This window comes from Leguminivora glycinivorella, chromosome 5 (genome assembly GCF_023078275.1).
Source record: "Leguminivora glycinivorella isolate SPB_JAAS2020 chromosome 5, LegGlyc_1.1, whole genome shotgun sequence".
NCBI classification, from domain to species: domain Eukaryota; kingdom Metazoa; phylum Arthropoda; class Insecta; order Lepidoptera; family Tortricidae; genus Leguminivora; species Leguminivora glycinivorella.
Window position 1 is genome coordinate 9,758,530 of NC_062975.1, and position 144,179 is coordinate 9,902,708.

The 144,179-nt window shown below is 37.9% G+C and overlaps 14 protein-coding genes and 1 pseudogene across 14 annotated transcripts; 11 read left to right on the forward strand and 4 right to left on the reverse strand.

The window, feature by feature from the left end:
• The first annotated feature begins 1,268 nt into the window (after positions 1-1,268).
• LOC125226490 (histidine-rich glycoprotein-like) lies at positions 1,269-7,493 on the forward strand. Its single transcript, XM_048130476.1, has 7 exons — positions 1,269-1,280; positions 1,426-1,950; positions 2,051-2,217; positions 2,300-2,336; positions 5,912-6,049; positions 6,389-6,555; positions 7,345-7,493. The coding sequence occupies exons 1-7, from the start codon at positions 1,269-1,271 to the stop codon at positions 7,472-7,474; spliced, it is 1,176 nt and encodes a 391-aa protein (XP_047986433.1). The 3' UTR covers positions 7,475-7,493.
• Positions 7,494-10,584: 3,091 nt separating this feature from the next.
• Positions 10,585-16,056, forward strand: LOC125226242 (histidine-rich glycoprotein-like). The gene is made up of 7 exons (XM_048130161.1): positions 10,585-10,613; positions 11,047-11,247; positions 11,629-11,795; positions 12,052-12,091; positions 13,922-14,104; positions 15,036-15,202; positions 15,892-16,056. The coding sequence occupies exons 1-7, from the start codon at positions 10,602-10,604 to the stop codon at positions 15,956-15,958; spliced, it is 837 nt and encodes a 278-aa protein (XP_047986118.1). The 5' UTR covers positions 10,585-10,601; the 3' UTR covers positions 15,959-16,056.
• Positions 16,057-18,732: 2,676 nt separating this feature from the next.
• On the reverse strand, positions 18,733-19,590 carry LOC125226235 (cuticle protein 19-like). The gene is given in 4 exon segments (XM_048130154.1): positions 18,733-18,915; positions 19,026-19,167; positions 19,170-19,338; positions 19,531-19,590. Coding segments are annotated over 4 exon segments (387 nt in total). The 5' UTR covers positions 19,543-19,590; the 3' UTR covers positions 18,733-18,851.
• A 1,574-nt stretch (positions 19,591-21,164) lies between these two features.
• Positions 21,165-36,246, forward strand: LOC125226491 (pupal cuticle protein Edg-84A-like). Its single transcript, XM_048130477.1, has 5 exons — positions 21,165-21,213; positions 21,443-21,765; positions 22,377-22,419; positions 35,322-35,767; positions 36,134-36,246. Exons 1-5 carry the CDS (start codon positions 21,202-21,204, stop codon positions 36,198-36,200), a joined length of 891 nt encoding a protein of 296 aa, XP_047986434.1. The 5' UTR covers positions 21,165-21,201; the 3' UTR covers positions 36,201-36,246.
• A 637-nt stretch (positions 36,247-36,883) lies between these two features.
• Positions 36,884-64,538, forward strand: LOC125226492. The gene is given in 13 exon segments (XM_048130478.1): positions 36,884-36,924; positions 37,035-37,233; positions 37,236-37,454; positions 37,457-37,560; positions 37,913-38,146; positions 44,634-44,881; positions 45,138-45,492; positions 52,823-53,053; positions 53,927-54,054; positions 54,752-54,885; positions 58,518-58,543; positions 58,769-59,077; positions 64,192-64,538. Coding segments are annotated over 13 exon segments (2,496 nt in total). The 5' UTR covers positions 36,884-36,912; the 3' UTR covers positions 64,489-64,538.
• LOC125226240 lies at positions 44,576-45,798 on the reverse strand (annotated as a pseudogene).
• LOC125226222 lies at positions 52,475-55,663 on the forward strand. The gene is made up of 4 exons (XM_048130140.1): positions 52,475-52,736; positions 52,823-53,440; positions 53,927-54,054; positions 54,752-55,663. Exons 1-4 carry the CDS (start codon positions 52,725-52,727, stop codon positions 54,933-54,935), a joined length of 942 nt encoding a protein of 313 aa, XP_047986097.1. The 5' UTR covers positions 52,475-52,724; the 3' UTR covers positions 54,936-55,663.
• On the forward strand, positions 57,341-58,212 carry LOC125226244. The gene has a single exon (XM_048130162.1). It carries the CDS (start codon positions 57,379-57,381, stop codon positions 57,892-57,894), a length of 516 nt encoding a protein of 171 aa, XP_047986119.1. The 5' UTR covers positions 57,341-57,378; the 3' UTR covers positions 57,895-58,212.
• Positions 64,539-69,683: 5,145 nt separating the features above from the next.
• LOC125226226 (cuticle protein 8-like) lies at positions 69,684-70,858 on the reverse strand. The gene is made up of 3 exons (XM_048130144.1): positions 70,818-70,858; positions 70,228-70,536; positions 69,684-70,037 (listed from the first exon to the last, which is right to left on the reverse strand). Exons 1-3 carry the CDS (start codon positions 70,827-70,829, stop codon positions 69,753-69,755), a joined length of 606 nt encoding a protein of 201 aa, XP_047986101.1. The 5' UTR covers positions 70,830-70,858; the 3' UTR covers positions 69,684-69,752.
• Positions 70,859-72,658: 1,800 nt separating this feature from the next.
• LOC125226493 lies at positions 72,659-85,865 on the forward strand. The gene is made up of 10 exons (XM_048130479.1): positions 72,659-72,725; positions 72,810-73,169; positions 73,273-73,534; positions 78,697-78,935; positions 80,893-80,931; positions 81,014-81,319; positions 81,412-81,694; positions 84,925-84,995; positions 85,120-85,446; positions 85,532-85,865. Exons 1-10 carry the CDS (start codon positions 72,714-72,716, stop codon positions 85,796-85,798), a joined length of 2,166 nt encoding a protein of 721 aa, XP_047986436.1. The 5' UTR covers positions 72,659-72,713; the 3' UTR covers positions 85,799-85,865.
• Positions 78,597-79,540, reverse strand: LOC125226228 (cuticle protein 8-like). Its single transcript, XM_048130146.1, has 3 exons — positions 79,515-79,540; positions 79,147-79,425; positions 78,597-78,962 (listed from the first exon to the last, which is right to left on the reverse strand). The coding sequence occupies exons 1-3, from the start codon at positions 79,524-79,526 to the stop codon at positions 78,693-78,695; spliced, it is 561 nt and encodes a 186-aa protein (XP_047986103.1). The 5' UTR covers positions 79,527-79,540; the 3' UTR covers positions 78,597-78,692.
• A 13,668-nt stretch (positions 85,866-99,533) lies between the features above and the next one.
• LOC125226239 (histidine-rich protein PFHRP-II-like) lies at positions 99,534-112,759 on the forward strand. The gene is made up of 6 exons (XM_048130159.1): positions 99,534-99,602; positions 99,723-100,013; positions 106,665-106,937; positions 107,026-107,277; positions 112,081-112,347; positions 112,433-112,759. The coding sequence occupies exons 1-6, from the start codon at positions 99,591-99,593 to the stop codon at positions 112,700-112,702; spliced, it is 1,365 nt and encodes a 454-aa protein (XP_047986116.1). The 5' UTR covers positions 99,534-99,590; the 3' UTR covers positions 112,703-112,759.
• A 2,474-nt stretch (positions 112,760-115,233) lies between these two features.
• Positions 115,234-117,267, forward strand: LOC125226223. Its single transcript, XM_048130141.1, has 4 exons — positions 115,234-115,321; positions 115,417-115,572; positions 116,064-116,230; positions 116,561-117,267. Exons 1-4 carry the CDS (start codon positions 115,310-115,312, stop codon positions 117,105-117,107), a joined length of 882 nt encoding a protein of 293 aa, XP_047986098.1. The 5' UTR covers positions 115,234-115,309; the 3' UTR covers positions 117,108-117,267.
• An 8,972-nt stretch (positions 117,268-126,239) lies between these two features.
• On the forward strand, positions 126,240-127,997 carry LOC125226227 (cuticle protein 19-like). The gene is made up of 4 exons (XM_048130145.1): positions 126,240-126,363; positions 126,676-126,945; positions 127,240-127,406; positions 127,596-127,997. Exons 1-4 carry the CDS (start codon positions 126,274-126,276, stop codon positions 127,642-127,644), a joined length of 576 nt encoding a protein of 191 aa, XP_047986102.1. The 5' UTR covers positions 126,240-126,273; the 3' UTR covers positions 127,645-127,997.
• A 9,924-nt stretch (positions 127,998-137,921) lies between these two features.
• Positions 137,922-141,257, forward strand: LOC125226224 (cuticle protein 8-like). The gene is given in 6 exon segments (XM_048130142.1): positions 137,922-137,948; positions 138,159-138,334; positions 138,377-138,605; positions 139,094-139,126; positions 139,128-139,261; positions 141,103-141,257. Coding segments are annotated over 6 exon segments (678 nt in total). The 5' UTR covers positions 137,922-137,936; the 3' UTR covers positions 141,197-141,257.
• Positions 141,258-144,179: the final 2,922 nt, after the last annotated feature.

Here is a 144,179-nt window from a genome sequence, read left to right on the forward strand (position 1 = left end):
GTAACCCTGTTTATGATTTTACTCCCTTGTCGAGTATTTGATGTGTTTTCAACAAGTAAATATATTGGTGTCATTGCTTTATAACCAATGCAGTTTTATTATGTCCCATATTTGCCAATTGAATTACATATTTAAATTTATTCCAAAAACAAATCAGGATTGCTTAAACGGCGAATTGCCCAAACTGTAAAACAAATATATGTTTATAATTATTTTATCATATTAGTCACTTCAGGTCATATGTATGACATTTGAGTAAAGATAATTTGTTCTTTGGAAGTTAGTTATTTCGTCATATTAGTAGTCACTTCATATCGCGCTTGCGTATTGGCGCGACAGAGCTAGCGACAGCTGTTAAAATTAATTAGACACTATGTGAATTAACATAGGATATCCTACAAAATGAGGGCAGCACAAGTCGCATACATAACAAAACATACCTACGCTTGAAACTCTCAACGTAATTGGAAACTGTAGAAAGATCCGAAAGTCACATTTTCTGCATCTCAACACACAGAGAAAATACATGGCAAACGATAGAGGTTACCATTAGAAATTAAACGCAATTTTCTTTTTAATGACATTTCCCTGAAGTTTTTGTACAGTCAATGCCCTAGGTGCCTATCGAATATGTCAATCGTTAACTTTCCGTAGCAAAAACAAAAACGAAACGCTAAGGTACCTGTCGCACAGGCCGAGTCATATTTCTTCAAGACAGGTTGATACGTGTCAGTTTAGAATTTAAGCGATTTACCTGATGGCTAGGCACATAGATAGGAACGGAAAATTACCGCATGTTGGTGATCGTTATCACAGTTTTGTCTTTTTAGCTTTTGACATTCTATTAGATGTTAAAGTTAATAACTTAATACACATAATTATAGTTAATGTTTGTGTTTATAAGATACATTAAATACGGATTGTCAAAATGTATTAACATGTTCAATGTCTTATCAAATATCTTACAATCTAAAAAATATCCTGCGTTTAATTTGGGAAAAACCAGTTCGGGCAAACTCAATCGATATCATATGAAGCTGTTAATGCAAATTGCAAATAATGATGAGGTTTTACGCGACTTCAACATTCAAATGAATTACACAATTTTTACAAAACACTCTACTTTAGGATATGATTGTGTTAATGACCAATTATGAATATTGAAATCCAATTGGTCTCAGTTGAATAAAAGAGCTGATTTTTGGAGTAACAGTATCAGTATACAATTTAACTTCATTTCATTTGGACAACAGGATAATTTCTTTGAAATGATATCAAAGGTAAGTTATAAACACAATAAAAAAAGCATATTATTGAAATACTTTTAAAATTTCGCACAACATAAAACAAATAGAAAATTATAATACAGGTATTGATAGACTTTAACGTGTAAGTGTAATATTAATAAGGCAATTACTTTCACAGGTAATATGTTTGGCTGCTGTAGTACTTGTGGTGGCCGCACAAGGTGGGCACGAGCATAAAATCGCTCATTCCTCCCAGTATATAAAACGCCATGACGGCCCAGCCCTGAAGGCGTATATTAAAGTTCATAAGGAAGAGCATCATGAACATAAACATGAGCATGGACAAGAGCAGAGCCAAGAGCATAAGGAACATAGCCATTGGCATGAACTGAAACATGAACATGGACATGAACACGGACACTGGCACGAAGAGAAACATGAGCATAATGAACACAAGCAAGAGCATGGCCACGAACATTGGCATGAAGAGAAACACGAGCACGGAGATGAGCTTGGGCATGGACACTGGCACGAAGAGAAACATGAGCATATTGAACACAAGCATGAACAAAGCCACAACCACAAACATGAACACAAACACGAACCTGCCCATTCCTCGCAACACATCTCCAAGCACGACGGACACGCGGAGGAAGTCATCATTAAAGACCACCACGGGCATGAGAAGCACGTCGACTACTACGTATGTATTTGATACCTGGATAAATATTTTTACAGCGACAGTGAAATCAGTTTGATCTGTTAGACATTTAATGTGTGATTATTTTTTTATTACATTTTAGACGCACCCCAAGTATGAGTTCAAGTACGAGGTCTCGGACAAGCACACGGGCGACCACAAGACGCAGCACGAGCACCGCGACGGCGACGTCGTCAAGGGCTTCTACAGCCTGCACGAGCCCGACGGCTCCATCAGGGACGTGCACTACCATAGCGACAAAAAGACTGGGTGAGTGATTATTTCAAGTCGCTTAGTATTTTTGAGTCATTCCAATTTTCTAGGTATTAACTTTTTTATTTTTGCTTTTTAGCTTCTATGCTGACGTCAAGCACAGCACCCACCATATTGTTCCGGAACACCATCACCATCATTAAAATAATGAATATCTTCTGTTGATTTTTTTGTAATAATATTGTAAGATTGTTTTTGATTTTGTTATTGTTATTGTTCGTAACTTAAATAAACAAACTTGTTATACCTAAAAGTTATTTTCAATTATGACTTCTATTATCAATTTTTTACGCAAATGAGTAGATGAACAGCATTTTAAGCAACAAATACTTAAGTGGTTTGTTGTAAATTATACCTTAACTATGCTTAAATGCCGAAATAAAAGCGATATTTCACCATCCGTACCTTACATATTGTTGTTAATTTGATGATTAAGTTATATAAGTATTACTTACTCATAAATGTATTTCATATTAGACATCTATTCTAGGTCCAAATTATTATAGTACAGAAAATTAATGATCGTTAAAAAGGTGAAGGGGGTAATGCTTGGAACAATACTTTTGGCTTCATAACTTTGGTTACACAGGCCAGCAGTGGGATGATAGGTTACAGAAAAAAAAAATTGTTAGATTGGTTATCAGTGTTATCACCTTAACATATTAGGCAGGAGGGCTGCAGTCGAGACTAGAAGTCGCAGGCTACCGCCGGAGATGGCCTCTTCAGCGTGATTTCCACGATGCGACAGATTTTTTTCACTGGTCGAATGACAGAAAATACACCCAATTACATATTTCGTCAGACATAAAGTACCTTAGAAACCATCGCCATTATGATAATTTAATAGTGTTAATTAATCCAAATCCAGATGTGAACTGATACTAGTTAGTAAAACAAAACTGTTCTTTTATAATTTGACTCAAAGATATTGGTTTCAATACTTTCGATCGATGTAAATGGTCTTTAAGAAAATAATGTCAAAATCGGAGCGTTTGGTAACGATTGTAATATGCAAACAGATAATTGCATAGTCTTAAGCATACTTATGTTAACGCATATAATACGGAGGTGTATTTTCTGCGGATTCTATCATTGTTACATAAATCTGGGGCGAAATCAATTTGGCCTGGTTTGTGTCACTTATCCACGGGATAAAGCATCCGTCATTTAAAGTATGTCAGGCTGACAGATGTCTTATCCACGTGGTTAAGTGATAAAATTGGCAGCATGATACACCGGCTGGTTTGTGTTCGGTTTATAAAAAGGCTGGACTTTTTGAATCGGGTACATTACACACATTATCGTTGCCGTACATGGGGAGACAGTTTTAACAAAAACCAAATTCCTACAGTTCTAGACGTTTTGTTAATTTTGTTTGATTTGTTTTATGTATTACACGTTTTTTGGTTTATTTTATAATTTTATACAGCGTGTGGATTCCATACGGGCGAATAATGTATGGAGTTATAGTATCTGATCAAAAGAATCGTACAGGATAATCATTTTGTTAAAAACTGTTATTAATTAAGAGTATTTTTTTTTAATCTGACCAAGCACCAATGAGAGTTTTGAATGATTCACGGTTATTTTCATTAGACTTATATTGACCGGGATATAGACCGTGATTACCTTTTTGATTTTTGTCGAGCTCCCGATATTTCGACGCAGTTGCATGCATCATGATCACGGAAAACTGACGAAGGCGGGTGGATGTTAAAGTTGTATAGACAGCGCGCGATCTACCCTCCTTCGCGCGCGTTTGGACAGACCATCGAGTGTGAACGCGACCAGTGGTAACGCTGAAAGTGAACGCAGCCGACGCGCGCGAAGGAGGGTAGATCGCGCGCTGTCTATACAACTTTAACATCCACCCGCCTTCGTCAGTTTTCCGTGATCATGATGCATGCAACTGCGTCGAAATATCGGGAGCTCGACAAAAATCAAAAAGGTAATCACGGTCTATATCCCGGTCAATATAAGTCAAGCACCAATGTACTCCAACTTAATTTGACATGACATAAACCAAGTGAATGATGAAATGACGGATGATAGGGAGGTATGGAGGCGGAAGACATGCTGCGCCGACCCCAAATGAATGGGATAAGGGCAGGCGAATGATGATGATGATGATGATGATAAACGTACCTACGCTAATTGATGTGGACATAATACATTGCTTTAATTTTAATCATCTATTCAAGAAAAGAACCATGTAGTTAGACTCCCTAGGTCCGACACTAATCGCTATTAAGATATTCGCCTGTATGGAATACACGCAGTTACATCATTGTCACGGGTGCTGGCTGAAGATATGATGCACACATACGTGCGGGCTATTGGCCCAGGGAGGAAAATGAATTTTATTTAATCGTATGGCATAAATAGGTTCACAGGTATACAGTATTTTATATCATAAAAAGTATGTCACAAATTGATGTCCAAGGTTCTCAGCCATTGAGCTGCGTCAGGAGTAGTAGTTTTTGTAAATAGTCTAGCTTAGCCTTACTAATACCTTCCACGTTTAGCTGACATATTCGGATGGAAGGGCCGATGTGAGTGGAGAATGATCATCCCCTATCCTCTTTGTAACTATCTTGGATCTAAATAGGCCTTTAAGACAAAGATGTCTTCATTGTTTGTTACGAAACAAGGATGATGGCACCATTTCCTTGCATTATTTGAAGGAATTTTCAAGCTCTTCATTCACCAATTAGGTACGTCAAATATATTTAGATAGATTATCTATTTAAGTACTAATACAATTGCAAAACATAAAAGGAAATAACTGTTTTCGATTACAAAGGAAACAATTAAAATAAATATAAATCATACAGTAGGTAAATTCTAACCATGTACTTATCTAGTTACTTTATATACTTAACTTCTAATAACACAATAATTGCCCAGTCAACCTGATCATATCTGATATTGTTATCTACTCCAGTTAATTACTTAGATAAAATGAACTGCATTGCACAAATTAATAGACAATTTACATCTAAACTATGCAACGCCAGGCGTGCGGTGTATCGTGAACAATGATTTACGAAATAGTTGCAAACACTGCATGACTTGGGAGCAAAAATTTACCGCCAATGAGTTAGTGAAATCAATATTGCCTTGATACCCTTATCGACTATATAAAAGTCGTAGATTTTTCTGAATATGTATCAGTTAGTTGTTGGGCTTAGGACAAAGCTAAACAAACCACTCAAAATGTACTCGAAGGTAAAAGCTTAATTTTATTTACAATATAATGTATATGAATTAACATAAATATAAGCAATAAATAATAACTCATAATGTGAATAACTGCCCAGATACCATTTTTGATATTTTTGTACCATCGCGTATTTTTTCTATTATCTTTACCTACCTACAACTACCTACCTCAATTGAAAATTAATATTTTTTTCAAAGATGCAGCTTATTAATTTGCAATAAAAAAGATATAAGGCGCCTGAAATCGAATGCACCTATACTGGTTTTTTTTGTTCCTTTTTGTAACCGTGAAACTAAAAGTTCATTGATAGCATTAAGTACATTTTTCTCTTGTCAACAACGACATCATTAGAATGACACATCTTGCTTCAATTTTGCGAATTTAGATTTGCCCTGTTAAATCCCTCACTTGGTCTTACTCTATACTTTATTTTTGTTTCATAACATTCTGTTACTTTATTTTCTGCAGGTTCTGTGCCTCGCTACCCTCCTGGCTGTGGCAGCCGCGCACTACGGGCACTCATCCCAGTACATCTCTCGCCACGACGGGCCGGCGCACCTCGTGCCCATCCATGGACACCATGGCCATCATGATCATGACTACTACGTAAGTATTGGCGACTGAATTTAAAAAAAAAAGGTTTTTATTTCGAACTTTACCAGTCTTACTGCCGAAGTTTTGTGGCAAAACATGACTGCCGATTGAAAATGCAGCAAATGTCATTACAACAATAAAATCCCTAGCATACATGAAAAAATTCTCTTTGTTCTGGTATCAATCAAACTGGCATCTAAAATTTCTTAGATATTTCACAAAGTTCAACAAGTCTCAAGTTGGCGTTTATGAATCTATCTATTCATCCTCAGTATTTATATTGTGACGTAATCGCCATTATGTATTGTCCTGTGTGGCAGTAACATCAACTACATAACCATTAATTTACAGGCTTACCCCAAATACGAGTTCGAGTACAAAGTAGACGACCCGCACACCGGCGACCACAAGACGCAGCATGAGCACCGCGACGGCGATGTCGTCAAGGGTTTCTACAGCCTGCATGAGCCTGACGGTTCCATCAGACATGTCCATTATCATGGCGACAAACACTCTGGGTATGATCATAGACAACCGATCTTGTTTCATGTAGTTTGTATTACACAAATGATGATGATTGCCGTTAAACGTAAGTTTGGCGAAACGATTACAAACAATACATTTAGTTCTCTTTGTTTTCATATTAAAAAAAAATACAACTCACGCATGTATTCTTAAAGAGGACAAACAGAACACAATGAAACTGCTCAAGTTTAAGTGCCATTCGTAGCAACTAATGGGGAAAGAAAATGAAAATGTGGTGTTGCAGTGACACCACAACACACCATAGGTAGTTGAATCCATATCCCACAGAAAACTTAATAAATAAATAATAAATATTGGAAACACCTTACACATATCAACATAGCCCCAAACTAAGCAAAGCTTGTACTATGGATGCTAAGCGACGATATAAATATACGTACTTATATACATAGAAAACATCCATGACTCAGTAACAAATATCAGTGCTCATCACACAAATAAAATAACTTATTACGACTATTATCTACGGGAGGAAATGGGGTAGTGAAATTACCCGCCACCACATGGCATTCAATGAAATAAGTCTGTCTACAAATCTTGATCTAGTATTTAGTTTAAATACACAGGGTTTAGCTAATATGATTCCAATCGTTTGTGTTACGAGACCGTTGACTCTTCTAACTACAATATCATATCCATTATGTAATTGAGAAACTTAAAGTATTTCCTTGTCTTATGGAAAATAATGGTTCTTGGCTAGTCTTCCTGGTATATTAATTATTTTTTCATGATATTAACCGTTTTCTTTTTTATATTTTTAGATTCCACGCTGACGTGAAGCACAGCACCCACCACATCGTGCCCCACCACCACACCATTATTAAAATAAATACCAACGACTTTGTTATGTACTGTTTCTGTTTGTGTTCGACTTTGATATGTTTATACTAAATAAAAAATATGAACTTTTTTTATGTTTTCTTCGAGTTTCCGAAAAAAAAATGTCGATTTACATAAATCGTCGTGTTTTTATATATCGCCACTTTTCGATTTTTTTACGCACTTGTATCGTATGTACTATTTTTAATATAGCATATTCGATATATTTTTATAAAAACTTGTTCAATATAAAGTGGAAAATATAAATAAAAAATAATAGTCTTATTAATAATAATTTAAAATTTAGCTTAAAAGCCAAAAACAAGTGAGTGCAAGTAAACAAAATTATTCAATACTTACGTTCGTATTCGTATATACAATTGCGCTATCACAATCGCTTCTTATGCCAATTTTAGACTATGCAGACACTTGTTATCCAGATCTTAATGAGGACCAGCTTAATAAACTCGAACGCCTTCAAAACCTTTGTATTAGATTCATATTTGGACTGCGCAAATTTGACCACATTTCCAACTTTCGCGCCCAGCTCAAGTGGCTCCCTATTCGTCTCCGCCGTAATTCTCATATTTTAGCTCTTCTCTATAATATTCTTTTCAACCCCTCTACTCCTTCCTATCTTAAAGAGCGTTTTAATTATCTGTCCTCCGTCAGACCTTCACGGAAATATCAACTTGCTCCTCCTCCTTCCTCTACAAAGTTTTACAATGACTCCTTCACGTTTCGAGCGGTTCGGCTGTGGAACGGCCTGCCGTTAGAGATTAGGTGTGCTAAATCACTTGAAAGCTTCAAAACTCTACTAAAAAATCATTACCTATCTCTGCCTTAATTTGCTGCTGTGTATGTTATGTTATGTATGTATGTATGTGTGTATGCATTTGTGTATGTATTAATACTTATATGTGTATGTTTGTGTACATGATATTTTATTTTTATTTATTTATTTTTATATTTTATTTTTAATATTGGTGTATATAATTATTTAACTTAGTGTATGTGTAATTTTCCTATTCCTTTAATTATTTCTTGCACTACCATTTTCAAAATGTCTATTCTTTATTTCCTGCTACCCTAAGGTTGTCTGGTAGAGATCGCTTACAGCGATAAGACCGCCTGTTGCTATGTTTAATGTCTGCTATTTGTAATCTGTTATCCTTGTGGTGCAATAAAGAATATTTACTTACTTACTTACTTACAATATTAATTTGAAATAAATGTTCTATCTTGCAACATCTGTTGAGCTTGTTGAGTATCTTGCAAACAAAGCTAAAATCAATTGAATTTTAAGTTTCGGTGACAATGCAATCATTTTATGGTACCTTAAACTTTACTGATGTGATGATAAAGACCAATCAAAATCTCGAGTATCCTGAGGAAGTCTTAGGAAACATAGTTTAAAGTAGTTCTTTTTTTTTAACAACTGTTGCAATGTCTTAATGAGAAGCAAATTAAATTACTTTTAATGAAGAAAAGTAGCAGTATTTGTATTTAAAAAAAAACACAAGATAAGTAATCTACATAGTCGTAGCCCTTTCCAATCGAAGAAATCGAGGTTTGCTAAAAAAAATTGAATTTTAATGACATTTGTTAAATTTAATGACAGTTATAGATCCTTTCATTCACTAAGACGCATGCTCCGATTTGATATGGTACACTAATAAAGGGGTAAATTTCACCAATCTTCACGTCACCGGGTCATCTGTTAGAAAGCATATTATGTTACAATTTTTTTAAGCACTAAACTGAAATTTCATGATTTATCGTTTCAGCTGTAAGTTTTCATTGCCAATTATGCAGAAATATGCAAATATAGAAAGTGTTTGAGTCGACCGCGACCCCAGTCAAAGCCGACACGCAACAACGCCTAGACTTTTTGCGTGTTGACACTGAATATTCGGTCATCGGCCACGCGTGATACGAGAAACGAGAATCGTCGGCTTGATTAGACTTGTTTAATTTATATTTAGTAACATGAAAACTATAGGTATAGCTAGTAAGTAATATAAAAAGAAAAGATGTGAGTGTTGAGATGACGAAAGAGGAGAATGGAAGAGGAAGACATGTTGTACAGTCAGCTGCAGAGAAAAGTAGACCCCACTGCATACAAAGGAGGATGGGCATTTTGGGCCACGAGCGAACAGAGATGACACCTATAGTAAAGTGTAAATATTATCAAGTTATGCATGCCGCTATAAGACATTGTTCTTAAAAATCACTCTTTGTTATGGTACAATTAAATAGTACCATAAAAGCTGCTTGAAAATGTGAAGTTTCTTGACGTTTTCTAAACAGATACTAAATGAAATTTATATATATCCTCAGAACTTCTTTTTAGAGCAGAAAATATATTGTCATGTTTAGTAGACGAAGAGCAAATGTTTTGGTGAGTTGGCATATTTAAACCAGATGAGGGTCATAATATGGGCGCAGAAGGAGTCTCCTTAGGTATAACAGTTTTCTCTCTAAAGGACCGATTTTTCTAATATAGCTCTGGCATATCCTTGTTTGACACGAAGAATCCTAATCATGTACATAACTTTCATTTGTGTTCGCTCATGCCCAAATATCCATATAAAATGCGCATGGTCCTTTGTGTCCAGGGGGGTCTACTTTTCTCTGCAGCTGACTGTACCGACCCCACATAACATGGGATAAGGGTAGGAAGAAGAATAGCTAATAAGTAGCTACTTTAACATAACTTTACTACTACAAAATACTAGATTTTAAGATATATCCCTTCCGTAGGATAATGGCCAAAAAGGATTTACGTTGTATGACACAATAATTTTATGAAATCGTGTACATATGTGCCTCGATTTTCAGACATGGCTGAAAATTGATTGTGTATTTGAGACCCTGAGAGCTTAGTTTCCGTCGACTTCACACAGCACCAAGTGAGGGAATACTTCATATTTCCCTTATTGGTAAGGAGTTATACAAGAAATTGCTATTAATTCATTAAGTAGCCGCGGAACCCTAGAATGCGGCTCAAATTCAAGGTTACAACTTATCCGATATCGTAAATCCATAATGCATTTAATCGTTAATGAACTGGTTTGACCATATTTTAACACATGTTCTTACGTAAACTTTCATGAGTGTTAATATATAAGAAAAAATATCACTTTATTATTATCAATTAAGTCTGAGACTTAAAGCAAAAGACACAGTTACTCGAAAAATGTACACTAAGGTATTTAATTTTATCTAATGTATAATACATTTTGAAAACAGTCGCATAGACTATTTGTGTCAAACGTCCAGTCAAGGGTCTTAGTTTGTCCTCGTCTTACTTTATACTATCAACAAAGTCAAGGCATTCTTATAGCGAGCGTCAAATTGGGACTCTTTGCTTATAAACGTTACACATTTCAAAAAAACGAACCTAGTCTTTTTAGGTACAGCCAACAAAATTACAAGCTTACAATTAGTATCTCTGTATGCCATGCTAATCATTTTGCTAACTGTATTGACATATTTAGAATTATCTGTATGTAGTGCATGTGCTTTAGTGCCATTTATTGATTAAAGGTTTGCAATACTCAAACACACTGAATACGCAAAAATATGAAAATAACAGGTAGTAACCATCAATTTTCATTTTACAATTTAATTCCTGTCTTCAGATATTCCTAGCCGCCATTACCCTGGCCGCGGCTGCAGCCAGGCCTCAGGAAGGGCACCACGAGCACGGTCACGCTTACTCCTCTCAGAGCATCGTGCTTCATCAAAGCCATGGTCATGAACAAGTACATAAACACCATGAACAACATTCTGCTCTCCAGCAGTCTGGCAAGAAACATGATGAACATCACCACGATTACTATGTAAGAAAAAAATTGACAGATAATTATACTTTTGTACTGTTTTTATGTACGTAATACTTTCTTCGTATATTATTTTATTTATTCTTATTATGAATGGGCTTACTCTTGACCACAGACTAGCCAAAGGCAAAGACGTGGCCTACGATGGAGTGAGCTCGCCCAGAAGATGCCTGTTCATCTCTGATTTGAAGGGTGTAGGGCTACGATTTACACCACCCCTTTTCCGTCCATAACTGTCACTGCAATATCCGTTTCGATTTCTTTCCCCCATTAGTTGCTCAGCTTGGCATTTAAACATGTGCTCTTCCTCTTTTGAGGTTACAGGTGTGAGTTTATGCATGTGTGTGTAATACATTAAATTAAATCAAATAACACTCACAGGCGCACCCTAAGTACGAGTTCGAGTACAAGGTGGAGGACCCGCACACCGGCGACAAGAAGGCGCAGCACGAGGCCCGCGACGGCGACGTCGTCAAGGGCTACTACAGCCTGCACGAGCCCGACGGCACTGTCAGGATCGTGCACTACTCCGCCGATAAGCACAGCGGGTAAGGGTTAAAAATATTGCGTCCTTCGGTATTCCGTCACTCACGTTGAATTTAAAGGATGCATTTACAAATCTACGAGTACCTCATCAATTAATTAGGCCTGTTTCATATTTATGTAGTCAGATTTCAAACGTCAGAATGTGTGTAGGTATGTTTTTAACATTTAAGATCTGATAATTTCATCGTCATAGTCCTAATTTTAAGACTATATAGCATTGGCTATCATTTTCATCACAAAATGTTCTTTCTTTTTCAGTTTTAATGCTGAAGTCAAGAGGGAAGGGCACGCTAAGCATGTGATCCCTACGCACCATCATTGAAAACTACACTTGTTACATATTTGTTTATTGTTTTGTTGTCTAATGTTAATAAAAAACAAGAAATATACTTAGAATTTTATTCATAACAATCATAATCTTACCTACTATTTATACGTTAATGTTCGATTCAAAATCTTGCACCGCAGAGTTACAAAGTTCACATTATATATTGTGTATTAGCTTTTTTATTATTATAAATGGGTTTACTCTTGGCCACAGACTAGTTTTACTAGGACTAAGTAATCTAGTATACAATGCTTTTATAAAATGTCAAGGCTAAACTCAAAAAATCAAAATCACGTTTCTTTCTTCAAGTAAAACACTATCCCGTTTGACACTGTCCCTTTTCAAATGCTGTTTTTGATGCCAATAGAATCCAATTTCATTCAATAATTTACTTGAATGTGTATTTACGGTAATGTACTGAAAAGTTTAGTCCATGGGTACATTTCATTTAAGATGAAACTTGACTCTGTTTACAGTATTTTGTATTAATAAAAAAAAAAATGTTTATATCCAAGAAAATACAGTCATGTATACAATTAAACTGACCTCCACACTAGGCACTGCCTGTCCCGTGGAGGAGATGGTTCAGTCTTATGATGATTATCCTTATTATTATCCTTAACATTAACTTAACTTAATTCTTGACATAAAAACGGAGAAGCTTTCGTCTTTGAGGACATGTCAGTTTTCTCATTTACATATCCGATCCATGTCGTATTCAGATCTTATATTTTAAGTATTTTATATTTCAATAGGGCTGTATATATTTTAATTTAAATGAACTTTTCAACTAATCATGGTAAAATACCTTACATTACAAAGCTTTCTTCCATTAGCTCTAAAATTGTCTCACCGCAAAATTACTTTTTGTGCGTGTTGATTATAATTACAAATTATACTGCTAACAATGAATTTACGAAATAGTTGCAGACACTATGCATGACTTAGTTGGCGGGCAAAGCAGTGAATGAGTTAGTGAAATCAATATTGCCTTGATACCCTTATCGGCAATATAAAAGTAGCGGAATTCGGCAAGTATGTATCAGTCAACTGTTGTGTTTAGCTCCTGTAGGACAAAATCAAATAATTCACAATGTACTCAAAGGTAATTTTAAAACAATAATATAAACCATTTAGTTAATATAAATGACTTTAAATCATAAATTAAAATATTTTAAAATAAAATATTTATAACAGAAAAGGTGTTGTAATTTTTTTCCATTTACTTTTTTTAGAATGTGATTCATTTCATTATTAAGTACATAATTACGTCTTTTTTTTGCAAAAATACTTAAAATTTCAATTTATGTTTTATAACGCTTTTCCCTTTTTTTGATCCCCCATATAATTTCTTTGATTTCAAAATTTAAACTATTTTTTTTAAATTAGTGCAATTCAAACAGTCAAACACTCCCTAATTAAGCAAATGGTGATCTTTCTAAGCCTTTGCTCCTAGCCAACATAATTTATTATTCGATTATAAAAAAATATTTATATGCCAAATATGTTTTGAATTTTCGTTCTATACTTATACTTACATATTGTAAATGGGAAAGTGTGTGTGTCTGTTTGTTTGTCCGTCTTTCACGGCAAAGCGGAGCGACGAATTGACGTGATTTTTAAGTGGACATAGTTAAAGGGGTGAAGAGTAACATAGGCTCATTTTTGTCTCTTTCTAACCCCTACTTTTCTAAAATGGGGGGGGGTGGAGTTTTATGGAGCATTCTGCAATTTTCGAGTTCGACGCGAGCGTAGCTGCGAGCAAAAGTTAGTTGAAAATAAACCAAATTACCGTTTCAGGTCCTGTGCCTAGCTTCCCTCCTGGCCGTTGCCGCAGCTCACTACGGGCACGGACATGGCCACGCGTTCTCCTCGCAGCACATCTCCCGCCACGACGGGCCCGCGCACGTCGTGCCCATCCACGGTCACGGTCACGGTCACGGTCACCATGGCCATGACCACGGTCACGATGTCGACTACTATGTAAGTATTCACTCTCGTAGTGTTCATAAGAAAGTGCACGAATTTGAGCAGCAGCGGTTGGAAAACCTGGATGCTAAGCGTCATAAGTATCCGAAAGAAGCGACCTAAGCCCTCCTACACGTATACGAGTTTGCGAGCCACATCAGAGCATTCCATCATCCGGACAATAATTGGTAATGGAGTCACCTTTGTCGGATACGATAAGGAAGATGATGATGATGATGATTTACTCACGTGATTTGGATTTTCATAAAAGGTGCTCTAAATTGCTTCGACATAAAATTCATCAAACATTTTAATGCTCCGCTATGTTGCCACAGCCACTGCAAGCAATTTAGAGGTGTAAGCTCGTAGCTCTAGCTACTGGAAGCATGTGAGTTGGTATGGAAACCATGCGTTCTCGCAGTGCATCTCCCGCCATGACAAGCCCGCAAACGACAGTATTTTAGAGCGAACCATATCGTGCCCATACACGGTCATAGGTCACCACGCCCATGACCCCGGTCATGACTACATCGACTATTTACGTAAGTATGGAAAACCACGTGTTCTCGCAACACGTCTCCCGCCAATGTAATTCAGCGCACGCTAATACTTTAGAGGGAATAATAATTTTGCTCATTCACGGTCACGGTCACCATGACCATGACCACGGTCAACTCAACTACTTACGTAGTAAACTTGGTGGTATGGAAAGAGCGTCCTTGTTTGCATGATTTCTAGCACGCACTGTTATAATTGAGTTCGTTGCGTTATAGTCGTCAGTTATTGTCACTCGCGGTGCCCATGAACTAAAATTATGATTGTTTATTACGATAAAAAGTTTTGACGGCGGTTGCACATGCACTTCTTGTTATCAAATGTTTCAGATAGAATAGACATGATAAAGTAAATTATTTCACAGGAATTGAACTTGAATTTATTTTTACAGGCTTACCCTAAGTACGAGTTCGAGTACAAAGTAGACGACCCGCATACCGGCGACCACAAGACGCAGCACGAGCACCGCGACGGCGACGTCGTCAAGGGCTTCTACAGCCTGCACGAGCCTGACGGTTCCATCAGACACGTCCACTACCACGGCGACAAGCACTCTGGGTAAGAAGACGATTGATTTCTATAATATCCATTGTACAGGATGTTCAATGATGATCCGATGCTTCAAAGTGAAAATGCTACAAATTACTTCTATTTTCGGCTTGAAAAGTTGTTATCCATCATCAACCTAGGCCACCATATTGGGGAGGTACGTGGGATTCTCACCTCCCGGCTCCTAGCATTTTGAGGGGAAGGAGCGTACCCGTTAAACCCACATCGGCGTTTCCCTCAGTATTCCATTCAGTAGGCCTCATGGGAGTCATGGGATCGCGAACATCCTACCTGAAAGCGATGCCCCCCATTAAAACAAGAATAATATCGTGACTACTTTTAAAATCTCGTACTTTCACGTCGATTGCTATAAAGCAGTACCGCTTTATCAGTTTATTCATATAAAGATACAACTTACATCTCACCTACAATTGCTTTTCATTGACAAAGTGAAGATACAAGTTTAACTAAACTCACTCACATAATATGTTGTATTCCTGAGTCATGGATGTTTTCTATGTATATAAGTATGTATTTATCTATTTAAGTATGTATTTCGTCGCTTAGCACCCATAGTACAAGCTTTGCTTAGTTTGGGGCTAAGTTGATCTGTGTAAGGTGTCCCCAATATATATATATATTTTTTTTTTTTTTTTTTCTAAATCGCCATAATTTATTATATCATAATATTTTTGCAGATTCCATGCTGACGTGAAACACGAGACCCACCACATCGTTCCAGAGAAACACCACCATCACTACTGAATGGTTCCATTTTATGACATTTTACGTATGAATCTGTGATCTACCAATAATTGTTATGTTGTAAATATTTTTTACCTAATATACTTTTTACAAGCAAATCATGTTTTTAGTTACCTAGATTTACATTGACCGGGATGTAGACCGTTATTACCCTTTTTTTGTCAAGCTCTTGATATTTCGACTCAGTCACACGCATCATGGTCATTCATTGGCCATGGGTAACTGAAACGAGCTAAGTGAACAGTCTTACTTTCAGTTAAGTATTCAATATTTTGTAACTGGTTATTTTAGGATACGCTCGAAAATCGAAATAAAAAATAAAACTATGTATTCTGCCAAATTACTTCAAGATTATGCAGTTGCAGATAAGAACTCCATGTTTCTTTGAAACCTCGAGTAGGGATTTAGCTACTTTACATCAACATCCAAGTAGGCGTCTCGTGAGCCTTCAAAGGGGTCTTCGGTTTTCGGGTTAAATTAGACATAAACTTCGTATTATTTATTATTATTTATTTAAGGAGTACCAACAGGAAGCGCGGTAGCCTAGCGGTAAGTACGTGCGACTTTCGTTCCGGAGGTCGTGGGTTCGAACCCCGGCTCTCAGCACTTAATTTTGCGAAATGTCATTTGATATTTGCCAGTCGCTTTTCGGTGAAGGAAAACATCGTGAGGAAACCGGACTAATTTCAATAAGGTCTAGTTTACCCTTAATGATTTAGATTTTTTTTTTGTTTTTTTTTTTATATATTAGATTTAGATTTTATGTTTGGGGTCATAACCTACTAGCGGTAAGAGCGTGCGACTTTCGATCCGGAGGTCGCGGGTTCGAACCCGGCTCGTACCAATGAGTTTTTCTGACCTTATGTGCGAAATGTCATTTGATATTTGCCAGTCGCTTTTCGGTGAAGGAAAACATCGTGAGGAAACCGGATTAATTCTAATAAGGCCTGGTTACCCTTCGGGTTGGAAGATCAGATGGCAGTCGCTTTCGTAAAACTAGTGCCTACGCCAAATCTTGGGACTAGTTGTCAAAGCGGACCCCAGGCTCCCATTAGCCGTTGCAAATGCCGGGATAACGCAAGGAGGATGATGATGATAAGGAGCACCAACAGCTATTTAAACAAATAATACAACAAATATAAAAACAAAGAGCCACAATTACTAAAAAGATGACACGAGTGCACACATTCGTGTCACCGCACATGCGAACATAAAAAGAGAAAATGGAAAGAAATTAAACTTCACGACTTCGATAACTAAAAAAAGTACACTTTGTAAAATTCTTTGTGTAGGCACAAGTGGCGGCTGATGAAAATTTCTGCTAGGCAACACTGAGCAAAAAAACCTACCTTAACAGTAGGTACTTTACTAGTAATCGATTTTAGGCAAGCCGGTGGGAATCGGCTTGTATGGACCAGCCGCTGCTGGTACCTATGTATTTATTTATCAACTATTCTTAGTGTAGATTTAAAAGCTAATTCCCGTATTATCGCTCAAAACTTCAAAAGTATTAAAGCCCTTTCAACATCTTTTTACTTACTCACTACATCTACTGTATTGGTCACAAAAGTTAAAATAAATAACCAGTTTGCTGTATGAATGATATGATTTTGACCTTGTTTCAATGAATGTAATTAAGTAATAAATAACGATTAATAAAGAAGTAAAGTCCTACCCGTTGACCACATAATCCATACTAATATTATAAATTGGAAAGTGTGTAAGTATGTCTGTTTGTTTGTCCGTCTTTCACGGCAAAACGGAGCGACAAATTGACGTGATTTTTTTAAGTGGATATAGTTGAAGAGATGGAAAGTGACATAGGCTACATTTTGTCTCTTTCTAATGCGAGAAAAGCCGTGGGCAAAAGCTAGTTAACTATAAGATATTCTAATTATCCTACGTATAAAACTACATTCGTATAAGGTTTGGAAAAGTGTAAGAAGTGAAGCCGAATGTGAGCAGATAACTGTACTTATTATATAATTACGCTAAAACCAAATAAGCTTCAAGTTATTAAGATTAAGGCAATATTAGTTAACAGGAAATATAGTAATACTGTAGGTCATACTTATACTACCATATTTACTAAGATTACGTAAATTACAGCCGTAAATACTGCTGGCTAGGAGCATGTCCCATCATTTCAATATTTTTTACCTGAACTCTGAGAGAAATTCTTGTAACTTGAGTAATTTTGTTTTCCCCTCACTAGCTCGGAAACACGTGTTTTGTCCTTTAATACCAGCGGGTAAAAACGGATTTTATCCACTAGTGGGTAAAGTAATCTGACCTTGAATAAAGTCAAATTAACTGCTTTAAAATTGATAAAGGTAGGTGAATCTAGTAATAAAGATGATTTACCACCTGTGGAACTACTGGAAGCAGTGATAAACGCATTTTTTGCGCTGTAGTTTCCTCGCTATAGTGAGGGGAAAAGTTTTGTGTTACACTCGGGTGCAAATGTATTTTACTTCTCGTGTGTTAAAAAACTCGCAAGTTCAGGATTCTATTCTCGAACCACTCGCTTCGCTCGTGGTTCAACTATAGAATCCTTTCACTTGCTCGTTTTTCAATTCCACACTCGGCGTTAAAATACAACTTTGCCCCCTTGTATAACAAATAACTATTATATGTAATTGTACCTTCACAGATGTATTTCATATTAGGTACATTTCATAGAGGTTTCACGCTATAAAAATAAGTTGCTAACGATTAGTAGTTATTATATCGTAGGATTCGTAGGAACTTATCGTACGAAAAAAACACGTGTTTTTAAAGTATTTAACATTTTTTTATTATTATTTTACATAAATATTTACAATTACTCGTTCAAACGCATTAAATTATCTACACAATAGTTAACAACATGATTGTAAAAGTAATCGTAGAATCAATGGTGATGAGTAGGAACAATGTGCTTGGCGTGTCCTTCATGGGTGACAACAGCGTTAAATCTGTCAAAAGAAAACAAAATGATATAACAGAGAATGAAGATATAAGATCATGACGTATTATGTTTCCTTCCATTTGATTTTACGGTAATATTTTAAATAGTAGTACTCACCCATTTTTCTTGTCAGCAGTGTAGTGAACGATCCTGACAGTGCCGTCGGGCTCGTGCAGGCTGTAGTAGCCCTTGACGACGTCGCCGTCGCGGGCCTCGTGCTGCGCCTTCTTGTCGCCGGTGTGCGGGTCCTCCACCTTGACTCGAACTCGTACTTAGGGTGCGCGTAGTAGTCGTGGTGGCCCTCGGGCGCCTTGCCGGGCACGTCGTGACGCTGGATGTTTTGTGAGGAGACGGCGTGGTGATGGGAGTGGCCGTGTTCTTGTTGGGGCCGGGCAATAGCCACGGCTAGGGTAGCAGCTAATACGAAAATCTGCAATAAACGAAAATCCTTTCTATTATTTCTGTAATTCTGTAAGTAGGTTCCTCCGTTTGAGGAAATTATTTTAAGGAGGTTGGTTTTTTTTTCTTTTAACTCACTCTGTACATAATTGTCAACTTCGTAAAAGTAAACATGTACTTACCTAATTTTTTTTAAATATTTCATTAGGTTTAAAATACCTACCTTGAAATACATGATAATTAACTAGCAGTTGTTAATCAACAGGTGCTAAAATCGTAACTGATAAGATGTCAATATTGCAGTGACTTTATATATGTGCGATTTTTGGAGGCTCTTTGTCTGAAACCTGTTGACCACGACCACGTGCTTGGCGAAATTGTACACGTACAGTTTTTTATGCTAAAACATTCTTTCTTTTTAGCTTTTGACTACTTGTAAGATGTTATACATATATCATAGCAGAAATTTTACCATCAGTAGGGTTAATTGATGCGAGATTATACCGTCACTGTGAGATAGATTTCATAGAATACCCAACTTTCTTATGTAATTAATTATATTAGAAAGAACGCGTGATATACCCAATGTGACGCCAATATGTGATATCCCTGCTAGAAAAAAATGTTTTATGTTAAATGCCCTTATTATTCTAAGTACTTTGTTTACTTTATTTGTATAATGTGGTAACATGAGTCATGATGCGGCGACGGACTAAGATTAAACCCTGGAATACGAACACTTGAGTATTCGTATTCGTTTCTATACGATAACCAAACCGAGCTAAAATAAAAAAATAAAAAACCGGCCAAGAGCGTGTCGGACCACGCTCAGTGTAGGGTTCCGTAGTTTTCCGTATTTTTCTCAAAAACTACTGAACCTACCAAGTTGAAAACAATTTTTCTAGAAAGTCCTTATAAAGTTCTACTTTTGTGATTTTTTCATATTTTTTAAACATATGGTTCAAAAGTTAGAGGGGGGGGGACGCACTTTTTTTTCCTTTAGGAGCGATTATTTCCTAAAATATTAATATTATCAAAAAACGTATTTAGTAAACCCTTATTAATTTTTAAATACCTATCCAACAATATATCACGGGTTGAGACGAAAAAAAATATCAGCCCCCACTTTACATGTAGGGGGGGGTACCCTAACGAAACATATTTTTCCATTTTTTATTTTTGCACTTTGTTGGCGTGATTGATATACATATTGGTATTAAATTTCAGCTTTCTAGTGCTTACCGTTACTGAGATTATCCGCGGACGGACGGACGGACGGACAGACAGACATGGCGAAACTATAAGGGTTCCTAGTTGACTACGGAACCCTAAAAACGGTTAATAGTCGCAGCGTTTTTCAAAAGTTATGACCAACCAATAATAATACAAATAGGGGAGATGACAATTGTGGCCAAAATATTTAACATGTAGTAAGTAATATTTCAAAAGATGGCACTATCTTCTATTCTGATTCAGAAAAGCGACAAAGTGGAAAAAGTCATCGGAAATCTCATTCAATAATTGTTATGTACCAGTATTTTCACAAAACTGATTTTCTAAGGGCTGTTACAGCTGCTGAATGTTAAGTTGCCCATTTGAATTAATTCTATTTATTTTAATCAGTCTAACCTATTACTTAACAGTAAATTTTTTTGAGTATGTACGTTAGCGTTCATTACAAGTAGAAAGTAAATTAACATTGAAAGAAATGTAGCCAAAACACAAGGTCGCTCACACTTGTCAGGTGGACAAATTAAATATACTGGTTTGCTGGTTTTTGTACCTTGCGTAAGTTTCAGTATAGTATTGCTATAAAACATTGCAGAAAAATGATTACATTATCAGTTAACAAGTGTTCGGACACTAAGAACAATACTTATCAGGAACAATCACTATGAATTCAAAGGTACATTTCAAATTAAAGTATGTAGATCTCAATAAGTAATAGAGGCAGTGCATATTTTACTAGAACCGTTTAATGTATCTTCAATATCATAAACTTCCATATCACACAACTAAAGTGAGCCAACTAGTTAGGAGAAAAAGGCCTGAAATTATTTTTCTATGGGAAATAATTTCTGCTTTTTTTTTACTGACAGGGTCAACCTAAAAATATGCTGCCATTTTTCTTTTAGATCATACTTGCTGTTTGTATCCTGACTGTAGTAGCCGCTCGGCCACAGGACGGTCACGGGCACGGTCACTCTTCCCACCACCACGCCGTCTCCTCACAAAACATCGAGCGTCACGACGTGCCCGGCAAGGCGCCCGAGGGCCACCACGACTACTACGCGCACCCTAAGTACGAGTTCGAGTACAAGGTGGAGGACCCGCACACCGGCGACAAGAAGGCGCAGCACGAGGCCCGCGACGGCGACGTCGTCAAGGGCTACTACAGCCTGCACGAGCCCGACGGCACTGTCAGGATCGTGCATTACACTGCTGACAAGCACAGCGGGTAAGGATTTATATTTTGTACAAATAACTTTTATTCATTACAGCGAAGATGACTCTACTTAAGTAGTTAATTGAAAATCTTTTTTTTTTTGTACTAAAAATATTTTTTTTATACTACCTCGGTGGCAAACAAGCATACGGTCCGCCTGATGGAAAGCGGTCACCGTAACCTATGAACGCCAGCTACTCAAGGAGTGTCACATGCGCGTTGCCAATCCATTAGAAGCTTGTACACTCCCTTTTGCTGTGTTAAGTACACAGCAAAAAAGTACTAGTTCCAAGGAGGGTTCGGGTTGCCGACGACTCAAAGGACAAATAGACGGAACAAATTAGTTCCGTAGATCCTTTCGTCACCAGCACACCGCACCCTCGTTGAGCTCTGGCAGCCTTACTCACCGGCAGGAACACAACACTATGAGTAGAGTCTAGTGATATTTGGCTGCGGTCTTCTGTAAGCCGGAGGTACTTCCCCAGTTGGGCTCTGCTCTTGATTCGAGCGAGAAGATATCAGCTGTGCTGTGCCCTACCACACAAAGCGGAACATCATTCGCTATGCCCTACCTCCTACCAGAAATAATCTATGATCAATTATAAGTATTGTCTTCCTTGCAGGTTCAACGCTGTGGTTACTCGGGAAGGACATGCGAAACATATTGTTCCTGCACACCACCACTAATTAAAAAAAAATTGTTAAATATAAATCTATTGTTGACTAATCTGTACCTGCGTTTGTAAATATTGTAAAATATATTTTTAACATTTTATGTTATTTTTCCTTAATTCCTTTTTATAGTTAAGTATCAGAATAATTTGGATGCTTTTTTCCAAATAATGATTTTGTTGTAAAAAATATACCTACCTAATAAATAAATATACCTAACTATATGGAGGCAGTCATGTTCATCATATTATGATGAATAGTCAAAAACTACATGAAATTAAAAAAAAATAATTAAAACAATGTGAATGTAGAATAAAATTTCAGTTAAAAATAATAGACAATTACGAGTACATAATCTATATCTATATACATATATAAAATGCTAACGCTAATGTACGTATGTCCGGGGTTTTCTCTATCACTATCAATTCCAATCAACCCCCCGTTGGGGTGGTAAATACGCCTTGGTCTCTAGATGAAAGTAAGGGAGTTTGGTCGCGGTGGGTGGAAGTGGGTGGCGAAAATGTTAAAAAAATATATATCTGTCCTTCTTCTGTATTTGTACATCTCTACTTCTGTATCACGCAATATAATTTTAAATGTGTCACGCAATATAAAAAATGTGGGTAAGTGCATCTGTACTTATATATCTGTACTTCTGGAAAGTTCTAAAAATTTCTGGAATGATCTATAAAAGTCCAGAATTTGTGTAAATGTTTCAATCGATCTGGAATGTTCTAGAAAGTTCTAGACACTTCTGGAAAGTTCTAATATTTTCGAATAATCTAGAACGTTACAAAATCTGCAAAACTGAATGTAGTTGATATAGAATGTTCTGGAAAGTTCTGATATTTTCTAGAATGATCTAAAACGTTCCAAAATATGTAAAACTGAATGCAGTTGATATATAATGTTCTGGAAAGTTCTAATATTTTCTAGAATGATCTAGAACGTTCCAAAACGTGCAAAACTGAATGTCATTGATATAGAATATTCTGGAAAGTTCTGATATTTTCTAGAATGATCTAGAACGTTCCAAAATGTGCAAAACTGAATACAGTTGATATAGAATGCTCTGGAAAGTTCTAATATTTTCTAGAATGTTCTAGAACGTTCCAAAATGTGTTAAACTGAATTAAGTTTTACATATGAAATTTCTACATTATTCCATAAGTTTTCAGAACTTTCTAGAACATTCCATATCGATTGAAACATTTACACACATTCTGGACTTTTCTAGATCATTTCAGAAATTTTTAGAACATTCCAGAACATTCTTATGAACAACATTAAGTTTTACACGTTTTGGAACGTTCTAGAACATTCTAGAAAATATAAGAACTTTCCTGAACATTCTAAATCTAAATATATAAAAGAAGAAACTGACTGGCTGACTAACATATCAACGCACAGCCGAAACCGCTGGTCCTAGAGATTCCAAATTTGGCACGTAGGTTCCTTATATATGTAGTCGCTACGGAACGAGACGGGACGGGCCGGGACAGGCATAAGGTTAGGGATAAGGATAGGGATAGGGACAGGGACAGGGATAGGGATAGGGATAATATGGGTATCGTTAGAGGGATATGCAGGCAGTGTAAAACGCAGTGCAAAAAGCAGGCGGCTCAGTGGGAAGGGATCGTTGTTGTAAGGGATAATGCAAGAAAGTACTTTTTACCCACCGACCATTAGTGTCAAAATACGGGCTATGTGGGTTGTTTATAAAGGTTTCCCCAGCGTATATAGAATACATACCTACTCATACCTACTACCTACGCTTTTTTAAAAACAATAGTATTATGTAAAAAATCGCAACAAATGTCATTTCAACACTTAATTTTTGTATACGTTTGAATTCTTTTAGTACGCATATAAACCGGTAAAATATAATAAAACACTGAATTCGGCATTAAACCGGTTATACGCAACTATGGGACCAAATCAAATTATTTTAACAAATATTTTGATTTGTGTTTTAAGTAGTCACACTACTCTATATAAATTAAAAATCGAAATAAGATGTCATATATTAAAGAAAAAATGATGGACACCACCAGTGGCGAAGGCCGGATTCGAACCGGCGTCTTTAGCAATCCGAGCTAACGCCATGAACCCCTAAGCCACCCGTGACGGGGTGGCCTAGGGGTGGTGTCCGTATTTTTTTCTTTAATATATGACATCTTATTTCGATTTTTAATAATTTGCTTAATTATAGAGAACTAGCTTTCGCTCGTGTTAAAATCGAAAATTGCGGAATACTCCATACAAACTTCCACCCCCCCGTTTTAAGGAAGTGGGGGGTTAGAAAGTGACAAAGTATGCGTATGTCACTCGGCCCTTCAACTATCTTACAAAATCACGTCAATTCGTCGCTCCGTTTTGCCGTGAAAGATGGACAAACAAACAGACACACACACTTTCCCATTTATAATATTAAATAAATTAAAATTAATTAATATGGATGATGAATTATCAAATGAAAAACTCTATGGTGCTTTTCATTAGTCTCAATTCCAGTAAGTACCTAAGATAAGAGGTAAAATCAATTAGTGTTTGTTAATCACTTCACTTTTAAAACGTTCGATATTTGAAACCGAAACAAATGACTGATCGATGAACAGAACGTTATTTTGAATGTAATTAATGTATCGGTTACCGGTATCTTAAAATTATTAAGATTCACTTGAAAAAACAGATTTCTTAATATAGGCGACAGGTTACAGGCACAACGCGCGATCCCCGAATGCTGAAGGGCAAAATTTATAAATCAGTTATCCGACCTGTCGTCCTGTATGGAAGTGAGTGCTGGGCCACCAAGACGAATGATGAGAGAAGACTGCATGTAAATGAAATGAGAATGTTGCGATGGATGTGTGGTGTGACAAGACTGGATAGGATTCGGAAGGAGTGTATAAGAGGAAGCCTGAGAGAAGCGCCAGTGACAGAGAAGTTGACAGGAAGTAGATTAGCATGGTATGGGCATGTAATGCGGAGGGATGAAAGCAATGTTATAAAACGAGTGGTAAATATGAAGGTGGATGGATACAATGGTAGTGGAAGGCTTAAGAAAAGATGGATGGAATGTGTGAACAATGATATGAGAGTGAAAGGTATTAGTATGGAAAAGACGGCTGATAGAGAGGAATGGAGGAAGATGATCTGCTGCGCCGACCCAAATAATGGGAAAAGGGCAAGGGAATGATGATGATGATGAGGCCCTTTGCTTATCGCTCCTAATCATATTATAGAGAACTTAATTATGATATGGACGTAGATAAATAAATAAATAAATATTATAGGACATTCTTACACAGATTGACTGAGGCCCACGGTAAGCTCAAGAAGGCTTGTGTTGTGGGTACTCAGACAACGATCTATATAATATATAAATACTTATATACATAGAAAACATCCATGACTCAGGAACAAATATCTGTGCTCATCACACAAATAAATGCCCTTACCGGGATCCGAACCCGGGACCGCGGCGCAGCAGGCAGGGTCACTACCGACTGCGCCAGACCGGTCGTCATAAAAGCATGTTTTGTCTTCAGATTCTATTTTTAGAGCATATTTTTTAACTTTATATTTACAAATATGACGGATTGACGGAATTTCTGTAACTAAAGTATCATAATGTTTACTAAAACTCACTTTTTTTATTTTAAACATAGGTAAAAGTGTTAAAAGGTAGGCATGTGAAAACGCCATGCTTTTCCGTACGTAATCCGTTTTGTAAACCAAACTGATTGCTTGCATTGTTTTATCAGGAGACTAACCCTTCCAACGCAAATATTTATAATTTGTAGTAATTAGCACTAGTAGGAATGCATATTCCAACTAATTTAGCGGTTAAGTACTTACATTTTAGGAGATAGTTAATCAACGCTACAATAATGAAGCATTATGGAGACGAACTATACTATTTTTTTCTGATCAACGCGATTAGTGAGATGAATGAACGGATTTTCAAATAAAGAACACTACAATATCAACAGGCGTTTTATTATTACCTTTTACTATTTTTAAGTCTGTCTGTCTGTGTGTATGTCTGTCTGTGGCATCGTAGCTCCCGAACGGATGAACCGATTTAGATTATCAAATTAAGATGGAACAAATCAAATAATTTTATATAAAATTGTTTTGAACTTTTTTAGTAGTTTTTGAGAAAAATACGAAAAACTACGGAACCCTACACTTTCTTTTTTTATTTAAGTAGTGACACTACTGTACACCGTGTTTTTTTGTTTTCCGTTAAATTAAGACACGCAGTTAGGTTCATCATCAGGTCCCCTACCACCGTGTATCTTTTTTGTTAAATTCGGAAAAAATTTTTTTTCGTTTCCATACATAATAAATGAATTAATTAGTGTGAGAGGACCTTAATCATAACATTAAAGTCATTGTCAAGTGTTTGACGGCACATGTCAAAACAAATAACATTAGGAAGTGGTAAGGGATGCCACACACGTGTTCAGTAATTTTTTTTTTTAATAATTCGATAACCGCAAGAGTTAAAAGGCACTAGTTTCTAAGAGAAATTAATTGTATTTGATGTAAAGAATCTTTCCTTAAAGTTAACGGAATTCAATAAAAACAGGGTGTATATAAATTATAAACTGAAATAGATAACCGGCCAAAAGCGTGTCGGGCCACGCTCAGTGTAGGGTTCCGTAGTTTTCCGTATTTATTTCAAAAACTGCTGAACCTATCAAGTTCAAAACAATTTTCCTAGAAAGTCTTTATAAAGTTCTACTTTTGTGATCTTTTTCATATTTTTTAAACATATGGTTCAAAAGTTAGAGGAAGGGGACGCACTTTTTTTTCCTTTAGGAGCGATTATTATCAAAAACCGGCCAAGTGCGAGTCGGACTCGCCCACCGAGGGTTCCGTACCTACAAAACTATTAGGTACTTTTACGTTACTCACATAAGTCTAAAGACTGGGCTAGGCTAGAAGTATAGGTTCTCTAATGAGCATAATTGTGTTTAGCGCCACCTCTTGACGAATTCGCGAACTAATTAGCACAGCTTGCGTGAGGTCTTTTATAATGTTAACCAAATTCAACATTTTTTATTTTATTTTAAAGTAGGTGTTTTATGTAAAATTTCGTAGCTATAAATTTTAACACCTTTATTCATAAACGTACACTAAAGTTATCCAGCCGATAAAGTTCGTTTGTCCCTTTCTATCACACCAATACGTCGGAAAGGGACAACCGAACTTTATCGGCTTGATAACTTAGTGTACGTTTATGAATGACGGGGTGAGTATTACCGTACTGTAAAAATGTAATGTATACGGATTAATGAATTTAATATAGATAGGTAATTATTGATATGTGGTAAAACGAAGGAAATTGTTTACACCTTCGCAATAAGTATCTAATGATATTTTTTTAATTTACCATGTTACTTCACGTACCTACTTAGGTACTTATTTTAAAAACTCTAAAAATTTTTATTGAGTTTCTGTCGCAGACCACCATGTGGCTTCTGCATATTCTGCGCTGTGATAGAGTTGCCATAGTAGGTATGTATATATTGTATAATAGGCAATAAGAGGCAAAAAACATATTGTGCTAAAATATTTAAAATACCTACAGTCATTTCCGAAACGTGTGAATTCACGTCAATACTTTCTTTTATCAGTATTACACGGAGTAGGTAAACGTTTCGTGGCAGCGGCAGCGCACACTGCAGAGAGCGCACGTGGACACCGGCGCGGCGCCACAGAATGGGTACGTATCACAATGTCTAAAATTAAAAAACCTAACGTTAAATGACCTACGTTCAAAATACCTAAAATCAAAATACCTAATGATTTTAAATACCTAAGCAAGTTACACCTACGCACGAATTACCGAAATTTAAAATACCTATTGGACTAAATACCTAATGTTTGAAATACCAAAAACTATGTCACCTAAATTTTATACACCAACATTTGAAATACCCTATGGTCAAAATACCTAAAATGATTAACCGGTCAAAATACAGAAGTAGTAGTGTAGGTTCCGCGAGCGTAAAAGAGGGTATATTGAAGTATTCATTTTAAGAATAGTATAGTTACGCATAATTTATCTAGGCATATTTTTGTTTGTTCGAATATATGTTGTGCATAAAGGTTTTTCGTCGAATGGTTTTTATGCATAACATTGTTTAGTCGAAATTTATCATGCAGAATTTTTATCATAGCTAATACTACTATATTGATGTTGCAGTTATAACCTACCCTAACCTAACCGACATTCGTTCATTCTTAACAAAATATTGTATTTCTTGAGGTCGCAGTTCTAACCTAACCTAACCGACTCTCTTGACTGCATTTAGTATGGGTGGTTATTCTGATTAAGAAATATGCCAAATACAATTTTGCATGTCAATGTTATTCAAAAAAACGATCGGCGTAAAAAGTATTACGCGAACTTATTTTCGGAAAAAGTAATATTAGTATTATTTTAGATTATGTCAAATAATTTTTCTGACAAATTAACATTCGTCGAAAATCGATTATGCGAAGTTTGTTATGCGAAAATCGTTTCGGACAATTAAAGGTATGCCAAATAGAGGGAGCCCGATTGGTTGAAATCCTATATTAGAGTAGGTTTAGGTTAGGTTAGAACTCCGCCCTTACACAACAACTAACGGCTTTTAAAGTAGGTTTAGGTTAGGTTAGAACTGTGACCACGTGCAAAAATAAACGGTTTACAGATTAGGTTTAGGTTAGGTTAGTACTGTGACCACACACAAAAACAAACAGTTTACAGAGTAGGTTTAGGTTAGGTTAGAACTGCGATCACACAGAAAAGAACGGCTTACAGAGTAGGTTTAGGTTAGGTTAGAACTTTGACCCTACACATCAACGCACGACCTTTAAAATAGGTTTAGGTTAGGTTAGAAGAAGGTTAGGTTAGTTGTGACCAAACATAAAAACAAATAATTTACGAATTGTCAAATTTAAGAAAAATTAACAATTGAAATAGGTTTCCAAAATTGAAATAATATTATGCGTAACAAATTTTTCAGTACAGATGGTGTTTTATTTACGCACTAGTGCGAGAAGTGGTTCATTTTATGCCAGGTCGAAACTTCGGAGGGCCATCTGTACTGAAAAACGTCGTACGATACACGTGCGAAAAAAAAATTCGTAACTCGTGTCGATTTAAAACACTCCCTTCGGTCGTGTTTTAATTTATCGCCACTCGTTTCTAACTTCCTTTTTTACGCACTTCTATCGTAACGTAATGTACTATTATTTAATGTAAAACAAAATGAAATCAAATACTTAGTATTTTATGCAACAGGCGTTTAAAGGAGGTCAAAAAAGACGAATGGCGTGGGTAACAATTTAAGGCGAGGCGAAAATTGTTATTAAGACGCCACGAGTATTTTTTGACTCAGTTAAACACCGTTGCATACAACGACCATGCACTTAGTTTTTAATGTCTCTTAATCTTTTATGTAGGGTTTTAACGATCTATGCACGTCACTGTAAATGACGAATAACAACACGGGAGTAGAAAAAAAAACACAAAACAAAATACCACGATATAAAGTATACTCGGAATCTACGAAGAAAAAGTCCGTTTAATTTGACTTGTATCGATCATTCTACGATATGAACTGTCGATGAAATGAAATCATTTCAAACGTTGTCTTTGAAATAATATTCGATTAATTGTCTGTCGACGATTCAAGGGTAAACCGATTATTTAAGCCCCATTTATTAGGCATTTTTGCTTTTCGGATTTAATCATTAGGTATTTCAATTTTAGGTATTTTGAACGTAGGTCATTTAACGTTAGTTTTTTTAATTTTAGGTATTTTGAACGTAGGTCATTTAACGTTAGTTTTTTTATTTTAGACATTATAATATGCACCTTTTTAAACTTTAGGTATTTTGAATTTCGGTCGAAACACCATTATGTATTTTGATTTTAGGTATTTTGAACGTAGGTCATTTAACGTTAGGTTTTTTAACTATAGACATTGTGATACGTACCCCCACAGAATATATAATAGCACAAGTAAAGAAGGCCCACTGCTTTGATGTTTCCGAAATGCCGCCTTTTTAAATACCTACAACATTCTTACAAAGAAACGAGCCGCACGTGCGCGGCGTCCGGTGATAGGGTTACCAATGGATCCAAACGAATTAATATTCACATTAAATGTTATATTATTATATTCAAGTCTTGAGTACTTTCTAGGTATATACGCTGTATTTATATATTTTTGTTCAAGGTTCCAACATCACAAGCCTTATTGAACTTTTCCGTGGGACTTAATCAGTAGTAGATCTGTATAAGAATATCTATTGGTATTTATTTTATTCAACATGTCTATTTAATTAAGTATTATTAGCCATTCCACCCGCGGACATCGCTTAAAAAACCTCGCGACGTAAAGTAACAATAGAAAGTGCGAACGTGCATTCCGTGAGAATGTGCGCCACCCCTGAGTAGGCCGCGAACTCGCGGCCACAGCTCGCGGCCGCCAGGATATACTTGTAGCGCGGCGATAGGATAGCGGAGTGAGCCGCCTCTGGCAGCGCCAGCGGACGCGTCTGTGTGCGTGAGCTAGGTATGCATACAACTACAACTGCTGTAGGCACCGCCCCCCCCTCAGCGCGTCCTCTGCGGCGCGGCGATAATCACCTAGCCCTAAGGCCCTGGTTTCTCTGGCCCGTCACACGCGCCCGGCGGCGTTTGGATGTGAGCCGCATGTACCGCTGTGCCACACGCTGTCGGTCGCGGGTGCGTGGGTTTTCTGACCCTTGGTCACCCGTCGTCGGCGACGGAACTCAGAAGCTCTGGTAGACTGATTTTTGAACTGTTGTGTTGTGCTCTGATCAAAATGAATGCAAAAATACTTACATTGTAATTCTTAGAGGAAGAAGATTATACGCGACTTAATCCGTCCATATAAATATTGATATTACCCAAAAAAAGAGACAGTCAAACGATATTTTTGTATGAAACCGGCAAAAAGAAAGTGAAATTTTTAACTTGGTACTCAAACACTTGCATTGTAGTAAAGAAAAAATTACATCATATATTCGATTAAGTATATCGAAAACAGTTCACAGAAGTACAATTCATCCATTGAATTACTATGTACTAACATACTAGAAATTACACCCCAAACAAAGTCTGTGCTCCGGCCGGCAGCGCGCGGCGCATGCGTGGGGAGGTACCGTGTCATAGAGTAAGACTTGACCAATGACCACCTAGACGCGACACTCTTAGTGTAGACCTTTTTTTATACTTTTTGTAAAATACTAACCCTTATTCATAAACGCACACTAAAGTTATCAAGCCGATAAAGTTCGTTTGTCCCTTTTCGGCGTATTGGTGTGATAGAAAGGGACAAACGAACTTTATCGGCTTGATAACTTTAGTGAACGTTTATGAATAAGGGGTAAGTAGTTTAATTTTAGCACTATCATACATTGTGCTATGTTTAAGTTCTACTAAGTGAAACAAAAATACATTATTGATTTTTTTCATATACCTACTTTAATTGCCCTTGAAGAAAATCATAGGTTATTATTGTATGAAAATATCGATTACAACTCGTGTTAGAACTGTGTAGTATTCATAAGTATAACGTGAAATAAATTTAACATTTCTCTTTTATATATTACAAACAGAATATAATCACAATTACTATACTTCATTACCTACATGTCAAGTCTGTGCGATTATGATGCGATTAATCTATGATTTCGTTCAACAAAATGGCAGCGATAGCTTCGCGTTTGAGGAGCGCGTCCCTTCATTGAAATAATTACTTAAATAAAGATCGATTAACATAGCGTGTATACTAACCGATGAAATGTGACACGTCAGTTTTATTCGATTTTCTCGTATGGCTTAAACAGCATCTTGTTGCGCAGGAAGGCATTTTTACATTTTATTTGTGTGCAGGCAGAAACATAAGTCCAATGGACTTATGTTTGTAGCGCAAACGTTTTGCTCGCAGTGTCCTCTCTAGTATTACCTCAATGAGTTCATCATTATCTTTAGTGAAGTCAGTCATTTTCCATATCAAGACGCCACCCGCCGTCCGTTGCTATTGTACAAAACGAATACAGACCGTCGCGTGCGGCGTGTGACCTTCGCCCGTCGAACCACCCGCCGCCGGCGACGTTTCAAAGAAACCACCCTCAAACATTTCCGAACAAAACATTCGAACGTCGTCAGTCGCGGACCCGCGTAAAAAACCACAACACATGCTATGAACATTGGTCAAGTGCGAGTCGGTTTTCGACTTTTCCATACAAAGAACTCATGAGCGCCTGAACGACTGTGATGGCAAAGTTAACTTTTCGCACTTTCAAGACTTTACGTATATATCTCGGAAACGATAAGAGATAGAGCAAAATGGACTTCAGATTTGGGCTGTCGTTGGCACAAATTCTATGTTTTCGTCAACAGAGACCTTTTTTTGGACCGATTTGAACAAAATTTTGCTCAGTCCACTTACAAACGGTCTTAAGCGCCTCCTTTTTAGTAGAAACTTAAGTCATTTTGGCAAATGAAAAAAAAAATTGAACAATTTCTAAAAAGAAAAAGACAGAAATGAATTTCTTTCTACCTGTCCATCACGCTTACAAAATTTTAAGACGTTTAGTACTGCTTGCAGCGTCAGTGAGTGAAAATCTTAATTTGAGTTTTTTTTCTCGTAAGTCCGACTTACGCTTGACTGTAGATTTCTAATAGGTTTTCCTGTAATCTACAGGTAGAGGGCTATCTCGTGTATTTTTTTGAAAATTTTACGCTAAGTAGTTTCGGAGATAAGGGGGGGGAATGGTCATTTTTTGTCTATTTTCTTAAATTACTTCTAAAGTACCAAAATTAAAAATTAAAAAAAATATATTTCAAATGCTCATAAAATGTTCTTTCATTTGATATATAACACAATATAGTTTTAATAACTTTGATTTTTAATTTTCAAGTTTACCCCCCAAAAGTGACCCCTATGATTAAATTTCATTTAATTAAATTACATGTCCGTCTTTGGGCCACAGGTTTACATATGTGTACCAAATTTCAAGTAAATCGGTCCAGTAGTTTCGGAGAAATCGGCTGTAACAGAGGGACAGACAGACACACGAGTGATCCTATAAGGGTTCCGTTTTTCCTCTTTGAGGTACGGAACCCTAAAAACGATCTTAGAAAACCCTTATTCATTTTTAAATACCTATCCAACAATATATCACACATTGGGGTGGAATGAAAAAAAAATATCAGCCCCCACTTTACATGTACGGGAGGGTACCCTAATAAAACATTTTTTTTTCATTTTCTATTTTTACACTTTGTTGGCGTGATCGATATACATATTGGTACCAAATTTCAGCTTTCTAGTGCTAACGGTTACTGAGATTATCCGCGGACGGACGGAGGGACGGACGGACAGACATGGCGAAACTATAAGGGTTCCTAGTTGACTACGGAACCCTAAACAGCGACCAAGCCCACTGGGCGGTCGGGGTGGCGGCGGGGGCGGTTTATCACGTCAGCCGCGTTAGCTGGAGACCCGGGTTCGATTCCCGGCTTCGCCACCAGTGGGCTTGATCGCTTTTTCTTTAGTGTATGGTATCTATTTCAGTTTACGATTTAGATTTAATTTTTTTTTGTTTGAAAGCTTAATGTTAGTCGGGAGTGTTCTTAGCCATGTTTCATGAAAATCGGTCCGTGGTATGTCGCGGTCGAGGGTTTTTTTCAAAATTTTAATTTTGTGGTTATGTTTTTTAAGATACTAGATCATTTTTAGGAAAATTATTTTGAACTTGATAGGTTCAGTAGTTTTTGAGAAAAATACGGAAAACTACGGAACCCTACAGTCTACACTGAGCGTGGTCCGACACGCTCTTGGCCCGGTTTTTTCAAATAGCTTTTGGGTAAGGAGCTACAATCTCCATTTAATTAAGTGACTGATGCTCTCCTGCCGATTTCGAAAACTGCTATAATCTACTCGGGAGAAAGCAATCTGGAGAGCAAACTCAAAATATGAAGATATTGAAATGGCAACTGCTACTATCAATGGAATGGTTTGCTTGAAAGCTATGCTATAAAATACTACATATAGAGCTCCAGTATGTTGATTGTTGAATAGTACAAAACCCTTAGAACGGTTTCACAGTATACGTCCGACCTGAATCCGCACTAGATCCGAAGAATGAGGAAAATAAAATCGGATCTAGTGCGTAAATTACCATAAGTAGAAAGTTCTACGACTTAGCAGTATATCTGACCGAGATAGGCTCATGCAGGGGAGTGACATTTAAGATTTATATTTTTAGTTAATCGTATCACGTTCAAGGGCTACCTCATTAAAATTTGCGTGGGAAGACAAATGAAAGTACTTGTAAGTACCAAAACGAAACCAAAAATACAAGGTGGTTTGCTTACTCTCACTTTATGACTTTACGCACTGAATGAATGAAATTGAAGTAACATTTACATTCAGGTATTTTCGAAGCCCTTACGAAATATTTGTAAAAGTATTGCTATAAAATACTGTAGTTGACATATTCAAGTTATCAGTTGTGTTTTTACTTCGTAAGCAATCGCAAATAACAATAATGTACTCGAAGGTAAAGAAACAGTCATAATTTACTTATATTTTATAAATTAAGAATTACCTTTATTACTGGCTAAGTTAGCCTTAGCTTTTTTTACCTGCATCTTGGAAGTTATGCTTGCGTTAGTGGGCTGTCAACTGTCAAATCCCATATACAATGGTGGGTTAACCCTTGGGTTAATGTTCCATTTTCGTTGGTGCAAGTGGCCCTTTTATGTTTAGGCTATTCTTGAACAGAAGAGTGAAGTCAACAATTAAAGCCCACTATCAAAGATACTTTTTCAACAAAAACTAATTTTGCAGTTCATTTTTGCCGCCGTCACCCTGGCCGTGGCCGCAGCCCAGCATCACAAGCAAGAGCATGGACATGCGTACTCATCTCAGAGCATTGTTTTACATCAGACTCATGATCATGGGCACGATCAACACAAGCAAGAACACCACGAGCCACAGCACGTAGTATACTACCACCAGCCCACCCATGTTGAATCTGACCACTCTTACCACCACGCCGTCTCCTCACAAAACATCGAGCGTCACGACGTGCCCGGCAAGGCGCCCGAGGGCCACCACGACTACTACGCGCACCCTAAGTACGAGTTCGAGTACAAGGTGGAGGACCCGCACACCGGCGACAAGAAGGCGCAGCACGAGGCCCGCGACGGCGACGTCGTCAAGGGCTACTACAGCCTGCACGAGCCCGACGGCACTGTCAGGATCGTGCACTACTCTGCCGATAAGCACAGCGGGTGAGCTATTATGCCTCGTTATTCCACATTACCCCGACATTGCTTTTATTTTAATATCCCTTCGTGAAGCAAGATGACTTAAATGGGACGCTTTCTGCGAAATGTTCATGCGGCGGAGACCTCGTCGCCGCAAATCTGTAATGAAAACGTGTCGCGCTGAAATTGCAAAATTGGGAAACATAAAATAATAAATATACCCAGCATTGCAGTTCTTCAACCATACAATATTAAATGTTGTCTTTAATAAATCGGTCTTAAGCGATTAAATTGCTCGTGCAATAATTCTTAATTACCTACTTGTATATAAAGAGTATTGCATTGTATTGTATAAGTATCACAATAATATTAATGTCACTTCTGTTTCAGGTTCAATGCTGAGGTCAAGCGTGAAGGTCACGCACAACACGCTGCGCCCAAATACCACCATCATTAACTGTTGATTGATTGTTAAGATCTTGTTGATTATATTCCTCGTAATTTATTGCAATAAAAAAAATACTTTATTGATAAAACCTGTTTTTTACGAATACGAAGTAAAGTTCATAATTTTATCATTATTCTTATATTTATATTTTATTGTGTAGTTCTAAAAATACGGTGTAAGTGAACAAGGATTTCTTTGGGCAAGATTGGTCTATAGGATCCAAGGATATGTATTTTAAAAGCCAAAATTAAAAATGTTGACCTCATTTAAAAATTATAAAATATATAATTTAAAAGACTTGACTCTTGTGAAACAAGACTTAATCAACGAAAAAAAATCCATAAATAGAGTCCATCTCACGCAGAGTCGGTCATACCAACCAATTGTATCAGTTTTCATAACATTTCATTGAATTTACACGCTATTTTTCGCCTGCAACGATACCCACTAGCATTAAAAATATCACTGAAACGTTCTTAAAGGACGAAATGAAAGGGTGCTTTGTATGAATCCAGTTATTATATTGCAAGTATTTTTAAAAGTCGTCCAAATTTTCAAGGTGCTCTAGTTCAACCCAGCCTACGGGCAAATTTCTCATCGAGCGACAATAATTAATCACGAAATGGCTCTGTGACCTGTCGACCTTGTCCTGACCAAATAACTATATAAGCTGTTCTTCTCACATGACATGTATCAGTGTGAACCCACTTAACAAACAGCAATGTTCTCCAAAGTAAGTGTTGTGATTTGTGGTGTACCTATGTGAAAATTCGTGTTTAGTGCAGTGAATAAAAGTGTAAAATTAAAAGTGAGAAAAATTAATTAAGCTTCTAATTATTACAGATCTTCGCTGTGTGCGCCTTTGTGGCGGCAGCCCAGGCTGGCCTTATCGCCGAGCCCCACTACTCCCACGCTGGAGCTGTTTCATCTCAAAGCATCGTGCGTCACGATGAGCAGTCCCACCACGCCACCAAGCTGATCGCAGCTCCCGTCGCCAAGCTGGCCGTCGCCGCCCCCGTCGCCTACCACGCCGCCCCCGCCCCATCGCCTACCACGCCGCCCCCGCCCCCGTCGCTTACCACGCCGCCCCCGCCCCCGTCGCTTACCACGCCGCCCCCGCTCACGCTCACTACTCCTCCGCCGGCGCCGTGTCCTCCCAGAGCATCGTCCGCCACGACGAGCAGCCCCATCACGCCACCAAGCTGATCGCCGCTCCCGTCGCTAAGGTCGCCGTGGCTGCCCCCGTCGCCTACCACGCCGCCCCGCGCACTACGCCGCCAGCCCCGTCCACTACGCCGCCCCCATCGCTAAGGTGCTCGCGCCCGCTCCCAAGCTGATCGTGTCTGCTCACCACCAGGAGGAGGAATACGTAAGTGTCTGCAACACAAATATATTCATTTATTAATTCAAAGACGTAAAAAAATTATGTTGTTGTTGTTGTTGTTGTTGTATGTCCTAAGGCACCCCATAGGTGCATAGGGCCTCCACAAGATCCTTCCACGCCTTTCTATCTTGAGCCATCGCCTTGGCCTCGAAAAAAATTATATAGGATAGAAATTAACATGATAGTAGAAAATGTAACAAAATAAACCCGTATCAACTTAGCTCCACGATTTTCTTTTACACGAAATGGAGAAATGAAAATAATGAAATAGTATATAAACTTTCATTATCAACTCTTGCAATCAGAAACGGTACTCAATTGTATTTTCTTTATTCAGGCTCACCCTAAATACGAGTACTCTTACTCCGTGGCTGACGGACACACCGGCGACAACAAGTCCCAGCACGAGTCCCGCGACGGAGACGCAGTGCACGGCTACTACGAGCTGCTGGAGGCCGACGGCTCCGTGCGCAAGGTGCAGTACTCCGCCGACGACCACAACGGCTTCAACGCGGTCGTGAGCCACTCCGCGCCCGCGCACGCCGCGCATGCGCCCGCCCTCCTCGCCCACCATTAACCCTTAAATTGTTTTTGTCCGTTTTAAATGACGTCCTATAAAGTCTAGGCTAACTCAGATTTCTAGGCACTCTGGCGAAGGTGGCGTGATCCATACGGTCTAGCGTCTATCCCTTTTATTTTTACGCACTTTCGCATCGCTTTATCTTATCAAAATTTGAAAAAAATACTTAGTTTAAAAATTACAACCGTGAGGTCTTTTTGCGCTTGTGACAAATGTCGTTGTTATGTAAGTATTTTAGTAATTTGTGCGTATTTTTCACTGAATTTTATTGAAATATTAATTAAGTTACTATTTAGTGTCATTATTGTGAATAAATGACAAACATTTCATTATTATTTTTGAAGTTATAATATATGTCACTTTAAAGTGACACTGCCAGTTAGTACTAAATATTGTGTTTTTTCCATTTGTCACTTGTAACGGACATTGCCAACTTTTCTAAACGAATATTTTTTTGTGTATTGTTAACATTAGTTGCATTTTTACAACAATATGGCTGGGCAACGTTTGAGGTCAAAGAGGATAATAGCTCTTCTACCACCTCCAGCTTCTAAAGACTCCGATTTAGAATCAGACAACGAAGAAAAAATGAGAATCTTAGCTAGAGAGTTTTTTAGAGACGACTGCAGCAGTAAATCTTCTTCTCCTAAAAGTGTAGGTACCTGTTTATTTTTGCCTGGACTATATTTTTATTTTATTTATTAGGAAAACTCACAGATTAAGTTACTATTAGGCGTATAACATAGAATCAACGAGCCAAAAACAAGTTAAATTTCCACAGATAGAAACTGGGCAAAGTACATGCGTGCAAAATTACAGAAAATTGTGTAATTTATTTAAAGATTATGTAATACATATCTATATATGAGTTCAAACAATGATTGAGAGCAAACAATAAAAGAAAGAAAAAAAGCAGTAACTTGTTTATAGTGTTATTTGAGAGTTAATAGTGGGTGAAGTCTTGGGTCAGTAGTTTGCGTACTGATGTAAAACTGTCAGAGATCAGATCGATGGGGTCATGATCAAATCAAATTTGATTGAAATATTTAGTGGCTCTTATAATAAAGGAGTTTTTTCTGAAGTTAGTATTAGTGGCGAGGATATGGAATATTCGTTTAGTGCGAGACACAAGGCGTGAGGGGACTACGAAGTGGGAACTTCAAGCTTGACAGCAGATCCGGACAGTCAACATAGTTTTGAGCATTTTTCATGACGTAGATTACGTTAGGGATATTGCGCCGGACATAAAGAGGTAGCACGTGTAGTTTCGGACAATGTTGAGTGTAACTTATTAAGTTTACGTTTTATTTTTCTATGTTAGCAATGTGTATGTGTAGTTGGCAATGTCCGTCCAAAGTGACGTCTTTATGTGAAGCAGTAGTTGGCAATGTCTTTTATAAGTGACGCTTCAAAAAAACCATTTCCAATTTTTTTATGTTTTTTTTTCACACATTTTCCCCTTAATCTACCCTAACTGAACCCAAAACACCAATTTTCATTATTAAAATCCTGCGCGGTCATAGAGTGGCAATTTAAGGGTTAAATCCAGCGACCACAATCGTGTAGACGTTGGGAACACTGAGCTGTAAATAGTCAATAATATTTATTTGTATAATATTAAAAGCAAATTGTTAAAATATAAAACTGTTTTTTGTTTATCCTTATTTTGGAAAATTAGTCGTGGCTTGGTCAATAATAGTTCTTATGATTCGGATTTGGAAAGTAACTGAATTTCGTATAGAGTGTTGTGCCGTTGTCGGATACGACATGGAGGACTATTTGTTTCTTATTTATGTCCATGTCTACACTACGCGACGTAGGTACCATATTTAGTTGCTCCTAGGTACCATAATAAAATGACTGTTGGTGGAGTTTCTGAAATCTAAATGAGTGCTATAGAGTGAAAAAGATCGGCTAATAAGTAAATACTGATGAAAACTGAATGTGTGCTGATAAAACGTTTATTTTATTGGATCACACACGCACGGACTTTAATTTCTGGCAATCAATGCCAGTGACTCACAGAGGAGAGGAGGAAAATGTGGAAATAAGAGGAGAGTCTTGTATATGGTTAAATCAACACACCACTCTATTCTTAGCTCCTATGCATGATGGTGAACTAAGAGCCCAGAGTCGTCAGACCTTCCTCATTTTCTCAAGGATGAAACTTTGGGTTCGTATCGACGTTTAATATCTGCATATTACCTAGTAAGGCCCATCGGCCATTTTTGGTTCCGTAGTCAACTAGGAACCCTTATAGTTTCGCCATGTCTGTCTGTCCGTCCGTCCGTCCGTCCGTCCGTCCGTCCGTCCGTCCGTCCGCGGATAATCTCAGTGACCGTTAGCACTAGAAAGCTAAAATTAGGTACCAATATGTATATCAATGACGCCGACAAAGTGGTAAAATAAAAAGTGAAAAAAAATGTTTTGTTAGGGTACCCCACCTACATGTAAAGTGGCGACTGATTATTTTTTCATTCCAACCTCAACGTGTGATATATTGTTGGATAGGTATTTAAAAATGAATAAGGGTTTACTAAAATAGTTTTTTGATAGTATTAATATTTTCGGAAATAATAACCCTACACCACAGTATAATAAAGAGTACTATCGTACAGTATGGCCACTTCCGCTCCCCGCTGAAAGCGCAGCCCACCCCCTCTCGGTTACCTCACAGTTACCGCCTGTCAAAACGCGAACAGTCGACCTGTCATATCTCACTCATACAAGCATGGTACGCATTCACCTACACGAGCTTAGAATGTGTGCTAGGAACGCACCTCTTTCATATATTTGATCCGTAGTGTCCGAGGTGTGCCTACACTGAGCGTGGCCCGACACGCTTTTGGCCAGTTTTTTGCTATAAGGTTTTTAAGGCTATAACAAAAAGAAAAAGATATTAGCCACTTCCAGCCTGCGAAACAGCGCCATCTAGTTTTAAGCCTAAAAAGCCCATACATTTCAGGGGTACGCTTTTTTGTATGGGCTTTGTCAGTCCCATATTATATCGTTCTTGGTACAAGTATATATACCCGTTTAAAATTACAGAGCTGACTTGATTTTTTTTTAACTTTAGGTAAACACAGTACTTGGCGATAGTAGACGTTAAAATATTGTCGAATTTAGTGACCCTTTGTATTTCTAACCCCCGACGCAAAAACGACGGGGTGTTATAAGTTTGACGTGTCTGTTTGTCTGTCTGTCCGTCTGTCTCTCTGTCTGTCTGTTTGTCTGTCTGTCTCTGTGTGTGTCTGTCTGTGGCATCGTAGCTCCCGAACGGATGAACCGATTTAGGTTTCGTTTTTTTGTCTGAGAGCTGAGTTAGTCGGGAGTGTTCTTAGCCATGTTTCATGAAAATCGGTCTACTATATCGCAGTCGGGGTTTTTATCAAAATTTTAATTTTGTGGTTAGGTTATGTCTGTTTTTCCTCCCGTGAGTGTTAAAGTATTCGATTGTAGGAAATTGGTTTCATTGCGGCAAGCTGTCACTGATTATCAAAATTACGTTTTCATAGTGTTCTAAATTGCTTCGACAAAAAATTCACCAAACATTTCAATACTCCGCTACATGGCCAGTTACTGGAAGTAATTCAGAGCTGTGTATCTGTAAGCTCGTAGTTCTAGCTACTTAAAGCATATGAGTGGTTATAGTAAAAGCGCGACGCGTGACCTTGAGATGTCAAATACCGGACAGACGGTAGACCTTCTGCATAATATGTAGGCAGCCGTGGCATGACCTAATTAAAGACCACTTTGGATATGGCTAAACTCATAATTGACAAATTACATATATTATCTTTATTACAATTTAATAAAAAAAAATGTTAATAATTCGCGTAACGGATAAAATGACAGAATTAGCACATCCATTCTAATTATTACATATTTACAACATCATTCAGTTCTTAATTAGTAAATCAATCATCTGTACATTGGGCAAAATTGCCAGTGTCAAGGTTAGTTATTTATATAACTATTTCGTCAATAGGTACCATGTGTTCGTAAAGCATGGGATTGTAAGGTGAATGCTCTTACATGCATAGGTATTCTGATTTTTGTTAAGATTGAGATACGATTGATGGAGTATATTTATGTATGTACATCATAGGTCTTGATATGATTTTTTGGAGAAAACTGGGAAACAAATTTGCAACATTAAAACAACCTATAAGTGTGATCATTTAATGAAAACTCATTGAATAAATATATATAAATTTAGGCCTAGAGTTTCCTACATTACTAGATGGTTAAATTTAAGTAAAAATAGTTAACAAAATTACACACGCAGTAGTTGAGTACACACGCAAGGGTGCATCTTATAAAATCTACTTAATGAAAAAATAATACAGTTAACAAGAAAACAGTAATTGCCGAACCTTGTTCTTGAAACTGGACAAATTATGAGCAAAAATATCAATATTATTAATCGAATTATTATAGATCAAGAGCCCACAGGCCCGCCAGACCTTCCTCAAATTGTCAAGGATGAAACTTTGGGACAATGTAGAGTTCATATCGGCGTTCAATGTGTGCATATTTGCTAGTTCCGCCCATCGGCCAATTTTTTGCTATCAAGTGATGAAGGTGAAAAAAAAAAGTGCTTACTTTCCTTAAATTCTCAAGGCTGATTTTTATATATGTGTTAGAGCACGTTGTTAGAAATTGGTAATCATCAATGCCAGACCGTTTCCGCCGGCCATAACTTTTACCAGACGCGACAAATTTGGCAAAAAACGACTCTAACTTACCTCATTTTCTCAAGCCTGATTTTGATATATGATACGCAGGGACCTGTAACTAGACCGTTTGTAAGCAGCCAGACCAATCGGATGGACCCAACCATCCGCCAGACCGACTTAAAGTTTCGATATGAGCATTAGTAGAATTGAAATATTCTGGGTCTATAAAAAAATTGTTAAAAACAAATACATTTAAATATTCACTTTGTTCTTAACTACAAAATAAATACTTACCTTCTTAGGATTACACCTATATTTTTAAAACAATATACGTCAAATGACATTAATTATGTACCTATGCCATAAAAATATATTACGTGAAGTGTAATTATATTATTTAAATCCAAATAATCAAATGCGCTCTAGATACTACTAATTATCTAGAATTGTTATTCAAGTAGTTCAAGTCAAAAGTAGTGCACGAAGTAAGACAAGCACAGAGGAGTGTAATAAAGTGCACGAATAATCCCAGTATCTTCATTCACAGTATGGATATGACACAATACCTAGATTTTATAACAATCTTCTTGTAACTTGTATCAACGTAAAAATAGTTATTTGTTATACAAGGGGGCAAAGTTGTATTTTAACGCCGAGTGTGGAATTGAAAAACGAGCAAGTGAAAGGATTCTATAGTTGAACCACGAGCGAAGCGAGTGGTTCGAGAATAGAATCCTGAACTTGCGAGTTTTTTAGCACACGAGAAGTAAAATACATTTGCACCCGAGTGTAACACAAAACTTTTCCCCTCACTATAGCGAGGAAACTACAACGCAAAAAGGCGTTTATCACTGCTTTTAGTTTATCATCATCTTTATTACTAGATTCACCTACTTTTATCAATTTTAAAGCAGTTAATTTGACTTTAATCAAGGTAAAATTACTTTACCCACTAGTGGATAAAATGCGTTTTTACCCGCTGGTATTAAAGGACAAAACACGTGTTTCCGAGTTAGTGAGGGGAAAAGTCATTTAGTTATTTAAAATGGATTTTTTCTAATCGACGTGAACGATTGACAGCCAAATATGTTGAACAAATTTTAGTTATTTATTCAATAATTTGGCTAAGTAATTATAAATACGTATATATTTCATAATTTCTTTAGTATATGTAGTGTTTTCAATACTTGTGTATTTGTTTTTTTGTCAACCATACTCTGCCACCAATACAGCACGCTGATAACGATCTTTATTTATCAGCATTTAGAATTAAGTTATTTTGCCGGCAGTACTCTGCAAACCGTGACAAATCAGATTGTAATGCAACACAATCATCCAGATTTTTAATCGTTCTATAAATTGAACAGGTTTTAGTATCTCTTAACTGTAACTGGCCAGTATTTTGGCTGGACCACAATGACATTAATTAATACATACAAATGTTGACAGGAGTGACATGAGAGATTGTTAAACGTCTTGTCATGTACGTGGTGAATATTTTTAGAAGAAAATTACAATAACATTTGTATCTAGAAAAGTTAATCAGGACAGGTACGTATTTTAGTGCGTTTTTTCATCCGCTATTGTTGGTGCCAACAAAAATTTTAAAAACACAATAATTTAAGTTGTTACCAAATTAGTCACGGATATTTTAAGGGACGGTTGTTAATAACAATTTCTCACCTTATGTAGGTGCATTCATGTGATAGTGCATTGCTGATTAAAAATAAATAGACAGTGCTATATTTCAACAATTTGCTTTTATTATTATAAAAATAAATATTATTGACTATTTACAGATCAGGGTTCCTAGCGTCTACAATCACGATTCGACGTTTACCGTCTTCAATTGCTGTAGCAATTTAATGGTGCGCGGGCGCGGAGTGGCTCACGACCGCGTTGAAGCCGTTGTGGTCGTCGGCGGAGTACTGCACCTTGCGCACGGAGCCGTCGGCCTCCAGCAGCTCGAGTACTCGCCGTGCACGGCGTCGCCGTCGCGGGACTCGTGCTGGGACTTGTTGTCGCCGGTGTGTCCGTCAGCCACGGAGTAAGAGTACTCGTATTGGGGGTGGGCCTGAACAAAGATACACAAATTGGTAGCACCGTTATGATAGTGTCCTTTATTATTTTCTGTGTTAAATGCAAATTTTGTATAGATTACAGCCGAGCTTTTCAGCTGATTTGGTGGTGTTTTATAATCCCACGTAAAAATCTGTCTTCTAAAAAAAGCTTTACGTCTTTAAATAAATGAAAACTTTTATGGTGCTTTTTAACTCACGTATTCTCCTCGTGGTGGTGGGCAGAGACGATCAGCTTGGGGGCGGGCGCGAGCACCTTGGCGATGGGGGCGGCGTAGTGGACGGGGCTGGCGGCGTAGTGCGCGGGGGCGGCATGGTAGGCGACGGGGGCAGCCACGGCGACCTTAGCGACGGGAGCGGCGATCAGCTTGGTGGCGTGATGGGTCTGCTCGTCGTGGCGGACGATGCTCTGGGAGGACACGGCGCCGGCGGAGGAGTAGTGAGTGTGAGCGGGGGCGGCGTGGTAAGCGACGGGGGCGGGGGCGGCGTGGTAGGCGATGGGAGCGGGAGCGGCGTGGTAGGCGACGGGGGCGGCGACGGCCAGCTTGGCGACGGGAGCGGCGATCAGCTTGGTGGCGTGGTGGGTCTGTTCATCATGACGCACAATGCTTTGAGATGAAACAGCTCCAGCGTGGGAGTAGTGCGGCTCGGCGATAAGGCCAGCCTGGGCCGCCGCCACAAAGGCGCACAAAGCGAGGATCTAAAAAGAAAAAATCCTATTTAGTACAATCCATGTTACTGTTTTCCTTTTTTGCTAAACACAAAAACTTTCCGTTTTTTTTTTTATTTCACTATTTGATAACTTACTTTGGAGAACATATTGTTTGTTGACTAGTGATCAACTGATACACTGGATGTGTAACGTGTGCCTTATATAGTGCTCGGATTTGGGCGGGACAAGGTCGCCGGGTCGCGGCGTGGTAAGGTATTAACTACGGGTCAAATACTTTAAAAAAGTTTCTTGGTGCAGCAAGTTCAGATTAAAGGTTATCATTTCGTGAACAGGTAATAAATACAATGACCATAGCTTTATCAATGATAAGTAGTAATTATTATACCTGTATGATTTGAATAAACTAAACACACAATAATTAGTAGAATTACTACATATCTTAAGATAACAGCAACAATGTCTTTTCATAAATTTTGGCCATTTTTTGGTCGATCGGACTACCGGTGAATAAGTGCAAATATTGAGCAAAACCCTACTTCAAGAAGATTTCAAGCGTATTTAGTGTAATATTACTTCCCGTTTATGACATAATTAAAACACAGTGTTATCGCATCTTCTATGATGCATCAAGTCACGACCTTTGAGGTCAACGACCTGCGTATCGATGAATGAAGATGAGTCAGTCACTGGAGCGCATCAATGAAATCTACTATCATCCGTTACTCAAGGTCTTACTCATTTTATCTGACGGATTCGTAAATAGTTGCGTAGTATTTTTAACCCCCGACGCAAAAACGACGGGGTGTTATAAGTTTGACGTGTCTGTCTGCATGTCTTTCTGTCTGTCTGTCTGTGTGAGTGTCTGTCTGTGTATCGTAGCTCCCCAACGGATGAACCGATTTTGATTTAGTTTTTTTTTGTTTGAAAGCTGAATTAGTCGGGAGTGTTCTTAACCATCTTTCATGAAAATTGGTCCACTATGTCGGGGTTTTTTTTTCAAAATTTTAATTTTGTGGTTAGGTTATTACTTTAATTATGGTTGTTGTGTATGTAAGAATGTTTTTTTTTATTGAATATATTACAATGTTCAGAATATTTACATTTCAAATATCTTGTAACCTTCACAAACTTATTTAGATTTTACTATTCTCGTTTTTGGTACCAAATAGGTTCCTATGGCTTAAATTCCCACAAGAGGTAAAATCTACTATAAAATTATTGTTTATTTAGTTCACTTTCAAAACGTTCGATATTAGAAACAAAACAAATGATTGATGAACTCCAATCGCAAATATGATTATTTCTTCTGAACAGAACGTTCTGAATATAATTTGGGGAAAATATGATTTTGGCCACTTACAGGCTCGAAACAGCGCCATCTAGTTTTAAGCCTAAAAAGCCCATACATTTCAGGGGTGTTTTAAGTTTGACGTGTCTGTCTGTCTGTCTGTCTGTCTGTGTGTCTGTCTGTGGCATCGTATCTCCCAAAGGGATGAACCAATCTAGATTTAGTTTTTTTGCCTGAAAGCTGAGTTAGTCAGGAGTGTTCTTAGCCATGTTTCATGAAAATCGGTCTACTATGTCGCGGTCGATGTTTTTTTTTCAAAATTTTAATTTTGTGGTTATGTATGGGCTATGTCAGTCCCTTAATATATCGTTCTTGATATAGGCTTTCTTATGACTCCTAAGCATATTATAGAGAACTTATGTATGTAGATAAACATAATTACAACTAGTAAGCAAAATACAGCATTAAAGACGCCGTTACAAAACGACATCTGATTACAATGTTATTACAATTGGGTTAAATCTTTATCTCTGTCAATTAGCCGGTTGACAGAGTAATACATCTATCAGTTTTGAAGCCATCAATAACATAATGACAAGTAAGTAGAGCGTTGCGTCGAAATTCTGGCGGTAAGGTCAGGGATAACCGCATAGTTGACTAGCTCGCGATATTATAACACATTATTGTATTCATGTGTTAAAAGTTGTAAGTCATAAGATCTAAACGGGTAAGAGCCGACGTCGCCGAATGGCAATCGTCGACGCCAGACGCCGAAATAAATGGGTAATTCCATGTAACAGAGTAATGTAAGTGACCAATTATTTGCATGTTTTTTTATTCATGGTGCTAATTTAAATATCAATATATCTAAGGATTAAAAGTAGGCTTATCTAGAGATAAATTAAGACTTCAATTTGCATCATAAATAAAAAAACATGCAATGAAGTGGTCACTTACATTACAGTTACGTGGAATTGCCCAAATGCAGTCTGGCTCTGTCATGCCAATACGCAAGAGCGATGGAGACAGATAGCTACTAAGCAGATATTATCATGAGCGTTTGTGCACTCGGCTCGGCTCGACATACCCAGATCTGTCAACTTTGACACTTGAGGTTCAGGCAATCTTGCTAAAATCGAGAAGGAAAGGCTTGTCTGAGAGGCTACCAAGCACGTGAGGGCACAGGCCGAGCTGCGGACAGACAGTGCTCCCACGCGGAACACTTTTTTAAACGTAAAAGTCAAACCTAATGTCCTCTATTACCACGGAAACTACTGAGACCAAAAGTCATTACCTACCCCAAACTCAAAAGTCCTTCACTTCAATCTAGGAATATGAACGAGTTCACGCATTGCCCAGACAGACGGGCAAATAGATGGATCGATAGACGGACAGCGAACATAACGAGACTTCGATGGTTTTGTTTTTGTCGTTTGGTCTATGACGCCTTAAAAAGTGTATGTCAAATAAATAAATTGAATTTAAACTTTATACTCACCTAACTTGTACAGTTTATATCTTTAGATATTTAAGTAAATGTAAACAAAATCTACCCTCAAATGCCTCCTTAAGCCACTTGAGGGTAACAAATGAAAAAATGAAAACATTACACTACCAAAACAGTAGGTACGTTAAGACAGGCCGCTCAGTGACAGATTCGCTTGGTTTTTGTATTTGGTTGGTTGATCGAGAAATGTAATAATTACGAAAAATGTAAACTAATTATTTGTTTAGGTTTTTTTACGTACCTAAAGGTTTTAGAAGATCTTGATTTATTCTAAAAATTGAAGTTGGTTCTTATTACACTTTTTTTGATAGGATATATTATAACCTTATCGGAAACGTAGTAGTTCATGTGCTCTGCCTACCCCTTTATCGGATACAGGCGTGATTATATGTGTATGTATGTATAACCTTATCGCCACATTCTTACCAATTGCGCCACATGGCATACAGCGCCTCGGGCACTGGCCTCCGCGCGAGTGTCAACAACTTACGTCCCACACTGTGCGGATTGAATTAGAAATACATGCCTAATCTCAGATTAATTTTACTTTCGTCACAATAATGTAAATCGCGCATTGTGTAAAAATTGCATAGGTACGAGAACCTAAGTAAGTGATTCGAATAATTCACTGTTAGTTTCAATATAATTACATTCACCGGGCTATCGACCGAGATTACCGTGTGCGTGTGGATTGAGTGAGCACCTTCCGAAAATAAAAAAAAATATGCAGATCATTTAGTAAAAGTTCTAAAACAATTGTAAAACGAATCTCTGAATTTGTAAAAAGATAAATCAAAAGATACAGTCATTAACATGTGCTCACTCAGTTCTCACAAACTACCAACGAAAACAGTGAATGTATTCATTTAACATATAATATTTATACATATACTAACATTTAGTAAAAAATATGCCAATTTTAGATCACCTAGTTACGTATTTAATTTTTTACAAATAGTTTCTTATGCTCACTCAATCCTCACACTTTTGAAAAGCCGAATTTTGATGAGAAACATAAGATTTAGACCGCTATTATATGTGTATAGTTTAGTAAAAGTGAAATGGGAATTTGTAAAATACAAAACGAACCACTAACGTGTCAGGTTTTTTTATAATACATTTTTGTAAGTGCTCACTCAGTCCACACGTTTTGAGAAAGTTAAAAATGTAAATATCTTAAGATTTGTAGCACCACAGACACTCGAAAGTACTTCAACATTTAGTAAATTTTTTTACTAAATATCCACCATCTAATATTTTATATTCGTTGTCTGGTTTTAAATATATTCAGACATAACTTTTCTCAAATACAAATGTATCATGTAGGGTGACCAACTGACCACACTATGTCGGCTCATGGGCTCCCCTGTCGCAGAAGCGCCGGCCGCATACCCCGACATGCCGGCATCAACGATATCATCCGAAGGGCCTTTGTCAGCGTCAAAGTCCCAGCCATCCTTGAGCCAGTCGGTCTGGCAAGGGACGATGGCAAGAGGCCCGACGGTATGACTCTGGTGCCTTGGAAGTTGGGACGGCCTCTAGTGTGGGATGCAACGTGTGTTGACACACTTGCACCGTCCCATCTTCATGGCACCAGCGGTGGTGCTGGTCATGCGGCGTCTGTGGCCGAAGACCTCAAACACCGCAAATATGACACCCTTGGTAGCAGTAACATTTTTGCGGCGTTTGGTGTGGAAACATTGGGGCCATGGGGGCCAAGTGCGCGTCATCTATACAAAGAGATAGCGGCGCGCCTAATTGACGTCACAGGTGACCAGAGGGCTGGCCAACATTTTGCTCAACGCATAAGCATTACCATCCAACGAGGCCATGCGGCCTGCCCAGTGGCAGCGACTTGGGAGAGGTTTTTAGGGTTCCGTAGTCAACTAGGAACCCTTATAGTTTCTCCATGTCTGTCTGTCCGTCCGTCCGCGGATAATCTCAGTAACCGTTAGCACTAGAAAGCTGAAATTTGGTACCAATATGTATATCAATCACGCCAACAAAACGCAAAAATAAAAAATGGAAATAAATGTTTTATTAGGGTACCCCCCCCCCCCCCTACATGTGAAGTGGGGGCTGATATTTTTTTTTTCATTCCAACCCCAACGTGTGATATATTGTTGGATATGGTATTTAAAAATGAATAGGGTTTACTAAGATCGTTTTTTGATAATATCAATATTTTCGGAATTAATCGCTCCTAAAGGAAAAAAAAGTGTGTCCCCCCCCCTCTAACTTTTGAACCATATGTTTAAAAAATATGACACGCTCTTGGCCGGTTTTTTATTTATAAGTTAATTTAATTTATTTTATTTATTCTTATTTCTAAGTTTATTTATGTTGTTTTCCTTTGTTTGTTTTCAATAAGAGAGAGTAATTATGTACAGACATCATAATGTTAATTTTTTTATTTACATGAACATATTTACATAATTATATAAGAAACTAAGACTAAACTTAAAAGCTTGCTAATGTCTAAAATAGGCCCTTGAGGCATTGTACCAAGGATACTGGCGACATTTCCTCGCTGTATCGCAATGCTGATACGTTGTGCGAGGAAGTCGCCAGCTCTTCGGTCACCAGTTACCTCAACCAGACATCATAATTATCATATATTTCCCAGTCAATTGCAAACGGGACTTAATTACGTATTACTATGTTTTAAACACTTACCTCTGACGTATAAAGGACGGCATTGTCCCCGTGGTCTCCGAGCAGATTGGCTAAAAGTTGATACCATCAACACCTTCTAGCTGTAGGAGTTTTTTGAAACTACCCGCACTTGGTCCTGACTACCCTTTGTACAGTCTACTAGGGATGTCAGTTGGTCGATACACTCGTTGAAATTTATTTAATTAAAAAACCGGCCAAGAGCGTGTCGGGCCACGCTCAGTGTAGGGTTCCGTAGTTTTCCGTATTTTTCTCAAAAACTACTAAACCTATCAAGTTCAAAACAATTTTCCTAGAAATTCTTTATAAAGTTCTACTTTTATGATTTTTTTCATATTTTTTAAACATATGGTTCAAAAGTTAGAGGGGGGGGGACGCACTTTTTTTTCATTTAGGAGCGATTATTTCCGAAAACATTAATAATATCAAAAAACGATCTTAGTAAACCCTTATTAATTTTTAAATACCTATCCAACAATATATCACACGTTGGGGTTGGAATGAAAAAAAATATCAGCCCCCACTTTACATGTAGGGGGGGGGGGTACCCTAATAAAACATTTTTTTCCATTTTTTATTTTTGCACTTTGTTGGATGACGTCATATTCGCCATTGTTTTCGGTGTCCGATTAAATGTAAGACTAGCAAAATCTGCGGGTCAGCCTGAAGTAAACAGTCGATACTTAAACTACAGATTCTCATACACAGTAGGTTTATAGCAATACAATCAACCATGACATGTTTGTCTTGAAGATGACAAAGCCTGTAGTTGATTTGATTTAAAAACTTCCACTTGACGAAGTTGCGCTGCTGATCATGAACTTTTTATTGTTGGTATGGTTTTTGGGTTTGGTTATGACTTCGATTTTTATTTTATTGTATTTTTTACCCTCAATGTTTAGTTGGATTTACTCATTAGATGATACGTAATTGATTAACCATTGCATTATACACATTTTTAAAACTACTAAGGTAATTTTTAGATATATCTATTTTTAGCAAACAAAATAAAAACAGTAGGTACTCACGTCGAAGAGATCACTTACTACAACACTTACACCTACTCACTTACAAGATCTCACGTTAATTATTGTTGTATGTATTTGATTAAATCACTGGTTACTTTATTGTTTAAAAACTCTATTTAATTAATTTAACATTGGTGCATACAAACCTATTTTAAAAATAAAAAATTTAGTTCTAACCTGAAGCGCTATACTAACAGCGCGTATTGCATAAATAATAAGTGGACAATATAATTATATAGTTATACTTATCTCTCATAATAAATGCATAATATTGCTTCACACTTGTAGACAATTGCAAAGAAGTTATACAGACTGATGTCATCCCATTTATCAAAACAAATCCTACACTTGGTAAGTAACAAACGTAGTCGTGTTAGTCCGCTCGCAGCCGTAACAACCAATGCCTATCCATCACCTGACTATATTAGAATCGAAAATAACGGGTGAAAGGTTCGAAACCCATCGGCTTTGTTACAGGAGTCACTCACCGGAGGCAAGCAAATAATTGGACCACGTATAACAAAAATTGTTATATAACATGTGATTTCTCTCTGTGATTAAACTACGTGCCTATAAATAAGTGTAGCAGATTGCATCCGGACACAAACACTTCCGAGTGGGCCACCGACGAATCTCCAGCAAGATGTGGTTTAAAGTGAGTTTCAGTGAATCTGTGACTTTTTACCACAAAACAAAACACCAAAGTATCATCAATACTTTAACTCAAATTATCTGTTACAGATTATACATGGAATTACCTTCATTACTTTATGTTCTGGAGCTCCACCCACATATCCAGAAGCAACATCGAATGTAGCTACTTATTCACATAGTTATGTAAGAGAAGATGTCCCGTTATCCTATAAGTACAGCGCGACACATCACTACGCTCCACAGAAAGCAGAAGAGAACATCTTAAATACAGACGAAGATACTCCGAATAGGAATGAAGATTTTGCAAAGGAGCCGAACGTATCATACCACGATTACTCTTTCCTTAGGCCGTTGAGTAACAGAACTATCCAATTTGCTCCAGTTATGAAAACAAACCCTAATCTTTCTCCAAGAGAAGATGCTTATTCATCAACGCCCATCTTGTATACTTCAGTTGATCCTAACTCAGTCACTGACTATGGAAAATTTGAAATTAATAATCATTCATCTTCATTGTCCTTGAAATTGGAGCCAGAACGTATTTCAAACGATACGAAGAACATTAGTCCTACTACTTACAAGCCACATATAAATCATGATGTCAAAATTTTGCATTCACATCATTCACATCTAAGACCAAATTTCTACAGGACTTTGTACACGGAACCGTTGGTGTCAATGTCTACGACACCGATATACGAAATGGTAAGGAAAAAGGACAGTTCACATTCATTATGACAGCTACGCATTGCGATTCAGCGAGGAAATGCTGCCTGTATCTTAAGCACTATACCTCAAAGGCCCTCATTAAATTTAGATTTTTAGTTTTTCATTAGTTTTTAATATGTATTATATCTTAGTTTTTAACCGTCGACGCAAAAACGACGGGGTGTTATAAGTTTGACGTATCTGGCTTTCTGCCCGTTTATCTGTCTGTCTGTCTGTGTGTGTCTATCTGTGGCATCGTAGCTCCCAAACGGATGAGTCAATTTAGATTAATTTTTTTTGTTTGAAAGCTGAGTTAGTCGGGAGTGTTCATATGAAAATCGGTCCACTGTCGGGGGATTTTTTCAAAATTTTAAATTTGTGGTTAGGTTATTTAAGTGATATTTATTGAAATAACTTTTGACATTTAATGAAATACTTAGATTTGTCCATTATAACAATCTGCTTTTATTTTTTGATACACAGGCAGCCTTGCGTCATTTGGCAATCTTCCATAAACTTCAGCAGCAACTAGACCAGCACCTCGAAACAACTACAACTGAGAATCCAAAACTTTCGCATGTACTTAATCTTGGCGTCAGAATTTTGCCAAAGTGAGTCCTGTTTTTACACAATTCTATAAGTTACTAATTATTTTAAACTACCGTGTCTCTTACCCACATTTGTTCCAAAAGCTTCCGCTATACGCTACTGACCGACACCGCCACATAGGAGATAGAAATCCTATCAAATTAAATTCACTATTGGAAAAAGAAATTTAGAAAAATGATGACATAAGAAAAATATTTTTTAATAACTTAGAACCCATTTAGACGGTAAGAGGACTCGCATACGAGTTTTATTACATTGCGGAATTTGATGGCTGTGCAAAATTGTATGTCACCACACAGCCCGCAGTGTAACTAAAATCGCATGCGAGTTCGCACGCCGTCTTAATTTGCGGTCCATATAATTATATTGTTAGATATAGTTTTACGTCTAAAACTAAGTAACGTCCCAAACCCCGCTGGCTCCACAGAAAACCAGCGCCATTGACCACGATAGCCGTGTCAGTTGCAATGCTGAGTGGAGACCATTTTAGGCCTCACATCGTTACTACTATCACAGAATATATAATAGTACTATGTACTTTTTAATTTGTGCAACTTTTTATCCTATTTAATGTTTGATGTGTTTTATGCTACTTTATCTTTACTTACTGATTTGTACTTACTGATGTGTTGCCTGAATAAAATATTTCTATTATATTTTTATATATTCTTTACTTATCTTTAAATTATTTTTTTGCAGGCAGGGGACTCCCTTTATGACCGTGCCACACGAGCTGAGTAGAAACACGCCGTTCCAACCGATTCCGCGTATAGCTTATCATAACAAGTTTAATTACATTCCCGAGAAGCTGGGAAGACCCGAAATGTACTCACGTTACTTGAATAATTCTATTAAGCATTTAAATTTTAATGCGAGCGCTTAAGCTATGAACCTATAGAGGCATTTTGCGCGGTGTGAGATGAGAACTCGCGTACGAGTTTCATTACATTGCGGTTTAGTAACCTCAACTCAACAGTCTCAACAGACCGCAATGAAACTAAGTTCGCATTGCATACCATTGTACAGTATAGCATAAGTAATTTCGTTACAGCAAGGCAAGCACATGATAAGCGCAACCCTATATCGCACGTGAGACAGTCTACCCGTCGCATTCTAATCAATGCAGTTGGAAAAGTACATGTAAACTATATCGCGGGCGATATACTATTGCACCCATCACGTGTTTGCCTTGCAGCAAAAGTAGTTTTACTTGACATTGAATCGTTTAATTTATTTTTAATTATATTTACTTAAGTTAAATGTGTCTATTAAAATCAAGTAAAATAATTATGTTCAACCTAAATTATTTTATTAATTTGATAAGTGAATTAACCTACATGATTCACTAATCATAATATTCATAATACACTACACATACAACACAGTGATATTTATGAATTGGTATTTGAATTCAAATTTGGTAATTTGGAAAAATGGTATTCATATTCTACATTGTTTTAATATTTTAATGGCATATTTTAAGTGTAAGTATTTAAGTTTGACATTGTTAATTGATTATTGTTGTATCATTTGTAACTAATGAAAGTCATGAATGTATGTTGTATTATAATGCCAATTAGCACGTAAGGTTAATCTGTTAGTGCCAACTGATTGAAATAAATAAAATTGTAAATTATCTGGGATCATTTTCTAATAAACCGAAGCCACCAGAAAACTTAGGTATTACATTACATGATGTGATATTGTTTAACAACATAGTACCTACTCTCTTTAGACAATGCGTGTTATCAAGAGACTAATACTACATGTTGATATACAAGTATACGCAAGTAGTATTTTAGTAGGTACATACATAGTGCAACGTGGAAAGGCTAAATATTAAAAACGCCGTAAGTTAAGTCACGTCCGATTGCCGGAGCGGTTTAAGGGCTCGAGTTTTTAATATTCTTACGCCCTGACTACTAGACTACGTACACACAATGTTTTTTACCATACCTGCAACAGTAAAAAATATGAAAATATAGTTAATTATGATAAGGTACAGCGGGGAAAATCTCGACTGGGGGGCAATTGTAACTAATCCATTTTTTCCATTATTACACTATGATGTTGAGTTCCACATGTATCCACTGAACACGCCTACCATATATAACCGGTGGACACTATAGGTTCTCAATTCGACTTAATGTTTTTTTTTTGTATGTATGTTACCTGATATCTCCGAGAATCGTGAACCGATTTTCAATTTTTTTTTTTAATGGAACAGGTATAACCCCGAGATGGTCTCATTGGCACCAAGTTGTGGTCTGATGATGGGATCGTGGAGAAATCGAGGGACCTTTTCAAATGTTATAAGCACTTGTAATGTTTTTAGTGTATATTTCAAAGGTACACCAGTATTTACGCCTGTTGGTAATAATTTTATGTGGCTGAGCTGATGATGGAAGGTCAACTCCTCAATGGTTAGGAGTTAAAGGATAATTCTTTCACTACTGTACGCATATTCCGACAACTTATAATATCAATAGAAACCACAAAAAATCAAGAAATAAATAAACTTTACAAGAAAAATATATAATGAAAACATTGTAAAACATGGAAAAAATGGACCAGTTATATTTGAAGGTCGAGATTTACCCCGCTGTACCATACTTGAAATTTCAGTTCAATTTCATGGGAGGAGTTTTTTTTTTATTTCTGCTACGGCTGCGAGAAAATGGACTTACTGAGCGAGTGTGATGAAAAAAATAGTAGGTATGCCATCACATAATAGAATAATCACTGTGAGAAAGTCGAGAACACCCGAATTGATTTAAATGTGTGTTCTTATTATTATTATTTTTAAAAGTCGCTGAACAAATAGAACTATTAGACCTTCATACGTTATATTGAATTATATGTACGCTTTTAATGACAGTCAAAAACATGTACACATCACCTAAATGATGATAAAAAATATTTTAAATACAGTAAAAATGTTCATAATTTAAATAAATGCTTTTACATTTAAAGAGAACTAGAAGACTAACACCGATGATGTAGTTCTCATGAATGAAGCAATTTGGTACGCAAATCTCAAAAAAAGTCCCGTTGTATCAAATTAATCATATCAGCAAAATAAATAATGACTCAACTTGACAGCTCAAGCTGTTCGTTTACCATCTTTAGATAACGAAGCGAGAATTATTACGCAGCTTCATTAGCATTACTAATGAAATAAGTAAACAATTAACAGGTCTTCCCCTTTTCTCAATCATGAGTTATTGTTTAGGGTAAAGTACCCCAGTTTCCTTAAGCTAAGGTATAAAAACTTGGCAATCAATTCGAATACTCAGTTCATCCAAAGCATTTGCGAAGCACTCAAGATGTTAAAAATAACTGTGATATTTGGAGTTCTTCTAACAGTGTTCGTGGTCGGATCAACCAGTCAAAGGATAATTCTACCTACGTACAGACCACCGCTTCGACCTCCGTTTAGACCCGATATTATACTTCCGACTTACCGGCCACCTCGGCAAGGTCCAGTTATTCGCTATGCCAGAGCAGCAGATGATATAAAACCATCAGAAACGGATACTCACAATCTTGCATCCATAAACAACGTGCCATCTAGTGATGAAAACATACCACATACCTACTTATATCAAGATCAAGAAAGTAACCAAAGAATCGCTCGCAGCCTTGATTCACCCGGCGCCAAACGAGGTGGAGGCAGCTCAAGGACATCTTCTGGCAGCAGAGACACAGGCCGAACGCATCCGGGTTACAACAGACGCAATGCAAGGGACATTAAACTTCTGGACTTCACGATAGTCATCGACCAAAGCCAATATTTCCACGTCCAAGCATTCCTGAACCTGTTACACGTACTCCGATATTAGCAAGGATAGCGCGCGATATTCAAATCCCCGGAGTGAAGAAACCAACACACCGAGATGTAATCATTCCCAATTGGAATCCTCATGTCAAAAGTAACCCCTGGGATAGTCTAGGCGGTAGACGTCATAAAAGGAGCTTAGACGAAGAAATAACGGAAAACAACGCATATGAAGCTCATCCTCGTCTGAGGAGGAGTCCTAAAAAGAAACCTCGACGTGTTGTTATTATAATAATTCGTAAAAAGAAACATTAACAGCTAAACTACATGATAAATAATTTTATGTTTTGTCCAAATAAATACCTAATTAATTAACTATGTTCTAAATTATTTTACTTACAATTTCGTTTCTTACCGAGATGCACAATACAATCCGTTTAAAATTATAACTAAGTAAATGCGTTTAATTATGTACTAAACAAGACAGTTTTTTGACACATGCAGAGGCATTTCTTTCTCAAAACAGTAGGTATCTTAGGATAATCAAAACGAACCTGGGACAAGGTCGACTTCTACTTACACATGTCAAATGACTGTTCTAGCAATTCAAACGGGTTGCTTTTATTCGTATAGTATAAAATAGGCAAGCACAAATTGAAATTATCATTCACTGTTAATACACGACAGAGAAAGCTAGCAAAATGTTCTCTAAAGTAAGTGCCCAGCTACCTACAGGATTACCTAATAGTATACGAGATACATAGTGGAGTTTACTTTTAATTAGAAATTAATTACATTTTAGTGTTTTAATTATAGTTACAGACACTTTGCTCAAAATGGTGTTCCAAATACTTATACCAAATATTATACTTTAGAGCAATTACATTAATCAGTGAATTCAGCCAAAATATGAATATTAAAAATTAGCCTTTCTGTAGATCGTGGCCCTTTGCGCGTTGGTGGCGGTCTCTCAGGCCGGTCTGTTGCCCGAGCCCCACTACTCAAACGCCGAAGCCGTCTCATCCCAAAGCATTGTGCGTCACGATGAGCAGACCCACCACTCCGCCAAGCTGATCGCCGCTCCCGTCGCCAAGCTGGCCGTCGCCGCCCCCGTGGCCTACCACGCCGCCCCCGCCCCCGTTGTCTACCACCACGCCGCCCCTGCCCCCGTCGCCTACCACGCTGCTCCCGCTCTCCATTACTCCGCCCCCATCGCTAAAGTAGTCGCTCACCACGAGGAAGAAATCGTAAGTTTTTAAATATTACCCTGTTAAAAAGTTGCAGACATAGTCAGAAAACCATAAACTTTGTTGTTTATTTTTCTGAACATCCACTTCTGTTTGCATAATATAGATAGTACATTATATTAATAAGCATAATGATTACAGGCCTACCCCAAATACGAGTACACTTACTCCGTGGCTGACGGACACACCGGCGACAACAAGTCCCAGCAGGAGAGCCGCGACGGAGATGTCGTGAAGGGCTCTACTCTTTCCACGAGGCTGACGGCTCCATCCGCACCGTGGAGTACACCGCCGACGACCACAGCGGCTTCAACGCCGTGGTGCACAACACCGCCCCCACGCCCGCGCCCGCCGTGCTCAAGGCCGCTCCCGTCGTGGTCAAGGCCGCACCCGTCTACTACCATCACTAAACTGTTATTGTGATTTAGGAAATGTTATTTATTGTAAATATAGAGACTTGCCAATTATTAACGAAATAGCCATTTTTATTACAAAACACCCCCAAAGTATACAACTCACAATAATAGTATACATTAATTAAGGATGTAGGAGCCATACGATATTGATCGGACAGTGTTGAAAATGATCGTATTGTATTGACATTAGTGATATCTCTGAAATTGATTACGCCCTATTTGCGGTATTTTGTAGAAGTAATGTGTTTTTCTTATAATTTGAAGACCGTGGCCAGGTTATCAAACTGCCTACATGACAAAAGAAATGTAGAAACATTATTGCAGCAGGCACATATATAATGCAACTAACATGGTTGAATATTCCCATAAGATTCATAACGTTGCTTTGAAAGCAAGTCGAAATATATACATATTTGAAGACAGCAAAAATTCAAAAAATAAAACATATTTTGGATAAAATTAGAAATACTTATTTGTTTCATGGTTTGAAATTTAAATAGGTAATGATCTATCTAGCTTACATAAATCACGGAAACGTTTAAGAAATGTGCACCCCCCCCCCCCCCCCCCCCACCCTCTCTAATTTTTAATAAGGGAAACTACGGAATCCTACACTGAGCGTGGCCCGACACGCTCTTGGCCGGTTTTTTACATTCGAGTGAGACTTATTCCTTGCTTACCACCATTTTTTAGGGTTCCGTAGTCAACTAGGAACCCTTATAGTTTCGCCATGTCTGTCTGTCCGTCCGTCCGTCCGTCCGTCCGCGGATAATCTCAGTAACTGTTAGCACTAGAAAGCTGAAATTTGGTACCAATATGTATATCAATCACGCCAACAAAGTGCAAAAATAAAAAATGGAAAAAAAAGTTTTATTAGGGTACCCCCCCTACATGTAAAGTGGGGGCTGATATTTTTTTCATTCCAACTCCAACATGTGATATATTTTTGGATAGGTATTTAAAAATGAATAAGGGTTTACTAAGATTGTTTTTTGATAATATTAATATTTTCCGAAATAATCGCTCCTAAAGGAAAAAAAAGCGCGTCCCCCCCCTTTAACTTTTGAACCATATGTTTAAAAAAATATGAAAAAATCAAAAAAGTAGAACTTTATAAATACTTTCTAGGAAAATTGTTTTGAACTTGATAGGTTCAGTAGTTTTGAGAAAAATACGGAAAACTACGGAACCCTACACTGAGTGTGGCCCGACACGCATAGCTGGGCACCGTTAATCAAATAGTTAACTTCGTTAATCGCTAATCCGTTACTAAAAAAGTTAACTTCGTTAATCGTTAAAGCGATACATTTCGACAAATTTAACGTAAGTTAAAGTTAATCGTTAATCCGTTAACACGTGAAAAAAATGAACTTTTCTTTAAATATTTAGTTGCATCAGTATCCACTATAACGTATTATATTTCTGTAAAAGGCCGAAGTACAGCTAGCCTATTGAACTCTAGGCTGCACATGGAAGGCAGTGATCGCCTGAGCTACTGCCAAGAGCTGTATCAGGAGAGATGCTGGCGGTGACGGGACTGTTGTGGCACTTTGGGCGGTAGAGGCTAGGGAAGCGAATGTGGTCGTAAATAGGGCACGAATTTGCTGCCCTATCACTACAACAGTCGCCGTGGTAAAGCTTAGGATTCACCGAATCAAAGTTAGTAAAAGCAAATCCACGTGAAGAATACTTTTTTTAGGTAATATTTCGGACTTTTAGCAATCGACATCGGTAAAACCTAGGATTTACCGGCAAATCATAGGATTTGCCGTACTTCGGGCTTTTATAGTAGCGTTCAGAACGTGTTTTTCGCAGCTCAGATGGCGCCTGTGCTCTACTAGATTAACGATTAACGGACTCGGAGAAATTTAACGGAAGTTAACGAGTCCGTTAACATTTTTCAAGTTAACTTAAAAGTTAATCCGTTAGTCGAAATGTTAACTTCGTTAATTAACGATTAACGGATTAACGAGTTAATGCCCAGCTATGCCGACACGCTCTTGGCCGGTTTTTTTATCAACGATTTGTTTAAGAAACAAACAAACATAGTACAGAAGTCCTTGTATGGTAAATCACTCAAATGGGAAATCATTTCGACCAAATCAACTGTGAACTGAGTGGACAGAGACGGCTCTAGTTCGATTATAGCCTCAGAGACACTGGATGGCACCGTTTCGTTAACATTTTTATAATTATTTCAGTTTTAAAATATAGAACATGTACAAAACATATTATTTAAATTTATCTTAAATAATGAAACCTAAGGTAATAAGAAACCTAATTTACCTACTAAATACAAAAAAATTCCCCTCTCTACTTATTGTAGTACCTGAACAATCTAATTATAGGTAAGTAGTGTTATTTTATGATTTGTTAGACATCATGATTCCATGACGAGTCTTTTGAAGTACTAGTAGGTACCTAATCACAGTCATAATCTGTTTTGCTGCATAGACTCGATGGCATTCTATTGCCGGTCTGACCCGACTTCATGTACTTGGTTCACTCACAGTGTGATAGCGATATTGACCGTGACCGTGACGTAAAAAACAGATCACAGGAAAGGACAAGTCACATGAACCACCTGCTACGCTCGAATGCCTCTTCGATTGAAGGGTAAAATCTATGCATCGTATGACATGTCGTCTTTTATGAATTAGTGTTGGAGTGTTGGGATTGGGACCTAAAACTGATGGATCAAAATAGATTACATGTAATGTAATGTAACTGAGATGAGAATATTAAGATGGATGGATGGCGTGACAAGATTGGATAAGGTAATGAATGAGTATATAAGCGGGAGCCTGAAAGCAGCACCCATAGCAGAAAAAGTAAGAGCGAGTTATTATGGGATGAAAGTTATGTGACAAGAAAGGTATTGCGAATGAATGTGGAAGAAATAAACTGGAGAGGGAAAGTAAAGAAAATATGGATGAACTGTGTGAGATGATATGAAACGAAAGCAAGTGGATGATAAGATAAAAACATGCTGTTCTGAATGGGATAAGGGCAAACGAATGATGATGACGATGAATTTGTATTTGCGAAATGTCTTTTGCCATTTCGGTCATTTTTAAACAGATGTTATTTAAAATGTGCGTTTGAATAGTTCCGATGAAATTAACCACATCATTACAACTTAAATCTCCAATATTATAAATGTCAATAAATCTTCATCCTCGAAATGTCTGCTACTACTGGCTATTTTACAAGAGGAGATCATTAATCTTAAAAGGAAATGTACCCAACTGTCCCATTCCGTTTGATTGTCTTAAATGTATATTGTAGAGTACATACCTAGTCTAAAATAAGAGACACGTTTTTAAGAGTTGCGTACCATAAAAGGTACAAAAGTAACCCTTATGGTGGTGGAAAATGTATAATAGAAAAAGAAACCCTCTAATTTCTAAACAGAGACTTGATGGCGCGAATTGATGAGTAAGTAATCACTGGTTTTGTTATGGGTAAGTAATTATCTCAGAGAAAATGAAAAAATATTGGACCCGTGTATTTGACAATGATTCATATGGGTGTATGTAACCATATATATTTATACAATACTAGCTTTTAGCGGGTTCGCTCGCGTTAGAAAGAGACAAAACGTAGCCTATGTCACTCTCCATCCCTTCAACTATTTCCACTTAAAAATCACGACAATTCGTCGCTCCGGTTTGCCGTGAAAGACGGACAAACAAATAGACACACACTTTCCCATTTATAATATTAAGTACTATGGATTATACAAACCGAAAAATGTATCCTTCCGTAGGTTCCAACTATCAATTTTATGTTTTTATGTAGGTAACTGTGCGTTCGTAAACTTCGTCGAGTAAGTGTCGTTAGTCATCATCTTCCTACAGCGTCCTAAATGGTTTTAATTATTTTCAGTTTGTATCAATAACGGCATCTTGTCATTGCTTTCTGATTACGAGTAGGTACCAACAATAATCTCAAAATATTTATTGGTCATACGACAGACAATACTATTTGACCCGGGGCAAGGTCGATTAGTCAACATTAACTTACGCATGTCTAATCATTCTAGACACAACATAATAAAACCGGTTACTTTTAATCTTAAAGTATAAAATAGCCAAGTACAATGCGAATTATATCACTCACTGTCTACACACGACAGAGAAAACTAGCAAAATGTTCTCCAAAGTGAGTACAGTATCTGCTGACATAAAAATAAAAGAACGACTGAGATAAATTTACAATTATTTTTCTTAATTACAGTTAGTAGCCCTTTGCGCATTGGTGGCGGTCTCTCAGGCCGGTCTGTTGCCTGAGCACCACTACTCCCACGCCGAAGCAGTCTCATCCCAAAGCATCGTGCGCCACGATGAGCAGCCCCACCACTCCGCCAAGCTGATCGCCGCTCCCGTCGCCAAGCTGGCCGTCGCCGCCCCCGCCCCCGTTGTCTACCACCACGCCGCCCCCGCCCCCGTCGCCTACCACGCTGCTCCCGCCCTCCACTACTCCGCCCCCATCGCTAAAGTAGTCGCTCACCACGAGGAAGAAATCGTAAGTTTTTAAATACTACCGTGCTAAAAGTAACATATCAACGTAACGTAAAACTTGTGAAAACGTTGCAGAACACAATAAACTTTGTCTGTTTATTTTTCTGAACACCCACTTCTGGTTGCATAATATAGACCAGGTAGTATATTATATTAATAAGCATAATTATTACAGGCCTATCCTAAATACGAGTACACTTACTCCGTGGCTGACGGCCACACCGGCGACAACAAGTCCCAGCAGGAGAGCCGCGACGGAGATGTCGTGAAGGGCTCCTACTCTTTCCACGAGGCTGACGGCTCTATCCGCACCGTGGAGTACACCGCCGACGACCACAGCGGCTTCAACGCCGTGGTGCACAACACCGCCCCACGCCCGCGCCCGCCGTGCTCAAGGCCGCTCCCGTCGTCCTCAAGACCGCGCCTGTCTACTCCGCGCCCGCCTATTATCACCACTAAACTGTTATTTTGATGTAGGAAATGTTATTTATTGTGAATATATAGACTTGCCAATTATTAACAAAATAACCATTTTTATTACAAACACACCCCCTTATGATTACAATACTTAATTATCCATTAATTATTATTGTAGTAGACATACGATATGGATTATGTTAGTTTCAAAAATTATCGTATTATATTGACGTCTCTTAAATTGATTGCACCTTATTAGCTGTAATTCGTAAAAGTAAAGAATTATTTTTATAATTTGAAAACCTTGGTCGTTATACTCGTTATCAAACATTCCAAAAGAAATGTAGAAATATTAATTATTTAGGTACTTGTGTGCCTGCTTGTTAGTTGGCGGCTATATTATTAATTTTAGTATCAAATAAATACCTACTACGTATTGTATTCATACTTGCATGTACTTATTCCGATAGTATTCATAATGTTGATTGTAAGCCAGTCGAAATTCGATTTTATTCATTTACTTGAGGACAGCAGATAAGTATTTCCTGTTCTATCTGTAGCTACTGCATTATACCACTAAATACTACTGCACTATACTAAAGATTAGACATTCAAACAGGTAAAGATCTATGTGTGTAAGCAACATAATTCACGAAATAACGACAAAAACGTTTGTGTTTGGTTATCCTGAAAAGTAAGTATATGTTCTCTTTTTACATTCGACCGTACGCAATTTGAGCCATTTGGGGTGAGACTTACCATCATATTCATCAAAGAATGACATTATAATAAAATGACTGCCAGGAAGTAACGAATATCAACCAACGACTTGCTCAACAAACGAACAAATATAGAACACTAGCTTTTAAAAGCGGGCAATTCTCGACTGGAGGGCCATTGTAACTGATCTATTTGCTGTACGGTCAGCCAAGAAAGTGGTTTCCCACTTTTCGACTCTATTGATCGAAAAGTGGTAAACCACTTTTTTGGCTGACTGTACCTTACACATATTACTATTGTTTTAAAAGAAATTCTTGCAATGATTGTAGAATTGTTACACAGCGACCACAGCGTAGGTAGTAGGTACAAATATGTATGTATTTTACCTATATAAATATTTATACTGGGGAAACTTCATACAACCCACATAGCCAGTATCTCGACGCTATGGTCGGTAGGGTAAAAAGTACTTCCTTGCATTATCGCTTACAATTTTTTTCATTTTGCTTATACTTATTGCAAACGTAAACATATAAAAGGCAAGCAAACAACGATCTTCCTACAGCACATTGAATGCAATAGTTACGGATTCAGGATACTCGCCGATGCCTACTTACTAATCCCTTCCCACTGAGCCACCTGCATTTTACACTGCCTAGATATCGATTGCCGATCGATTATTCCGACCCCAATCCCTATTCTTATCCCCGTCCCTATCTCTATCCTTGTCCCCGTCCCCGTCCCGTCCCTGTCCCCATCCCTCCCATATCCCAATACCCATCCCCGTCCCCTATCCCTATCCCTATCCCTATCCCTATCCCTATCCCTATCCCTATCCCTATCCCTATCCCTATCCCTATCCCTATCCCTATCCCTATCCCTATCCCTATCCCTATCCCTATCCCTATCCCTATCCTATCCCTATCCCTATCCCTATCCCTATCCCTATCCTATCCCTATCCTATCCCTATCCCTATCCCTATCCCTATCCTATCCTATCCCTATCCCTATCCCTATCCCTATCCTATCCTATCCCTATCCCTATCCCTATCCTATCCTATCCTATCCCTATCCCTATCCCTATCCTATCCCTATCCTATCCTATCCCTATCCCTATCCCTATCCTATCCTATCCCTATCCCTATCCCTATCCCTATCCCTATCCCTATCCCTATCCCTATCCCTATCCCTATCCCTATCCCTATCCCTATCCCTATCCCTATCCCTATCCCTATCCCTATCCCTATCCCTATCCTATCCCTATCCCTATCCTATCCCTATCCCTATCCCTATCCCTATCCCTATCCCTATCCCTATCCCTATCCCTATCCCTATCCCTATCCCTATCCCTATCCCTATCCCTATCCCTATCCCTATCCCTATCCCTATCCCTATCCCTATCCCTATCCCTATCCCTATCCCTATCCCTATCCCTATCCCTATCCCTATCCCTATCCCTATCCCTATCCCTATCCCTATCCCTATCCCTATCCCTATCCCTATCCCTATCCCTATCCCTATCCCTATCCATGTCCCTGTCCCTGTCCCTGTCCCTGTCCCTGTCCCTGTCCCTGTCCCTGTCCCTGTCCCTGTCCCTGTCCCTGTCCCTGTCCCTGTCCCTGTCCCTGTCCCTGTCCCTGTCAAATTATCATGCTAGGAGGTGAACTTTGAAAAATCCTTTCTTAGTGCTCCTCTAAGGAACTTCCGTGTCAATTTGAAATCTCTTGAACCAGAAGTAAAGATGAAAACTAAACCTATACTTATGGCTATTTTGGATATTTTAACCCCATTGCACAACAACAGGGGAGAAAATCTCTTTTCCACGTCATTAGATTTTAAAATCGTTGTATTTATCGTGATCAGCGACCTGATAAACCATAAAAACGATACCCATATTGTGTTTTTGACTTTACCCCCTTTGCACCCCTTTAGGGGTCAAATTTTCAAAAACCTGAAACATGTATTTAGTCATATGTCTTTAGGAATCCTCCTGTGAAGTTTCGAATAAAATAGTCAAACTAATCTTGTTTCCCCATACAAACTTTGAACCCCCATTTCACCCTTTTAAGAGGAGAATTTTGAAAAGTTCTTTCTTAGTGCTCCTCTACACCATATAAGGAACCTATGTGCTAAATTTTAAATCTCTAGGACCAGCGGTTTCGGCTGTGTGTTGATATATTATGTCAGTTAGTCAGTCAGTCAGTTTCTTCTTTTATATATTTTTTGATATTTAAACCCCATTGCACTACAACAGGGGAGAAGGTATTTCACTTCCGCCTCGTTAGATTTTAAAAACGTTGTATTTATCGTGATCAGCGACCCAATAAACCGTAAAAACGATACCCATATTAGTTTTTTGACTTTATCACCCCCTTTTCACCCTTTTAGGGGTTAAATTTTCAAAAAACCTGAAACACGTCTTTAGTCATATGTTTTTAGGATCCCTCCTGTGAAGTTTCGAATAAAACAGTGAAACTAACATTGTTTCCCCATACAAACTTTGAACCCCCATTTGACCCCCTTAGGAGGCGAATTTTGAAAAATACTTTCTTAGTGCTCCTCTACACTATATAAGGAACCTACGTGCCAAATTTCACATCTCTAGGACCAGCGGTTTCGGCTGTGTGTTGATATGTCAGTCAGTCAGTCAATATCTTCTTTTATATATTTTTTTGATATTTAAACCCCATTGCACCACAACAGGGGAGAAGGTATTTCACTTCCGCCTCGTTAGATTTTAAAAACGTTGTATTTATCGTGATCAGCGACCCGATAAACCATAAAAACGATACCCATATTGATTTTTTGACTTTATCACCCCCTTTTCACCATTTTAGGGGTTAAATTTTCAAAAAACCTGAAACACGTATTCAGTCATATGTCTTAAGGAATCTTCCTGTGAAGTTTCGAATAAAATAGGCAAACTAATCTTGTTTCCCCATACAAACTTTGAACCCCCATTTGACCCCCTTAGGAGGTGAATTTTGAAAATTCCTTTCTTAGTGCTCCTCTACACTATATAAGGAACCTACGTGCCAAATTTGAAATCTCTAGGACCAGCGGTTTCGGCTGTGCGTTGATATGTCAGTCAGTCAGTCAGTCAGTCAGTCAGTCAGTCAGCTTCTTCTTTTATATATTTAGAAGAAGATGTACAAAACATATTAATTTAAATTAACTTAAATAAAGAAACTTGAATTAACAATTATATTTCATATATTTAGAACACAAATGAAATAATCTAAAATAGTGGTGGGTTGTCAAAGCGGACCCCAGGCTCCCATGAGCCGTGGCAAATGCCGGGATAGCGCAAGGAGGATGATGATGATGATGAGAGGCCCGCCGCCACAACCCGTTGTGGTATTTTAGGATTGTCAGACAGTATTCCATAACGAGTATTTTGAAATACTAGTAATCACAGTCATAATCTGTATTGAATGCCTTCTGCCACTACGGTCATTTTACAAGAGATGTTAGTTAATCTAAGATTTAATTATTTTTAGAGAATTTGTTTTTAAGGAAGAAAAAAAAAGAGTACCTAATTTCTCTTCTGGGGGCCGATTTTTGAGTCTCACTTTCACTAAAATACCGGTTGAAAACGGTGAATTGCCTATTATTTTCAGTGACAATTTTCTGAATTCGAACGCCGTGAGACTCAAAAATCGGCCCCCAGGACAGATTTTGGGAATTTACAGCTACTTTAATTGCATAAGTAGGAGGCAGACTTATACACTATATTTTGGGAAGTAGCTGTAGTAATAGGTATCCCATTTATGTGGGATTACATTTAAATTTGAAATTTGAGATTTATTTTATTCATTAATTTCATTATGTATTTTATTCATTATGTATTTATGAATTCTTTCATAGCGTGACACATATTTAAATATTGTAATCACGTCCAGGCAGGCAATTATGGTCGCGCGATAAATGATAAAATAGCAGGCCGTCCCTATCGCACTATTTGTAAGTTCGATATTGACGGCCTGATGTTTTATCATCTATCGTGCGACCATGGTTGCCCTACGGCTGACATTTTCAAATTTAGGTATAATATAATCGTTAGAATGAGGCAAAATTAAGAGGATGAACGTTTGCACGAAATTACTATGTTTAACTTTAACATTGGTAGTGAATGCGTTGATGAATAAGCTGGCAAGTTTCACCCCGAATTCAACTTTTCAGGTGAGCCATAATAACGAGCAAGTTATATTTTGTTATTACTTGTAACTTCTGTTTGATGAAAGGGATATATATTTGATGAAACATGTCTGGCTTGAAAGATGATCTATTACTTAATAAACATACATTTAATTGTTTTTTTTATTGATAAGTAAACTGTTTTATGTAAACAATTTCATTATAAAATCGCAAATATGGTATTGGTTGATTAAAATTCATTCCTCGGTATTTAGTTATTGTTATCTAGGGCGGACTGCATGGTAATCAGCGATGTAACCCCTCGACGGACACCGAATTAAAGTACTCTTTACTCCTACTTATATTGAAAGGGGTGATTTGTAATAAAAGTGGTTATTTAGTTTATCATTGGCAAGTATCTATATTTACAATAAATAACATTTCCTACATCAAAATAACAGTTTAGTGGTGATAATAAGCGGGCGCGGAGTAAACGGGCGCAGCCTTAACCAAAACAGGAGCGGCCTTAACCACGACGGGGGCAGCCTTAGGAGCGGTGTTGTGCACCACGGCGTTGAAGCCGCTGTGGTCGTCGGCGGTGTACTCCACGGTGCGGATGGAGCCGTCAGCCTCGTGGAAAGAGTAGGAGCCCTTCACGACATCTCCGTCGCGGCTCTCCTGCTGGGACTTGTTGTCGCCGGTGTGGCCGTCAGCCACGGAGTAAGTGTACTCGTATTTGGGATAGGCCTGTAATAATTATGGTTATTACTATAATGTACTACATATATTATGCAAACAAGAAGGTATTCAGAAAACTAAATAGGCAAAAATTTAAAGTTTATTGTTTTCTGACTACCTATGTCCGCAGGTTTTTTTAACAACACCATACTATGTTCACAAAGTAACATGTGTAGCACGGTAATATTTAAAAACTTACGATTTCTTCCTCGTGATGAGCGATGACTTTAGCAACGGGGGCGGAGTAGTGGAGGGCGGGAGCAGCGTGGTAGGCGACGGGGCCGGGGGCGGCGTGGTGGTAGACAACGGGGGCGGGGGCGGCGTGGTAGGCCACGGGGGCGGCGACGGCCAGCTTGGCGACGGGAGCGGCGATCAGCTTGGCGGAGTGGTGGGTCTGCTCATCGTGACGCACGATGCTTTGGGATGAGACGGCTTCGGCGTGGGAGTAGTGGGGCTCGGGCAAGAGACCAGCCTGGGAGACCGCCACCATCGCGCAAAGGACCACGATCTAAACAAAAGCATGTTTTAATATATTTTTGTTTGGTTTTCCTGAATCCACAGATCGACGAAATTGACTTATAGTAAGTAAAGATGATTTGGTATTAACATTAAACGTCTCAAAATTTGCCATGTGGCAATATTGGCACTTATGAAAGGTAATGAATATCATATGTTATTTCAATCAATTAATTCAGTCCTTGCACTAATAATAATGTGAGCACTAGTGAATTGAGATCCATACACAATATTTTTTTAAACTGAAGTAGCCCGAAAATAATATTGACTTACTTTGGAGAACATGTTGTTACTTTCTCTGTAGTGTACAAAGAATGAATGATAACTTGACTGTTGTGCTAGAACGTTTTATACTTTTAATATAAACTAGTTTAAAACCGTTGCTTACTTGACCTTGTCTCGTGTCAAAGTGCGAAAGTGCCGCAGGAGCTTAATTATATAATTTATGTTTGATCTATGTAAGTATAGGCTTTATCACAGGGCTTTATCGTAAGTATAAAGAAACACAAGAGATAGTTGTTACAGACTCGATAATATACAAAAAATCGAACTCATCCCTTAATTGGATTTCTTCCAGTTAACCTTTGAGGAAATGAGTAGAAACAAATAAATAAATACCTATAAAAATTGTTGAAAATATACCAATGTAATTGTACCTCCATGTTGAGTTTATTATTTTTGTTTGTGACATGTGGTTTAAAAACTAACTTCCGGGTTCGATATTCAAATATATGTGTCATTCGTGTAAATGCAATGGTGGTTTATTGATCTAAAATAAAACTCATTATACAATTAAAACTGTTTTCTTTATTTAATTTCATCAAAAATATACAAACACAAAAAAAAATAGAAAAGCAAAAAATTAAGAATACATTGTAAGAAATAAAGTCATACTTAAATAGTTACCAATAATTGTATCTAAAATATGAATTTGAATGAAAATCTATCAAGTCGCTGCATCAATTATAGGTATTCTTGATTTTATATCGTTTACCTACATTATATGTACCTAAACAGTTCTAGACCAGCGTGCGTAGCTGAATGCACAAACGATCACGAAACACTCACGAAACGAAGCGCTCGTAGATATCTATCTCTATCGCTCTTGCGTATTGGCGCGACAGAGCCAGACTACCTTTCGCGTCGTTTCGTTTTCGTTTCGCGTCGTAGAAATGCCATTCGGCTACGGGGCCTGGTACATGGTTCTTTTATGTAGTTAAAAAATCAAAATACATTGCTTTTAATTATGTTAACAATCTCATCCGCAATTGACAACGTTTCAAAATTTTCAATGTCCCTAAATCGAAAACCATTTTAAGATATACGCTTGTAGATCACATAAATAATTTTTTAAATTTTTTTTCCCTATTTTTAGTATAAAAAATCTTAAAAATAGTTTAAAGGGGAAGTGACGTCAAATAGCTGATTTAGAGCTGCAACTATACCAAAAAAATCTTCCAGTTGGGATGTCACTTGAGTTTGACAGTGACACTTATCACAGTTCGTAGCAAAGATATTAAAAATTTCATGGTTTAGTCTATGGTTCGTAGTCATTCACTATGGTTGACAGTGACACCTTGACAGTCAGACATACCGGACTGTTAAAACTTTTTTTTAGAAATGATTTTGTCGTTTTCTTAGGTGTATGAAACAACACATGTGACGTCACGAAGCTGTGTCTTGACGTTTGTAACTTACGCTCTTTCTGCTCGAAGTAGTAATAAGAAGGGATTTTCTCATTAAAATAGCAGTTTTTGGAAAAATAAAAAAATACTTGCATCTTTTAGTATTGAGTTCTTTCAAACCAATCAATAAAAAGTAGTACTCAAAAATATGAAATGTTGTCAATTGGTAAATTTGGTAATCATTTAAACTTTCAGTTTAAAAAGTATTACAGCTTTACCCATCACTTATATTTTAATAGTCTAAAGTTAAAACGCATTTCAGTATAACTTATAAAACCACAAACCGCTCTTCATATAAACTTGATTTGTATCTAGAGCAGTGCAGTGAGAGATGTAGCCCGCGGCAAGGTCGGCTGAACCCAAAACTTGTCATACTACTTACTCCACTTCAGAATACCAAAACACCTACAACGATCTGTTAGTATAAAACAAGTATACACTCCTTGCAGTTTATCATTTACAATTTGATCCTATCGACTTCAATATGTTCTCCAAAGTAAGTCGAATGAAATATATATTCTAAGTAAATCTTCAGTAAGAGAGAAAACAATTTGAACTAACTGATTTTATTTACACCCAGATTGTTGCCCTTTGCGCCTTCGCGGCTGTAGCCCAGGCCGGTCTCCTGGCGGAGCCGCACTACTCCTCGGCCGCCGCCGTCTCCTCGCAGAGCATCGTGCGCCACGACCAGCCCCAGCTCGCCCACAAGCTGGTCGCTGCCCCCGTCGCCTACCACGCCGCTCCCGCTCACGTTGAATACCATTCCGCCCCCGCCCCCGTCACCTACCACGCCGCTCCCGCTCATGTTGAATACCACTCCGCCCCCGCCCCCGTCACCTACCACGCCGCCCCCGCTCCCATCGCCTACCACTCTGCTCCTGGCGCTGTCCACTATGCCGCTCCTGTTGCTAAAGTTGTTGCCCACCACGAGGAAGAAATCGTAAGTTTATATAGAAAATCAAAGAATTGAATTAAATGAGGATTATTTTATTCAATATACAAAACGGACAAAACATATATTTTACAAACAATTACTATTCCAGGCTCACCCTAAATACGAGTACACTTACTCCGTGGCTGACGGACACACCGGCGACAACAAGTCCCAGCAGGAGAGCCGCGACGGAGATGTCGTGAAGGGCTCCTACTCTTTCCACGAGGCTGACGGCTCCATCCGCACCGTGGAGTACACCGCCGACGACCACAGCGGCTTCAACGCCGTGGTGCACAACACCGCCCCCAAGGCCGCTCCCGTCGTGCTCAAGGCCGCGCCGGTCTACGCCGCTCCTACTTACTACCATCATTAAGCTACTCCATAAAACATACCAAAGAAAAAAGGTGAAGAAAGATTGATAGTTGAATATTTATTTATTTTACGCAATACACGAAAAGTGTCAAAAATTTAAATTGCATATTTATTTTCCTATCCTACAATATACTTTTGCTAAATAAAAAATAGGAAGGGTACTTAGTATTTATTAATTTAATTTATTTAGCCGCGTCAACTCATGATCTGGAGCAGAGCCTAGCTAGGAAGGCATGTACTCGTACCTCGACCTCACAGAAATTCACAGCCAAAGACAAGGTACGAGATGAGAGAAATGAGATAATGGTTTGATAAACAGGTGATATGACGGAAGATTAAAACAAAGGAAAGTTAAATCGGTAATTGTTACGTAGGTACGACATTTACTATAAAATTGCTATCAGTTTTACAAAAAACAATTTTTCTACTCCAGCACTTAAATCTGTCAATTAGATTATTGTCAGCGGTATCCAAATTAAGTTCATTTGAGTAACGATGAGAAAGTCTATTTGTCTATAGGTTCATAGGATTACTGCTAGCAGTCATCATCATCATAAGGCCTCTTACATCTTGACAGATGATTTAAGCAGCGTCTGAATGCGAGAGACAACGCCTCGCGTGACTATATAGACCTATCCGGGAGCGACATGCCCGTCCGCATTTCGTACACGTAAATTGAGGCCCCACCGCCGAGGAGAGAGTATCGCCAGTAATCATATGAATATAGGAGTTCTGTTAATTTTTTTTTAAAAGCACAACTTCCATTTATCAGATATGTTTTCATTTACAGTAATAAGTAACTTTTAATAAATAATATAATATTTAGGTTCATAATTTAAATCAAGATGAAAAATAAACTTAAATGCGTTTTACATATTAGATATTGCAAAACAAAGGTAAAAATCATAAGTTTATCCAATAATTTTACATTCGACATTTAAATATTCTTGAACGCAACCACATTTTTCGTAATTGAAAACCGGCTTATTTTCTATTTCTCTTGTCTATGGTATGTTTGACATTTGTAAACTTATCACGAAACTATTTGAACTATTTCGGTGGTGTGTAGTTTGTTTTAATTCGACGTTATTGTGCAAAAACATAAGTAATTATGAGTGATTCTGGTGAAAAATTCACTTCCGAAGAAATCAAGGCTATGGGCGCTCAAAGTGACTGACAATTTTTTACATGAAAAGTCAGATAAAGCGTACCAAAAATGTTATGATTGTTTTGACATGGAAATTGCAAAAAAACGGCGTTGTTGGCATATTTTGAAGAATTGTGCAACAAGTTCTCGCCATCAACATTGTGGACAGAATACTCAATGCTACGACGATCCACACAAATATTCCCATTCATTATATGAAGTAAGTAACTAACCTATTTTATTATTCTCGAATAGGTATGTATGTGGCTGTCGTAGAAAAAGTATAGTATACAATCGTAACATTATGAAGGCTATAAAAGTCTCGTACCTTACTTAGGCCACTCGGCAAGCCTTCGTGGCCTAACCGCGGTACTCAACTTTTACCCCTTCATAACGTTACCGTTATATAATCCATACTAATATTATAAATGCGAAAGTAACTCTGTCTGTCTGTCTGTCTGTCTGTCTGTTACGCTTTCCCGCTTAAACCACGCAACCGATTTTGATGAAATTTGGAACAGACAATCTTTAGACCCTGAGACAGAACATAGGCTACTTTTTATTTCGAAAAAAAGGGATGAAGGGGTTGAAAAAGAGGTTGAAAGTTTGTATGGGATTTCTTAATTTTAAATGATAAAACCATGAAACTTTATATTTTAGCACTTGATAAGAAATCATTAAACATATATTTAAAGTCACATACAGGTCGAACGCGATTAATTAACATTATTTTTACCTTTAAAATAAACATGGTGGGAAATAAACATTAACTAAAAGCGGGTAGATTATATTTATTTGTCTACCCCGAACATTTATATAAATTAATATCGGGTAGTTTTGTGTTGTTTACATCTCCGGTGACATTTTGCTGGGACGTCAGTCTTCCGCGACCACGGCCAGTGCAACCTGGCCGAAACGTTGGGAAAAAAGGTAAAAATAATGTTAATTAATCGCGTTCGACCTGTATGTGACTTTAAATATGTGTACAAAGCGCGAGAACTTAAAGTGTTATATCATTAAATATCTTGATAAGGGATAGGGATAGGAATAGGGATAGGGATAGGGATAGGGATAGCGATAGGGATAGCGATAGGGAAAGCGATAGGGATAGCGATAGGGATAGCGATAGGGATAGCGATAGCGATAGCGATAGCGACAGCGATGGCGATAGCGTTAGCGATAGCGTTAGCGATAGCGATAGCGATACGGATACGGATACGGATAATATGGGTATCGTTAGAGGGATACGGATAATCGGTCGGCGGTCTCTTACAATCAATGTGCTCTAAGACGATTGTTGTTGCAAGCAAAAGTATTATGTGCAATCGAAATAATCGCACATAAATATACCTACAGAGAAACCTACGGTCCCTACGGATCCAAATGAAAATCTTAATGAATACTTTTATTACGCGGGCGAAGCCGCGGGTAAAAGCTAGTATACTATAAATGCATTTGATTTATATTTAAATACATTAAAAAAGTCACTGCGTAAGTCTGGCATCGACGGATACTAGTAGATTACAGCAGAGAACGGGGAAATGAGGATTTCCGGCCAAGTGGATATATAAGATATGAATTTAGGGATGTAAGGTCGGGAAACCGTTTTCACGCTGAGGCATGTATATTTTGTACATGAAAGTGCTTTTCTCAAACCTATGCAATGAAATAAAAAAAATCTCCAAACCTTTGCTCCCGAAATTCTAGTCCGATAACGGGACAACCAACCTTTAAAAACAAAACTTGCTTTTTGCCAATCCAGCCTGATATTGAAATACAAAGTCGTCAAAAACAAAAAAGTTACTTTGCAAGGCCTGAATTCTCATGAATCCATCTGTATACCTTTACCTACTTACTAGACATAGTTTAGCAAAAAGGATCTCTCCTCTAAAATTGCCAGCGAAATATTCGTAAATTATATAATGGTAACTTTATGAAGGCTATAAAGTTCAGTACCGCGTTTAGGCCACGAGGCCTATCCGAGAACAATAAAATGGGTTAATTTCCATGTACGCTTTCTTCGACTATTCAGGTACAACGCCTTGATTTCTTCGGGAGTACATTGTTCATCAGAATCACTGATAATAATTAATAACTTAAGATTTTGCACTATAATGTCGACCGATAAACTACAAAACACTGAAATAGTTTCGACAAAGTTTACAAATTTCCAACAAAACACGCGCCGAACAAGCCATAGACAAGAGAAATAGAAAATAAGCCGGTTCTCAATTACGAAAAATGTGGTTGCGTTCAAGAATATTTAAATGTCGAATTAAAAATTATGGTTTTTACCTTTGATTTGGAACATCTAACATATATAATCTAACCACAAAATTAAAATTTTGAAAAAACCCCAACCGCGACGTAGTGGACCGATTTTCATGAATCATGGCTAAGAACACTCCCGACTAACTGAGCTTTCAGATAAAAAAAAACTTAATCTAAATCGGTTCATTCGTTCGGGAGCTACGATGCCACAGACAGACACATACACAGACAGACAGACAAACAAACAGACAGACAGACAAACAAACAGACAGACAGACACGTCAAACTTATAACACCCCGTCGTTTTTGCGTCGGAGGTTAAAAACACATTTCAGTATATTTTTTCATCTTCATTTAAATTATGAACCAAAATATTTTTTTATGTTTAAAAAGCTACTTATTACTGCAATTGAAAACAGACCTGTTAAATGGAAGTTGTACTTTAAAGAAAAATAACAGAACTCCTGTTGATGAACTGCTCAGCAGTTATCATATGAACCTGTAGACAAATAGACTTTCTTATCGTTACTCAAATGAAGTTAATTTGGAGACTGCCGACAATAATCTAATTGACAGATTTTAAGTGCTGGAGTAGAAAAATGACTATTTAGTTTGATAGAAAATTCAAATGATATTAACAGGTTTTTGTGCATTGGATCATTTTCCTTAAACTACGTCCAACTGAAAGTGCTTTTCACATTATCCGATCCTATATCGGATGTAGGACCGATATCCCATACATTTAAGCTGCCATTTTTGTTTTTTTGCCTTTGAAATCCTTCCGACATCCGATATCGGATCGGATAATGTGAAAACGCTGTAAGTATGACAGTCGGCATCAAAAGTGTTAGGTAGCCGTTCAATTACGCTTCAGAAACAACTACCATTCTGTCACCGCTTAACAAAAAGAAATTTGTGTCTGTACATAGAAGGATAGGTGTGGCTAGCCGAATGGCACCTCACTCACACTAACATTTCTGACCAGAGTGACCAGTTAATAAAGTTAAAGTTATCCGGTGTGTCATATATGTATGTACTTGTGGTGCGTTGTTTCAATATGCGCTACTATTGATATTGCCTGGACAAAAGGGAAAAATTGCAGCAAAATTCAAGATCCCACTTTCCGTTGCAATCCGTGCTTAATTTAGGCCTGATCGAACTACTAACTTATTTCAAAACCATTAAAATGTATGTTGTAAGACATCTAATCCCGATCGGCATAATCGATAGATACCTATCTTGTTAGCAAAGTAGTCACTCGTTAAGTTATGGTTATGTGACAATCTATTCGTTCAATAATCTGATGAGAATGGAGACATACCAATATTATAAAATCATAGAGTTAATGCACAATAGGAGTCGTTGTCTAGAATTACAAACAATACGGTAGATTACGTAGTTTATCAGCTAGCTCGCTTGCCATAGCTACCATAGTTTTTGTATGATGAAACCTCATTTATGGCACTGAAATATAAAATCCATACCTAATATTTGACGTATTATAAAGTTCGATCGAGCCTAATAGTAACATACTTAAAAATCAACCTGTTAACTACATGTAACTTTTTATATCTCACTGTCAAATGAAACTATACAAAATAGATTGATTACATTGTGTTGAGAAAGAAATCAAATAGTACATGTACATTTTTCAACAATTTTAATACATATATCGTATAAATAACCGTTAAACAAATATTCTAATCAACTCTTCTTTGGTATAAATAACCACGTGTAATTTAGTGGTGGTAGTAGACGGGCGAGGTCTTGAGGACGACGGGAGCAGCCTTGAGCACGGCGGGCGCGGGCGTGGGGGCGGTGTTGTGCACCACGGCGTTGAAGCCGCTGTGGTCGTCGGCGGTGTACTCCACGGTACGGATGGAGCCGTCAGCCTCGTGGAAAGAGTAGGAGCCCTTCACGACATCTCCGTCGCGGCTCTCCTGCTGGGACTTGTTGTCGCCGGTGTGTCCGTCAGCCACGGAGTAAGTGTACTCGTATTTAGGGTGAGCCTGGAATATTAATGGTTTGTAAAATATATGTTTTATTATGTTCAAGTTTACCTACTAACAAAGCTATGGACCAATGTTGTCTGAAAATAAACGCATTTTATTTTTATTTTATTTTTATTTATTTTTATTCGTTTTGATGTTGAATAAAAAGATGACTGCTTAGATTTTTTTTATGTAAACTTACGATTTCTTCCTCGTGGTGGGCAACAACTTTAGCAACAGGAGCAGCGTAGTGGACAGCGGCAGGAGCAGCGTGGTAGGCGATGGGGGCGGGGGCGGAGTGGTATTCAACATGAGCGGGAGCGGCGTGATAGGCGACGGGGGCAGCGACCAGCTTGTGGGCGAGCTGGGGCTGGTCGTGGCGCACGATGCTCTGCGAGGAGACGGCGGCGGCCGAGGAGTAGTGCGGCTCCACCAGGAGACCGGCCTGGGCTACAGCCGAGAAGGCGCAGAAGGCTACGATCTGAAAAATAACAGTTCTTTTCAATAACCCATTTATTGATGTAAGGCTTTAATTTGACAGTGAATTTTATTATTTATGGTAAGACTTACAATTGAGAACATAGTTGATTGTTTAACTAATACTAATGAGTTAATGATAACTGAATAGAACTGAGGTCAGGTTTTATACTTGTTGTATAACTACAAGAACCAGAATATAGCGTAATTTAACCTTCGTTCAGGTCAAATTTGCTACGCGTGTAGGTTCAAATTTATAATTAACTTTCACTGGAAAGCAGCTTATGAGCAAGTATTGTGTATTATGTCTAACCAATAAAATAAAAGAAGATATAACTTTTGTCATCACACTTTTCACACTATAATAGTCGAGATGTGATGAAAACTTATAAAGACCAATATTGTAATCTACAATCACGTGTACACAATGTACACATGCTATTGTATAACCTTTGGGTTCAATTGGCGTAAAAGCCAAAACGCGATTTTACAGGACAGCGAAAAAAACATTTTTGAAATCGTTTTTGTCGTTTAACTTTTTGACTTTAAACTTTACAATAAAATGTTGTATAAGAAATATGCTTAAAATGCATGAAATATAATAAATTATTAGCATACACCAGCTAAATTCGGTTTAGTTCGTCAATTAAAAAAAAAACATGTATGTATGTTTTGCGGCGTATCTCCACTTTCATTTATCGAAACGCTAATCTCCTTGACTAGTACTGGAGTTACGCCGTGCTATGCCCGTACACAAAAACAATAATACACTTCTAAACACTGACGTATAAACCATCAATCGCAACAATGGTTTTAAGTCTTTTGAATACAAATTGAAGGTAATTAAGTCTAGCTTAAATTAAAATAATGATTAAAAAAGTTTGGTGGTTACATCAGACGGTTGACATTTCTTACGATATTTTTTGTAACAATCTTGGTCGTATAAACCACAAAATGATGTATTTCAATGAAACTTTTATACAGATCGATAGAACTCAGGATTCTGAGAATTAATTTATAAGTAACTCATTTTGGCCAAAATTGATTTTACGCCAATTTAACCAAAAGGTATATACATATTCTATTATTAGGTCTTTCTTCAAGCAACGAAACAGAAAGTAAAAGATAGAACATCAATATTCATTAATAGATTTCATTTAAGTATGTACATATTTAGGAAAATATTTAACATACAATTACGAAGATTCTGCAGATAATAAAAACAACGTAACCTTTATATCCTAGCATAGCTCGGTGCGTTTCTGATAATTATTTTAACCATTTCACTAATTACAGATCAGTTAACTATCATAAGGGGGATGTCATGTCATGTCGTATGTTTGAATGAACTTTAACGAACCGCGCCTATGGCCGGAGGCAAGGTCGCTTTAAAACCTGATTGGTAATGCATGCCTAGCAGATATCGAGTAAGTATAAAATAAGATTTTAGTACAATACATACATCATTCAGACTTCAGACGTGAGAGCTAAATCAACAATGTTTTCCAAAGTGAGTTCTGAAAAATAAAAACTTGTTGGTTATGCAAAATAGTTATGAACAAAACTCAAATAAATACCAACTTCGGTTTCAGATCGTAGCCTTGTGCGCCTTTGCGGTTGTAGCCCAGGCCGGTCTCCTGGTGGAACCGCACTACTCCTCGGCCGCCGCCGTCTCCTCGCAGAGCATCGTGCGCCACGACCAGCCCCAGCTCGCCCACAAGCTGGTCGCTGCCCCCGTCGCCTACCACGCCGCTCCCGCTCATGTTGAATACCACTCCGCCCCCGCCCCCGTCACCTATCACGCCGCCCCCGCTCCCATCGCCTACCACGCTGCTCCTGCCGCTGTCCACTATGCCGCTCCAGTTGCTAAAGTTGTTGCCCACCACGAGGAAGAAATCGTAAGTTTACATTTAAAAAAATCTAAGAAATCCTTTTTTTATTCAACATCAAAAACTGATGAAACATATTTTACAAACTATTAATATTCCAGGCTCACCCTAAGTACGAGTACACTTACTCCGTGGCTGACGGCCACACCGGCGACAACAAGTCCCAGCAGGAGAGCCGCGACGGAGATGTCGTGAAGGGCTCCTACTCTTTCCACGAGGCTGACGGCTCCATCCGCACCGTGGAGTACACCGCCGACGACCACAGCGGCTTCAACGCCGTGGTGCACAACACCGCCCCCACGCCCGCGCCCGCTGTCCTCAAGGCCGCTCCCGTCGTGGTCAAGGCCGCGCCTGTCTACTCCGCGCCCACCTATTACCACCACTAATATAGTTAATGAAATTGTTACCAAAGACCATGAAAGAAACTGGCGTTATAGTTGTTGATTATTTATTTATTTCTCGCAATACATAAAAAGTGTCAAAAATTAAATGTGCATATTATTATTTCTTATATCTATAGGGAAAGCCCTTTAAAATTTTTCGTATAGGTTGTAGGCTGAGTAGTCGCTGTATCTATAAAATAATATAATATATCAACATGATAATCAAATGTATAATGATCACAGAACACGCGGTTCGCCAAATACTAGCAGAATTTATTACACTAGTATTACCGACCTGTGTCCTATTTCTCAAAGTTATACACGTTACAAGCGAAAGTCTTTTCAACTTGTCATATTAGACAGCAACTACTAATATACAATAGTACGTACTTAATCCTTCTTTTTTTTAATATCGGTATATGAAAAGAAAAGTAAATTTTTTTCGTGCATATACGGTAAATCATATCGATATTAGCTTGAGATTTAAGGTCAGTGCGGACAAGACCCTTTATTTGAAATAAAGTGTGAGTGGATAAAATTATACAATTAAAGTAGCATATTCCAATGGGCTAACAAATATTATATTTTACAAATATGTTAAGATAATACTTTGGTGAATTAAAGTAAACTTAAATATCTGATAAAAACCACTTTTTTTAAAGCTCGGCGGGTTGACCGGTAGACGGTCTTCTCGTCACTGACTTTATCAAAGACCTATTGAGTGGAATAGGTATCCTGGGTGTCCGGTGACCTAACAGCGTGAAACCGCAGAGCTTTGCTCCAGTACCCAAATCGATGATAAACAGAAACAGGATTACGATATTCTACAAAAGGATTCATATAGGAGGTGCAAGCACAAATTGCTCGCCCTTAGAGTTGGTCAAAGGCGCCTAGCCTTCAGAGATAACATAAACTAGAGAAATTTCGAATGGTACCTCGGCGGTCGAGGTGGTGTAGCGGTTTATCACGTCAGCCGCGTTAGCTGGAGACCCCAGTTCGATTCCCGGCTTCGCCACCAGTGGGCTTGATCGCTTTTTCTTTAGTGTATGGTATCTATTTCTGTTTATAATTTATATATAGTAGTGTTACTACTTAAAAAAACAAATCAAAAAATATTTAATAAAATAATTTGATTTGTTCCCTACATCAAATCGATGATGTTCGGATGTAGATCGGCAGGCTAGAGTGGAACTGCCGGCCTAGCCGAAATGATAATCATTGACGCTGGATGCCGATCGAAACGCAGTCTGGCTCTGTCGCGCCAATACGAAAGAGCGATAGATATAGCGATTATATGGATTTTGTCGTAAGCATTTGTGCATTTGGCGTACTACGTACCCTGGGTTAAACGGACATATTTACCGTATACCTCTACATAAGTAGCTGGCACTTCTAGTGTAGTTGTGACAATTGAGAATGATATGGCGGGACGACTTGGATGCATTTCAACGGGATTGGCAGGACTTTGGACCGGCTTGAGGTGAGCTCCAGTAAAATTGGAGAAAAGGAAGGGAGACCTTGCCTTGCTCAGCTATGGAATATAGTTACAACCAAGCTGAGAAAAAGAAAATCATACACTTAGAAAATTTGGCTAAGATGCGAGTTGGCACAGTAGCTTAACAGCCACTGGGTAGAAAGCGGTGTACACCTCTCGACATCCTTGGTTTCGTCTTGAGTTCTCACAACTGTTTTGCCCATGAGCCATCTTGGATGACGCTTTATATGGAGGCCCATCTTCTGGGAACGAGTCACAGTCTGCCAGAAATTAAATTGGATACTGTTTTATTAGGCAGGCGTCCGATTTTTTTGTCCCATAGTCCAGTATTTAGTCCATCACTTGCCTCAGATACTAGCAGCTCTCAATACTTATATAATCCTTACGCCTTGGCGAGACTGCCTCTACCAGTCTACTCATCATACGGGCAATAGCAGCATCCGCTTGGTGTACCTCTTGCATTTCATTAAACCGACTAAAGGACCTCTACGTGTTGGCTTTGGCTCCACGCACGCCTAACAAATTCCCAATGGTTTCCGCGATGAAAAAGGCACACAATTATAATTAATATGTATTATTTAGATACTTCGCAAGTCTAATGTAAATTATTGTGTACCTATTTATGACTTACGGATGCCTCGAAATATTTTATGTATGTCATAGTTGTCTCCATTGAAACGATCATGACACATACTTTAAATAAAGAAGTAGTGTTTGTAAAGTTATTAGGGCTTGTAAGGTTTGAAGTTTGGGATCTGACAACTTTTTGATCGTCCAAGACATTTTACATGAAGAAAGTTATTGGTGGTATTACAACAACTTGCTACAACTAAGTACTATAAAACCAGCACAATAAGCGATGTTACGCTAGCGGTAAGAACATACGACTTTAAATCCGGAGGTCGCGGTGAGGTTGAAATGGAGCTTATAGCGTGGCATTAGGTACACTCAACCAATTAGAACCTAGCTACCAATTAGTGGCCTAGCACTCTACAAGTCTACAACCGTGTCAAAATGACAAATAGTAAGAGATTTCTACAATCTGATTTATAAAGTCACTATGACATAGTTCTACAGTGGCCTAGGGTTCCAATTGATTGACTGTATGTACTATCAGCTATTTTTATAAGAATATCGGTCCTTCTTGTGGGCGTCTTCCCAAGCTCCGTCAACCAGTTCGTGGTCGCCACTCAAGTAATCACTTCATTTTTTTAAATATATGCAGCAAACAAGCAGACAAGCCTCCTGATTGGGAAGCAGTCATCGCCGCGCATGGACATAAACGACTTGTAAATTTGTAAATTGAGAAAACCGCACAAATCACCCTAAAGCCTAGTTGGAATGCCAAGTGGCATTCTCTGTCGTAAAGACAGACGCTACTTTTAGGATTACTTGTCAAGCAGGCCCCAGGCTTCCATTAGTCGTAACGAAAAGCTGGGAACGCAAGAAGAATAATAACGTAGCTAAAGCACACGTCTTCATAAATAAAATTATCTTAGTTTCCTTCTATTATCTTGATTTACCCAAGCGTTATAAGGGATTTGTGCGAAAACCTGTTAGAAATAGGGTTAGAAACTAGAATCGAATCAACCGGAAATCAAAAAGTTAGATACTGTTATCAACAGGTTATCAACAACTTTAACCTAGGGCAAGGTTACGGTAAAAGCCCGTGCGGCAGCGCCCACTTAACTGATTCAACTCGCTTAAATTTGACCTTCATAACTGCAAATTGCGAGTATATAAACTAGATTACGAGGTGTCATATGCATCATTCTCATTTGTGATACAAGCAAACATGTTCTCCAAAGTGAGTGGTGAAAATTTATTTATACATTTTCATAACATTAAATAAAAATTACAAGTATTTATTGTGCAAATTCTTCTTCTATTTTGGATTTAGAGCCACACCTTACAAATATTATTATTTACAGATCGTAGCCCTTTGCGCCTTCGCGGCCGTAGCACAGGCCGGTCTCCTGGTGGAGCCGCACTACTCCTCGGCCGCCGCCGTCTCCTCGCAGAGCATCGTGCGCCACGACCAGCCCCAGCTCGCCCACAAACTGGTCGCTGCCCCCGTCGCCTACCACGCCGCTCCCGCTCACGTCGCCTACCACGCTGCCCCCGCCCCCGTCGCCTACCATGCCGCCCCCGCTGCCGTCACCTACCATGCCGCTCCCGCTCCCGTTGCCTACCACGCCGCCCCTGCTGCCGTCCACTACGCCGCTCCCATCGCTAAGGTCGTCGCTCACGAAGAAATTGTAAGACAGTTATTCTTGTCAATTGTATCTATGCCTAGAATAACGGAACGTTTATCCATGAATTAACAACTATTTTTCATTGCAGGCTCACCCCCAATACGAGTACTCTTACTCCGTTGCTGACGGTCACTCCGGCGACAACAAGTCCCAGCACGAGACCCGCGACGGCGATGTCGTGAAGGGCTCTTACTCCCTGAAGGAGGCTGATGGCTCCATCCGCACCGTCGAGTACACCGCTGACGCTCACAACGGCTTCAACGCCGTGGTGCACAACACCGCCCCCACCCACGCCCCCGTCGTGGTCAAGGCCGCCCCCGTCGTCTACTCCGCCCCGACTTACTACCATCACTAAATAATTTTTACCAAAAAACGATTTAATGATGACTAGTTAATTTATTCCAAATACACATTTAAGAACATGTCTTGTTTTTTTTTTATTTTATCATGCTTAAGTTTTGTATAGTTATATTGTTAACCTGCGGCCCCTTCACACACCCATCTCAGTCATCTCAACTTAAGCAGTCACAAGAGCTCTTTCCCGGTTATTAAGCGAATTCCCAGAGGTGCTAGATTTACTGTCGCCTCCAGTCTCACAAAAACTATCAATAATTGTTTTAATGAAAATACGCCTTCTAGCTGGGAAAATCTCTTTTTATTTGCCTATAAAACTCTACATGTGTCGAAAAAAGATCGCCGCAGCTCATTGACTTCGAAAATAAAATTAAATTGTTCCCAACCAAATACTAATTGTTGCCTCGATGTAACACAAAACTCACCCTTTCGTACATACAAGCCACATGAACACGACATAATTAAAGTTGTCGAGACAAAAGTCAACGATGGGGATTTTAAGGGAGCGGCGCAAATTCTTTTTTCGTCAGATATTCCAGCACCTGATACTCCTGAGACTCTTTCAGTCCTGCAAAGTAAGCACCCGGCAGCCCCCTTGTCCTCTTATCCCGATCCACCTAACCCGGCTTTGCCATACATGCAAGCCACCGAAGATGCAACCATGGCCGCAATCTTGTCCTTTCGGAATGGTTCAGCCGGCGGCTTAGATGGAATTACTCCTCAGCATTTAAAGGATCTCATATTAGGTGGCCCTGGCGGCAGAAATGATGACCTGCTCAAGAGCGTTACTTGTCTGGTAAATCTAATGCTTTCAGGCAAAGTTAACGAAGAAGTTATTCCCACACTCTATGGCGCCAACTTATGTGCACTGGGAAAAAAGGATGGTGGCGTTCGCCCAATCGCCATAGGCTCCACGTTCAGAAGATTGACTTCCAAAGTCGGCTGTAAGTACATCGCCAAAGATTTAGAGCCCCTATTTCAACCAACGCAGTTAGGATTCGGCTCTAAAAAAGGCTGCGAAGCCGCAGTACATGCATGTCGAACTTTCTTAGAAAATAGTAAGGAGCAGGTGCTTGTGAAAGTGGATATAAAAAATGCGTTTAATTCTGTTAACCGAAGCGCCTTACTAACAGAAGTACAAAAGCATATTCCTAGCCTTTACCCATATCTATGGCAATGCTACAGACATCCTTCTAACCTCATGTACAGACATCACCATATCCTCTCCTCAGTCGGCTGTCAGCAAGGCGACCCACTCGGACCAGCCATCTTTAGCCTAGCAATACACCCAATTATTTCGGCCCTAAATTCTAAATTTAATGTATGGTACCTCGACGACGGCACCATAGGCGGTGAAGCCAGCTCCGTGCTCGACGATCTAAGTCTTTTAGTTACCAAATTTAGCGAAATTGGACTGGAACTCAACATGAGCAAATGCGAACCTTTTGTAAGCCCTGACGTTCAAGGCGAAACGCAAGTTATAAACGACTTTAGGAATAACTGTCCTGGCATAAAATTATTAAACAGAAGCTCGCTTCATCTCCTTGGGGCCCCAGTCTTCGAAGAATCAATTCCAGACTACATTGATATCCAAATTCACCGTTTCACTCAACTTTCGGACCGCCTACTACAAATTAAGTCACACATGGCATTTTTTATCATTCGGTTTTGTCTCTTCGTTCCCAAATTAACATATGCTATACGTTGCAGCCCTTTTTTTAAATTTCCACAACTATGCCAAAAAGTCGACGATATTATCCATGTCAAAATTCAAAAAATAATTAATATCAATATTAACAGCAGGCAATTTATCCACGCCACATTACCCGTACGGTTCGGTGGCCTGGGTATAAGGCAAATATCTAGTGTCGCCCTGCCCGCCTTTCTGTCTTCCGTGCACGGTACGCTATCCCTCGTAGGTAAAATACTCACTCCGTCACTACGTGACTTCGAGGTGGCATACCTGTCGGAAGCTGAAGATACATGGCGTTTGGCCTGCCCTGGCAACGACACGCCGAATGAGAAGGGCACTCAAAGACTTTGGGACGAACCACTCTGCCGTCAGGTGCAGAAATGGCTCCTTAACACTGCACAATCAGATACAGAAAAAGCCCGTCTACTTGCCTCCACCCAACACGAATCCGGTTTTTGGCTCCACGCATTGCCCTCCATTAACTGCGCAACTTTATTAGATAATAATTCTTTCCGTCTGGCTGTGGGCCTCCGTCTAGGTGCTGAAATAGTTGTCCCCCACTGCTGTCCCTGCGGCTCACAAGTAGACAGCCTGGGCTCGCATGGCCTCTCCTGCCGCAGGAGTGCCGGCCGCCTGTCCCGCCATGCCAGTCTAAATGACGTGATCCGTCGGGCTCTTGCTAGCGTAGGTGTGCCGGCCACATTGGAACCACCTGGCCTGGCGCGCGACGATGGCAAGAGGCCCGATGGAATAACCCTCATCCCCTGGCAGATGGGACGGCCGCTTATCTGGGATGCCACGTGTGTGGATACCTTAGCGCCGTCCCATCTAGCTTCCACTTCACGGAAGGCTGGCGAGGCGGCGGCAGCGGCCGAAGATCGCAAACGTCGCAAATATGCCGGTCTCCTGCACAACCACATATTTGCGGCGTTTGCGGTGGAAACCCTAGGGCCATGGAGCGGCGATGCCCTTAACCTTTTCCGCGTATTAAAAAAAACTCCGGGAGACCTCAGGTGACCTAGGGCTGGCTCATTCCTTGGCCAAAGAATTGGCATTACTATTCAGCGAGGGAATGTAGCCAGCCTCATGGGCACACTTCCACAGGGGACGGACTTGGGGGACCTTAGATAGTTTTTATTTATTTTAGTTATATCTTTTCATTTTGCTAGTTTTAAGATTTAGTTTAATTTAGGTTGTATTTTAGTAGTTTTAGTAATTTATTTTATTCTTTTAATCGATTGTTAAAGTTTGTGTAAAGGCTGACAAAATGCCAACACTAAGTTATGGGTGATCGCGCAGGCTAAACCGAGAAGCATGGCTCATTATTTGTTTATAGGAAAGTGGGTACCACGAAATCATCAGGTGTCGGATGCTTCTACCAAAACCCCAAAAAGTATGGTCAAAACGGTCCAAATAGTACACATAAAATACTAATAATAATACAGATAAGTTGTCGCACTGTGCATGCGGCCATTTTGCAGGGCCCACTCAATGAGTTGGCGAGTCACCGCCTGTCTTTTACAACTTTGAGACTGATTGCCATGGCAGGTGTCCGATAGTCTCCCCCCATAGACCATTACCCAGTCCACCCAACTTGCACAATAATAGCCTATGACCTTAGTTCCCATCGCAGCACAAAAGTTTGTATGGAGAATTGACCCCTCCTCCCTTTTTAGAGTTCCGTAGTCAACTAGGAACCCTTATAGTTTCGCCATGTCTGTCTGTCTGTCCGTCCGTCCGTCCGTCCGTCCGTCCGTCCGTCCGTCCGTCCGTCCGTCCGTCCGTCCGTCCGTCCGTCCGTCCGTCCGTCCGTCCGTCCGTCCGTCCGTCCGTCCGTCCGTCCGTCCGTCCGTCCGTCCGTCCGTCCGCGGATAATCTCAGTAACCACTAGAAAGCTGAAATTTGGTACCAATATGTATATCAATCACGCCAACAAAGTGCAAAAATAAAAAATGGAAAAAAATGTTTTATTAGGGTACATGTAAAGTGGGGGCTGATATTTTTTTTCATTCCAACCCCAACATGTGATATATAGTTGGATAGGTATTTAAAAATGAATAAGGGTTTACTAAGATCGTTTTTTGATAATATTAATATTTTCGGAAATAATCGCTCCTAAAGGAAAAAAAAGTGCGTCCCCCCCCCTCTAACTTTTGAACCATATCTTTAAAAAATATGAAAAAAATCACAAAAGTAGAACTTTATAAAGACTTTCTAGGAAAATTGTTTTGAACTTGATAGGTTTAGTAGTTTTTGAGAAAAATACTGAAAACTACGGAACCCTACACTGAGCGTGGCCCGACACGCTCTTGGCCGGTTTTTATGAATATATATTAGGACGATGTTGTGGCTACTGCTTTGACCTAAGTAACAATATTTCTAAGCACCATCGGCTGAGACGAAAGAGTAATTAATGGTCGTTACTCTTACTTGTTTCGTCGTCGGCCGCAAATATAATGAGGGCAAAATAAGCATAATTTGAGAACTATCAGTCTTAACCATGTTCTTAAAAAGACAATGTTATCTAGTAGAGTATTTTATGCAAAATTATACTTCTCCTAGACATTGTAATTTTAGCTTTCACATATTTCATGAAAATGTAAACGATATTAGGGACGTAAAAGTGGGAATGAGGACAAAACATTATACTCGCCATGTTTCTACTTATACTTTTTCTTATAAACCTTATTTAAGCTATACCTACGCGTGCCAAGTTTCGTGCTTTCTGCCGCACGGGACTGTAGCTCAGGTTAAGAAGCTGTACCTATTATATTTAGCCTAGGACCCAGACTGATTATAAAAGCGTTGAACTTGGAAACTTATCTCGAATTTATAGTGCTCTTTTTAAAGGACCTCACGATTTCCTAATATGAGGCTAGGATAGAAACACCTAAGCCCAAAAAAAAAATGAGTTTTAGCCCAAATTTTAATCAATATTACTTGCACACGGTCCCCCGTACCCCGACGTCGAACTGCATTTTTATTGCTCAATAAGATTTAGTCACACCAAACCATTAATTGTTATGTGTTGGCTTTTCGAGAGATACATCATTAAAAGTATATATTGATTGTTTTAAACTTATGCCTATTTGCCAATAAGAGTTAGGTAGGTTCTAAACTGCCCGACCACTAATTTCCAACTATAGCGGAGATTTCTCTTGAATTGCAACTATTGCAAGCAACAATATTATTTTATTTGCTACTATATACGGAAATAAAATAGATAGATTCAGCAGAGTCACAAAATCCTTTAAATGCTGTGAACGATAACAACATAACGTTATATAAGTACTAAGTTCTTTTTACAATGTAAGAGCCGCAATAATATTAAATCCATCATTTTGTCCAGAGACATAATAAAATAATCCCTTTTTAGGGTTCCGTAGTCAACTAGGAACCCTTATAGTTTCGCCATGTCTGTCTGTCTGTCTGTCTGTCTGTCTGTCTGTCTGTCTGTCTGTCTGTCTGTCTGTCTGTCCGTCCGTCCGTCCGTCCGTCCGTCCGTCCGTCCGTCCGTCCGTCCGTCCGTCCGTCCGTCCGCGGATAATCTCAATGACCGTTAGCATTAGAAAGCTGAAATTTGGTACCAATATGTATATCAATCACGCCGACAAAGTGGTAAAATAAAAAGTGGAAAAAAATGTTTTGTTAGGGTACTTTCCCCCCCGCCCCCTACATGTAAAGTGGGGACTGATTGTTTTTGTCATTCACTAGAATCGTTTTTTGATAATATTAATATTTTCGGAAATAATCGCTCCTAAAGGAAAAAAAGGCCCTAACTTTTGAACCATATGTTTAAAAAATATGAAAAAAATCACAAAAGTAGAACTTTATAAAGACTTTCTAGGAAAATCGTTTTCAACTTGGTAGGTTAAGTAGTTTTTGAGAAAAATACGGAAAACTACGAAACCCTACACTGAGCGTGGCCCGACACGCTCTTGGCCGGTTTTTTACACCGTGTCCAATAAGTTTGAATACAGCACAAATAGCCAATAAAACAAAATGAACAAATAGTTACTACATTATTATTATATTTTATGAATGGCACTCTTATTTACTACATTCACAACAAATGTTTTGGAATAACTCCAGCATTAACTTGTTTACCAGCCTCAAACGCTTCTCAAACGGATCACACGCGGCACGCACCGTTTTCTTCACATTTCATCCCAAATACTCTCAATAATCTTTTTGAAATGATCTAGGTTTATGATTTTATAAAAATTTAGTCTTCAAAGCATGTATGACCATACAAAGTAGTCTAATACGCCTAAACCTGGAGGCCTGGGTGGCCACTCATGTTTCGGATAAAAAATTGCCAAATTAGTCTGAAACTACGCTAGAATACCATTTGCCGAATGTGCTGGAGGTGCGTCTTGTTGGGACACATGATACTCATTCCCAAGCATCCTTTTTAACTTTAAGGCATTTTTTTCTCCAAAACCTTGGTTTTAAAGAAAAAAACCGGCCAAGTGCGAGTCGGGCTCGCGCACAAAGGGTTCCGTAGCAGCAAATCGTTTTCAGTGTAAGCACAATAACTTAACCAAAATTACAGTTAAATCAACCTATCTCAAAAACTATAAGAGATACTTTGATCAAACCAAAAATCGTTGAAAGAGTTAATTAGCATGCATCACCTCTATTTTTTTTAGAATTTTATACCCCGTAGTTATAAAAATAGAGGGGGGGGGGACATACTTTTTACGACTTTGAGAGCTGATATCTCAAAAACCGTTCACTTTAAGAAAAATGTTTTTTAGAAAACTTTATATCATTTTAAAAGACCTTTCCATTGATACCCCACACGGGTATGTACATCGAAAAAAAAATTTTCATCCCTCAGTTACATGTATGGGGGCCCCACCCCCAATTCTTTTTTTTTTTACTATTTAGTGTCATAATTTTGTAGCGGTTCATACAACACATATTCCCATCAAATTTCATCACTGTAGTACTTATAGTTTCCGAGTAAATCGGCTGTGACAGACGGACAGACGGACAGACGGACAGACGGACAGACGGACATGACGAAACTATAAGGGTTCCGTTTTTGCCATTTTGGCTACGGAACCCTAAAAACGTTGATTTTAACGCTTTTATCTGTAAGTACTGAAGGTAGTTTACCTCGCTTACATACTGCATCCCACACCTGGGCCGATGGTGAGCTCTGGAACCTAGGCACATTTTTCTAGTTGCCCGGAACGTTATCTATCCTCGGTACCCATAATAGTTTATTTTGGACACGTGGCGTCTGTTTTATCACATACAGATTCTGCTTATAAAAAATAACTCGTCACCTGCGTGCCGAGCAAGTATTTTGTTGGCACTTTACCTCTTTGTTTTTCTTAGACACTTCGGAAATTTCATGAACTTTGTGCTTGTATTTTATTAAAAGGAATATACTCTTCAGTTTAAATAAGAATTTGATGGCCTGTGATCCCTATATCTTTAGAACTGAGGTAAAATGTGAGTATTCGGACTTATTGGACACGGTGTAAATATATCCCTTTTTTAACATACTACAGTACAATTTTTGAAAAAAAAGACGGTTTTTAAACACGTGTCTCAAATATGACAGGCGGGTGGTCCAATCACATTGGGTCATATTTCTAGTTGTTTTGAAGTTGAAGGTGTTGAACCTTTACTGAATGCCGTCCTTGTTTAGTGACGAATGGTTCGTGCAAGTATGAGGAAGCTATAGATATAGTTTTAGACGGTTTTATTCATATATTTAGGTATATCGTCGCACGGGGTCCGGGAGCCGGTGCCTGCCACTTAACAGCTTGTTTTTCCCAGAGTCCGGCTCCCGGCGCCTTGGTGGAGAGGAATTGCGAAAAGCGTGACCCCAATTACAATAATGGTGATAACGTACATTGAAGCACATATGTATTTAATTTGTATGAACTATTCAAAATATAAAGATTGATCATTTTTAAAAGTAGCTGAACAAGAATATTTGAGGAATACATGAGGTACACAGTACACAACCGGTATAATACGCAACATCAACCAAAGCCCCAAATACTTAGGATTTTATAACACCCCGTCTAATCGCTTATGGCTTTTGGTAATCCATTTTTCTGGGGTTACCTATGATAAATTATTTGCGCAACAAAACTTGGTACTGAAAAGAAGAAAGAATTGATACTTGTATGACCTTTTTGAATTAATAGTTATTTGTTATACAAGGGTGCAAAGTTGTATTTCAACACACGAGAAGTAAAGAAAAGAAGAGAAGAAGTGAAAAGAAAGATGTCTTTAGTTGTTTCAGCTCTGATCACTGTGGTCAGAAAGCTTATTTCCAAGTCAACATTGTAAAACAACAGCAAGCGATTACGTATAGGCCTATCACTGCTAGCCGAATGGATAAGTTTAGAGAATCTATTATATCGCAGGTACCTACTTTGACAGGTATAAGCAAGCAAGATCCTGATACATTATACGGGGAACTGTCGAGTGTCATCCACGACGTCCACAAGAATATTTTTAAGACGAAGACTGTACAGCAAGGCCAATTAAAGTCAAAGTTTAGTGACTGGGCCACCGTCGGTATCCACAGAAGCATGAAGAGATTGTATGACCTGTATGAAATGAGGAATTTTAACCATGATGAAAATTTTACTGAATATGTAAGGAGGTATTCAAAAGTGTTTAAGAAAGTTTGCGCCGCGGCTAAGTCTGCATTCTTAAGCAAGAAGGTCAGGTCGGCAGACAATAAAATAAAAGCCACCTGGAATATGATAAACGCTGAAACCGGGAAGACGAAACCCCGTGATGGCCATTACACACTAAAAGTTCAAGACCAAGTTTTGTCTGCAGACGACGATGTTGCTGGCGCCTTTCAACACTTTTTCACCAACATAGCCACTGATACTACACGGAATTTAAACTCCTCTGTACTTAAGGCAGGTCTCTACTTGGACAATTATAATGTTAAGAAATGCAGCATGGAATTATATTTCCAATTTACTGACCCCGAAGAGATTATTAAAACTTTCAAGTCCTTAAAAGTTAAAAGCAGTGAGGACATTTGGGGGATATCTGTGAAAGTCGTGTATTCAATTATTGACGTCGTGGCACCTTATCTAGCCGATGTGTTTAACGCTTGTGTTAGGGAATGTGTGTTTCCCAATCTGATGAAGTATAGTAAGGTTATTCCTCTGTTTAAATCAGGTAGCAAGGATGACCTTGGAAATTTTAGACCAATTTCCATACTTCCCGTTCTCAGCAAAGTGTTTGAGAAAATTATATTGAACCAGTTGCTTCGATATTTTAACACGAATGGATTACTTCAGCATCAGCAATTTGGTTTTACACGAGGTCGTTCGACGACAGATGCTGCCTCTGTGCTAATCAAGCACATATACGATGCCTGGGAACTCTCGTTAGATGCTATTGGTATTTTCTGCGATCTCTCCAAAGCTTTCGATTGTGTGGAGCACGACACACTACTACACAAGCTGAAGCACTACGGTCTATCCTCTAAAGCTTTACAGCTTGTTGAATCTTACTTAAACGAAAGAACCCAGAAATTGGTTGTAAATGGTACTGAATCTAACGGTACAACTGTAAAGCTTGGAGTACCACAGGGTTCTATTCTGGGACCTTTTCTTTTCCTTGTGTATATAAATGATTTGCCATGTCTTGTAAAGAACAAATGTGAGATAGTCTTATTTGCTGATGATACTTCACTAATTTTCAAAGTTGATAGGCAACTGAGTGACTATAGCCATGTGAATGAAACTTTGAAGGAGGTGCTAGAATGGCTTACAGCAAATAACTTGCTCCTTAATGCCAAGAACTCCAAGAAGACAAAATGTGTTAAATTCTCTTTACCCAATGTAAGGAAGACAGATACTACCATCACGCTGAATGGCGAAAACCTGGACCTTGTCGAGAATACGCTCTTTCTTGGTCTTACTTTAGATTGCAATCTGCAATGGGGTCCTCATATATCTGCCCTAGCAAAAAGGTTGAGCTCTGCCGCGTATGCCGTAAGGAGAATTAGGCAATTAACTGATGTGGAGACAGCTCGCCTAGTTTATTTCAGTTACTTTCGTAGTGTTATGTCTTACGGCATATTGGCCTGGGGAAAAGCAGCAGATATTCAAACCATCTTCGTTCTCCAGAAACGGGCAATACGATCTATCTACAACATGGCGTCACGTGACTCACTGAAAGAACGCTTTAAGGAGATAGACATCCTTACAGTAGCTTCACAATACATACTAGATGTGATAATGTATACTCATAAGAAGAGTCCTTTAAGAAACTGTCAGATATTCATAGTTATAATACACGGAACAAACATAAGCTAGCGGTTTCCAAGTTTCGTCTACAGAAAGTGAAGAAATCGTTCCTGGGAAACTGTGTAACATTTTATAATAAAGTACCCTTAGAGGCATGGGATCTGCCCTTTACTTCATTCAAGAAGTACATAAAAAGTGCACTTCTCAGAAAGGGGTACTACAAAATTGATGATTACCTGGGAGATACTACACCATGGCCGACTATCCAGGCTCAAAATCTGTCATAGTTTTGCTAGCAGTGTCCCGAGGAGACATTGTGTCACGCTTAAGGCGCTGTTGCTACTGGCTGTTTAAATTACTGCCGTCCTATCACTAAAACCCATCTAACCCACAAATGATAGTTTTGAGATATGGGCAAAAAACATAAAAACCCATATCTCTAGGAAATGTGTCGATTTAGTCCAGATTTCTTTTATTCTTAAATTAAAACTAAATTCACGCTAACATTATTTAAAATCAATTTAATTAAATATTGTTTAATTTATTAGAAATTCGCCATTTTGTGTTTAAGTTATGCAAATAATTCCTAAAATATGTATGATTTTACTGTTAAAACACGGTTAAGTATACTTTAGCCGTTTTTTAGGATTGAATAATACATAAAACATGGCTTAATAACGGCAAAGTAAATTTACGTGTTTATAGTAATCGTAACTGAGCAATGCATAATAATCTAAAAACATAGCTTAATAACCGCAAAGACACTAAACAATTTTATACTATCGTATATGCTCTAAAAAAATGCTGTAACCGTTTTTAAGCTATGCAATGACTACTAACATCGAAATAATTTGTATGCATTCCTAATCTAAAAGCCCGCTATATGACAAACCAGCGACGATTACTAGGTTTTAGCATTGTCATTCTTTTTAAAAGGAGTTTATCATTTTAGCAATGTCCCGTTTACCTGCAGTACCTGCACTAAGTTTCAAGAGCAATTCAATTTGTTAAATGAATAAAAGACAACTGTATGATATTGTAACTATTTATTTGCATGCATAAAAAACCTCGTTATAAGTTATGTTACAAATTAACATATTTAAACTTAATATAATATTCTAACATTAGTGAAAACTAACATAACATTAATATGAAACAATAAAATTCGCTTTTTACATTGCAACAAATCAATTTGCTATACCGACACGGCGAAAGGTGTCGCTCTTGGATATCCAAAGTTATTCGTATTATTACTATAATACACTATTAAAATAATGTTTTTATTACCGAGTTATATAAGGTTAAAAACGGTTGACATTGGCAGTTCTTACAAAAAGAAACACGGATTTCATTTATTATTCGCCAAGCAAGTGAAAATAGCAATCTTTATTTATTTAATACTTCAAAAATTCAAAATACATTTAGGATTGTTTGACATAATAATTTTCTCTCTTTCCGCTTGATTCCGTTCTTCTTAAAATTTATTTTTCTTTTTTTGTGCGTTTGGTTTTCGACAGTTGTATTATTAATATTAATATTACGAGTGTAGTGCTCTATATCGACGGTGGTTCTACATCGATAAATGGTTATATGTACTTATGTGTAGGTCAGTCCTCCTTTTCTGTATGTAAAACTTCTGGATTTGAAGGGTCTGAATGAATTGGTACAGCAGAATACTTATATATCATACATTTTTTTTCTTTAAACTAGAATCAATATAGAGATCTTTGTTAACAATTTCTGGTAAAATCAGGTGCATCATTGCTTAAAATTGTATTAACTAGGTTAAATTTAAGTCTGTTTCTCTGTTGTTTGTATGAATTGGAGCGGATAAATCAAGATAAAGCTTCATTTTGGATGATACATATGTTGTCATTTTACAATTTTTACATGCTAGGTATAGAGTTCTTCTTCTTTCGAGTCATCACTTGTAGTTTCAATGCGTCTGCGACGGAATAGTCAAAAACCTTCTTTCCTTATATCAAGATGAGAAGCATTTTACGAATGATTAAAGAAGTAAACGTTGTTCGATTTTGTTACAACGAAGGATAAACCCAAATTCGATGATCGTCAGCAACGGTTTTAGCTTGGACCAGTAAAAGGGAGTTTTAAAATTGATGTATTTTCGTCAGCATTGAAAATTAAAGCAGAAACGTTCGACGTGGCTAAGTTAGGCAAAGAATTCTGAGGTATCAATCTCAAAAATTCTTGAAACAATACACAACGATAGAATGTTCCTTGGTAAAGATCGAGTTGAGCAATCCCCTTCTGTTCTACATTTACTAAACTTACTGCTGGTGTGATGACTTGTGGTCGGTTTTTCGGTATTCATTTTATTCGCAGATCTCTGTTATCATTTGTATCCTGAAGTTCGTAACAAGCCTAAAAGAAATAACATTAATTAATTTGATTTTTGACTGCATTATTAAATAGGTACTAAAACATTTTAAGGTAAATAAATGCTTACAAAATGTATGTGGCTATGGCAATCCCTACATAGCAATAGAATGGTACAATGTAATTTCTTGACTTTTTTGTTTACGCTTTATTTGTACACAATAGTTTTAACTGGGCTCTTGATCGAATAACTTATGAGTTAGGTATTTACTTGTCGCGGCAAACGTGTGATAATACGTTAGCAAAACGCAAGTTGTGCTTGAAAAAAACCTTAAAAAAAAGATATTTAACACTTACCTGGTCTTCGGTTTCTTAACATTTTAAGGAGAAAATGTTCATTCACCGGTCACTACAGCCTTCGCACAACCTTCTGCGCGCGAGCCGCTCGGCCGACTGTCGGACTGGCGCAATAACTTTGGAAGGTATACTTTTACAATTAGCGGGGTTTTAGCGTAGCTTTGCTGGTTTGTCCTGTTTCAGTGTGGCATTATGAATATTTTTTAGTAATAAATTCACCGTAAAGCGCAGTAACTAGGTTTTAGTGATGTATTTGTAACCGAAATTACAATGAAAGTCTTTAAATACACGGTTAAAGGACTTTAGCCGTGTTTAAGCGTAGTATTTTATTTAAAAAAGTGAATGTTATAAAATGTAATAACGCAATTAAACGGCTTTAATGGGAATTTATGAAGCTTATGTCAAGTAACGTTGTTATAGTTATGTATCGTGTGATAAAACTATGAAGATAAACAACTGCTAAGCGCTTTAATATAAGTTATAGAAGACAAATGTGGGTTTGCGGTTTTATACTATTGAAAAGGGTTATAAAATAGTGCACTTAGCGAGGTATGTCGACTCTGTATCTCGGTAACTAAAAATGATAAAAATATGATTCCAAGACCAGTCGATGGGGAATTCTTTCCTATTTAAGAATATTTATCCAAATGAAAACTGGTAATATGCAGCTTAGAGGGGTTTTAGTGATCGGACGGCAGATTATTGATCCTTATTATTGTATAATTATAATTTGGTATATATATATATATTGACTTGTTGAGTACATACTAGTTATGTATTCTATAGAATTAGTTGGAGATTGCTAGCTTAACAGTCTCTTGACGTGAAATTTGTATTTCATACGCATTTTTTTTTCTAGTTCTTTTGACACTTGGAGAACCTTTACACCTCCAAATTTTTATTTTTTATTATATCTCATTAATTAACCAGTTAGTACCAACATTATAAAAGGTATCAACCGCTGTTTTAATAATACATATATTACAAAAGCATGCCTCGCGCTTTCACACAGGGTGAGGTAGCTTTGAAAGCTCGTCCGACCGCGCCCACTGATCTATGCCGATTCACTTTTTGACCTTCCTTGGTGCAAATCGCGAGTATATAAACTAGATCAAGGGGTGTCACATTTATCATTCGCATTTGTGAAACATACAAACATGTTCTCTAAAGTGAGTGCTGACACATTATACATTAAAATGTTTTATTTACTCGTAAAAATATTTTAAGAAATTACTCCCGATTATGCACTGAATACCACATATTTACAACTATTAATTGTGATTTTACAGATCGTAGCCCTGTGCGCCTTCGCGGCTGTAGCCCAGGCCGGTCTCCTGGTGGAGCCGCACTACTCCTCGGCCGCCGCCGTCTCCTCGCAGAGCATCGTGCGCCACGACCAGCCCCAGCTCGCCCACAAGCTGGTCGCTGCCCCCGTCGCCTACCATGCCGCCCCTGCCCCCGTCGCCTACCACGCTGCCCCCGCCCCCGTCGCCTACCATGCCACCCCTGCTGCCGTCACCTACCACGCCGCTCCCGCTCCCGTTGCCTACCATGCCGCCCCTGCTGCCGTCCACTACGCCGCTCCCATCGCTAAGGTCGTCGCTCACGAAGAAATTGTAAGATAGTTATTCTTGTCAATTGTGTCTATGCCTAAAGAATAACGAAACGTTTATCGGTTTAAAGAAGTTTATTTTCTCATAAGAATATTTACAATTCACTTACATGAGAAATTAACACTAACTTAACTATGTTGAGCGTATGTATGCGTATTATAATTTGATTACAAAAGAAGTGCTTAACCTAAATAATTATAACTTATTTTTTTATATTATGTAGGTACAATAATAATTTACCAGTTTCTAAACTAATAGTATACAAAAAGAGTTGGTATGTGTTCGTAGGGTAAACATAAAATTAGTAGGTAGACAAACAAAATAAAGATCAGAAAATATAACTGCACAAAAAAATGTGTGTTTACGACTTTACGCTTACACTAAACCCAAGCGATAGATAACGCGCGGTGAACACAGATTAAGGTTGGATAGATGTGGCTTAAAGCGAGTTGCGTGTCTCAGAGCGTGCTTGGTCAGTCACGTAATGTTTAAGTAATTTTTTAAAAAGTACCATTGATTTTGCATCTTTTATGCTTAAGGGTAGCTTGTTATACAAATTTGCACCTTCATCTCTATGAAGGTGCAAATTTGTATAACAAGCTACCCTTAAGCATAAAAGATGCAAAATCAATGGTACTTTTAACAGCTTTTTTTTCCGTAATTAGTACGGGGCGGTTGGATTACCAAGTTATTGCAGTTTCTTAATTTAATTTTTTGTATATCTTGTTTCTTTTTAAATGATGTTTGAATATGAAGTTTATTTTGTATTATTTGACGTATTAGTACACAGGTATTGTATTTATAACTTTGACTTATATTCATTATTTTTGTCTTTTTGTATAATGTTATAGAGTCATTTATCAATGAATTAACAACTATTTTTCATTGCAGGCTCACCCCCAATACGAGTACTCTTACTCCGTTGCTGACGGTCACTCCGGCGACAACAAGTCCCAGCACGAGACCCGCGACGGCGATGTCGTGAAGGGCTCTTACTCCCTCAAGGAGGCTGATGGCTCCATCCGCACCGTCGAGTACACCGCTGACGCTCACAACGGCTTCAACGCCGTGGTGCACAACACCGCCCCCACCCACGCCCCCGTCGTCGTCAAGGCCGCCCCCGTTGTCTACTCCGCCCCCACTTACTACCATCACTAAATAATTTTTCCAAAAAACGATTTAATGATGACTAGTTAATTTATTCCAAATACACATTTAAGACATATCTTGCATTTTTATTTGCCTAATTTTTTGATAGTTATTTTGTCAAAAATAATAAATATTTTATAGTTTAATATCTGCTGACCGCAACACTAGTCATGGATGATCGCGCAGGCGAGACAGAGCCAAACTTATTTGTTTATCGGAAAGCACCGCCATAAATCAACTGTCATCGAAAATCAGGTGTCAGATGGTCGACCAAAACCCCAAAAACTAACTGTACTTACACTATTTTGAATTTTATAATTTTGAAATTATTTATGTAACATTTGTTTACCACGTAAGTATCTGTCAATTAAGTTACGTACTGGAACGAAATGAGAGCCTCACTAGTCCTCGAGACTGAAGTGATAGACGGTTGCCCACCGGACATGAAACGAATACGAGGAAAGTAAAGTGCACATGCATTTACCCATAAAAAAATCCGAAGAGATACTTAAAAATTTAGGTTAGTACCGTTATTGATGAGATGAGATGAGGTTACAAATAAATATACAAAAACAAACGTTTATTCAACATGTAGGCTGTAAGGGCTCTTTTACACGTCAATGGGCACAATCAGTACATGAAATATGAGTACCTTTATATTATATGAAATTCATTCAAATATAAACAACAGCAATACCTAGATAAAATTTACATTTAGGTATAATAATCTTCAAAATAAATAAAATTAACAGAGATGTATTGTCTCTGCACTTAACACTAATAAAATTTATTATTTAATAATAGGGATGTAAAAGGCTTTAATCTTAAAGGTGCATACAATAACATTAAAATAAATAATAGGTAACTAAAACAATAACATTAAAACTAATATTAAACCTATAAATCAAACTAAATCACAAATTACATAATTGTACAAATAATTAAAATAATTATGCACCTACAAAAATAACCCAGCTATAGAGAGAACACCCCTTCCGATAGGTCGGCCTGCGGCATGGACCCCTTGGAACTGGCGGCGTTTCCTCTTGTAAAAGGTCTCCGATCTCATAGCATAATACAAAGGCTAATAAGATTTGGAGATGTAAATTCACTCCAAGTGTCAAACAAAAATAAATATATCAATTAAATCGCATCGCATAAATATATCACTTAAATCCTTATAATTTTTGTTAGGAGGAGGTAGGGCATAGCAAATGATATTCCGCTTTGTTTGGTAGGGCACAGCACAGCGGATATCGTCTCGCTCGAATCTAGAGCAGAGCCCAACTGGGGTAGTACCTCCGCTTTACAGAAGACCGCAGCCAAATAGCAATAGACCCTACTCATAGTGTTGTGTTCCTGCCGGTGAGTAAGGCTGCCAGAGCTCAACGAGGGTGCGGTGTGCTGATGATGGGAGGACTTACGGAACTAACTTGTTCCGTCTATTGTCCTTTGAGTTGTCGGCAACCCGAACCCTCCTTGGAACTTGTACATTCCTTTTTGCTGTGTACAGCAAAAGGGAGTGTACAAGTTTCTAATAACTGGCAACGCGCTTGTGACACTGTTTGAGTTGCAGGCGTCCATAGATTACGGTGACCGCTTTACATCAGGCGGGCCGTATGCTTGTTTGCCACCGACGTAGTATTTAAAAAAAAAAGGCTGTGACAGTCTCATGTGACTACAAAAAACGAATAGCAATTAAAATAATTGTATTATGTATAGAGGACACAGTTCAGATAAGAAAGCACATCAAATATTTTATATTTTATGTTGTGTAGGTAAATTACATATTTAATGATATTGAGATTCATATTATCTTTTTCTTCTGTGACAATTTGATATGTTTTCTCTGAAGAAGAACGACGTATTATTAAGCAATAATATAATTTATTGAAATTAATTTCCATAGAGTACCTAGTCTGTTCATATTCTTTGATGAATACTTTTGCATGTTAAATTGTATCTTGTTATTTAATGCATGTTAGTTATAAGATGTAATGTTTTGAAAAGAAGTTGCCCGCCGAGTTTCTTGCCGGTCCCATAGTGGATACCCCCCTCTCAACTGAGGGGGGACTGAAATCTTCTCGAGGCTGAGGCGTAGGGTTAGAGCCGGCGTAGCTTTATTTGACGTTCATATGCGCATTGTAATATGCCTACTTGAAAAATAAATATTTCATTTTCATTTTCATTTTTCATAAACGAATGCTGCAGAATACATAACTGTGTGTATCGTCTTCATGGTTAATACAGCTCGTTTTCAGAATTAGCATTGTGCAATAAATTCATTTAAGTAAGTACCTTTAAACCAAAGTTTTGTTGTTTATTGTTAAAAAAAACATGGGACTCCCATTAGTATTAAATTAATTTTCTAGTTTTCGGTATAGTTTCTGATTCTTGATTGGAAAAACCCGTTTAACTTAAAAAACCTTTTTTTTATTAATTTATTAATCTTCATTGTGTAATGTGAAAATTAACCACTTTCATCGTTTAACAGTAACACTTCGGTTTACTACAACATAAATGCATATTGCTAGTGTCAGCGATAACCCATAGGTATGTATGAATAGATATATTTAACAAAATAAAGGAGATTATTACTGCGGTCACTGATCTTTTATTCTACTATATCTGTATATTCTCCCTGCTCTCCAACCTTCTAACCCCAATATTTATTATTTATTCTAGTTCCTGCATAAAAATACATACATTTTACAATTGGATTGTCAGGAACATAAAGCTTCATCTTCTTTAAATATATAAAAACAGAAACTGACTGCTTCTTTTACTCATTAATGTTGTTTATCTTCTTTAAAAAATATATAAAAAAAGTCAGAAACTGACTGACTGACACTGACATATCAACTGCACACTGACTGACATATCAACGCACAGCCGAATCCATTGTTGGTTCCGTGTAAGGTTAAATTTTCGAAATTCACATTCTAAGGGGGGTTAGATGGGGTTCCAAAGTTCAACGTTTGAACGAGTTTATACTTAAAAAACGGGAGCGAAGCCGCGGGAAAGTGCTAGTTGTTTTATATAACACAATTAATTAAGTATTAGATTTTTGTAACAAAAAAATTTTGAAGATACAAAGAAACTTGAATTACTTGAATACGTAAAAAAGTAGCATTTCTGATTGAGACGAGATTTTTAGGATACTAGTAACTACGAAACGAAATATTTTATAAGGTGATTATAAAATACAAGAGTGTTTCAGCAACTTATATAGAAACAACTAAAATTAGGGCCTGGAGGGTAGTTTTTAGGTTTATTTTTTAGATAAATACCTATAGTTGAATGTTTTTATTCTCAATAGTGTTATATTTAATTTATATCCTATTTCACTAAAATTACATATTTTAAATCATTTGACGACCGGTCTGGCTCAGTCGGTAGTGACCCTGCCTGCTGAGCCGCGGTCCTGGGTTCGAATCCCGGTAAGGGCATTTATTTGTGTAATGAGCACAGATATTTGTTCCTGAGTCATGGATGTTTTCTATGTATATAAGTATGTATTTATCTAAAATATGTATATCGTCGCTTAGCACCCATAGTACAAGCTTTGCTTAGTTTGGGGCTAAGTTGATCTGTGTAAGATGTCCCCAATATTTATTTATTTATTTATTAAGAAGATATTAGAAGTAGCGCTACAATTCGTCTTAAAATGTAAAGATTAAAATAAAACACGCTTTAATTTAACAACGCCCATAAATATATGCCCAGATCTCAAATTTATGTAACATCATATTTAGTCGTCTTTGCCTTTGGCTATCTGTGGTCAAGATGTTTATAATAAAAAAAAAAAAAAACAGCATAAAAGTCGTATTCGAGATGTTTAGCAATAATGACAGACGGGGACAAAGTCGCATCATAATGGTTTTTATGGACTTTTTTGGTAAGGATACCCCCCCTCATCATTACCCCATCATCATCATTTACCCCTAGAAATAAGAAACTCTGACATGCCTCAATTTAAAAATAAACTACATGAATTTTGTCTATATAAACAATATTACAGGATTGACGAATACATGAACAGTTTGACATGAATTGTATTAAAATAATAATGAGAATATGCAATGTGTAAATAATTTGTAATTTTTTTAATGTAATAATTTGTATGTCTTTCCCATCATGTATTCCGGACCTTTGGGAGTACTAAGGCCCTTACACTTTAATGAAATGTAAGGGGTACACCGAGCGGATGTTGCCCTTGCCCATATCATGGGACACACGCAGAGGCAACACCCGCCAGGGTGTAAGGACTATTTGAGAGTTAATGGAATCTAAAATGAACTGGTCTATTTTGATGAAAGTGATGGACTAAATAACTATGGATAAATTTCTGCCCAGTCAGGCCCAGTGGCTGTTAAGCCACTGTACCAATTTTTGGTCTGTTAAATAATCTTTTAGCATAAGCTATTAGAATAGCTTAATTAAGTAGCTTATAAGTAAAATTTGCATGCTTATTTAAGTAGAATGTACGCAATTTTTGTATACTTACACTTAAGAACTCACTGTAATACTACATTTTTGCAAATAAATATTGATTCATTGATTGATTGATACACAGCGGATATCATCTCGCTCAAATCTAGAGCCAACTGGGGAAGTACCTCTGCCTTACAGGAGACCGCAGCCAAATAGCACTAGACGAGCGTCCATAGGTGACGATGACCGCTATCCACCAGGCGGACCGTATGCTTGTTTGCCACCGACGTAGTACAGAGTGTAACAAAAATGGTGGTGATCCGTTTAAGGGCGTACTCAGTATCGTATTCTTATCAGGAAAAAGTAGAAGAAAATTTTTTTTTCGCTAAAAAAATTTTCACTTTTGTATGAGCCGGGCCGCGCGAATCGGTCGAATCTCCATACAATAAAAAATTTTTTTGCGAAAAAAATTTTTATCCTACTTTTTCCTGATGAGAATACGATACTGAATACGCCCTTAAACGGATCACCACCATTTTTGTTACACCCTGTATAAAAAAAATAATGACAGACGGTCAGACAAAATCGCACCATAAGGGTTTTTTGGACTTCTTTGGCAAGGAACCCTAAAAAAATATTTTATATTAATGTACTAATTGGCTACTATTATCTAATGTAATAAACGCGTGCCGAGCGCCTTATCATCGGCTGAAGTAGCGTTGAAAGCCCGACCAACCACGCCCACTGATCGGAGTCGATTTGCTTAAATTTGACCTTCGTTGGTGCAAATCGCAAGTATATAAACTTGATCACGGGGTGTCACATTTATCATTCACATTTGTGAAACATACAAACATGTTCTCTAAAGTGAGTGCCGACAAATTATACCTTAAAATGTTTTATTTGATAATATTTTAAGAAATTACTCCTGGTTAAGCAATGAATACCACATAATTACAACTATTTATTGTGATGTTACAGATCGTAGCCCTCTGCGCCTTCGCGGCTGTAGCACAGGCCGGTCTCCTGGTGGAGCCGCACTACTCCTCGGCCGCCGCCGTCTCCTCGCAGAGCATCGTGCGCCACGACCAGCCCCAGCTCGCCCACAAGCTGGTCGCTGCCCCCGTCGCCTACCACGCCGCTCCCGCTCACGTCGCCTACCACGCTGCCCCCGCCCCAGTCGCCTACCAAGCCGCCCCCGCTGCCGTCACCTACCACGCCGCTCCCGCTCCCGTTGCCTACCACGCCGCCCCTGCTGCCGTCCACTACGCCGCTCCCATCGCTAAGGTCGTCGCTCACGAAGAAATTGTAAGACAGTTATTCTTGTCAATTAATGTGTCTATGCCTAGAATAACGGAACGTTTATCCATGAATTAACAACTATTTTTCATTGCAGGCTCACCCCCAATACGAGTACTCTTACTCCGTTGCTGACGGTCACTCCGGCGACAACAAGTCCCAGCACGAGACCCGCGATGGCGATGTCGTGAAGGGCTCTTACTCCCTGAAGGAGGCTGATGGCTCCATCCGCACCGTCGAGTACACCGCTGACGCTCACAACGGCTTCAACGCCGTGGTGCACAACACCGCCCCCACCCACGCCCCCGTCGTGGTCAAGGCCGCCCCCGTCGTCGTCAAGGCCGCCCCCGTTGTCTACTCTGCCCCCACTTACTACCATCACTAATTTTTTTTTTCCAAAAAACGATTTAATGATGACTAGTTAATTTATTCCAAATACACATTTAAGACATATCTTGTATTTTCCCTAATTTTTTGCAAAAATAATAAATATTTTATAGTTTAGAGCCCACTTACTACCATCACTAAATAACTTGACCATAAGCAAAAGGTTTAATGATGGCTAGTTAATTTATTAAAAATACATACGTATAAGATACATGTCACTTTTTTTTATTACTTCATCCAATAGAACAATCGCTAAGCAGAGCAGAATCTCTGAAAGAATATGCACAGTTTGACTTACTTAAGACACTACAGGAGCGAAAATGCTAAAATGGAATGGATTTTAATTTAGGAATTTTAGTTAAATATACTAGTATTATTAACAAGATTTTTCGAAAAAAAAATTTCCATTCACCATCACTCAAAACTTAATCAATTGTAACGAAATTTGAGAATCTGAATAACGATGACATTATCTGTGTCCGAACCGTTTAGTTTTTTTGGCCAACTGTTACCAATTTTGAATACCACACCTTTTTTGCGCCATAATCAATAAGGCCGTGTTTGGAAATTTTTTCGTCTTTAAAAATAAAAATATCAAAAAAATCATCAGCTCATAATAATATATTATTTTGAAATAGTAGGTAAAATTACTTTATACAATCGTGATATAATACAAAGCTTTTCGGTCGAGTACCATGTTTAGGCCACGAAGCTTGCTAGTGGCCTACGAGAGTGAAAAGCTTAATTATATCACTATTGTATACAATACTTTTTCTACGAGTCATTATCTTCATTATCAATGGACGGAAATATCATCATTCATGCAAGTTAAAATTAATGTTAATAGAGTCGTTCACCGTTGTATCAACATCGAATTACCTAGCAACCAATTGTTTGTAATAACCGTCTCTGATTGGCCGATAACGCGACAGATAAAAAAAATGTGTTTCAGATGCAGGAAAATTTGCCAGGTATCGCAAATTAGTATAGAAATTGTATGAAGTTTTATTTTTGAAATTATTACAGTTAACAGTTTAATAGGAGGTAGGGCATAGCGAATGATATTCCGCTTTGTGTGGTAGGGCACAGCACAGCGGATATTGTCTCGCTCGAATCTAGAGCAGAGCCCAACTGGGGTAGTACCTCCGCCTTACAGAAGACCGCAGCCAAATAGCACTAGACCCTACTCATAGTGTTGTGTTCCTGTCGGTGAGTAAGGCTGCCAGAGCTCAACGAGGGTGCGGTGTGCTGATGACGGGAGGACTTACGGAACTAACTTGTTCCGTTTATTGTCCTTTGAATCGTCGGCAACAACCCTCCTTAGAACTTGTACAACTGTGTACTTAACACAGCAAAAGGGATTATTTTCTAATGGGGTGGCAACGCGCATGTGACACTGTTTGAGTTGCAGGCGTCCATAGGTTACGGTGACCGCTTTACATCAGGCGGGCCGTATACTTGTTTGCCACCGACGTAGTATAAAAAAAAAAAAACTAAAGTCAACTATAATGAGCTTATTATAATTGAGTCGGAACTGCCATAGAGTATCCAACACTGAAAAGTTAGTCTGTGGTGGCCTAATTGACAGATTACAGTCGACAAAGTAGAAAAAATTACTTTTTTACATATACCCTCTAGCCGCCCAATGTACATTGAGATGTGCATTTTAGATCAGTGTCCACTGTGCATTGTATAACTGTGTTTTTATACTGAAATAAATTATATTCTATTCTATTCTATTCTATTCTATTCTATTCTATTCACTGGTTAAATATGGCACGCGTGTTCTGTGGATACATGTGGAGCTCAACTTGATAATGTAATAATGTAAAAAAATGGATTAGTTACAATTGCCCCCCAGGTCAAGATTTGCCCGCTGTAGGGTCACGGTCTTTAATTGTTGATCCACTTGTAGCTCATTTTATACTGCAATGGACATTTCATAGTTAAGCATAGTTAAGCCATGACGTTCCCGTATAAAATGCGCATGGTGGCGTTACGGGGGTACTATTATTTTATTATGTAATATGGTTACTTCATTATTTGCGTACTTTTAAGTCTTTAGCCTGAATTTATCTTAAGCTGACTAAGAATATATTTATGGGTAGTTCTTGAAATAAATACGCGAAGTTGAGGGGTCTAAGTTTAAAAAAAATATTTAGATTAAACTCCGTTTGTTATAATTATGGGATTAGGAATTTTAAGGTTATAATTGATATAACCATGATATATATATTACTAGCTTTTGCCCGCGGCTTCGCTCGCGTTAGAAAGAGACAAAATGTAGCCGTCACTTTCCATCCCTTCAACTATCTCCACTCCGTTTTGCCGTGAAAGACGGACAAACAAACAGACACACACACTTTCCCATATAATATAAGTATGGATGTCATGATGCCGTAGGTACACATCCTCACACAACAAACAACCTCTACAATTATAGTCTACATACCTAATTTATTTCCTCTACAAAATATGCTTACAAAAGTGAGATAGCAAGGCTTTGCTCCGATCTAACAACAGGGGCATTGTTGACGTACACGATTATAAAGATTCGTTATTTATTTACTAAGGGCCGTTTACACGGTTCAAGAATTTCAAAGAAATTCATTCCATTGTACTAGTATTTGATTAGTGTACTGAATTACATGTACCTTCAACAGTCCGCGATGTAGGTAATTACAATGGTATGCGAGTTTGCGCACCCTCTAAATGAGTCTAAAGTCGTGAATTAATATAATTATTGTAATTTGGATGAAAAAATAACTTTTTCACCACACCAACTGGCAAAGGCTCTCTTTGCTATTCGAAAACAGATAGCAAAATTTCATTTTATCCACAAGGGGGCAAAGTAATTTCATACAAATTTTAACTCTATGTCTTAATCTGGCTGCTAGATTTTACCTATAAATGATGATTTTGAATCATAAATATTGAATAAATTGATGGATTTGATTTATTTTGATGTTTTATAGTCAGTATTTTGTTCGTGTTGGTGTGGTGAAAAATTTTGTGTTTCACTCGGTGGCAAATTTGTTTAACCTTCGTGCCTTGATACCCTCGCAACGCTCAAGTTCCACTTTTTGAACCACTCGCTACGCTCGCGGTTCAATATTGGAATCTTTCGTTATTGTCAATATTAGCACGTGCGGTTAAACAACTACTTTGCCCCCTTGTAAAACAAATAACTATTAAATCTATGTTACGCCATCAACGTAAAGTCACTGCCTATACCGAATTCACATTTTTGTTTTAAGTGCCAGTTTTATTGAATTGAATTGAATTATTTATTTCGGGTATTGTACCCATATTTGTACTTAGTAACATTTTTTTTCTTAAAGACTAATGTTAGTGTACATTACGTATTACATTCAATTAAATTAATATTAAAATAATGACAAATAAATTAAAAATGAATAATAGAAAACTGATCATAGATTACATTAGGTATTTAAAAACATTTCATTTCAAAACACTACTATAACCAGGTACTGTTTTAAGCCACTGAATTTAAAATTAAAATAAATAATAATAATTGTTACATCAATAACATTTACTTTTTATATGAAAATATATCCAAACAAAAAAAAACACAATTACACAAAAAAAAATGTTTTTGGCAAAATTTTCTGACGTCATACTTTATTTTGCCCTCAAAAATTCGTAGTTAAAATCTTTCGGTTTCCTCATGTTACACGTTACACAGTGTATTTTGAAACTAAAAGATATTTCGCACTTTCTGCAGATTTTCGAGTGCGGAAATTGAGCCCCCTGATTTACGACGTTTGATCAATACATTTGTATAACTACATATATAGTATATACACAATGTGACTTAACTTTTAGGTATTTAAAGAGGATGTCGATAAGCACTTTTCATAAAATTAATTACGCAACTAGTGTACTAAACAATTATATTCAATATAAACCCTATGGTTACGAAACTAGTTTTCCAATTTACGGGATCTCATCTATAGTTTTATTGTTACTGACTCGCCTGAATAAAAGTTACAACATATTTTGTATATATACATATCAACAATGTGACTATGCAGTATCCGAAATTATAGAAATAGGTTATAGATACATTTTTTGCTGCATTATAGATACAAAGCTAACCGTCGTGAGTCGTGAGTGCAACAAATGCATTTTAAGCTCAGATAACGGTGTCATGAATATGCCTGCAAATAAAATATTTCCTTACAATTATTCATACAGGAAATTTTTGTTCAACGTGCGTAATTAGAGTATATTAGTATTACATATTTTACAAAGCAAAAAAGTTTTAAGTATAATTTCTATAATTTGAGGGTTATAGAAGAACAAAACTAGTATGATAATTACATACTGTACAAAGTATGTACTAATTTGCACCACACCCAGCCTATTCTTACCTCGAGTGCTTTCTAGGAAGAATGCGCGCTTGCGCACGCGTAACCCGGGCAAGGTTGTGCCAAAAGCTCGCTTGACCACTTCGGCCGCTGTCTCATATGCGAACATGACCTTACCCATTTGCAATTCGCATGTATAAAAACTAGGGCTCGGCACTCGAAAATTATCATTTACATTTGAAACGTATCTGAGCAAAGAACAAAATGTTCTCCAAAGTAAGTTGAAAAGGATTTTGAAGTAAACTTTTCAAATAATTAATTGGAATTACGAATTGCAAACTAAAGCAGAACCTTCACTAATCAATTGTGTTATTTTACAGATCGTAGCCCTTTGTGCCTTCGCGGCTGTAGCCCAGGCCGGTCTCCTGGTGGAGCCGCACTACTCCTCGGCCGCCGCCGTCTCCTCGCAGAGCATCGTGCGCCACGACCAGCCCCAGCTCGCCCACAAGCTGGTCGCTGCCCCCGTCGCCTACCACGCCGCTCCCGCTCATGTTGAATACCACTCCGCCCCCGCCCCCGTCACCTACCACGCCGCCCCCGCTCCCGTGGCTTACCACTCCGCTCCCGTTGCCTACCACGCTGCTCCTGCTGCCGTCCACTACACCGCTCCCATCGCCAAGGTCGTTGCCCACGAAGAAATCGTAAGTATTACCCATGTTTTATTCAACTGTGTAATCCAATTTTTCGTGTTGAGATAAGATATTAAGTATTATGTTTCGCTTCCAGGCTCAGCCAGCCAAGTACGAGTACTCCTACTCTGTTGCTGACGGTCACTCCGGCGACAACAAGTCCCAGCACGAGACCCGCGACGGCGATGTCGTGAAGGGCTCTTACTCCCTCAAGGAGGCTGACGGCTCCATCCGCACCGTCGAGTACACCGCTGACCCCCACAACGGTTTCAACGCCGTGGTGCACAACACCGCCCCCACCCACGCACCCGTCGTGGTCAAGGCCGCCCCCGTCGTCTACTCTGCCCCCTCTTACTACCATCACTAAGTCAAAAATGTATTTAAATAAAAAAAAATATTTATTAAACTATACATTTAGCAATTACTTACATCGTTTCATTAACTTAAATCCAAATATCACAATATAAATATTTATTTCATATTGTTTAATATGAAAGATACTTAATTTCGCTCTGATAGTGATTGTTCAACAATAGATGATACGTGTAGATAATATAATATATGAGTCCCTTCGAATTCTGAGACTCCTATCTGTCCGCAAAAACTCGAACTTCTTAAAGCCATTCAATATTTGAATATTATTTTTATTTTTATCCAGCATACTGTCTTGGGATGCCTGATTATGAACCATTATTTCTTCAGTACCTTTTTCTTTTTATTCTATTCTATTGCACACCTACTTTTATTAAGCACAGTACGTACAAAAAGCCGATCTTACTTCAGTGCCCGCTTTTTATAAGATACAAAACCGCAAAAATCGATTTTGAATTGGTATTAGGTACCAACCTAGTGGGACAATGAATTAGCAGCATCCATTGAATTCTGGTGATGTGATATTCTGATAACATTTGCGAGATTCCGCTCTCTTTCGTGAAATAATAATTATTTTATTGTTAGAAACGGAATCGGCGAGTGGGGAAGTTAGGGCAAAACGAGTATACAATACATATAAGTTATTTAATCGTATCCATTTATTAGTGCCAATCATATAAAATAATCTGAAATGTAAATGATAAGTATGATACCTTATGAAGAGTAAAAATAAATATTACTTATATAATGGAAATAATTAGTGCATAATTTAGTATATTAACTTACATTATTTATTCTATAAGTAATTATTATTCGACTCAAATAATTCCGGTTTTGATGATTTGGTGAAAAAGAAAATACCTACCGAGTCCAAAAACTGAATGAGCAACTTGAAAAAATGGCTTCGCACATCTGTCCTTATGTTAAATCTGGATGGTATGTTTTATTTTCAGAAAATCCAAAGAAAAGTATCCTTGTAAGTATATATTTATTATGTAGTTTTAATTTTTTTTTGAGTAATTTCATGTTTGGTCACCTATCCCCAAAAGCTGTGTCAATGGTTCCTTTGCTTTTCGATTGTGAAATGTAATGTGATGATACGACACGATTACAAATGTTCCGGGTACAAATAATATGGATAAGGTATTAAATTAAAATGAGATATTATACCTTTTGTTTTTGTTCGATGCGGTGTCTGAGTATTTCATTAAATTATAGATACACACATATCGCCAACAAACTGTTTTACAGTTTGGCGAAACTTTATTAATATGCTTAAAAAAACGAGGAGGTTGGTTTACAGAAGGCATTAAATAGCAATTTCAGCTACCTTCAAAATCTTTCCCGTTTCCACAAATACTTTCTTAATGCTATCAGGCCTAGCTAGGTAAGATTCATATCAAATTGTCATTAACATTTACATAAAAAAAACCGGCCAAGTGCGAGTCGGACTCGCGCACCGAGGGTTCCGTACAAACCTGCATTTGATATGAATTTCAACTTGATAGCTCTACGCGTTCATGAGGAAAAAAGTAATAAGTTTATATTTATTAAAAAATATATATTTTGTAATGTAACTAAAAATTTAAGGTTTTCGGAATTTTTCCTTTATGTGTGCTATAAAACGTTGCTTCATGCCAAATTTCAAGATTCTAGGTCGACTGGAAGTACCCTTTAGGTTTTGATTCCCTTGCGAGTACTTGCGAGTTTCAAAATATGCAGCTTAAATTGCTGTTTCTTTTGATTGCGTTGACATAGAAGTTTGATTTTGTTACAGCTTAAAGGTATTATAGACCTGAGTATTTGGTATGAATTTCAATTTAATACCTCTACGCGTTTATGAGGAAATGGGTAGTAAGGTTAAAATTATTAAAAAAATATATATTATGTGATGTAACTAAAAATTTATGGTTTTCGTAATTTTTCCTTTATCTATGCTATAAAACGTTGCTTCGTACCAAATTTCAAGATTCTGAGTTCACGGGAAGCACCCTGTAGGTTTTGATTCCCTTGCAAGTGTCGAAAATTTGCGGCATAAACGGCTGTATCTTTTGATTGCGTTGGCTTAGAAGTTTGATTTTTTCACAGCTTCAAGGGACAGTAGACCTGAGTAATTGATATAAATTTCAGCTTCATACCTCCACGCGTTCCTGAGAAAAAGGGTCTTGACAGACGGACGGACGGACGGACAGACGGACAACAAAGTGATCCTATAAGGGTTCCGTTTTTTCCTTTTGAGGTACGGAACCCTAAAAATCATCAATTTGTACATAAAATTTTGTTAAACAGAATTTTTCTATTTCAGATTTTTTTTTTGCATTAGCATAAATCTTCTGATTTGAGTTTCAATATTACTAATTGAATTCTAAATAATCATCAAAACCTACTGTAAATTTTATGCTGCAACTTTTTCCGGAGCTTTACCGAATGTAACGGCAGATCCACTCTATTCTATCCGCATCTTGATCAGCGCTCGATGACAAAGACTTAACAATTTTTATAATGGGAATTGGAAAAGTATAAATTGGTTAAAAAATCTACGCACAGTCAACAGTTCTTTCTTCTATTCCGTTTAGGACGGTTCTAAACCAAGTGAAACAAAATGTCTGGAAAGGTAATTTAAATCAAATACATCCTTAAAATGTGATCTTCTATTGATTTTAATTATCATATTAAATTATTTTTTAAATATATTTTTTTTACGTATAGATCTTAATATTCGTTTGCTTCGTGAGCACCGCGGCCGCAATTTTTATCAGACCTAGTGGGAGCAAGGGGTCGGATGACAGCCCTAAAGGATGGCAAATGGTGAGGACGTATCATCCGCCCAGCTCTCACGACTACTACAAATATGACTCTTATTTTGTAAGTACATAAAATATACTTCATAATACACCAGCCAGATGTAAAAGTGGGTGACACTTTATGACAATATTGTATTCATAAGGTTTCGGGGACCTTTTGCATCTCATAGTTCGTGCTTAAAGTGAGTCTATTTGAATTAGTTCAAATGACAGCAAATACAAAGACTAATCATCTTTACATAGAGAAAATTATATATTATTACTTGCAACTAAGACATTAATAGCAATAACAAACACGTATCTAATTAGGTATCCTAGGGAATCATCACCTTTTGTACACTAGTGGAAGACTAGTTACTAGTCACTATCATCACTATCACTACACTATCACTACATAGTATAAAACAAAGTCGCTTTTTCTGTCCCTATGTCCCTATGTCCCTATGTATGCTTATTTATAAATGACGAAGTGCTCCAATGATGAAATTGTCTTAACAACCAACCCTATTATTAATATCTAGCCCACCCCATAAAATAACTTTTAAATTTCAGACTTATCCCAAATACAACTTCGAGTACTCTGTCTCGGACAAGAAGACGGGTGACCACAAACACCACCGGGAATCCAGGGACGGTGACCGCGTGCGAGGGGAATACAGCCTGGTTGAAGCGGATGGCTCCCTGCGTAAAGTGGAGTATGACGCCGATGATCATAACGGGTATGTTTAGTTAAATTTTCGATAAGTATATAAGCGGATAAATTTTTTTAACAGGATAACCAGCTAATGACCAAATAATTGATCCTGATCTCACGTGAGAAGAAGTCTCTAATTTCATACATACGAGATGTGTCTGTGTAGTTGTAAAGAAATAGATTGACATGTTAAATACTTATGATTATTTATTTTCAATGTCACGATACTTGTAGGTGTTGATGATTTTTTGTAGGTACTTAAAAAATATTTTATACCAATTTAATATTACAGACGACCCTACTGATCTTACCCAATATTTAATTCACAATCTTTAACATGTTTAACTTTTTTCAGGTTTAATGCAGTTGTCAGCAAAACTATCAACATGCACGGAGATCACGCGGTTTCCTACAGTGGTCACGCTAGACATTTTTACCCCGTTGGTCACGGCATTAAAATTAACCACTACTTCCCTGGAAAGAATTACAAATACCATGAATCATCGAACATGGACAATGAAATTGTTGAAGAAAATAACAAACCTGCAACTGAAGTTAAATCCGAGAAATCTGAAGAAAATAAAATTGAAAAAGAAGAGAAGGTTTCCGTAGTTGAGAAAGTAGAAGAAAAGAAGACACAGCCAGATATTAAGGCAGAATCTGAAGAAGCTCCCGTAAACGAAATGCCCGCCGTTATGTCAATGATAATGCAGAACGCTCCTGTTGATATGCCAACTGCAGAAGGTATGGTCTTGATACCAGTATCCTCAGAATCCACTGATATTGTCCCTAAAGAAACTGTACCCGTAAGCGAAGAACCTAGTAAAGCAGATAAGACCATGTCTGACTCTGAACAGGCTTCTTCATATTACCACTCAAGAATTTACTTTGTAAGATATTAATACAAAGCTAGATTGTTTTTATTTATTTTTAGTTGGGTTGTAAGATAAGAGTCATGTAAAGTTATCGGCCTAGGTGTAAATGTTGTTGAAGTAAATGATAAGAATTTCCAGATGGTTGTTATTGTTGTAAAAAGAACTGTTAATAGAAAATAAAAACTGATAAAAATATTTTTGTTTTTGTTTCTTGACGAACATACCTAGAACATGTATTCTACTATTTTACTACGACATTTTGGACGATTCAATTGTAATTTCAGCCTAAATACTTATTTAGGAACTAATAGTACCAGTCCACGAACAAATTTCAAAAAAGCGCTGGTGGCCTATTGGTAAGAGGGCGAATCAACTTTTTGACCGACTCAAATCTGTCCGCACATTCTTAACATAGTTGTGAAATTTCACCCTTAAATAATGAATTTTATTGGTATTTTTCACTTTACCCTGTATATTAAAACATAACCCTAACTGTTAAATCCAATAAACTGAAACTTTGTTCATTAGAAGTTCGATTTCTTGGTAACTCCAGAGACATTTTGAGTAACGCCAGAGACACCAAAAATGTCGGTCAAAAAGTTGATTTGCCCAGCGTGCGACTTTCGATCTGGAGGTCGCGGGTTCGAACCCCGGCTCGTAGTATTTCGGAACTTATGTGCGAAATGTCATTTGATATTTGCCAGTCGCTTTTCGCTTTTCGTGAGGAAACCGGACTAATTCCAATACGGCCTAGTTACTCTTCGGGTTGGAAGGTCAAATGACAGTCGCTTTCGTAAAACTAGTGCCTACGCCAAATCTTGGGATTAGTTGTCAAAGCGGACCACAGGCTCCCATGAGCCGTGGCAGATGCCGGGATAACGCAAGGAGGATGATGAGTACCAGTCCATGAGTCCACGAGTCACTAACATCTTACCAGTTGGTAGTCAGTGTCCGGATATAATTATTATAATTATTATAACGTTAAAACGTTACTAAACAATATAATTATGTTTTGCAAAAAACTTAATTTATTTGATGAGTATTAATGAGTCCGAAAACTTATTTGCAAAGCGTTTGAGCAAGACGTTGCACTTGAAACATTTGCGTACGCATTATACTTACATAAACGAAGTCCACAGTACGTTTATCTTATAGACATATATTCAAAATGATCACGCAGCGAACCTTCATTACGCAGAAATGGCTATTATAAAATATTAGCACGTTGCTTATTTTATGCATTTAGTAATAACAGTAAGAACATATCAAGAAATCGATGTTCATTATTACAATTTATTGGGAAATAAATCAAAACGGAACTTATAATCAACGATGCTCATGACTTCCAAAGGGTAATCGTAAAGAGGAAGAATTTGGGATTATTGGTTTGGTCTATTAAAATAATATTCCCATACTAAATAAAAAGGTACGCAGGTTTAGTGAACCTATGGACTGAAGGACCTAAAAAAATTTCGAACCACAACATCTAGTATCGACTAAAAATAAAATAAAGATATAAGTGCGTACTACTTGTATAGTTTACTATGGATGGAAGATATTAGGGTTATTAAAACAGACACATTTACCAAATTATTTACCGTGACTGGTAAAAAGTACTCAAAAGTCCATCTTAAACTTTTTACGAACATTACAGTTTGTAATGAATGCGATGTCTATTTAAATATATGTCTGTGTGTGTATGTGACCATTATGTATATAATAATACAGTTTCGCAAGTCGTAATTAGTAGTGCGTGCGTGGATACTTTGTGTCTTAGACAATGACAAAACACCAACGGTTTATCATGTTTATGACATGATTATTGTTTCGACTAGCGTTTTCTTGGCAAAATTGGACATTACATTTTTAGTCAATTTTGGCAAAACGCTTTTTTCTAGTCTCTTTAATTAGGTAGTTATACTTATGCATAACGGCAGCGGCAACTTTGCGGTAAATTATTCAATAAAAGATATTGGTTTCAATATTATCAACAAATAATTATTATGTATTATTTATTTATTTAAGTATGTATATCGTCGCTTAGCACCCATAGTACAAGCTTTGCTTAGTTTGGGGCTAAGTTGATCTGTGTAAGGTGTCCCCCAATATTTATTTTATTTTATTATTTTATTTCTCCAATAAGAGACATAATAGTTCAGTTTAAACTACCACAATCAACCAATAACAAAACTCACATAGCTCTAGAAATGTTTTCAGGAAAAAGCAGATATTGACTTTAACTGGAATCTACATACTACATACTGAGCTTTGTAAAGCGCAACGGAAAGTATTCACAAAGATGCTCACAGTCAACAACAACTTGCGCACACAATACAAATATAGGTAACTATCGTGTTCCCTGTATTAACGTTATAACTAATCAAGCAGTCAAACTGTGTAAACAGTTTTGGGGGACGTTGTATTCATTTTTATGTTCATGTAAGATACTTATGCAATAAACTATTCAATTCAATTTAAAAAAAAAAAGTAATGGGTAAAAGTGCACATTTCAGCAATAAAAGTTTTTAACAAATTGCCAATTGAAATAAAGTCAGTTGACGACAAACAATATAATAGTGTTCTCAATAATTTTTAAGAAAAAAAACCACCGCCTTTGGGGTTCTGGTGAAAGCTACTTGCGAATGTTGGATTATGTAGAAATGTGTAGGTATTTAATATACGTATACCGTTAAGGTTTGAGGAGTTTCCTCAATTCCTCTTGAATCCGATTATAAGAAATCGAAGCTTGACAAAATTTGACTTGAAAAGTCAATATGCTTAACAAATATAACTAAATAAATGTCACTGTTCTGGACGTAAGTGCATGTTGTTCTTATAAAAATACCAAAGTCACTATAAGCGTGCCGTTCAGATTTTAGGAGTTCCGTTCTGACCATCATCAGCAGTTCCACTGCACCAAATGTCACTGTTCCGTACGTAAATGCATGCTGTTCTTTTAAAAAACACAAAAATCTCCATATGTATGCCTTTCAGATTTGAGGAGTTCCCTCGATTTCTCCAGGATCCCATCATCAGAACTGGGTTCTGAGAAGAATGGGACCAATCTGTATGCATATTATACATTCAATCAGAAAAAAAAATCAAAATCGGTCCAGTAACGACGGATATATCGAGGAACAAACTTAAAAAAAAAACAGACGAATAGAGAACCACCTTCTTTTGAGAGATTTGAGGCGGTGGTTAAAAAACGGCTTATTGGTAGAGTATTCTACAGCGTATTTATAGTTTCGTGTAAGGAATTGTTATTTAAAGGCATAGTTGTATTTTAACGCCGAGTATGGAATTGAAAAACGAGCAAGAGAAGGGAGTCTATAGTTGAAGAATAGAATCCTGAAGTTAGCGTCTATAGTTCGAGAATAGAATCCTGAAGTTAGCGTTTATCACTGCTTCCAGTAGTTCCACATCATCTTCATTACTAGATTCACCTACTTTTATAAATTTTAAAGCAGTTAATTTGACCATATTCAAGGTCAAATTACTTTACCCACTAGTGGATAAAATGCGTTTTTACCCGCTGACATTAAACCACACCACACCTCGTTACCTAAAAGAACGTTTCAGTTATTTAAACTCCACTAGATCCTCACAAAACTTGCTTCTCTCTGTTCCTCCTTCCTCTTCCAAATTCTACAATTCTTCTTTCACTTTTCGGGCTGTTCGGCTCTGGAACTCTCTTCCTGTCGAATTGAGACGCGCTCAATCCCCTTGCTACTTTTAAATCCCATCTGAAAGTCTATTACTTGTCCCTTCATTAGTGTCTCTGTAAATTCTCCACTTACACGTTTGGCACGAAATATTGTATGTATTATAATATATGTATGTAGGTATATAATATGTAAGCAGTATATATGTATATGTAAGTATGTGTAGGTATTATATGTATTATGTAGGTATATGCTTTTTAGCTACAATTAATTACTTTTAATTTAGTTTTTTTTGCACCTCCTAATTAGTTAAAGTTATGAATACCATTTTTCCACTACTCAAAGGTTGCCTGGAAGAGATCGCTCTTTAGCGATAAGGCCGCCTGTTGTTTACCTCTGTAATAAAATCTATTGTAATGTGTGTGTTCCTATGTACATTTCTAAGGTTGTGCAATAAAGTGGATTTGTATTGTATTGTATTGTATTAAAGGATAAAACACGTGTTTCCGAGGTAGTGAGGGGAAACAATATTGTATGCCCGTGATGGATAAACTGATGGTTTTTAATTTAACTTCTAGTATTGTAAACATCTTTGTACACAGTTATACAATAAATCATATCTTATCTTATCTCTACTTCTTTGTCAGGATTTTTATGTACCATCCCATTTCTGGTGCCATCAAAAGTATATTTAAATATTATTTAGTATTTAAATACTAAATGAGGAGTGTCTTTTTTAAAATTTCTTGATTATGACCTCTGCTCCGCAACGTCCGACAATTTCATTTATCTTTTCCTACCTTTGCAATGTAAATACTATACCTACATACAAAATATGTATACTAACATTACTAACCCAATCGAACGTATAAGTGAACAATCTTTTACAAGGTCAAGGTTACAACGAAGATTACCTACAAAACCGTCCAATATAAGTGCAAATTTTACGCCAATTTGATTCGATAATTAGAGATGCCATTTCACAATCGCCAACTTAAATTTAAAGATAAAATCGGCTATATTTCTTAGTTTACAACAGCTATTCTTCACTATTTCATTAGCGTGAATTTATTCCCAGACTAGCTTTTGCCCGTGGCTTCGCTCACGTTAGAAAGAGACAAAAACTAGCCTATGTCACTCTCCATCCCTTCAACTATGTATCTCCATTTAAAAAATCACGTTAATTCCTCGCTCCGTTTAGCCGTGAAAGACGGACAAACAAACAGACACACACACTTTCCCATTTATAATATTAGTAAGTATGGATATACCTACATTTACTCCCCTCCTTATAGGGCAAAGCATTTTTAATACAATCACGATATTTATCTTATTTTCTAATAGGTACGAAGTTTTGCCATTAACTTCAATTTCCTAATTAAACCGTTCACCTTAGGAACTTTCAACCCTTTCGTATTCTTTTCTGAGGAAAATCATATCAGTAATTACCTACATCCTTTTAGTGTATTGTCTTATCATACCTACAATTAAAAATGTAATTGAAAAAGGTTTGGATTCTCGGTGTTAATATTAAACCTTGTTTCTTCATTACATTCAGGTATGAATTTTCAAAAACGATATTGGATAGATAACTATCAACAAGGGATCGAAAGTTATCAATTTTCTAGCTTTTCTGATCTGCGTTTATACGTAAGGCAATCAGGACGCATGCATTAATATATTACATAAGTACACGTTAATAATAATCCTAAAGTGATACTATAGAAATCGAATCCCAACTTTAAATGATAGGTATCGCCTATTTATTATGGTCTTCATATAGCTTACATAAACTCCAGTACTCAAGTAGTTATGTAAATTGGTAAAGGAGACTAAATATCGTAACACGTCCGGGATCAACTTCGATTCCTGTCATTTTGTTCGAGAAGTTATCAAGACCATATTCTGATTTGACATAATGTTGTTAAGAGACTATTTCGCAATAAGTAATTGTAACACAAACGAAGAGACGCCATTACATTTTTTTTATACTGCGTTTTAAATGTGCTAAATATGGTTGAAAATTTCTTAGGATGGTTCTGTCTGTGCACTGAAGAACAAATGAGCGGAGAAAAAAATAAGACCTGGGTGGGACCGATTTTCGAATCTCGGCCATTCGATTTCGTGAAATTCGTTCAATAATAGCGAATTCATGCGTTCTAAATTCAAAAATCGATCCCTTGGTTATTCCCCGCACGTGTACAGTGGATAAGCAACCGCAGGTAGGCATCTAACAGAAACATTTTTATATTAAAGGAAAAAATGGAAAAATTTACGCTTCCGGCGGGACTTGAACCCGCACCATTTTTGCAATCCGTGCAATGCTCTCCAAAATGCAAAATGTTTAGAATCGTTAGCAGACGTTTCTGCTTAATAAAAAATACTTTAGTATGGGTTAGCACATTGTTACTGGTGAATTCTCAATATAACTTGAGACTCCAGTGCCGTTAAATGTAATAGTCTGTCGGTATCCGCTAGACGTCACCCTAAGACGTGTAAAAAAAAGGAAAGGCATGGAAAGATTTGCCCGGCGTGGCTTCCGTAGCTCAATTGGTAAGAGCATTGCACGGATTGCAAAAATGGTGTGGGTTCAAGTCAACCGCCGGAAGCGTAAATTTTTCCATTTTTTCCTTTAATATAAAAATGTTTATAATCGTTAGCAGACGTTTCTGCTTAATAAAAATTATCTAACAGAAATTTAGTATGAAATGAAATGGAAATAAAATGAAATGAAATGGAAATGAAATGAAATATATGAAATGAAATGACATGAAATATATTTATTTGCTTTAAGTGTGGTACATTTAGGGTCTTCTAGCATAGTATAAAATTGAATAGCACACTTAGCTACTAAAAAGCATGCAAAAATTATTCTTATGCCTAAACTATAGGTATGCTATATAACTATAATACATATTTATAATAATTACATCATAATATAATTTAAAAATTAAAATTATAGCAACCTAAATAACATAGTTAAATTCAAATACAATATACATGTCGAAATCTGTATGAGTAAATACCTTGTAGATATTGTGTAGGTACTGCAGTGAACAAGAAATAGGAGGATCTCCTCGATACCGCCGTTCCGTAGGTACAAACTTAATCCACATTTTCCTCTTGGGATATTACCGTTTTATGTACTTTAATCATAGCTTTGTCTAACTCATCGATTTTATTTTCCATTTTATCTTTATTCTAAGAGTTAGCAACTGAAAAAAAAAGAACCCTGGTTTTTGCATCTGATTTTTTAAAATGCTTAAACAATATATTAATAGGCATAATTAGTTAGGGTTAAAATAAATCAAATTCTGTAAAAAAATATTCCCTGCATATCGGGAAGAAAAAACGGAACCACGTTTTTATAGAAAATCGACTGGCGCCTTTCCTACCGATAGGTATTTTAATGATTTCCAGATGAATAAAGACGCTGGCGCTGGTAAAGCAAGTTACGTCTATAATGATGTAAAGCGATGTAACAACTAATAATCGTAAAATCAAGTGCACTCAAGTTCGACATAGTTCGCAGTAATTATTAGAATACTTCCACAGATTACTACAATTACTCAATGTGTAACAAAAGTGTGGGGCATCTGTTTTGAGGGTAGGTTTAATATATTATTAGGTTCGGTATGGAGTTCTGGCATAACTGTAAAAAAACGTAAGGTACAGATGGGCAAATCTCGACTGGGTGGCAAATGTAACTGGTCAATTTTTTCCATGTTTTACAATGTTTGCATTATTAAATAGAGTGTCCACTGGTGGTTATATATGTTGGCCCTTAGTCGAGATTTAGCCCTCTGTACCTTAATTATTTTTTTAAGGTTTTGATATGCCTTTTCTTAAACCGTTAACAGATCAAAGCTACTTTTGTCACATCTCGTAGGCCCTACCATTTTTCTAGGAGTTTTTAACTAAGTATAAGTACCTATAATGTTAAAGCTATAACTGTCTTATGTAAGTACCTACTATTTTCTCCCTTTATTATTAAAAACACATACAAAATATACAATAAAAACCTCAGACATCCTAAATACAAATAAAACTTAACCTAAAATTACAACTAAATATAAAAAACTTCCCGTAATTCACCTCCCTCTGGCATGGTCGCTAGGACACTCGCAGCGTTTCCCCTCTGCACCGCCAGACTCAGCCTTTGGGCAAAGAAAGCGCCCGCTCGTTGGTCCCCTGAGACGCCTACAAGCCTGACCGACACCTCCTTAACGAACTTCTTGGTGTCGGTCGACCACGGACCGAAAGTCTCCATTGCAAGCGCCGCAAACTCATACTCATTAGACAGAAACGCATATTTGCGGCGCTTAAAAAATTTGAGCCTGATCCGCGGCAGTCCCAGGCTTCCGAGCCGACCCTTCCACGTGGGACGGTGCCAACGTATCTACGCAAGTAGCGTCCCACGCCAAAGGGCGACCCAGAGTTCATAGTACAAGAGTGCATCCATCAGGTATCTTACCGTCAGCCGCGCAAAGACCCGACGGCTCCAACGTCGCGGGGAGCGAGGCAGTACTCAGGGCACGGCGGACCAAATCATTCAGGGTGGCATGCCTATAGAGTCGGCCAGCACTCATCCTGCAGTGCAAGCCATGTCGCCCCAGAGTTTCCACAGGCTGGACGCAGCGGCTGCAACTGTGAGCCTCGCAAATTCGCAGACCCAGGCGAAGGCAAATGGCAATTCGCAGGGCCGATGGTTCCAGAGTGGACCCTAGATTCCGAGAAGGGAGAGCGTGCAGCCAGTATCCCGACTCTTTTTCCGACACCGCCAAGAGCCTGGCTCGTTCGTGTTGGTTTGGGCAGTTCTGTATGAGAGATTGGTGGTTCCTCTCAACATTGAAAATATCCCATGCTGCTTGGTTTGACTTCTCACTCGGTACCTGCTCGACAGTATGGTCCGCTCCCCAAGCTGCTTCCGCGTCCGCCAAGCACGACGTTACTTACCTAGTACCTACCTACCTACTATTTTCTTGTCGCTCTATGCAACCAAACCTCTGACTTTAAATGAGAATATTTTATTTTAAATTAAATATATTTTGTATGAATTATATATTTTAATCTATATTTAATTCGTATAAAGTTTTTCTACAGGTACATACTAATACATACTTCTTAATTTTTTTCTATTTTAATATTTTTTAGTTATAGAGAATGTTTTATAACATATTTTCTTGGAAATAATAAAGCCATTAAAATTATATTTAAGTATCTAGAAACAAAAACGAATACATTTTTTTTACGACGAATACATTAACCCAATATTATTTACAATGACGGAATATTATTCTTATTTACATGTCAAGGTATGGTATTTTAATAATATACCTATCATGGACAATACATTGCCAAAAAAAATAAAAAAATATTGTTATCAGTTAGATCGGCCTCTCACTAATTTTTCTGTTCATACTATAGCCATATCACGTTGCGACATCCTATAAAGTGAGCAGATTGGCAACGCGGCCATGCTGTGATCCGATCCGATATCTCAGGAGCAGAGCCCCTCCACCGCTTTTATGTTTTGTTTGTTATATAAAAAGAGTGTTCTATCTGAGCTATACCAGTCAGGTACAGGCGTTTGTATTCAGAGCAAAATGTTCTCCAAAGTAAGCGCATTCATAAATTACGTAACTTACGCATAGGACATTTGCTTAGAGGAATAACTTATTATTAGTATTTCTAAAATCCTTTTTGTTTTTATAGAATCCTCTATTCAAAGGATACTTTAGACGGAAAAAAATCAATAATCACAGTAATCTTAATCTTCACTTTTTTATAACCTCCCTAATGAAATTAGTCCTCATAGATCGGTATTGTCCACTTTATATAATTAATTATCTGGTTTTCATGGTGTTTAAACATGTCGTATGTACAATAAAGTGATGATATAGGTATTCAATAGTCTATTTTTGTACCAGATCGTAGCCCTATGCGGTTTGGTGGCGGCGTGCCAGGCGGGTCTCCTGCATCACGCCCCAGCGGTGTCCCACCAGAACATCGTGCACCACGAGCAACACCACGAGACCCCGGTGCACTACGTCCACGCCGCGCCGGCGTACCACGCCGCTCCCGCCATCCACGCCCCGATCCATGCCATCCATGAAGCCCCCGCTGTTCATGCTGCTCCCATCCATGCCATCCACGCCGCCCCTGCTCACCACGAGGAGGATCATTATGTTGATGAATACGTAAGTATTGAATAGACTCGTCGATTCTTTCATATAAAAAAGTGTTTCCCGTGAGGGTTAAACATTTCAACATACCCTTTCTTTCCGTGATCATCGTAGAAGTCAACTGTGGGATTTGGGTTCATTTGTGACATGGGCTACATTTGACTACACATCACAATTTTGTCTTTTAACCCCTTAATTTGCCAAGAGTGGCACTGGAACTTGAGCAGCTTCATGCGATCTGGATATGTATATAATAAGTCTTGTCTTTCTAAAGTAGTATACGAATTAAGTCATGAATTGTTTTTACAGGCTCATCCTAAATACGGATACTCGTACTCCGTTGAGGACCCCCACACCGGCGACCACAAGTCCCAGCACGAGACCCGCGACGGCGACGTCGTGAAGGGCGAGTACTCTCTCCTGCAGCCCGATGGCTCCTTCCGCAAGGTCACCTACACCGCCGACCACCACAACGGGTAAGAATAAAGTTATTTCAAAATTTGCGAGTGCACTTATAATAATTATGGTAATAGTAGTTCAAGTGCAGACATCTGTGAGAATATGTTCCAGACGTTACAATTTGTTATTGTTTTCGCATGAATACGTGTGTATGTGAACCCAGTTCTTATGGTTACTTTGTGAAAATGAGCTTTGTTTCTCGGCAGATTCAACGCTGTGGTGCACAACACCCCGCCGGTCATCCATCACCATTAAGAAGGCCCGTTGATCTAATCTGTGATATTAGAGTTAATGTGTTCTAGTTTTGTCGCTAAGTGCCTAAGTCTTCCATATGTTCTCATTTCCATTAGTGCGTATCATATTTTGTTATGAAATTTCGTATTATGTTACCTTGTAGCAAGTGGATTACAAAGAGTAACCGCATATCTAATGTTGACACGCCCTTATTACTCTCAGTTTTATACTCCGTAGTACTAAATATTTAGGACACTGTTTAAGGTTATAACTTTGTAATACCTATCTATTTAGTTTTTCTATGCTTCTGTAAATAGATACTTGTTGTATGTTAGTCAAATATAGCAAATAAAAATCATGTTTATAAAACGAAATATCTTATTTCTTTTATTTCAACACAAAGAAGGCGTCTATTTCTTAAGAGTGAGGACAAATTCCACTCTTGAACAATGCATTTAATTGAAATTACAGTGCACCGGAGCGTGGGAACTATCAGATCGCATCCAAAATGCATATCAGCGCATTAGCATACAATGTGCAAGCCAAAATAAGGAGTGAAAGCCGCGAGCCATAGCTAAGGTAGCTAAACTATGCACCTTTACTAGATTACAATATTTCGACATTCCGCAATCGAGATCACTCCGATACACTAGGAACTAATTAACGTTAAATGCGGTAATAACTATAAATAGGAATCTAGTCGTCGATGGGAAAAACTTCGGGGTTGAATTGAATTGAACATTGCGTAAGATTCGGAATGCTTCAGAGGTTAAATTCTCAGATCATTATATTGCATTAGAAATACCTACCTGCAAGGCGTAACAAAAATAGTTAGCATCTTTTATGTTTATCGAAACAGTGGTTATCGTATAGCTCATTAAAAAATCGGACGTAAAAATATTTTAAACAGGAAAATGGAATCGAAGATCGTCTAAGTCAGTTATTTAGACGACATGCAGCAAGAAAAAAAAATAAAAACCGAAACTCAATAATTAATATATTAAATGTTTTTATTTGTGCAGCTAAGGGAAATTTCCTTTCAGGGTCAAAATTGAGAAGCGTCTTTTCAAAAGGGTTTGTTTTTATTTCAACACTGGTTTGACAGCTGTGTGTCATATGAGATACACCTAAGGTCAGAAGTAGTCGCGAAATAAATAAATCCTTTTGAAAAGACACTCCTAAATTATCATTTCTTCATGCAGAAACTCATTTGCGGATATTAGCTAACAAACATCCGTTGTAGGTGCCTAAATAAGTAAATACAAACGACAGTAGCAAGCTAATATTATAAATGGGGAAGTGTGTGTCTGTTTGTTTGTCCGTCTTTTACGGCAAAACGAGCGACGAATTGACGTGATTTTTAAAGGGAGATAGTTGAAGGGATGGAGAGTGACATAATCTACTTTTTGTCTCTTTCTAACGCGAGCGAAGCCGCGGGCAAACGCAAGTACCTAATACTTTTTTTCGTAGCAGAGGCGAAAGATAGTAGGATCGTACCTTCAGGTAATCATTTTGAAATTGAACTATCAAATTGATGCCTTAGTTACATCAATCATTTTAACCGTTATTACAGTTATCTCATAGTTACTAAACTTTGAATTAAATTTAACTCGTATTTTAATTCGATTTACGAAATTATCCATTTAACGCTCGCGTTGCTTATTCACCAGTGCGAACGCAATAACCTATATCTGCATACTTTAATTGGTACATTATTAATCTTGTGAAGCTGGCCCTTATACATATTGATTTTTTGTGTCGACATTCATATTTATTATTATACCTACAACATATGTAGGTATGTGTGACCAATTATTTATTGTAAATTTTGAAGACCTATTAAGACACAACCAATATGTACTTACCTGGAAGTTGGAAGGTCGAGGTTGCTTTAAAAACATATAAAAACTCAAAAATGCGTCCATTTCCTAGCGAGCTAAACATTTTTTTACCCCGGGAACCCCCAAATAGTTGGCTAATTTCATCGCAATCAAATATACCGCATCCGAATATGTCGCATACGAAAACAGAGATTTCATCAAATCACTAAGGGATATGATCAAATCACGCAGGATGTCAAAATGGCGAATCCATTTTATCATTTCTCTAGAAAATTTCAGTCATTTGACTAAATCCCTTACTCTGTTTAGTGAAATCAGAAAATCGACCAATAGACACGCCACGTTTTGTCATTTCACTAGATTTGTTTAGGGATTTGATAAAATCCCTGAACCACGTCAGTAAGTTGACGAAACGAGCTTATAAAGTCAACTAGTTTTATCATTTCACTAAACAAGTTCAGTGAAAAGACAAGAGGTTTTAATAAATATGAAAATATTTTAAAATGAAACATTTTTAGCTTTGTTTCTTCACTTATTATATTTTTTTTCTTATTTATAAAAAACCAAAAACTCTTAAAAACGGATTCAATTTTACTATTTCACTAATCTAGTTAAGGATTCAATCAAATCAAGTGACAAAGGCAAGAATCTAATAAATCTAATTGGATATAATATTAGATTCTTGGCTTTGTCATTTCACGAAACCAGTTCAGACATTTGATCAAATCACCAGTAGAGACTTTATCATTTCCCTAAATTTGTTTTCAACTAAAGAGAAGGGTTAAGAATTTCACCACCCCCTTTCTTCCCGTGGGTGTCGTAGAAGGCGACTATGGGATATGGGTTAAATTGTGGTGTAGGCACAAAAACTGCAATACGGCTCATTTAATAATAAAAATGGGATACAGGCTAAATACTTACTTTCAGGGATCTTATATCTCTAGTGAAATGTCAAAACGTGGCGTGTCTATTGGCCGATTTTGTGAAAAACTGAGTCACCAAGGAAATCTCCATTAAAGCAATTAAGTAATACAACAATGACATTGGAATTCGTTTGAATGCATTTAATACAACAATGACATTGGAATTCGTTTGAATGCATTTTAGTATTGCGTGCTTGGGTTTTGATATGAATCAGTCACGGCGGCAAGGTTAGACGCATCGCGATATAAGATATAACGGACAACAAGAAAAAGTCACCGTTACGTCTTATTTGAAGAAATGTAGGTAATTACAAAGATGTACTTTATATTATACCAACGGTAAGTTATGAAGAAGTAAAAATATATAAAAGCAATTATACAGTATCAATGTTTGTTGTGTATTTCAGACAATGAACAAGTAGGAAATGTGTAGTATGACTAGTATGTGAATGCATAGAATACATCGTATCCAAATCAAATTTTCGAATTTTATCAACATTCCAACCAGGCTAATTGTTTGCATATAATTATATTGTAAACTCTTTACCATCGAATGCAATCTGCGAAAGCGACCACCCTGGATACCAAGATCATAATCATCGTTATATATGAACGTACCAACATTCTAAAGTGTATGAAAGTAAAAAGACGTAAGGGACGAAAGTCAAAAAAACGTTTCCCAAAGTTTCACATCCCAAACTATTATTCCCAAATTATCATTTCCCAAATAAACGTTTGGCAAAACAACTTATCGCAAATTGACATTTACCAAAACTTTTTTTGGCAAGTATTTGTTTCCCAAAATATTTACTTGGTCAAATTTCATTTTACCAAATATTATTTAGTCAAAGGTTGTTAGGCAAAATTTCCATTTCCCAATATATTGTAATTAAATGGCGCACTAGAAATTTGTTTGTTGATTTTATACTTTGTGTCCAAGATTTGTGTGAAATAATGTGTATGTCGTACTTTTTTTCCTCCTGGTGCAAATGTCAAGGATGACATTTTCACTTACATGTCCGGATACATTTTATTAAAAAGAAACCTTATGTTTTCAAAACCATTATGTTCTATTAATTTTTAATTACTTTAAAAAGCCATTTCCGGTTTGCTCACTGTCAACCTAACACGCTCCTCCTCGCTTCCCTCGTTGTCGCACCTAAACTGACCCTGTCGCACACGAGTTTTCTGTTACAATACTAATAAAATTATTACATTACATTTATGCCTTGAAATATTTATTGTCAAACGTGGTTTTGCATGGTGTAATTTGTAGAAACATTTTTTGACAAAAAAATAGTTGACAAAATAATTTTGTCCAGTAATTAATTTGACAAAAATAAAGTTGAGCAAACTTTTCTAGTCCAACTGAAGCCTTGGGAATAAAACTGAAATTATCATTTGACAATTTTAAGTTAAAGGCAAAAAAATCTTCGGTAAATTAAATTAATCCCGTAGAAATGAAAATGCAAATGCCTAAATATTTTCGAAACTTGCGATGTGACATTTTGACCAAACATGTTTTTGGGATATAAGTTTTGCCATTAAAAACGTTTGCGAAATAAAGTTTTGTCTAAATAAAATTTGACTAAGTAAAATTGTGCCAAATGATAATTTGACCAAACAAATTCATTGCGAAACATACCTTTGCCAAACAATACTTTGGGAAATGAAACTATTGCGATATGATTATTGGGAAATGAAATTTGACGAAACGTTTTTTGGCGAAACGGCAGGAGACCCTCCAGAGGAAGTTAAAAGTGACATTTTTTTAAACAAAGCGACTCTAACAGATGCCATCTACATCGTATCCCGATGAAATTTTCGACGATTATCAATATTAGAATCGGGCCCATTGTTTGATTTGCCGGACAATCCACTATATCGACGAATCTACGCACACACACATTTTAAACTTTACCAACGAGTGCAATATGCGAAAGCGATCACCCTGGACACCTAGATCATATTTAATTCCTAACCTCTACACAACTCCCAATGGTAAGAAAGACGTAAGCAACACAGACCGCATATGTTGATACGTCGTTTATTACAGAAGACGGTGACAAGCGGAGCATTTTCGCAACATCCTCAGCTAGCACCTTGCGTTGCGTGTCAGCTATCTCAGAAACTGCATATTTTATACATTGTGGTGTTAGATTGGTATTGGTACCTACTGTAAATTGAAGTTGGGATTTATTTTCAATACGTTAGTTTAGTTCGAGGTGAGGTATATGTTTTTGATGTTTGTTTTTAGTTGGTTACAAAATCGAAACATGGACATATACAAATTAGAAATAAATCTACTGCGACTACTGCGTAGCAAAATTATGGTTACCTATGAACTTATTTATTTATTAGAAAAAACATGTTTACATAACATTACAGTAATACCAATGCGTCACGAAACTTAGAACTTCACTTAAGTAAATATATCAGGTTTTCCCCTGACAAGCTTCATTACAAAAATAACGTTTTCGTGGAGTAGATTAATTAAAAGAACTTGTTTTATAGCTAAAAAGCTTCATAAAACAATTTACTGACAAAAAATATAGGTTACTTTTACATAGCCTCCATGGTTTCCCTTTTCATGTCATTTATTTTAAAAACAAGTCAAAAACGCAGCAAGGTTTCATTAAACCGCACAACACCGTAAAAATGTCGTAAATCCTAAAGGCGTTATTCTGTTCTGCATACAGACCATGCTTCGATACAATTTTAGACTGTCAGTCCTATCAGGAGTATCGGAGCGCCCGAGGTGCTCATAAACATCTGGACACGCTCTTTAAAAATATAGTCGTGTACACAGGTATTGTGAGCGCCGATGTATCTGATTTATTTATTTATTTATTTATTTATTTCACACATACAAATATCATTACAGGATGAACCCAATGCGATATTGTAGTAACAAATTAAATTATAAAAACAAAGAACTTATACATACGAACGTATACAATGTTAATTTTACCTATTCTGGATTTCTTTATTGTAACAAAGAGTACATAACGCTACCTTTGTGAATTCACTCATCGTACAGGAAAACAGGTCTATTTGAGTGGCTATGAGGTTGAGAGTGCGTACGGAGCGCGTCAGCGGCGCCTCCCGCAGCAGCTTGGTGCGCCCGTGCGGCACGGCTAGCAGCCCGGGCAGGCGGCGCTCCGCACAAGACCGCGGAACACAAATACCCACTGATGGCGTCTGTTCTGTAGCACAGCTCGAACAATGGCGAACAAATATATGAAAGAGGCGCGTTCCTACGCACACAGTCTAAGCTCGACGTGTAGGTGAACGCGTACCATGCTTGTATGAGTGAGGTATGACAGGTCGACTGGTCGCGTTTTTGACAGACGATAACTGTGGGGTAACTGAGAGCGGGAGTGGCCATACTTTACGATAGTCTTTATTTCAATTTCAATTTATTTCTTCATAACCACTCACTTGCTCTAAAATTTTCAATAGACTCTATTGTCAAGTAAAATAAGTCATGTCAATACATATTTACAAAAATTACAGTTATGTCCATCTTAGTAACTATAGGTATCACAATTTTATAATAATCATATCCAATTAATTTTATTTAAAAATATTTTTGTTATTATTTTTATTCAAAAATATTACACTGTATAGTGTTGTCTTTATTACAGTGTGTGTGTAGTGTTGTGAGTAATGAGTGCATGGGTGCAGTGTGACCTTCACGAGCAAGCAGCTGTTCACGCGTTCGGTTACGTCGCGGGGAAGCATGCGCAGGCCGGGGGCACACCGGGTATTGGAGCAGTATTTTTTTATAATTATTTACCTCCAAAACTCTCGGGTCTTTCGAGTCCGGTCATTTATAAGGGGATATAGACCCAACTCTGCTCCAAACTATGATAGGATCTGAAACGTTCCAGTCAAATCTGGAGAGCCGATTCGCTGCCATGGAAACTACAGCTGACGTTGACCAGAACCTTCAAGATGTGGTTCGCATCCTCAGGGAGGAAGGTACGAGATTTTGTGAAATTCAGCGCAAGGGCAGGAAGTCAAAGCTTTCGGAAGAGACCTTAGGGCTAATGAAGGAAAGACGTGAAAACCCACCCGTCACTTCGTCAGGGAAACGGAGTCTAAACCGAGAGATCAATAAGCACGTACGACACGATCTTCGGTGCTCCAATACTCTTGCGATTGAAAGAGCGATCGAGCAGAACCGGGGGTCAAAGGTGTTCGTACAATCTCTAGGAAGAAGCCACCTGACGAAGTTGACCACAGCTCGTGGAGAAGTCGTTACTTCGAAGTCGGCAGTCCTTTCTGAAGTGGAAGACTTCTATGGCCGGTTATACGCTTCACATGCATCTCGACCTGATCCTGAAAATGAGGATTCTAGAGCTACTTTAACACGCCACTACACCGAAGACCTGCCAGAAGTCAGTATCGGCGAAATCGAGATCGCTCTTGGGCGGCTTAAAAACGGAAAAGCCCCTGGAGAGGATGGCGTTACAACAGAGTTGTTAAAGGCAGGTGGTAAACCCGTACTGAGGGAGCTCCAAAAGCTTTTTAACGCTGTCCTATTCGAAGGGAGAACTCCGGAGGCATGGAGTAGAAGTGTGGTCGTCCTGTTCTTCAAAAAGGGAGACAAAACCTTGATGAAGAACTATCGACCCATTTCTCTTCTAAGCCATGTCTATAAGCTGTTCTCAAGAGTGATCACGAACCGTCTTGCGCGAAGACTCGACGAATTCCAACCTCCGGAGCAGGCTGGATTTCGGAGTGGATACGGCACCATAGACCACATCCACACAGTGCGGCAGATTATACAGAAGACCGAGGAGTATAATCAGCCCCTGTGTCTAGCATTTGTGGACTATGAGAAGGCTTTTGACTCGATTGAGATCTGGTCCGTTCTGGAGTCCTTGCAGCGATGTCAAGTAGATTGGCGGTATATCCAAGTGATGAGATGTCTTTACGAGGCCGCCACCATGTCCGTCCAAGTACAGAATCAGCAAACAAGTCCTATACCATTGCATAGAGGTGTGAGACAAGGGGACGTCATCTCCCGAAATTGTTCTCAAATGCAATGGAGGACATGTTTAAGACTCTGAGCTGGAAAGGACGTGGCATCAACATTAATGGCGAGTACATCTCTCACTTGCGATTCGCTGATGATATCGTCATCGTGTCAGAAACGCTGCAGGACCTACAACAGATGCTGAACGACCTGGCTGACTCTTCTGTACGCATCGGCCTACGGATGAACTTGGATAAAACCAAGGTCATGTTCAATGAACATGTACTACCGGAACCGATCGCGGTACACGGCGCCGTTCTCGAAGTTGTTCAAAGATATGTTTATCTCGGGCAAACATTGCAGATGGGTAGAAACAACTTCGAGGATGAGGTGAATAGAAGAATTCAGCTAGGTTGGGCAGCATTTGGGAAGCTACGTCGAGTTTTTACATCGTCGATCCCACAGTGCCTGAAGACAAAAGTCTTCAATCAGTGCGTCCTACCCGTCATGACGTACGGGGCCGAAACGTGGACACTGACGGTACGGCTGGTCCACAAGTTCAAAGTCGCTCAGCGGGCTATGGAAAGGGCTATGCTCGGCGTCTCTCTGCGGGATCGAATCAGAAATGAGGTTATCCGGCAGAGAACCAAAGTGATCGACATAGCCCACCGTATTAGCAAGCTGAAGTGGCAGTGGGCTGGCCATATTAGCCGTAGAACCGACAACCGTTGGGGTAAACGAGTTCTTGAGTGGAGACCGCGTCTCGGCAAGCGTAGTGTAGGACGGCCTCAGGCAAGGTGGAGCGACGATTTGCGCGGGATGGCTGGCAGCAGCTGGATGCGAGCAGCCGAAGATCGGAAACGGTGGCGTGAAATTGGGGAGGCCTATGTCCAGCAGTGGACTGCGATAGGCTGATGATGATGATGATGAGACCCAACATATAGGGGCCATTTGGAGAGCATTGATGTCATGTAGAACGCCTGCTGGAGCCCATTCGCAAGTACATATTATAATTATGTACTTGTGAATAAATAATAATAATCGAGTTTCATTTAAACGAAACTCGATTATTATTATTTTTTTAGTTTCATATGGGTACACCAATAAAATGTTAGCCGCAACATTGTCAGCGTGAAATTATGTTTGACAAAAGGTTTTCTGCGGGTGCATAACTAGTTATTGATACTATTTTGATATATAACGTCAATAGAGTTAATGTAGACTAGTTTATATGTAAAGGGATAAAATAATAACAACATAATATCAATAACTTAGGACATACATCAGCTAAAATAAAATTTTATTTTATTAAAAAAAAAACCTTCAAATCTAGTTTACTCGTCTATCTCGCCGAGTTCAATTGTTTTTTTTTCCATTGTGTTAATAAAGCGTATAACTTAATTTTATATAAATATTAATATTAATAAATGTTAATGATATTTTTTTTTATAATTTTATCAGCAAAAATAAAATTGTATACTTACATATAAATTTCTGCAGTAGCCAGTTAAACACTAAAACTACCAAAGCAACTCAAATAAAATTGAAAACATCAAGTGAGCCCTCATCTTACTTAACGATATAATGAGCTAAGTGTAGCAAGGCCCTGGTTGCGCAAGAGTTTACCGGAGCACTCGGTACTCGGTGCAACCCAAAGCGCTACTTTCTTGCCGATATTCTTCGGCCGAGTTTACACTGTACCTACAGTACAGTGAGCTGTAAAATTGCATGGAGAAATTATGAATGAATTCATTATAAATTCGCCATGCACTTTTGCAGCTAACTGTACATGTATATCGGATAGGATAGCCCTTAAACTATTAGCAAGGATAATTTATACAGGATTTACAGTCTCCATTCTAATACCTCGAAACGTACCTCATTTTTTTAGGGCCACCTATTAAATACAATCATAACTACGCTGATGATGCCCACAAATTATTTTTTTAAATGTGTATTGACGTGATATCAATACACATTTAAAAAAATAATTATTTTATTGAATATTTTAGCTGCGTAAGCTGCAGACCCGGGTTTGATTCCCGGCTCGGCCACCAGTGGGCCTTGTCGTTTTTTCTTTCGTGTATGATATCTATTTAAATTTATGATACCGATGTTATACGGAGCACACATTGGTGTCTTGTTTTCACGCTCTGACCAGCTTACCTTTACCTACCCCTTAGTATTCGTTGAATTTAATGAAAGCCAGGAAGAATTTCATTGATATATTATATTCTTCAGTGTTAATTCAGTATCGTTTTTTTTTTTTCAGTGTTCATTCAGTACAGTTTTTTATACCCAATACAATATTTCCCTGTTTTAATTTTGGTGTTAAAATATTTCGTAAAAAAGCCTGAAGACAGAGCTTTACTGTAACCTTGAAAGAATCTTAAAAAATGTCAATGCAATGACGTAACACGCCCAAAGGTAATCGAATACGGCGGAATCGCATGTCGGGCCGGTTTCGAGTATCGGGTGACCTGCGCCCGCGCCCGTGCCCGAAGTATAAAAACTACCACCCCGCAGGGACCTTATCAATCGACTCCAATTCGGTACACCACCAACATGTACTCTAAAGTAAGAATCATAATTTTAATAATTTTAATAAAATTATTATGTACATGATATTTTTTACAATGATCCAAAGCTGTGATACCAATTTATTATAGACGCCCATAATCAAATCACTAATCACAATATCGCGACCAAAAATATTTATAATTCATTTTAAGGGCAGATGACATCTATGCCAATCCGTTTCATACTAATCACGTACATTTTCCACAGATCGCAGTTTTTAGCGCCCTGGTGGCGATTTGCTCCGCGGGCCTGATCCTGGAGGATAGCCATAACCAAGGGCACGGACATGCCGTCTCATCCCAGAGCATCATCCGCCACGACCAGCCGTCTCACCACGTAGAGAGCCATGACAGCCACTACGCGACTCCAGTAGCTCACACCATCTACCAACATTCTGCTCCTCTTGTCCATTCTTCCCCCGCTATTATTGCACAGAGCTCCCTTGGACATTCCTATGAGGAGCATAGCGCTCCTCTGTTCCACGCCGCTCCCGTCGTCCATGCCACTCCCGTGGTCCACTCCGCTCCTATTGTCCACGCTGCACCTATCGTCCATCAGACGGCACAGATCCACCACGCCCCCATCGTACAACATGTCGCTCCCGTTACTACCATCTCCGTTGGACACGATCATCATGAACATATCGAAGAACATGTAAGTTCAAATTAAAATATAAGTGTTAGACACTTCCGCTCATGTCAGATCATTTACGCAGAATATTGCCTAAACATGCACCTAAACATACTATCATAAAGAAAGTGAAAGGCACATTCAGCTAATAATATGATTAAAAATGAGATCAGTTAGTACAACCCAATTAAATGTTTATTGTGTAAGCTCCTTGTCATTCTAAGACTATAGAAAGTTTTGTAACATTGCATCGACAATCTATCATGCTGCGTTTCGGATTAATATCTATTTATCAAACACTCCATTACATAGTAGTCATATAATATTACTCACTATTTGCGTAAATCAAATTGGTTGGAATCAGTATTAATTAATCACTGAGATGATGATGACAGAGAAGAAAAGCTTTCATAAGATTATAGCGCAATTTGCGCGTCGCCGACAATTAATTACGAATACAATAAATCTAATGAAGATTATAGTTCAACTTTCATTACCTATATTTCTTTCAGGGCCCCGCCAAGTACGAATACGCCTACTCAGTTGGAGGACCCGCACACCGGCGACCACAAGTCCCAGCACGAGACCCGCGACGGCGACGTCGTGAAGGGCGAATACTCCCTGCTGCAGCCCGATGGCTCTATCCGCAAGGTCACCTACACCGCTGACCACCACAACGGGTAAAGAATCAAAATACGTATCTTGAAATCCAAAAACTCAAGACTACTACATGAACTACTAGATTAAATAACTAATACTGACCTAGGTTCAGAGAGAGTCATTCATATCAATTCAGCAGAGATAAGATGTATATCTCATTCAGATCGAGCACGCTACACATACGCATCAGCCGTTACATAAAAGAAATCGCCACCATGTTAAGGCCAAGATGAGGCTGGCGAGACTAATTACTTTTTGTATAGACATCGCAATCTATTAAATCTCTTTATCTAAATACGAATGTTGTTTCGGTCCATAACTTTGATAGTATCTCAACAAACTGTGCAGCAATACTGCAATTTGACGTTTTCTACCCTGTGTCAAATTGCAGACGACTCATACAATGATCAATTGCACATCAACCTCGATGTTGGACACAAGTCCCCAATTATTAGTTATGACATACTCCACTCAGATAATAACTACCGAGAAAAATACATGCCCTTCGGACATTGTTTTGTCATCGCAAACGAAATTAAACCCATTTTCAAATATTCAAATATACATTTTCAAATATATACTTTTTGTACCAAATATGTTCACTCAAGCATCACATAGATAATTCTAATTGATTAATCTGCCTAACTATGTATAAGGTCAAATCATTTGATCCGGCGGATAGTATGATGTAATAAGTACCTAGTACCTAGTTCTTTCTTTAATTCTGTCTACTGAAGATTATTTTGGAACCCATTGCAACGTATCAATGCATGAACCTGTGAAGGTGCAAAAAATACATACAAAAATGTCCTGTCCAAGGTGCATATCTAGTCAAGTTACAAATCTACCACGCTTCATAGCCTATCTACTCGTACTATTCTAAAGAACTACCACCACTCTTCCATATAGGTGCGTCGGTGCGACAAACCCAGAACAGTTGCGTTGTGTTCGCCACGGCGCGGCGCGTTAACGATTATGACTTTGGTACTGAAGTACTGCCGTGCAATTCCTCCTCCGCCCATTTTTAACCGCCTTCCAAATCTCAAAGGAAGGGGTTATCAAGTCGTCTGTATGTTTTTTTTTTTTTTTTTTTTTTTTTTTTTTTTTTTTTTTAATGTTTGTTCCTCGATATCTCCGTCGTTACTAGACCGATTTTGAAAATTTTTTTTTTGATTGAATGTATATGCATACAGATTGGTCCCATTTTTCTCAGAACCCAGTTCTGATGATGGGATCCTGGAGAAATCGAGGGAACTCCTCAAATCTGAAAGGCATACATATGGTGATTTTAGTGTTTTTAAAGGAACAGCATGAATTTACGTACGGAACAGTGACATTTGGTGCAGTGGAACTCCTGATGATGGTCAGAATGGAACTCCTCAAATCTGAACGGCACACTTATAGTGACTTTGGTATTTTTATAAGAACAGCATGCACTTACGTCCAGAACAGTGATATTTGGTGCAGTGGAATTGCTGATGATGGTCAGAACGGAACTCCTCAAATCTGAACGGCACACTTATAGTGACTTTGGTATTTTTATAAGAACAGCATGCACTTACGTCCAGAACAGTGACATTTGGTGCAGTGGAACTGCTGATGAAGAGTGAGCCGCCCCTGGTTAGAGTTCCGTTCTGATAATCATTCTCATCTGTAAGTACTTCAGAATCATCCAGATTTCAAAATTGGTTCAGAAATGACGGAGATATCGAATAACAAACATTAAAAAATATACAGACGAATTGATAACATAATCCAACATTTGAAAGTATTTATCACCAGAACCCCAAAGGAAGGCGGTTTTTTTTTTCTTAAAAATTATACTGTATAATATTTAAGTATATTTTGTCAATTGTTCCAGTTTCAACGCCATCGTGCACAACTCTGCGCCGACAGTGCATGAGCACGCTCCGGCCCATCACGATGGGCTCGCCCTCAACGCGTACCATCATTGAATACCCTGCACGTTACCGCACTATGCACGTATTTAATAAATATTGTTATTATTTATACACAGTTATGACTATTATTTTTATCCATTGTGCGTACGTTACAAACTGCATACCATGCGGGCCGCCGTAGACAGTAGGCTATGCTCGCCTCCAGAGGAATCACAGGGTACGATACCTAACCTCCACTAACAACCCTCCGTATCCTTGGTAGGTTCTGATAACCAGTCTCACCAGTCTGTGTGACTTACCGAGGTATGAAGAGTCCTTAAACTATATGAGGATGGAAAATTATTAATAATGTATATGTATATATACTATAATGGTTTTAGACATCAAGGTACGATTAGGATCGGATATGTCAAGAAATAACTGACTTTTTGTTTCAAGAAACATCATTTTGGCACGATAGATAAATATCATAATTTGGCAGTGACATTTTTTTTACATATTAACAGCATTTCGTGGATGAGGTCACAACTTTTTAGGCTCCCATACCGAACCGGCTAAAATACTTACCCATAACTACTTTTCCACAACGTAATATATCTTCATATTCAGTTATACTGGAAGATATATTATAATTTCCTTTTACGCCCAGTTTCTTTAAAGGTATCTGTGTTTTTGTAAGCAACTATGTACATTATTTACATACGTTATTACCTCAAAAAACTAATTTCATCTAAAATTGGCTATAACGATTCGTATATAAAGCATAACTCAACTCAGCAAAGCTTTTAAACTGCCATTAAATAACCGACCATTACTAATTACGTGCAAAAGTGTCTTAAGTACATATTTAAGCCAATTTTATACTTTGAAAACTATAAGTTAGCAAATTTATAACGTCGATTATTGTTTTATGCAATCTTATACCGCAGCAAACCAACGACATAGACTAAAGCGTCTTAGCATACTTTCGCGTTAGGTCTACTTATAGAACTTATCGATTCCATTATGTCACACTAACTGCGGCCTGAAGGTCTTAACTGCTTGGTAATTTTCTTTAAAATATATCGTTTTGCTTAATCACAGATACCTAGTGGGCATGTTCTCTGTTGGTATGCACGTACAGTCGCCAACATGTATATAACCAGAGAGCGGATTTCAGGTAGCGATTAAAATATTAATATGGATATATGACTCGCATAATTTATTATTTTTCTACACACGAAAAAAAATGTATCGGAACATAAAAGTAAAACCCATTTTGGATGCTTTTATGAATATGGAACAAAAATAATGATGATATTCAATAATGGAAGTGTTTATAATTTTTCTTAAATAGTTTATTTATTTAAGTTCTTCTTCTTCAATATTTAACACAGTAAAAACTTCTATTACGACTCAAATAATATAAAAATGGAAATAATTCGCTTCTGTATCCGAATTCCTTTATTTAGAATAAAATACTCATCTTTAAATGTAGTTTGTTGCAAAACTAACATTAATTTAATCTAATTATTTAGCGAAAATTGCGGTGTGCGATGTTATAATAATAGATTATTTATAACAGGCCTTTGTATCTATAACAGATGATTCAAGCAGCATCCTTGTGACACTTACGTTCGTGGCTGTATAGCCCAAATCGAGAGAGGATTCCTCGTCCGCACACACGGCAGGTGTATGCTCCCCCAGATGGGCGGGGATTAGAGGCCTGCTCGTGACGCCTCATGTGTTTATCATTTAAGTAGGAGAACCAGGTGTTGTCGTGCTTGCTTTGACCGTCATGGACAACACGGCGCCACGTGGGTCGGTCTTCGGCCAGTCGCTGCCATTGGTTGCATGGAATATCAAATGTGACCATGTCACGCTTCACGCAATCTTTAAAGCGCAGCATTGGCCGTCCAACCAGTCTCTTTGCATCTGCAACCTCTCCCAGCAGGATTTGACGTGGCAAACGAGTCCGCTCCATTCGATACACATGCCCGAGCCACCAACAGTCGCCTCTTCTTTAGTATGGATTATAAGACCTTATTATAAACCACATGACATGTATTCAAAAACCTTAGTAGCTCCGATACCAAAAATTATAACTGATGGCGAGTATACCAGTCCTTATGCAAAATATCATTAAGATCTTAAGTTCTGCAATTAGGTATGGATTGAGCAATCGCAACTAATCGTAGCATTAGTTTGATGCTCAGATATCGAGCTAAGCTACTATAAGGGTAAATAACAAAACTTATTCGATCCTTAGGACATCGACAAACAGCTGATGGCTTGTGTTATTTATGATTGAAATTAGATTTACTTTAAATCGTTTTATTTATTTAAGCTTTTAACCTCCGTAGTTACCGCTGGTACCGCTGGGAGTTACATGAAATTATGACTCGTTTATCAGACATCGGTAAAATGAGCAGGATGTCTACGACGTTTAACTCTAATTTTAATAGCTATTTTATTCGCGTTTTGCAAGAATTTGTTGAGTAGATTCCGAGTCTTAGGAATAATAAGCAATTTGATGAGTCTAAACTGAAATAGATATCATACACGAAATAAAAAACCGGGCCGGGATTGAACCCATGTCTTCAGCTGACGCGGCTAACGTCTCATCTTATTAACGACTAGACCGTGCCCGCCGCGTCGGCGTCGGTCTTTCTTCTTTCGTGTATTATATATATTTCATTTTATTATTTATATACTGATAATAATGACTACTTGACGAGTCTACTTAAGTAAGTACCTACCTAAGGTGTGAGTAGAAAAAAGTACTGATATTGAGATACGTTTTTACAATGTTACGTATCTGACGCGGGAACGCTCGATGCACTGGTTGAGTAACAATAATGAGTGCTAATTAAACAGAACCGATAAATAACACGCCTAACCGTCGAAAAAATTGGAGAAAATGTATTCAACCTCACACCGGTAACAAGTAACAACTACAATGTAAGTATGATTAGTAGTAAATAACTAGAGAGGAAACTATACTTGCCAGTTGCCACTCATCCCTTTTTTCGAGTGTCAGACAAAGACTATACAGTAT

Excerpts from the sequence above, each read along its gene's own strand:
- LOC125226227 (XM_048130145.1), top strand. The coding sequence starts at position 126,274 with ATGTTTTGTTTGTTATATAAAAAGAGTGTTCTATCTGAGCTATACCAG. Across the intron at positions 126,364-126,675 it reads AGAGCAAAATGTTCTCCAAA|ATCGTAGCCCTATGCGGTTT; the intron begins GTAAGCGCATTC and ends TTTTTGTACCAG. Across the intron at positions 126,946-127,239 it reads ATCATTATGTTGATGAATAC|GCTCATCCTAAATACGGATA; the intron begins GTAAGTATTGAA and ends TTGTTTTTACAG.
- LOC125226223 (XM_048130141.1), top strand. Across the intron at positions 115,573-116,063 it reads ACAAATATGACTCTTATTTT|ACTTATCCCAAATACAACTT; the intron begins GTAAGTACATAA and ends TTTAAATTTCAG. Across the intron at positions 116,231-116,560 it reads GACGCCGATGATCATAACGG|GTTTAATGCAGTTGTCAGCA; the intron begins GTATGTTTAGTT and ends AACTTTTTTCAG.
- LOC125226493 (XM_048130479.1), top strand. Across the intron at positions 81,695-84,924 it reads GCCCACCTATTACCACCACT|TATATAAACTAGATTACGAG; the intron begins AATATAGTTAAT and ends GCAAATTGCGAG. Across the intron at positions 85,447-85,531 it reads TCGTCGCTCACGAAGAAATT|GCTCACCCCCAATACGAGTA; the intron begins GTAAGACAGTTA and ends TTTTCATTGCAG.
- LOC125226242 (XM_048130161.1), top strand. Across the intron at positions 11,248-11,628 it reads AACATCACCACGATTACTAT|GCGCACCCTAAGTACGAGTT; the intron begins GTAAGAAAAAAA and ends TAACACTCACAG. Across the intron at positions 12,092-13,921 it reads GGGAAGGGCACGCTAAGCAT|GTCCTGTGCCTAGCTTCCCT; the intron begins GTGATCCCTACG and ends TTACCGTTTCAG.
- LOC125226491 (XM_048130477.1), top strand. Across the intron at positions 22,420-35,321 it reads AAGGACATGCGAAACATATT|TTCATTTTTGCCGCCGTCAC; the intron begins GTTCCTGCACAC and ends CTAATTTTGCAG. Across the intron at positions 35,768-36,133 it reads TCTGCCGATAAGCACAGCGG|GTTCAATGCTGAGGTCAAGC; the intron begins GTGAGCTATTAT and ends CTTCTGTTTCAG.
- LOC125226228 (XM_048130146.1), bottom strand. Across the intron at positions 78,963-79,146 it reads CCCACCACGAGGAAGAAATC|GCTCACCCTAAATACGAGTA; the intron begins GTAAGTTTACAT and ends TTAATATTCCAG.
- LOC125226490 (XM_048130476.1), top strand. Across the intron at positions 2,218-2,299 it reads CATAGCGACAAAAAGACTGG|CTTCTATGCTGACGTCAAGC; the intron begins GTGAGTGATTAT and ends TTTGCTTTTTAG. Across the intron at positions 6,050-6,388 it reads ATCATGATCATGACTACTAC|GCTTACCCCAAATACGAGTT; the intron begins GTAAGTATTGGC and ends ATTAATTTACAG.
- LOC125226222 (XM_048130140.1), top strand. Across the intron at positions 53,441-53,926 it reads CGACACCGATATACGAAATG|GCAGCCTTGCGTCATTTGGC; the intron begins GTAAGGAAAAAG and ends TTTGATACACAG. Across the intron at positions 54,055-54,751 it reads GGCGTCAGAATTTTGCCAAA|GCAGGGGACTCCCTTTATGA; the intron begins GTGAGTCCTGTT and ends ATTTTTTTGCAG.
- LOC125226244 (XM_048130162.1), top strand. The coding sequence starts at position 57,379 with ATGTTAAAAATAACTGTGATATTTGGAGTTCTTCTAACAGTGTTCGTG.
- LOC125226226 (XM_048130144.1), bottom strand. Across the intron at positions 70,038-70,227 it reads CTCATCACGAGGAAGAAATC|GCCTATCCCAAATACGAGTA; the intron begins GTAAGTTTTTAA and ends TAATTATTACAG.
- LOC125226239 (XM_048130159.1), top strand. Across the intron at positions 100,014-106,664 it reads CTGCTGCCGTCCACTACGCC|CCGCACTACTCCTCGGCCGC; the intron begins GCTCCCATCGCT and ends CTCCTGGTGGAG. Across the intron at positions 112,348-112,432 it reads TCGTTGCCCACGAAGAAATC|GCTCAGCCAGCCAAGTACGA; the intron begins GTAAGTATTACC and ends TTTCGCTTCCAG.